This window comes from Typopeltis vanoorti, chromosome 25 (assembly GCF_054136105.1).
Source record: "Typopeltis vanoorti isolate ZY-2024b chromosome 25, IOZ_Tvanoo_1.0, whole genome shotgun sequence".
Taxonomy (NCBI): domain Eukaryota; kingdom Metazoa; phylum Arthropoda; class Arachnida; order Uropygi; family Thelyphonidae; genus Typopeltis; species Typopeltis vanoorti.
Window position 1 is genome coordinate 35,656,358 of NC_143573.1, and position 121,896 is coordinate 35,778,253.

Here is a 121,896-nt window from a genome sequence, read left to right on the forward strand (position 1 = left end):
CTACCAAATGGCTGATTCCAAGGCTAGAAAACATTTTTCAAAATTCTCCATGAAGCGATCAGCCAATCGAGTAGATAAGGGATTACTCATTGTTAATTCAAACTGTTGTTTATATATCTGTAAACATTATTCCAGTGAAAGTAACTGGATCGAGGGCAGTGCTCAAACAGTTTGGTGACGTCCGATGGAAGGAGATCTCTTATAAGGTCTAAAATGTAAAACCTCAACTTTAACCTCTCATTAGTAAAGTTAGATACTATATCAAGACAGCGAGGATGTCAGATGAAATATTTACATTAGACAATTTCTAAATGAAATCAGCTTTATTGTTTGATGAATCACCTTATCCTAAAACACTGGCAAGATGTTTATATAAAGCATAAGTCAGAGAGCTGATGCCATCAACGATCGGTCTTAAAGGACGCCAGCTTTGTGTATCTTTAGAAAGATTCAGTCATGGAGAAATAGGATATCATGATTTCAGTGTTCGTCGTAAGTCTGGTGGCCAGTTGACATATTTTTAAGTAAATCGTTTGTTTTTTCATGAGTGGGCCAAGCAGGATTATGATCTAGGATTGAGTAGGTGGAGAAGTCAGAGAGAGTAAACGTGATATTTGTTCACTATAATCATGAGTTATTATAATGATAGTGGTGTTTCCCTTGCTTGCTTTTAAAATGATGATAATTCTATTCTTCCTAAGATAGACACAGTAGCATAGCTAGAACTTTTGTCGCCCGGTGCGGTCTCTGAGTTTGCTGCCCCTCTCAATACACACCAAAAATACTACAAAAAGTCAAAATGACGTATAGGAAAATAAATTAAAATGCTATATTTATTTTGCCATACAAATCAAAAGCACATAGAATTTAATTTGCTACTGGCAAACCTAATGTAACCAATACATGCTAAAGAAGCTTTGCGATGATCGTTTTGTCATGTTTGAAAACACATTCTTGGATGCCTAAACACTTGGATAATTGAGTTATTCGTGCATATTTTTTGTACTTTAGTTTCTCAAAACAATGCACCCATCTTTTTATGTCTCTTTGTTAAACATCCTGTTCAACAAAGATCCTGTTTGATAGATTCTGACATGTCAGGTGACATCATAAACTGCCCTTCCGATTACAACACCGAATTTATGTCCTTGACAATCATCTTCAAAAGAATCATCACTATTGTGCGCAGACTCGTCTAACATTTCTGCTTCAACTTTGCCCTATTGCTAAAGTTAAGATTTATAATCTCGGAATTACTCTCAAACACATAAAATAAAAACATCAGTTTAAACTGCAATAATATATTGCAGTTTAAACGTCCACATTCCTGAAATAAATTTTAAACAGTACTGTTAACTTTCATGTAGTACTATACGGTTTTAGATACACTAAAAACACGCAGGCTTTAGTCGTCATTGATAGCTGAAGATAACTGCTGCTGCCACCTCGTGTTCCTTAACCCTAGGTAGTATAATTCACTGAAATAGTGTGGGTTCTAGAGTCAACTTTTTTTTTTTTTTCAGTTTCGGGTTTAAAAGCTTGAACTTCTTGAAAGAGAGAGAGGGGGGGCGGGGGAAAACCTTTCTTGTCTGAGCCAATAATCAACTAACTCGGGATCTACCTGAACGAAAGCAAACAAACAACAAAAAAAAGCCCTTCAAATCAGCAACTGGAATTGAACCTCTAGCGATCTTTCTTCTGCCTCACGAGTGCCCTGTCAGTGTAACCTCTTACTTTGCACGAACAAACGTTTACAGTGATTGCAAATAATCCCTTCCAAAATGATCTCTCCAACTTATAACGGCTTCGGTAGTACTTTCATTACTCTATAGCTTAGTCGGTATGTATAATGCCTTTTGGTAGGAGAAACTTGAGTTCAAATCCTCTCTAGGATGTGAAGAGTCTTTTTTTAATTTTATATTGACAAAAAGTGAATTAGCTGGTTTCATATGAAAGCAACTGAGTTTTTTCTTCCGGAAACAAAATAAGCAAACCGGCCATAGATCATACGCAATGAACAGATACAGTATAATACACTGGCATCATAGCTTTAGTGTCAGACTACCACCCTGATTATTGGAAGCCAGAAGTAATAAAATAAAAAAATAAAAAAAATAAAAAATCAAACAAACAAAAACTTCCATGTTTGGTCTCTAGAGCACAGTTTTCGGATTGTCTTACCATATGATAATATGATGAAATCATATTATCATATGGTAAGACACAAATTTGAACCCTGGTGAATGAAAAAAATGTTCCTCCCCCCTTCCTCCAGAAAGAGCGGACCGGCTAATGATGATACCAGAAAAGGAACATAGTCGTTCTACGGGATCCCTTCCGGAATGCTGAATCTCGGTGATTTTTACCTGCTCTCTCTCTCTCCGGACAAGATCTTTTGGATCAATATACTAATGAATATCCGCTACGCATGATCAATATACCGGTCAACACCCACAGCACGTTTCCTTGATCTGGCTATCGTCCTTTGAGACTTTCACTGAACACCACACTTACATCGAGCAAAGAAGGGGACCAGCATAGATGTTGTTAATGCTGATGCACCTTCGTTGCTAAAGAAGAGAAACCAGTATGGAAAACAGATCGAAATTACTCGATGTTTGAAACAATAATTTCATTTTAACTTTTAAACTATTTCGTCCATAATGATTTCGTATTTTTTATATACTTAATGACGTATTTAACACACTTTGTAATACAGTAATAGATTATACTAACAAAAAGCCAAGCAATTTTGTTTCATAGGAACCAAATTACTAATGAAATAATGATAATAAAACGATCAATCTTATCTACATGGTTTGCTATGGAGTCATCTGCATGTGTTCTCAGTCAGTTAGCCTGTTTTCAGGAAGGAAAAAATCCAAAATTTCCTATAGAAAACCATTAACATCCCTCCTCTTTGTATTCCCTCATACGAGACAGCTAACTCACCATAAGCTATGCTCAGACTTTCTTTAAGTATCACTTTACAGAGCAAAGTAGCAGCTAGATTATTCGTTATCGTCCAGAGGCTTCCTAATCTGTCACATCAGGGTCATTCCTGTGTCTGTCTAGTGCGGAACTGCTGTGCCTTCGAAATGGGGTTCATTAAAGGTTCTTCCATTTTTACAATGCGCTTGGCTTGCCTCTGAAGAGATAAAAAACTGGAAATCTTGTTCTGGAGATTAAATATGATAACAATCGCCTCCGATCTCCAATAAATAAGGCGGCGTTTCATCGGGTAGTAAAAGTTATTACCACCTAATGGTTCAGTTAGAACCTCCGTAGTTCATTTCTGTGGACTAGTCGTTTGATTGGAAAGACTGGGTTCGAATCCCCATTTTGATCTAAGGAACCTTTATCAGAGCTTTTCAATCAAATGATGAGTTAGCGCTTTTCATACGGAGCTGGAGGGTTTCTTGTACTTAAAACGGGCAAACCGATCCCGTGAACACACGGATCTATAGTCATAAATAAGTGATGTAGCAGCAGAGTGGCGGCTCGTGGCTTGAAGTTGTGGGGGTGCTGCAACTTTCGAAATATACATACACACTGAAAGTAGAGTGTATACGTGTTTGGATAAAATATCAAAATTATGGTAAAAATTAAAAAAGAAACAATATTGTTTATTATCGATAAAATTATACAGTTTGGTATAATTAAAATTACTTAAAAATAAAACTATTATCATAACCCCAATAATGTTCTAAAATAAAAACTATAACAAATGTTGTCTTTAATTGTAATGTCCAAATATTTAAAGAGACGGAGTAAACACGATAAGTACTACGAACACCCTACTACTGGCGCAAACTGCAGATAAACAACAGTGGAACTGTGCAACGGACAGTGCCGCATTACGCTAATAGCTCGCATCTCATTATGACGTGTTTATGCTTGCGCGCGTAGCAATATGGCACTGTGGTAAACACAGTGCTGCTAACGTCCTTCGCCCTCCTAAGTGCTACAAGATGGATTTTTATTATTTTTTATACAAAATAAGAGAATTGTAGATGATTGTTGATGAAACAATTACATATTACAAGCAAATATAAATAAATTAATAAATATATTTATATATCGAGAAAAATTGGGGGTGCTGCAGTTCCGCAGTGCGTATGCACGAGTCGCCCTTGGTGGCGTGCCAACTCTATTAAGGTTTAGTTGGTCGATGACATGATATGATGAAGGAACTTAAATAGCCACATTTCTTATTGATAACCGTTTTTAAGTTTATCGCTATTCATAGAGGCTTTGAAAGACCTTCAGTCCCGCGAATTTAACTGAACATATTCAATCTGATTTAAATGAAATATTGTACCATAATTCAGGCAAAGGGAAAAGAAGTGAGTGTATCTGAGACCATGAGCTTAGCGGGAGAAGGGGAAACTTTCGAGTGGTTTCCTAATAGCTAGTTTTACTTTCTATAAGCAGAGCAGTTCTATATTTTTTTTCCTAAAATGATAAGCTCGATTATTTTCGTATTTTAATTGCATATTAACGAAAAAAAAAATAATAATTTGTCTGGAGTCGGAGTTACTCCTCTCACAGTCACTAATAATATGCATGATGTACCTTTGTCACCGGAGTTACTTGATATCCTGTTGCATTACTCGAAAGACATTTAATATAATACAACGGATACAAAGTACAAATAGCTTATTTTTTTTTACAAATAATTACAAATAGCTTAGATATAACAGAATAATGAGTAAAATTAAACTTTATTCGTTAAAATTGAATACAATGCCCATCAACAAAACACGCACACAGGGTGACCACTCAGCAAAAATATTTAGTACCAACTTATGCAGGAAAAAGGTACTAGATCTGGAAAAAAAAAAGTACTAAATTTTTATTTGCTTTCGTTTCATTCACTCTATTTAGGGCATTTTACGTAGTAGTATCTTATTATTATAGATGAACGCAATGTAAAACCGCTAAATTAACACATGTACGACAGATATGAAAAACAAGTCAAACTCACCTCACTGTAGTCATCTGTGAATCCAAGAACTGCGGTTGTCAATCATCATAACAGAAATCTCAATTGTAACTCTCCCTCTTAACATGTGTATTAATTTTTCATATAATTTTTGTTTCATTTTAGTGTTTAAAATAATGTAACATTAAATTTTCAGTTATTTAATTTGCTATTTACATATATAAGGATTTCCATTCACAAGAGAAACGGTGGAAGTATTTATTCATTATTTTTAACAGATTTTGCTAAATTAATTAACTCTTCAGAAATAGTAAAGTCTGTAGCTGATGAATGTTTCAATTTTTCTTTTGTCAAAAGGAGTTCATTCATCAAGGAAGTTTGTAGTTGATTTCTTATTTTATTCTTATTTATTTTCCCTGTTGAAAATATTCTTTCAGTTGCAGCTGATGAATGAAGGAGGCACAGTATAGCTTTAACTAATGTTGTTAAATTAGGAAACATTTGTTCTCCTACACCATTTTTCATTTCAAAAACTTTATTCCAAAACACCATGAATACTTGAACTTTATTTAATGTTTTACAGTCTTCAAAGTTGCCATTCTTTATATACATTTACTATGTCTAAAAACTGACCATTGTCGGCTGGATTTCTCTTTTCAATGGGGTCCAAATTACGCTGTGCATCAATAAAAAGTGGTTATTCATATTAAAATATTTAATTTTTCCACTTGTTTTCACTGTTGTAATGATCTTATTAACGCCGAGAATTATTTGAATAGCGAAGAATATATTTTCATTGGCTAATACCAGTCGGATTGCGTGAGTATGGAATCAGGGAGGAAGAGAAAGTTAGCGAACAGTAAGAAGGGGATAAAAAAAAAAAAAAAGAGAAATCATGCTTGTGTCACTGAATGTGACATCTCTCTCATATTATTAGAGAAATGTCAGATATTTCATATTATAAAATAACTCTCATATTGTTATTTTAATTATTATTATTATTATTCGGAAGGTAGAAAGTATTAGATCTGTTGGTGAACGTACTAGAACACTAAAAATTTATAAAAAGCACTAGATTTACTACGAAAGTACTAGATATAGTCACCCTGCGACGCACACCAAAAGATAACTTGTTGGTTACAACTAACATACCATCAATGTCTTAGCAACTTTGAACCCTATCGGAGAAATGTGAAACTAAGTCTGTTCGTCCTATACGCTTGCTTCATACTTGTTGGCGGGAACCAGAGAAACGCGCCCAGAAAATAACGCCACTTTTATCAACCAATGAGCAAAGAGATTATAATCACCGCCTACTTCAAGTCTAATGCCTACCTTTATTCCACAAAATGCGGTAAATACAACCAGACTTTTGAGTCAGGTGGAGGTAGAGAATTTTTTTGGAACTTGCGATCATATTAAAAGAAGAGAAAAGTAATTGCGAGTGTTACTTTTTTTTTTTTTTTTATGGAAACATATTTTTAGCTTAGTAGTCTTAATATAGTGAACCGGGAATAAACTACGCAATATATATCTCGTGTTCAAGGTCTTTTAAAACCGATCATAAGGTTGGTAATGCTGCTTTGTTGTGGAAGTTTGTGTTAGTGTTGAGTGCTTCTGGCTACGATAGTTGACATCTGAAGTAAAATGACTGCGAATGAATTTGTTTTATAGATACAAAAAAGCCAGTAACCGAAACCTTTTGATAGCTGCGCTTTATATCGAGAAGTGCAATCCTTTGTAGCAATATAAACTCCGGTTTGGCCAGCACTATAAAGTATATAAATAGAAATGATCTCATCTTATTAAAATTAAAATTTCTTCACTTTCGTACATAGCGTATATTTCGCTTATGTGTTCGTTTGTGGTGCATAATAGCTTAAAACACTCGCACGTGTTGCGTAAATCTAATATTGAGCCGAGATAGCAATTTTCTATAGTTATATGGTGAGTGTAATGGTCATATATTTAATAATTCTGTGTATTTAAAAGTAAATACGAAGCAAATAGTTTGGATATGGCTCCATTATTAGAACCTCATCCTGCTAAAGTGAACTTGTCATTTGCTGGTTGTGGATTTTTGGGAATTTATCATGTCGGAGTTGCCAGCTGTATCAAAGAATATGCACCTCACGTCCTAGTGAACAAGATTGCCGGTGCTTCTGCTGGTTCACTGGCAGCGTGCGCCTTAATAACTGGCGTACCACTAGGTAAGTTGCAGTTTTAGTTCAGTTATTCACTCACTTTTCTGAGAGAGAGATGCGATTAAAGTATTAATGAAATAAAAGCAATGTTTTTCCCTTATTATTTTTTTTTTATCCTTTTCCGTTTTCTACAGTGTGTTTTGTTTTATTCAAGGAGTGGGGAAAAACACTTTCTTTGTAATCCATGGTAGCAGACTGAAAAAAGAAGTTTTTTAAACTTAGTGTAAGTGGAGCAGTTGTATGCATTGCCTTGTCTAGCATTAGCGGGATTCTGTCACAATTAAAGTTCAATTTAATTGTGACAGACCGATTACAAAGTGAATTTGTAATCGGTCCCTTATAAGACATTTCCATGGAGACGGAGGACTCTGTAATACATGTCTCCACATTTTATCAGCTGCTGTGCGCTACATGACACTACATGATCCGTCGTCGGCAGCGACTGTCATCTCTGCCGGAAAAAAAATCATTCCAAATTGAACTTGGAATGATTTTTTTTTATTTATTTTTTTAGAGGCTTATCGTTCCAGTTGTGTTATTATCTATTTTTATTTCACTTTCTTTACCGTTTTTTTTTAAAAATATTTATTTATTTTCATTTTAATGTGAACATTTCATGCATCACCTGAGATAAGGTCTAATTTCATAACTAAGAGAATTTATATGTATATTTTTAAATTTACTTTTATCAACCAGTGTTATATTTGGACTTGTCTTCGTAAATACAGAATACCATGCTTTCCTAATTCATTTCTTTATAGTGTAGTTTAAGTTCGATTTTCGTCATGACGATAGGACCCCCCTCCCCCCAAGTTTAAGGTGAGTTAGCTGATCTCCTATAGAAATAGCAGGGTTTTTCACCCTGCATACAGACAAATCGACCATGAGAACACACACACAATTTACAGGCAAAAAATACTAGTGGCAGTGGTGGGAAGCAGATGGCATTTTGTGTCAAGCATGCCAGACGGAGAGCTGTAGATTAGTGCCCTCCCTCGATGAGTCCTTGGAGGTGTCACTTGATGAGTTATTAATCTGAATCTATTGTTATTTGTTTAATGATGAGATGTTAATGACATACCAGATAAATGACAACTTCATTGTACATTGTTGGCCGAGTGGATAGCGTGTCTGCTCTCCAGTTAAAAGGGTTCGGGTTCGAATCCTGCTGTTGGCATGAATGTTTGTGATTGTCTGTGGAAATACCCGGTAGAAGGCGTTGGTGTAGTTGCGGTCAGTTGGTGATTGAATGGTGGAGATGGAGTTTTAGAGCAGGTGCCGTCACTTGATGAGGCCTTTGACTCCCTGGAGGTGTCAAATAATAATAAATACTAGGCTATTTTGAGATACCGAATGGAGTCATGCAAAAGCTGGTCATCCTCAGCAGAGGATGCATTTGCATTTAATCAAACTTTATTATTTACATTTAGGCAGGGGCAGTAACAGAAAAATGTGCATGTTAATTGTGCTAATAAAAAATGTGCATGTTTTGAGTGGTGCATTAGAAGAACAAAGAGTAAAAGATTTTTGCTTTCATTGTTTCACAGTTCATTTAACTGCATGTGCAACTTTCCTGTTTATAGGTTTCTGTTATTAATGCTGCTCTCTGTGCTGGATTACTTTTGATGCCCAGTATTGAGACCTCTACCCTGTTTAAAGGCCTGAGGCAGTTATGTCTTTATCTTTAGGGCAGGAGAACCAGATTATCTAACCCTTAGCCCACAGTCAGTGGGTGAATTTGAATAAAAATATATAATAATAATAAACTGATGACTAGATTTTTACAAATACACCCTGAAACCAGAACATGTTGATATACTGTCTCTGTGCACGTCATATTTTCTGGTAGTAAATATATAATTCCACTCATCCACCATTCTGTTAAAACTGAAGCTATTAAATATGTGCATAGTAATCCCAATATTGCCTGAACAAAATGTCTACGAGCAGGATTTAAATCCTATCTAGGATGCATGGGGGATTTTTATAGGCTTTTTAACAGATCAATTCAGATGAATAAGAGGGTACATGTTGTAGTGGTTGTAGTATTTCATTTTGTAGAAAACTATTTCATAATAATAATAATAGCACTTGAGGTGAATGAGTTCATATCTGCAGTTAAAGTTGAATCACAGTTTAAGAATTCTGATAGATTCTGGTGATAGGTTTTTCTTTTGGAAATTCAGTTTTTTTTTTTTTTATTCTTGAAATATAAATAAACATGCAGTTAATGCAGCATACTTGTTTTGTGGTCTTAGTTGCCTTGGTCCTCAATTTAGATTATCTGCTTTCAGCAAAACTTATCCTGTAGAACAATCACTCACTTGTTAGCAGTGTCCTAACTGCTGCTGTGTGTTTCTCTGTGCAATTTTCAGCATTTTTGTAGTGTTACCAAAAAATGTAAAGATTACCATTTCTGATCTCCATCCCTTGCAAAAGTCTGCTTCCCTAAAATCAGCCTTCTGCAAGGGAGATTTGATCCTTCATAGGACTAGTCCCAGGACCTACAGGGAATATTATTATTATTATTATTATTATTTTGACACCTCCAGGGAGTCCAAAGACTCATCGAGGGAGAGTGTGCTGACAGCATCGAACGATTGGCCCCCTTCCAACTACTAACCGCGCTCAAACTTACTTAACTGAGCCATTAGTAGCAGAGGCTCTACCAATCGACCAACCTTTGCCGGCAAATATAAGTGCATAAGGTGTTAAGGAGCCGCAGTGTTAATAAAGCTAAGGTATATGAGATATATCACTACTTATTTTTAAGGATGTGCTAAAAATCTAGTGTTGTCCTGGTTGTTTAATGAGGCTTTTGCAATAGGGAAGGGATCCAGTTGAGTGGAAAGATAAGAAATTAGTGATACTACACAAAAGTGGTACTGCGACAGATATTTTCATTTATAAATCAGTTTGTATATTTTGCAGTTGTAAAGTACTGGAGAGATTGGTGAGGGATAGAATACAGCAGTGTTGTCAGGACCTGACAAGGTCCTGATCACTTGTTTGCTGACAATGCAAATCACAAGAGAGATATTATTATTATTATTATCACCCCAAGACCTCATGGAGTCAAACAACTCATCTGGGAGGTCCTTTTATCACACACAGCTCATCATACCATGTTTTAAACACATTCAAACTCTTTGCAGACACCACATTCTCAGGCAAGGCATTCCAATCATTCACAACTCTGCACGAAAAAACCTGCCTCTCACTCCCCTACTCACACCCTCTTTATACAGTTTCCAGGGATGACCTCTGGTTCTCCCCTGATTTCCCACTATTCTATGTAAAACTTCTCCAACATTGATCCTATAACAACCCCCTTACCAACTTGTAGCTCTCTATCATATCTCCCCTCTTCCTCCTGTTCACCAGACTCTGCATTTTACATCTTCTCAATCTTTCCTCATACTCGACATTCCAGAGGTCAGAAACTACCTTAGTCAGTCGCCTTTGGACCCTTTCCAACATCTCTTCATCCTTCTGAAAACCCAGTGACCAAATCTAGGCACAATAGTCCATATGTGGCCTAATGAAAGCCTTAAACAGATAAGAATCTCCTTACTTCTACAGTGTCCTCTGCATCATTCCCAGAAGTCTTTGTGTTGTCTTCACAATTTTGGCGATGTGTCCCCTAAATTTTAGATCCTTATCCACTATCACCCCCAGATCTCTTATTTCCTCTACTTCCAACAATACATTCTCACCAAGCATAAATTCTGTATCCCATCTTTATTTCCAAATTTTAAAACCTTACATTTTGCAACATTGAACTCACATCCCCATTTGCTTGCCCAATCACTCAATTTATTCAAGTCTTCTTGCAAGGCCACAACATCTTCACTACCCTTTATGGTTCGTCTCAACTTTGCATCATCTGCAAACAACTGAATATCTCCATCCAAATCTTCGTCAATATCATTAATATACAAGTTAATGACCCCAAAACAGACCCCTGAGGCACTCCACTAGTGACTTTCCTTTTCCTGGATATTGCACCCCCATACACAACTTATTGATACCTATCAGATAGCTAGTCTCCAATCCAATGCACTAATCTAATATCCAACCCCATCTGCTCTAGTTTGACTGTCAAATTATCTTGAGGTACTCTATCAAAAGCCTTTGCGAAATCCAAGTATATTACTGTGTATCCTTTTCCTCTGTCCAAGGAAGCAATCATTTTATTGTAATAAGTAAGTAGATTACTAAAACATGACCTCCCTTTAGCAAATCCATGCTGTCCATCAAAGATAATTACTATTATTATTACTATTATTATGGGCAACTCCAGGGAGTCATTAGACTCATCGAGGGAGGCCCCAAATCATATTCATCACAACTATTCGACATTCATACAGTATCTATCATACCTCGCCTTAAACTCATTCACTGTCACAGCATCCACCACAGACTCAGGGAGCGCATTCCACTCATTCACTACTCTAAAAGTAAAGAACCCAGCTCTAACACCTTTACTAACCACACTTTTGCCCAGTTTCCATGGATGTCCCCTAGTCCTCCCACAACCAGTCCTGTTTTCAAAAATATCTTCTGAATTAATTTTATAGAAACCCTTCAGTAATTTGAATGTCTCAATCATATCTCCCCTCCTCTGCCTATCAACCAATTTTTGCAACCCACAAATCCTCAACCTGTTCTCATACGGTTCATTCCACAGACCTGCTATCATCTTGGTCACTCGCCTCTGGATCCTCTCCACCTCCTCCCCATCAAGAAGAAACCTAGTTGACCAAATCTGAGCACAGTAGTCGAGATGGGGTCTTATCAAGGCTCGATACAGAGGAACAATAACCTGCTTGTCTCTGCTTGTCAACGTATTCTTCAGCAACCAAGTGATTTGATGAGCTGATTTGGCCACTTTTGCGATGTGTCCCCTAAATTTCAATTCCATATCCACCAACACTCCTAAATCTCGTGCCTCATCAATTTCCTGGAGCACGGTTCCACCAATGCAGTAAACTGCCTCCAATCTTTTCACCCCAAAATGCATAACCTTACATTTTGCCACATTAAATTGACATCCATTCTCTCTAGCCCAGACCTCCAATCTATCCAAATCATCCTGCAAAATTTTGACGTCATCTGCATTCACTATTGCCCTACCCAACTTCGCATCATCCGCAAACAAATGAACTGTTCCTCTCAGATCCTTTCCTATATCATTTATGAACAAATTAAACAGCAGTGGTCAAAGAACAGATCCTTGTGGCACACCACTAGTCACAGGCCGTCTTGTGGACTCTACTCCTGAGTAAACCACTCTCTGATATCTCTCCGTCAACCACCCTCCTATCCATCTCACCAACCCTATGTCCATTCCCATATGCTGCAATTTACTGATTAGAATTCCATGTGGTATCCTGTCAAAGGCCTTAGCAAGGTCCAGTAGAATCACTGTAAACCCATTACCCTTATCCAGTTCAGCCGTCACTGTGTTATAATACGTGAGCAAGTTACTGAGGCATGACCTACCCTTCACAAAACCATGCTGTCCCCCATACAGTATCCCATTTTCTTCTATCCAATCTTGTATTTTCCTCTTGACTATTTTCTCTAAGACCTTGATAATGATTCCTGTTATGCTGATTGACCGGTAATTTTCAACAGCAGCCTTGGAATCATCTTTGTGCAGTGGAACTATTTTCCCCTCTTTCCACCCCCTTGGGACTGACCCAGTCCTGAGGCTCAAATTAAACAAAATGGTCAAGGGCACTGACAATTCTTTGGCCGCTTCACGTACGACATGAGCTGGTATACCATCCAATCCCACAGATGTATTGACATTGAGGTTCTGTAATAGACTAGTTACCTCTACTTCATTCATCACAATTCCAGTATAAGCTGTTGGTTCTTCCATTTCTGCAAAGTCACCACCTGGATGATATACTCTTGCAAAGTGCTCGCTCAGTAATTCCACAACATCGACTGATTCGGTTACCTCCCTACCCTCAGCATTTTTTAAGATCATTCTACCATGAGCATTTTTCCTTTTACTTGCAACATATTGAAAAAACTGTTTGGGATTCTCTTTAGCCTGCATGGCCAATTTCCTTTCTTAATCTGCTTTTGCTTTTCTTACCATCCTTGTTACCATCCTGGCCTGAGCTTTATACTGTTCCTGCACCTGATGGTCACCCTTCTCCTTAAATTCCCTCCACAATTGTTTCTTTTTTTGCAGCTCAAGCTTAATAGTGTTATTCATCCATTTAACGCCTACTTGATTTATTATTCGGACTCTTGGTATACAGTCAACCATTGCCTCCTGCAAACAGTTCTTAACCACCTCCCATGCACTATCAACATCCAGCCCTTGCAGTTTTACATGCCATGGCATTGAGCCAAGCACACACCTAAGCTTGTCATACTTACCAGCCCGGTAATTCCACATGTACCCTGTCTTAATTGTAAATTCGACTCCTTTAGCCACCTCCCAAGTCATGACCTTATGGTCACTCTCACCAATTGGTGGCAACATGGTCATGTTCGTTACAGCTACATTCTCAGTTGCAATTACTAGGTCCAGCACTCTCTTCCACTGGTATTTTCCAATACATGTTGCCGTAGATAGTTGTCCCTTAATAACTGCATAAAATCCAATTCCTTCCTCCCATGTGTACTCTCCTCTTTCCAGTCAATGTTACCATAATTGAAATCACCCATAATAATTACCCTCCTTCCACTCATTTCTTCTATTTGCTTATGCATACTATCCCCACCATCCACTCCATCACCCGGTCTATAGCAGCACCCAATTGTATATTTTGCTCTGCTAGATTCTATCTCACACCAAACAGCCTCAAATGTGCTTTTTTCCCCATCCTGCAGTTCAACTGCTATACTCCTTGGCTGAAGCTCATCAGCTATCATCAATAACACTCCTCCCCCCTTTTTATTCACCCTGTACTCCTGAACACGCTATACCCATCGCATTCAATCCCACTAGCTTTATCATCTTCTGTCAGCCATGTTTCACTAATACCGACAACCTGTGGCCTGGAAGTGCCAACCATGGCCAAAAACTCTTCCTTCTTGTTCCTAATACTCCTGGCATTTGTGTGCATGAATCGCAGAAGCCCATTTGTCCCATCCCTACTTTGATGCCTTATACTAACTATCCCATTCTGATTTGTTGTCCGTCGTACTCGCCCGGGCATAATATACTCATTCATACACTTAACTGCCCCCCCTAAAGTCTGCATATCTACTCCCCCCTCTTAATAAATCTAGTTTCCCTGAGTCTGTACATCCACTTCCACATCATTCATCAACACTCTTTCAAGTCTCCGTACACCAACTCCATTCAAATGTAACCCATCCATCTTATATAAGTCCTTTCGCCCATCGAACTCATTCCACACATCCACAAATTCCACACCACTCTCCATGCATAACCCACATATAAAGTCATTGGCAATTATGGCCCTCCTTCTGAACACTTCGCTGTCATACCGCAGTAAGATACTCACCATCCCAACTCTCTCACTCTTCTCTTTTGCTGCCTCAAACAACTCCCTCACACCCTCTATCATTTCCATTTTGTCCTCTTTCAAATCATTCGTTCCTGCCACGATTATCATCACTTTCACCCTCTGTTTTTGCAGTCGAATAGATTCGCTGACGTCCTTTATGTTCGCACCCGGCTGGTACAACTTCGTTAAACTCTCAATTATTACACCTCTTAATAGCAAATCCCCATACAGCACTCGCTCCTTTATTTTATTGACGTTTACGAACATTCTATTATTTGCCGTCACAGACTTCCGGCGGTTATTTGTCGGTACGTTCAACACAAATTTTTCCATACGCTCCAGTTGTCTTTTGGCTCTGTGTATCGCGCCATTCAAACGGGCAATTTCGCTACTCGCATTTATCTCACTATTTTCATTATCGATCAAATTATCCATTCTTTCGGTGTTTCTACCTTCATTTACACTTTCAGCGACGCTCTCACACCTATCTGGCACTACCACACAATTCTCTAGCACACCGCCATTTTCTACATTCTGACTATCGTTAACGATATCAGTCTCGACACACGAAATACGCTTGAAGTCCTCATTCTCTTTACACTTTCTACACATATTAACTCCACTATCACTTTCTAACCAGACTCCCACCGCTCTTCGCAAGGCATACATCTCACAGACAGCACATTGCATAAATTCGTTTACATCAAAACTCTTAAACAAACATGGCGACCTGGCCGCCATTTTTTTCTTTATCGGTGCCATGTGTACACTATCTTTTCTTAAAAATAATAATTAAAATAACAGAAAACATGCAAAAATTGCACAGACACACCAAGAAACAAAAAGCAAACAATACTACTTAAAATTCTAGTAAAATATCTAATGTTAACACAAAATAATACTAATCTTTTCAGGAGCTCTCGACAAGCCGACGATCTAATCAGTGCGACACCAGCGAACCCCGGTTGATAACAATGGCAATAATACCATTGTTATCAACCCAACTCTAGATCCTAGTTCTCACAAGCTTCTCCAACAACTTAACCACAACACCTGACACACAGATAGGCCTATAGTTTGATGCTTGAGTTTGATCACCTCCTTTATGAAGGGGCACAATCTTGCCCTCCTTTTACTCCTTAGGAACTTGACCGAGTGCAAGACTCATATTAAAAAAATATGTCAAGCAGGCAACTCCCTGGCACATTCTTTCAGAATACATGGTGATATATTATCAAGTCCCACAGCCTTATTAACATCTAGTTTACTCAACTCCCAATACACCTCTTGCTCACCTCCAGTCAGTCTCTCCTCCCCATCATCAATTGCTCTCAATACCTCCATGAAGTCACTTTCACAAGATTGAAAGATCTTTATGAACTGTTCATTAAGTATCTCCACCACACATTCTGCATCTGCTGTCTTTATACCATTTTCTCCAATCATTGTCATCCTTCCATAATTATTCTTTCTTTTGCTGGCTACATATCGAAAGAATTCCTTAGGATTCTTTTTGGCTTCATTAGCCAACTGCTGTTCATACCTCAATTTAGCTACCCTCACTAACCAAGTCACTTGCTTGGGCTTTGTAGACCTCATGGAATTGGTTATTTCCACTTCTCTTATGCTGCCTCCACAATGTCCTTTTTCTCTGTATCGCATGCTTAATCTCTTTATTCATCCATCTCACACCCACCTTATTTAACCTTCTCACCCTTGGAATACATTTAGACATTGCATCTACTAAACAGTTTTTGAAAATCCCCCAAGCTGCATTGATCTCTTTTCCAGCTAACTCCTCATTCCACGCTACACTGCAAGCTGTCTCCTGAGCTCTTCATAATCATCCCCCTTGTAGTTCCACATATACCCTTTTCTCACATAGGTCCTCACACTGCTGGCAACCACCCAGGTAATCACCTCATGGTCACTCTCACCAATTGGTGGATGATTTGACACCTCATTTATAATTACATCCTCTGATGAGATGACCAAATCCAAGACCCTCAATCCTCATGTGCCCTCTGTTACATTCTGTCTGAGGTGGTTATCCCTGAAAAACTCAAGAAACTCATTTTCTTTACTTCCAGTTGCTATCTCATCATTCCAGTCTATATTGCCATAATTAAAATCACCCATGATGATCACCCTTTTCTTATTTACTTGGCTAATTTGATTGTACATTTCATTATCACCACCATTCACATTGCCTGGTCTATAACAACATCCCACCAAGTATTTGATTCCATTCACCTCTATCTCACACCATACTGCCTCTAAACCACTGGCACTATTTCCCTCTTGCATCTCTACTTTATATGGACATAACTCTTTCTCTATCATCAATAGCACTCTCCCTCCCTTTTTACCCCTTCTGTCCTCATGAAACACATCATACCCTTCCATCTCTATTCCTGTCAGGATGTCATCCTCTTCCAACCATGTCTCGCTTATTCCGACAATTTTTGGCTGAACAGATGCAATTAGTGCAACCATTTCATCTGCCTTGTTTTTTTTATACTTCTAGCATTTGTATACATACACAACAGCTCATTTCTGGATCTACAGCTAGTTCCACTGATACCACTCACTCGATGTGATCTCTCCATGCTCAACTGGGGCCATTTCCCTTTCTGCTTCTTCATTTTAAAACCCTTTTCAATTCCAACTGTTTTCCTCTTGATCCCTGGTCATCCCATTCCTTTCCTGCCTACACATGCTCACCTCCTCTTGTAGCATCTACCTTTCTCATATGATTGGAAGGTGTATACAATACATGACCACACACACACACACACACACACATGCTTTAGTGTGTAGTCTTGTATTGTATTGTATCTGTGGAACTGTGCTCTTGGTGGATAACCTTTGAGATTGAGAGGAGGAGGGAAATAATGATCAGAAGAGACCATGTTCAGATGACATGAGTGTTGTGAAGGGTATACAGTGCTTTGATGCCATCATAAGAACACTGATAAGTGGAGATAAAGAGATGGTTTTACCACTGTCCAAAATCTTATCAGATCACACATGGACTGTGGTGCTCATGTGGTTGCCTGGTTTCCAGATAAGAAAGTTCTGAAAAGGATCAAAAGATTAGTGACTAACACAGGATCAGGCAAAGTTGAGATAATATAATATGCATATAATTTATACATTTTATGTGTTTCTATTTAATTTATTAAAGTAAGTGGGATTGTAACTTTCCTCCTCATTCAACAGTTATTATTTTTTACATTTAAAATGCTTTAAAACAGTCTGTGTTCTACGTGCGAATGGAGCATGTTTTTTAGCCGACCTGGTTGGCTTAGTAGATAGCATATCCGCTCTGCAGCCAAAACACTGCGGGATCGAATCCTGTTGTGGGCATGGATGTTTGTGATTGTCTGTGGAAATGGCAGTGGTGGTCGGCGGTAGATGATGTTGGTGATTGAATGGTGGAGACAGAGTTGTAGATCCCTCCCTTGATGAGTCCTTTGACTCCCTGGAGGTGTCAAATAATAATAATAAATTGCAGAATTTTAGTATACAAAAAATTTAGACATTTAAAATTGATGTAGGGATTTTACAGGATTGAGAGTCGCCAGAGAATGTGGCAGGGAATTTGAGCTGTCCTAAAAAAAGTGCTTTTTTGATCAGCGAATAGTCTGTTTTTCTATGTTTTTGTAGTGCTATGTGTTTTTCTGAATATGAGTGTCCGTGAGTGGTTGTTTTAGAAGTTAGTTGTCGGCTCTATATCATGTATTTTGGTTACTGAGAAGACGAGGTCAGAATCGGAAGCATAACATGGAAGACAAAACGAAGAAACATTAGTTTTCATTATGAGTTTTATTTTATTTATCTTTAGTACACTTAAATGTTTTGTTTGCAATCATTTGTACTTTTACTTATCTAGTTATAATCCTTTATACATATTTAGTTGCAACGCTATTTTGAATAATGGCAGCAGTGGCAGTTACAATAGCAAATGGCGTATCAAAAATAATGAGAGTAGGGAGTATGAAAAGGTTGAATGATAGTGAAGTATTTGGAGATGGTCCGCACGGTTAGCCTATGCGCTTCGCAACCATGTGTCTGGGGAAGGAGTGTCCTAGGTTCGATTTCCATCGACAATGCGAGGAGCTTTAAGATCTTCCTCAGTCATAGCCAAGTTAGCCGGTCTTGGGCGTGGACAGCAGGGTTTTTTCCACCAGTTTATCTGGAGTTTTTCATCCTGCAAGCAGGCAAACCGGTCCAGTGAACACACATGAATTACAGTCAGGAATACTAACCAAGCCATAGGTCTGATTCGTCAGCTATGCTGGTTCCAGAGCCCAGATAAAATTTTTTTTTTGGCGGGGGAACTGAGATGGTGCCATACCTCCCCGTAAAGGGGACTTACGGACATGTATCATCATACGATTATTATTATTTGGAGATGGTCTGAGTTGGGAGGATGAATGGCAAACGAGAGTGGCTGACTTGCAGAGAAAGAGAGCTAGATGAGCTGAAAGAGCAGGTGGAATGTTTAGGGAATGAGATGAGAAGGGTGAAAGAAGAGATTAGGCAAATCAGAGTAGAGTGAGAGAGAGTTATGGGAATGAATAGGAACAGTAGAAGAGAGGGAATGAGAGAATAGGAACAGTAGAAGAGAGGGAATGAGAGAAGAGGAGAGAATGGAAACAGTAGGAGAGAGGAATGCAAGAGAGTACTGGAACCAAAGATAGTGTTGTCAGGAAGGCAGGTAAATAGGGGAACACAGAGAGAAAGTGTTAGAGGAGAGAGAGACTGATTGATGCATGTGAGCAATCGAGGAATAGGGTGGTGAGAGGTGTAATGTATGGGACTCAATGATCTGTGGTGTTCAAGATAGGATGCATTGGCAGTGTTTGCTTGGAGTAATGATAGAAAGTGTGGCTATGGCAATTAAGAGGGGTGGATGAGATGATTGTGATGGTAGGAACAAATGACTTTACACGTAATGTAAATTGAGTAGCGAGAGATATGAGATTCTTGCTTGAGGTTGTGTGAAAGAAGACACCAGTGGCAGCCGGTGAAAATTTTAAGTGGGGGTGTTGCATATACAAAAAAAAAACAACAACCTTATTTGTCACTAATCAGTAACGAATTTATTAATAAATAAATTTACATATTAAAAATATTTCATCCTCACCACAAACACCAATAATAAAAGTTTCTTATCAATAGCAATGACAAGCCCAAATGAATATCGGCATTAGATCGCAGTGCATTTGTTTCGTGTAACAATAATTGAAAAAAAAAAAATTATTTTCATATTTTCAACAGTGACACTCGTCATAATTCAGCCTTGAATGTATAATAAATAAATAAATAATTATATGTTATTTTAACAAAATAAAATAAGATTTACAAAAAATAGTTCACCACGAACACGCATCAATAATAAACATTTCATATCTTACAGAAATAATGCATAGAAGCATATGATACATTGCCTGTTGGGCAGTGTATCGTATGACGTAACGTGCAAGCGCAAACGAATATCGGCGTTAGATTGCAATTAGCGTTATATGAAACAAATGAAAAATATAATTCTTTTCATATGTTCAACAGTGGCACATGTCTTAATTCAGCCTTGTATCTATAATAAATAAATAATTATATTTTTTTTAACAAAATAAAATAAGATTTACAAAAAATAGTTCACCACGCACACGCACCAATAATGAACATTTCATATCTCACAGAAATAAGGCACATAAGCATACTAAAGATACACTGCCGTTTGAACAGTGTGGGAATGACATAACGTGCAATGACAAGCGCAAACGAATATCGCCGTTAGGTCGCAGTGCATTTGTTTTGTAATCTAAAGCGTTAATAGAACAATTTCAATTATTAACTATTAAATCAATGTCGAAATATAAGCTGTAACCTTTAACATGTTGTATTACATTTATATAATGTTGTAAGCATTGTTATTATTTATAAACACAAACAAAATTTCATTTTTTCCTTGGGGGTTCTGCAGTGTCACAGTGCTTAGCACCGGAAGACACAGAGAGGAAAGATAGTGTGTGTGTTGCCTAGGTATGATAGTGAAGAGCTGAGCAGAAAAGCAGTAATATTGAATAACATAATAACTAGAATGTGTCAGAAGAGAGGATTGGAATATGTGGATGCTTGGAGGGTGTTTGAGGACAGAGAAGAATTGTATGCGAGAGACCGTTTGCATTTGAATGAGGATGGACATAGGCATCTGGAGAGATTGCTATTCTGAACGAGTCGGTGTGTCCCAAGGTGGATGGTAACAGGGGTGGCCTCTTGTGGGAATGGGTACTTGCGAAAAGGGGGACGACATCAGGTAAAGCTGAGCCCAGTAGAGTCTAGAGGAGATAATGCTGGGTATAGAAACAATGGCATTTTTATGCTTTAACCAATGCCACGAGTATCCAGAATAAAGGAGAGGAATTGATGGCACTGAAAGCATCACTGAGACGTGGTTGACAGAAGAGGATTTAATAACAGGAATAGAAGTAGCAGAGTACAGCATTTTTTGGCAGAATAGAAAGGGAAAGCATGGTGATGGAGTACTGCTTACGATAAGTGATGACTTATATCCTCTAAGAGTGGAGGCTTTGGAAGGCAGTGACACTAATGATTTTGAAAGCATATGGTGTGAGGTAGAGGTGGGCAGAGTAGGATATTTAGTGGGGTGTTGCTACAGACCAAGGAGCACAGAGGGTGGGGACCAGGAGATGTTTAGACAGTTGAGCTTGGAAAGTGCCAGAAGAATGATTGTTATGGGTGATTTTAACTACAGCAGTATAAATTGGGGAGAGGAAGATGCATGCAGCAATAAGGGAATGGAATTTCTAGAATTCATGAGGGACAAATGTCTTAGGCAACATGTAATAGAGGGAACAATAGTTTTGGATTTCGTCATAGCATCAGAAGAGTTGATAATAACTGAAATGACATCTCTCCCACCATTTGGAGAGATGTCATCAATTACACTGGGGAGTTCTTTCACTTGGTTGAACAGCATGAAGGAGTGATGACAAGAGGCCATCCCTGGAAGTTACAAAAGGAAACTGTGAGCAAGAGGGTGAGGAGTAGTTTCTTTGCATGGAGGGTGGTTGAGCCATGGGATGCATTGCCTGATAGAGTGGTGAGAGCGAGAACAGCTGTGTTTAAAGAGTGGTATGATAGACTTTGTGTTTCCGAGGAGGGATCTCCCATGATGAGTCTTGATGGACTTTGTGTTTCCTAAGAAGGACCTCCCGCTGAGGTCCTTCCTAAGAAGGACCTCAGGTCCCCATGGAGTCTTTTGACTCCATGGAGACCATAATAATAATAATGCATTCCACTAACTTGCCACTCTTTGTGGCAAGTGAGTAAAAATGCATTGTGGGAGTGTGAATGAGTTTAAGATATAGCATGATAAATATGCTGCTAATGAAGTAAGTTATTCTGCAGTGAAATTTATTCTCTATAGGGGTTATATATTATATAATAATAATATAATATAAATATAATAATATAATATTATATATATATATAGTAGTATCCATATTCTGTTTTTAATCAGTTTCTCAATATCTTTGCCACAAATGTATTATCATGCTTTTTTATAATTAGAAACAACATTTTAGCCTTACTTATGTGTATTGCCATTATTTTTTCTTCATTGTATTCCTTTGGAACCATTAGTAAACTCACTAAACCAGGTGAAGGACACAAATGATACTTTAGCAAGTTAAGGAATTTTTTTTTTTTTTCACAGACTGTTCAAAACAAATGTCTAGCATCCACAAGGTCAGAATGATCTACGAGATGTAGCTCTTAAATAACTAATAAATAAATAATTAAATAATGAGACTGGTTGCAAAAATGTGGTTTATTATTACAATTGTACAACTTAATTGTTATCCCCTTCAACATACTCCCTTCCTCTATCTATACACCATTGCATACGAATTTTCTATTGTTGGAAGCAGTGCTACAAGTCAGGTGTTATCTGAATTCAGTAGTGCTGCTGGTTTCTCCTTTATCTCATCCACTCACTGACAATGGGTGCTCTTCAATGCGAATTTCAACTTTGGAAAAAAGGTAAAAGTCGCATGGAACTAAGTCCGGCGAGTAAGTTGGATGGTCCAACATTGGGATCTTCTTATCAGCCAGATACTGCTTTACAGTGCACTGTGGGCTGGAGCATTGTCGTGATAGAGAATCCAAGCATTGTTCTTCCAGAGATTGGGGTCTCTTTTTCCTCACTCGTTCTTTCAGCTTGGCCAGAACCTCAAGGTAATAATGTTGATTAACTGTCTGACCCTCTGGTACCCATTCAACCATTACCACGTCATTGATATTTAAAAAAATTGATCAGAATTGCTTTCAGTTTTGACTAGCTCATTCTTGCTTTTCTTGTTCTCAGTGATGTGGGAGTTTTCCTGTGCATCGCCAAAAAAATAATAAAGTCTTCTGTCAAATACTAAATTTAAATGTTTAGTTTAAGCAATAAATTTCATAATCATCCATCAATTACTATGAAGACTGTAAAGTAAGCAGACAGCTACTGTTGCAGATATCGCCTCAAAACAATATATTGTACACCCACACTTCGTAGAGCCGACCTTGGCATTATGCCAAGAATAGCAATTCATGCTGAAGGGGAGAAAAAAATAAAGGATGTACGAATTGGTCACTAACATTCAAAATCACATGCTTTATACGTAAATTTTCCAACTGTTGTACACGCAAAATAGTTACCACTTTAAAAACTAGAATTTTCATAAAAGAAAAGCAAATTTTCCGATGTATAATAATAAACAATCATCCCACGAAACGCATTGATTACCCTAATATCAGAATGGATTCTCCTTCTTTTGACATGCACAGAAGTGTCGACAGGTCTCGCATCACTGGGCATACAGTAATTATATTTACAAGAAATCTATTTTATAGAAAATGTCAGACATGCAGCTTTTTCAAGAAAATTTTGAGGAGTAAATAGACAAATGCTGTCAAAACTGAAGGACTTAATTGTGGATTAAAGATTAATTTTGGGTGAAATTCCTTGAAGAAGCTGTGTGCTTTGATCAACAAATTGTTCTGATTATATTGATCCTCTGTTGATCCCATCCGCACCCAGAAAAAAAAAATTAAGGAAGGGGTGCTGATGATTTATTATTACTTCCTGAAACTTACAATGTTCAGAATACCTCAGAACGTTTCAAAAATCCAAGTATAGAACTGTATATGCATTTCTCTTCAGCAAATTTGTCATGCTTCAGCAATCTAATTATGTGTTACTACAAAGTGACAAATTCACTGGATAATTTAAATGCATATAAAGTTCTATACTTTGATAAAATGCCATATGACAAGCTGGTGGTTGAACTGAAACAGATTAGGATTGGATAATAGACTAGTGATTTGGATAGCTGATTAACTTTAATATAGATATCAGTAGGTTATATATGGAGAAGTGGCATTTCAAAAATGGAAGGTCACTAGTGGAGTGCCACAGTGATCTATTTTGGGAACTTTATTAACTTGTACATTAATAACATTGTGACTGACTTAACTGGAAATATGCAGCTGTTTGCCAATGATGCAAAGTTGGGAAGAGTTATGAGAGGTACAGCAAACGTTGTGGCCTTTCAGGAGGATTACAATAGATTATGGGAGTGGAGCTGCTTAATGTTGCAAAGTCTTGAAATATGATACACAAGGTTAAGATGTAGAGTATACAATTAATGGGGGAATTTTGAAGGAGGTGGAATAGATGAGAGATTTGAAAGTGACAGTGAACAGAGTTGAAGTTTAGGGGTCACATTACTAAAATTGTAAGAACATCAATGATTATGGCAACAATGAGGGGGACTGTGCTAACTTAAACTGACATTGCCATGTAGAAGCAAAGGTTATGGGTCCCTTGTACAAGGCTTTGTTCAGGCTGTATATGGACTGCTGGGTGCAGATTTGGTCACATGGTTTTCAAGGGGGATAAAGATGTATTGGAGAGGGTCCAGAGAAGGTTCACTAAGTGTCAGGTCTGTGGAATGTTAGATACAAAGAGAGATTTAGGGAATGCAGCTACAGAGTAATTGCAGAGTGAATACAAGAAGAGGGGATATGATTAAGATGTAAAAGTTTGTGAGGGATTATTACCAGATTAATCTGGAGGAAATTTTTCATAGAATAGCATGAGACAAGGGTGGAACAAGAGGCCATCCCCAGAAGCTGTTTAAAGAGGGTGTGAGCAGATGAGTGAAAAGAAGATTCTCAACATGAGAGAATGACTGGTAAGTGGAATGCAGAAACTGTGAATGGGCTTAAGTCACAGTTTGATTTTTTTGCACAAGTGAGAGTCCTTTGACTCTGTGGAGTCATAGAATCAATGTTGGTCATCTGAATGTTAATAATACTAATAATAATGAATCATTCCACTTGGGAACGACAAGGAAGATGATTGAGGCACTTGTTATGGAAGATCTTCAATATTTGAACATTACACGATTTGTAGGCATAGGTTTCTGTAGTTTAGTAGTTCAAAAGAGAGATTCCGGTATTGTGACCACATGTTTATTAAGATAAATAAAAATAAACAAACCCTAGGAAAGGTAATTTATGTATAATAGGAAGTAACATGGTGAAACTGAGAACCTAGAATATTCAAACACTGATGGAAATCCTGAAGAGATAATGTTCTTTCATTACACATAGCAAACAGTAGAGAGAAACTGGCAATTCAACTGCTAAGGCAGGAAGATCATAAAATGGTGGTGCAGTATGTAGGTCTTTCTCTCTATGCCCGACCTGATCAAATGTCAAGAGCAACCACACAAGTTTCTCCATGGCGTGTTCCCAAAAGTAAGTAATGCTAACTAGGAAATCTGTGATTTGAGTGATGAAACTCATACTGGTAGTCACTGATTAATTGACAGACTTTCAGTTTGCAAAGAAGCTGTTATTGACCACCATTATTTTCAAGAAAACAGGTGACAGCAATTGTTTGATGGTTGACATATCTGTTTTTGGGAATTAGTTGAATATATGCTTTCTTCCATCAGATAGATATTAAATAAATGATAGTTTAGTTTATAAAGGTGATATAGGGCAAGTGTTAATTTTGTAGCATAACATTTTGGCATATTGGGATTCTTCTGGTGTAAGCCATTTGGGATTCTTCTGTTGTTTTAGTTCTAGTAAATGACTGAAAGGAAAATGCAATGGTCTGGTCTTTGATTTCTGCAAGAGTTGTAAAAGAATGATACCAGGAGCTTAATCTTTTGGCAAAGTGTGAAGAGTTTTTTTGAGCCACTTGTTTAATTTTTTTTTCTTGGACTCTGGTAGTGGTTGGGAATTTTAAGTCAAATGGGAGATGGCATTCATTGCAGCATAAATTATTTTTCTTCAGTGAGAGCAGAAGCTATAATCAAAGGAGAGAAGACTGGGAGTGTCTTGGAGAAGGACATTTTAAAAAAATGAGAGAGAGAGAAAATTGAGGAATTTATGATCTAGAACAGGAGTGGGGAACCCCTCACCTGTGGGCAGAATTTCGCCTGCAAGTCTATTTCAATTCTCCCCTTTGCTGATGTACTCGTATGTACATCAGCACACTACATACACTATATATAAGAGTTAAAAATTTCCAGTCGCCCGTGGAGGTTTTTAAATTAGCAATTTTTGCCCTTGATACTAAAAAGGTTCCCTACCCCTGATCTAGAAGATAAAAAGTCAATGGTGCTGGGAAGGTGATTACCTGATATTCTTGTAGTTAGGCAGATAGTCTATTTAGGTTATTGATAACAGCAATCATCTTGGTGTTTGTTCTAGCTTCATCAGTAAATTGAAGAAAGGAAGTGTTTCAGTTGTAAACATTGAATCCTTCAGCTTATAGCATGTTGGCATCACCCTTCTAAGAATTCATAAGAGTGTATGAATTAAAGAACATTTATATACCTGAATTTGTCATTTTTATAACACACAGCTGCAACTTTTCATTAACTTTCAGATAATTTTTAAACTTCTCAGTTTAAAATGTATGTGGAGAGAGTTTTCCTTGTTATGTAATGAAAAGATTACCCCATTACCTTACATTAGTGTTATGACTTGAAATTTCATTTATAAATATATAGAGATAGCTCTTCATTAACCCTGGAGAACTTTGAAATTCTGTAGTTTAAAAAAAAGTGCGGGAGAGTTCATTGTTATTATATAATGAAGTGATAACCTCAAGTTTTGCCATGCTTTGCAATAGGATATAGTGAGTAACTCCTCTAGAGAATTGCAAAACTGGTTAAAAAGTTTATATATTAGGATCCAGAAACAATGTACAGTCAGATTTCTTTTTATGCAGTTCCACAGAAAATCGCATATAAAAAATCGCACAAAAAGACCTAACTTAACTTTGAAAAATTAGGGATGCGTTCCATACTTTTCTAAAATTGCATAAAACCGAAGTAATGAATTAAAATAAACCTAAAATCGCATAAAAAGTTTATAAAAATTCAGGAAAATAAGAATGCCTAAGTTTGTTTTAAAGCTTTATTCATTTGATTTTATTGAAAAGTAATTTTTTTTTTTACATCTTGTCATCAGAATTATTGTCGCTATTAGACCATATTTGGCAACGTTTGCGAAATCACTTTCATCACCAAAAGAGATAGTCAGCGCATCAGATCTGTATGGTAAAGGCAATGGTTCTTTACCAAAAGAATTAGCTTCACCCTCGTTCTGTGCTGATTTTTTTCTTCTGAGAATGTAATCAGTGATTAAACTTTGTGATGATGATTTTACTAATTTTTTATACCGCTCGCGATGTCCAGACATACAGTTCTTCAGCTCACATTGGAATTTAAAGGCTCATTCAGAATTTGTGTCATTAACAAGAAAATGATTTTTCCAATTTATTGCACAGTTCAAGACCTTCTCGAATTATTATTATTATTATTATTCAGGCCTCCATGGAGTCAAAAGATTTATTGTGGGAGGTCCTTCTTAAGAAACAGTCTATCAAGGGGAGGTCCCCCCCCTAAGAAACACAAAGTCTATCATACCACTCCTTGAACTCATTGACCGTTCTCGCTCTCACCATTCCATCAGGCAATGCATTCCATGGTTCAACCACCCTCCATGCAAAGAAACCACTCCTCACCCTCTTGCTCACAGTTTCCTTTCGTAACTTCCAGGGATGGCCTCTCATCATCACTCCTTCCCGCTGTTCAACCAAGCGAAAGAACTCCCAAGTGTCAACCCTGTAATCACCTCTCAAAGGTTTAAAAGTCTCAATCATATCACCGCTCCTTCTTCTATCCACCACTCTGCAGTCCACATTCCCTCACCAATCCTCATAACTATCATTGTACAGTCCTGAAACCATCTTTGTTATCCGCCTTTGTACCCTTTCCACAGTTAATTTCTCACCTTCAAATCCTGGGGACCAAATCTGAGAATAGTAGTCCAAGTGTAGTCTGATCAGGGTCTTATACAATGGAATAATAACTGTTTTATCTCTGCAGATCAGTGTCCTTCTCATTACTGCAGCAATCCTCTGTGTTACCTTCACCACCTTTGCAATATGTCCCCTGAATTTCAGGTTTCTATCAATCATCAACCCCAGATCTCTTGTCTCCCCTACTTCCTCCAGTATAACTCCTCCCATATAGTATGCAGTGTCCCATCGATGTTTCCCAAAACTCAGGACCTTACATTCTGCTGCATTAAACTGACATCTCCATTCATTTGCCCATCTATCTAGCTTATTCAAATCCTCTTGCAGGGCTGCCGCACCTGCACTATTACTAATAATCCTTCCCAGCTTCGCATCATCTGCAAACAACTGAATATCCCCTTGCAATCCACTGACAATGTCATTGATATAAAGGTTAAACAATATAGGTCCCAGTACTGGTCCCTATGGGACCCCACTTGTAACCCTCTGCTTCCTTGACACTGTCCCACCATACACAACTCTCTGATACCTATGGGACAGCCAATCCTGAATCCAGTTGGCCAATCTGACATCCAGACCCATGTGCTGCAACTTAAATATCAGCTTATCATGTGGCACCCTGTCAAATGCCTTCGCTAAGTCTAAGAAAATGGTAATATATGCCTTTCCCTCATCTAATGCTCTTGTAACTTTATCATAAAAGGCTAGCATATTGCTAAAACAAGAGCGCCACTTCACAAATCCATGTTGACTCTCACAGATAACATTACCCTCATCTGCCCAATGCTGTATACGATCCTTCACTACTTTCTCCAAGATCTTAACAACTACTGATGACACACAGACTGGTCTATAAATAGACACTTCCAGTCTGCTACTGCCCTTATGCAATGGCACTATCTTACCTTCCTTCCATTCCATGGGCACCATTCCTGCAGCCAGACTTTCATTGAAAATCCAGGTCAAAGGCACTGTCAGTTCCCTAGCACATTCTCTCAAAACTCGTGGTGAAATACCATCCAGTCCCACAGCTTTACTGACATCCAGAGTACTCAGTATTTGAAACACACTCTCCTCCTGTACCTCGAAACCTTGAACCTGCCCTATCCCTCTAGCATTAAAACTGACTCCTCCAGGATGAAATACTCCAATAAAGTGTTCATTGAATAGTTCTACTATGTCCTCTGCATCAGTCACTCTGTTTCCATTTTTATCCCACAATATCATTCTTCCACAGTCATTTCTCCTCCTACTGGCCACATATCTAAAAATTTCCTTAGGGTTTTCTTTGAATGTTAGGGCTAATCTCCTCTCATATTCCAGTTTCGTCTTTCTTACCATACTGGTCACTCTTCATGCATCTTCTCTTCTCCTGTCTCCTTATATCTCTTCCACAGCCTCTTTTTCGCATGCACTTCCTGTTTAATATTGTCATCCACTTTACTCCAAGCTTTATATTTTCATTGAGGGGAACAGATTTTTCTTCCGCTTCAACATCGTTTTCTGGATCTTCGACGATATCTAAAGTTAATTGATATCCAATGATATCATCATCACTTAAGGCATTATTCACAAGTAATTAGTCTACATCATTCTGGTTAAATGTATCAAAGCCTTCTCCACCAATTTCCTGTGCCAGAGTAATGATTTCAGTTGATAATGTTGATGTTTGCATGGTTGCACTGTTTTCAACACATCCAGGTCAAGCTGCTTTCCAACAGGCATTTCTTATTTCAGTGATAGCAGATGTAACATGATTTACGCAGTGCAAAATAGAAAATTATTTCCAAACGTCTGTTAGGAAATAAAAAAATGTTAATGATTCATTTTCTAGTTTATCCAATATAAATCGAAAAGTGTGCTTAATGTAATATTTTTTAAAAGTAGCAATTATGCCTTCATATAATGGCTGAATAATGCTTGTTGTCTTGGGTGAAAAAAAAACACTACCTGCACATTTGGATGTTCTAACTGCGGTTGACTTGGTGCATTGTCAACAATTAATAAAACTTTAAAATCGAGAGCTTTTTGCTTCATATATGTTTCCACTTCTGGCATTATCCACAAGTAATTTGCCTACATCATTCTGGCTAAATGTATCAAAGCCTTCTCCACCATTATCAGCTGAAATTGTAATGATTTCAGCTGATAATGTAGATGTTTGTGGTTGCACTGTTTGCAACGCATCCAGGTCAAGCTGCTGGTACAAAGCAATTATTGAACCATTCAGTAAATACAGCAGTTATTACCCAGGCCTTTGTATTAGCCATCCAATGCCGGTAGCTGTTTTAGATCTTTGCCTTTAAGAGCACATGGTCTTAGAGATCGATTTACTAGGAGGGATTTCAACATTCGATCCCTTGATACATTGCTACAAAGTAACAACATTATTCAATCTTTGCTTGGTTTAAACCCACTTGCTTTTTTCTCAGACTTTGCGATGTGAGTTCGACTAGGCATTTTCCTCCAAAACAATCCTGTTTCGTCAGTGTTAAACACTTGATCAGGACAATATCCACCATCTTCAATAATTTTGGCTAACTTCTCTTGAAAATTTTTGGCTGCTTCTTCATCTGCTGCTGCAACCTTGCCTGTAATCTTCACGTTATGAAGTGCATTCCTTTTTTAAAAACACAGTTAACTATCCTTTGCTAACTTCAAATTCTTTATCAGCCTGGGAAGCAGAAATAGATGGCTCCAATTGCTTCTTCTCTTCATAAAACCGAAGAGCTTTTTGTTTAATTAAATAACGACTTATAGGAATTCTTCTTTGAGTTAATTCTTCGATCCAAATTTCGAGTGCTCGTTCCGTTTTTTCCAATAAAGCATCTCTTGAGTACGGTGGTAATTTGGCACTTAGTTTTGTGCCAGAAATGAGATTTTCTTATTGTGACTTCATTCTTTTTGATTGCTCTTATAATAGATTCACCTAAATTAAAATGTTTACCACAATCGCCGTAGATCTCTCTCTCTCTCCTTTTGCAAAGCGATCTAAAATTGCAATTTTCATTTCCAAAGAAATTGCTTTTCTTTGGTGCTTTTTTCCTCCATTGGGCCAAATTAAATCTTTAAGATAAAAATTAGTTCAAAATTTAGGCTTTCGATAATGAAAAGACAAACACTTACTCACATGCAAAATTAAACTTCACGGACACTCACTGCTTACACTTTACTCACCTTATACCAGAATGTGCTGCAACACTCTGTTCATTGTGTACAACAGTACATAAGTTTTGAAGTTATGCACCTGATAACTTCAAATCCACATAAAAAGAGACCTGAGTGTATTTATGTTTGAAAGTACTTCTTAGATAGTGCTTTGCTATTAAAAGTAACATTATATGTTAATAACCTTATATATTTTTAATTGTATTTGGAATTTTTCTGGTGTAAATTGTTGACCAGTTTTCATTGTGAACAGGAGAAGTTACAAGTGATATTTTGAGAGTGGCCGTGAAAGCTCGAGCACGTGCACTCGGTCCGTTTCACCCAAGTTTTGACCTAGTTCATATCGTTGAGTCTGGTCTTCGTCGTATGCTTCCTGAAGATGCCCATTTACGTTGCAATGGAAGACTTCATATCTCTGTTACTAGAGTGTCAGATGGCCAAAATGTTCTCTTGTCTAGATTTGATACTAGGGAAGACCTTATTCAGGTAAATTGCTTTAAAAATGCAAAACAATTTTAAATATAATTTGAATATCCTTATTAATCCTTGATAATCATAAAATATTGTTCTCACTATTGAGTTCAAGGAGTATGTATCAGTAAGAGTTAGTACTGCTCATTACACTAAAATGGATTAGCCCAAATTACCTAATGTCTGTATCTGACTACAAACAACCAAACTATAACAAAAAAGGTTTTGCTATTTTTAAATTTTAGTTCTAGTTTTGATTGTCAAAATGAAGTATAAGATCTGAAGATATGAAGTCTGAGATCACTATGGAAAAATTTTGCTGTTTAGATTACCAGTAGAAGAGAAATTTTCATTTGTAACTGGATTACCCACTGTTGCTTATCCAACTGGAACCTTGACTAAATTCAAATTTTTTTTATTTTAAATTTTAAGTTTATTTTAAAAGAATTTTGAGGGAAAAACATTTATGTTCAGAATCTTCAAATAAATGCTTACATGATGTTTGTTTTAAATTTATAAGATGAATCAGGTGGTTTAGCGCTTATCATTTATGAGTTATTGAACAAAATTAATCTAAGCTAGTATGGACATTTAAACAGAATGGGGAAAGCCCAGATTATCCAAATAGGCATTTGATGGCAGGAAAATATGACCCAGAGAAAGACCAAACTGTAGGTGGATTGAAGTAGTCAGAAGTGCCCTTGAAGATGAAATATAAGATATTACAACATAATAAATTTAGTTTAATCCTTTATCCAAGCATGAGCAAACAAAGTTTGCACCTGAAAGTATCTTTAGGACTGGGGTAAGGTGGTACAACACCAGGGCAAGTCCTTGCAAAGGTGGAGCAAGCTAACATCACTCCTATCTCAGTATCTCCCATAATGCAGAACACATCTCCTTGCGGATATGTCTAATGTTATGCGTTAAGGGAAGGGCCACTACCCAGACTAGTTTCGACCTTTATTGAGGTCTCTTCAGTGGGAGCCAGGCCCAAGTGGAGATACCAGCCAGAAGCATTAGCAAGGTCATCTCTACCTACAGGAGTTGCCAAATGGTGTGCCACCTTTTTAATAAATTACTCTGGATTTAGAGAAAGATGTTGAAAGTTTATTTTTCACTTGGTTAGAATATAATAAATTTAGTTTAATCCTTTATCCAAGTGTGAGCAAACAAAGTTTGTGCCTGAAAGTATCTTCAGGACTGGGGTAAGGTAGTACAACACCTTAGCAACTCCTATAAGTAGAGATGACCTTGCTAATGCTTCTGGCTTTTATCTCCACTTGGGCCTGGCTCCCACTGAAGAGACCTCAATAAAGGTCAAAACTAGTCAGGGTAGTGGCCCTTCCCTTAATGCATAACATTAGACATATCCACAAGGAGATGTGTTCTGCATTATGGGAGATACTGAGATAGGAGTGATGTTATCTTGCTCCACCTTTGCAAGGAGTTGCCCTGGTGTTGTACCACCTTACCCCAGTCCTGAAGATACTTTCAGGTGCAAACTTTGTTTGCTCACACTTGGATAAAGGATTAAACTAAATTTATTATATTCTAACCAAGTGAAAAATAAACTTTCAAGATATTACAACATTGGAATGCTGACAAGTGATAAACTAATTTGGAGGAAAATTGTTAAGAAGTTTGCAATAATGCAACCTTAATCATGTAGTACTGTCTTAGTATCCTGTGTCCATGCGGTTAGCCTAGTAGCTATGCCCTTTTCAACCATATGCCTGGGGAAGGAGTGTCCAAGGAGGTTCAATTCCTGTTGATGACGTGAGGAGTTTAAGGATCTTTTTCAGACATAGCCAAGTTAGCCAGTCTTGGGCATGGAAAAGCAGCCCCCCCCCCCGAGTTTATCTGGGGATTTTCATCCTACAAGCAGACAAACCAGTTCCATGAACACACAGGGTACAGTCATAGGATATAGTACTTAATTCCTCATTAGGAGGGCTCAACCAGTCTTAAGGGGCAGTCGAGGAATGTGGGGAATCCTACACGAATAAAATAAAAATAGTATCCTGCACACCTCTTGAGGATTTCAATCAGGAAATTGATAATGATCAAACAGTAGTAAAGCCAATGGGTATTGTTGAAAAAATGTTGAGTATGTTTTGAAATTTAGGTTATGTGATACTTGAAAATTGCATACACCCTATCTTCCATATTTTGATCTTGCTATCCACAAATTTTCTTTGGGTGGATTATTATTAATCCATCTAAAGAAAAGTGGTGGTGGTAGTGGGAGGGAGGTATTAATCTTTACAAGCAAAATTGTCTGCTCATCACAGCGAACAATTTTGCTTGCAAGTATTAATATCTTCATCACCACTTATTTTTGAGAATAGGCTCTGGCTCTTTGCTGAAATTTGTCTTCTATACAAGTCAAACTTCATTTCACATGCATCACTTTGCATGTAATGTGACTTATTCAAATAGCAACATCTCTCGAAGTATAGTACAATGTAAATTTTATTTCTGAATACTTCATACATATTCTTGATTCCTAAAGGATTATCCAACAAAAGCCATATAAAAAGCTGTTAAGAGTAAAGGTCATGACTTGTTCAGAAAGTAGAAATGCTGGATAAACTCACAAATCATAGAATATTTTAGGTTTATAGATTTTTTTTTTTTTAAAGGCAATGAATACAATAAGTGTTACATCATAAACATGAGAAACAAAATACTGTATTGGCAAGCAAAGAGTTCTTTTTAAATTGCATTCCCATAGTCATGGACTTCACAGAACTCTAGTGTTAATAATTTTAGTTTGAAACATATCATTAAAGGTTTGCCTTCACTGTATAGTTAGTCCTTGACTTACAGGACTTGCTTAGATGGAGTTCCATTCTGACAATCCCATTGTAAGTCAAAAAGGTCATTAGTTAGGAATCAGTATCAGAACATAAGAATATGTTAACAATTAACACAAACTTAATATAGTTATAATTAACATGCCTAAATATTGAAATCTGTAAGTCTGTTTTTGGCATATTTTTAACTCATTTATTCTTTGTATTGTTGCAATTTATTTACTGTATACAGTATTGAAATAATAAAATATGAGTGTACAATGTGTCTGTACAATTACTGGTAAAATAATCAGCTAGAGACACATGGAGTAATTCTTCAAAATTGCTACTTTATTAATTAGACAATTCATTTGAGGAGATTAGTCATCAACAAGGCATTCTGATGATTGTTTGTCATATGCATAACTGCAGAAGGTTTAAACTCATCTTCAGGGAATGAGGTGATAGCAGGAGTGAATCCCTTTAAAAATATATGTTGCATCTATCACAGTCTGCACAGTTTGCCTTTCCTTTTGACTCTTTACTTATGTGCTGGTTTGAACTCAAGATTTAATGGAATAAATACAGCATATATAAATAAACACGTTTTAATCAATTTTGTCTATCACTGAAACATTCAGGGAAACAATATGAAAATTGCACAAAACAATAAGTTGAAAAGATTATACTATAAGCCTAAAGTATCACGAAGGGCACCCTCTGAGTGTTGTTAGGTGGGAGATAGTTTCCCATATCATAGGAAGTTTACAACCATATATTAATATTAAAATCTGCTGCTGATTCTAAAAAAAAAGTCTTTCAAATTTGTATTTCTTGTGGTGAAGCATAGTAGTTTTCTTCCATTTGATTCTGTGCAAGATATCCAAGGCATGGTCAGCTAGACCTGACTAACCATACTTATTGGCAGCAGATGTATTTCTTATGTTCTTTTAGGCAGATGTTTGCATATCTTTCAGTTTGACCTTAGTAAGTTGTGAGAACAAGAAACTTTGTAAACACCCGAAACAGAGAAGGAAGAGGATCATTAGGAGAGCGGATGATGGTAGCCAGCTTCAAATGAGGTTTGAACACAGTGCAGAGATTGTACTTTTTTAGAGCCTGGCTATTTTTCCAAGGTACCCTGAATATAAGGAAGAGTGATAGTCAGCCTTTTCTTTTCTGCATAAATTTCTCTATGGCAAGCATTTGCTGCTTGCATCATTCTGACTACTTTGCTAAATCCATGTTGGATCCATTTCCTCAAATAAACCAGATTGCCTTATTAACAGAGATTCATCTGCCAATGTTTTTCATTGTAATCTTTTTTTTTTTGAGGCTTGACTTCTGCTTTTTCTTTCTCCTGCAACTTTGTTTTCTAGCTCTTTAAGGTCTCTTCCTTACAGTTTTCTGTAACTGCTCTGTTTCTTTGTCACCAACATCACTCTTTAGCTAGCAGCACTATCTCATAATTTTACATTATTTTATTGGTTGCTATCATTCTTCCACTTTTCTCTAAGTTGTAAATCTCTCTCTGTGTGTGTATGCACATTCTAAGCTTATCCTGTCAGGCTGTCTATTTTGAATCCTGATAGCCTGAGCAAAAGTGCTTAAATGCCTCGAAGGCAGCAATAATACCCTGGTTCACAGGTTGCAAGAGTGAAATGGTATTTGATGAATATGTTAATAAGATGGCCATCATAAGTACGAGTGATTGTTAGTTGCACACAGTCATAAGGTGAGGACTAACTATGTAATGTGTATGTGATTCCTTAAAAGATTACAATTCAGTTGAAGAGCTGAAGAGTAGATTTCAGTTTCATCTCAGTTTTTTTTTTTTTTTTCATGAAAAGAGAAGTGTACTGGACTAAGATAAAAGGAACTCATAACTATAGAATCACACATGTACCACGTTAAAATTTATTATGCAGATATTTCATCTTATGTATCGTAAGACATCATCAGTGCAAACAACAATAAGGAATTTGAATAAAATACCACTGTAGTCTTAGATGGCAAATCATGTGATTAAAAAATGAAATTACTTCGTGATCGCAATACATACTCCCAGCTTAATACTGATCCTACTAAAAAGCCAACTCAAAAAAAGTTATGGGCTAACACAACATCCATAGATCAAGAAACCATCAAAAGACTCTAAAACATACTGGAAAATATATGGCTCTCTAAACTTACATAAAAGCAACTGTTCATTTGGCCCTATTGTGGATTCTATAGGCTGTCCGATGCATAAAATCAAGATTTCTGTCTAACCTTCTCCACTCCCTCATTGGCCACTCAGCTTCTTCGATTAAAAAAAAAAAAAAATTCCACAGAATTTCTTGCAACAGATACAAACATGTTGGTAAGTCTTGACATTGTCTGTCTCTTTCTCTTCACAAATATCCCTCATGAAAAGGGACATTAGAATTTCTAGCCCAAAAATTTCCATCAGACATGGACTTATTCAAATTTACAATTACATGTGGTTACTTCATCTGCAAAGATAAAATATATAAACAAGAGGAAGGAACTGCAATGGGCTCATCCCTCCTACCATCTAACCTAGCCAACTTTTACCTCGAACACCTAGAAGAAAGAATTTTCTCTCTTGACCCCAAACCAACAATTTGGCTGTGGTACATTAATGATGTCTTTGAAGTTTGGAGTCGCACAGAACCAAACTCCACTCATTTCTACAAAAAATCAACATCCTTCATCTTCGTATTAAGTTCACACTAGAAAAAGAATTATCAAAGGTATTTCCTTTCTAGATGTACAAATCCAGCATAATCAAGATGGATCCATTTCCACGTCTGTCCCCTGATAACCAACTTTTACAGGTTCTTATATCCATAACACATCGGCCCACCATCCATCTCAAAAATATGGCATCATAAAATCCTTAGTATCAGGAGCACACAAGATTTGTTCTTCTGAATAATCTCGAAAGTAGGAACTAGAACTGTAAACTATCAGAGAAATAGCCTTATTAAATGGCTATAATCCAAGAATAACTAAAAAATAATAACAATTAACCACTCTTATAGTAGTCCACAGGACTCCTATACCATATGAGTGCTATTGATGATAGAGAAAGAGTTATGTCCATACAAGGTAGAGATGCAAGAGGGAAATGGGGCCAGTGGTTTTGAGGCAGTATGGTGTGAGATAGAGGTGAATAGAATCAAGTACTTGGTGGGATGTTGTTATAGACCTGGTAATGTGGATGGTGGTGATAGTGAAATGTATAGTCAAATAAGCCAAGCAAATAAGAAAAGGGTGATCATTATGGGCGATTTTAATTATGGCAATATAGACTGGAATGAAGAGATAGCAACTGGAATTAAAGAAAATGAGTTTCTTGAGTTTTTGAGGGATAACTTCCTCAGACAGTATGTAACAGAGGGCACAAGAGGATTAAGGGTCTTGGATTTGGTCATCTCATCGGAGGATGTAATGATCAATGAGGTATCAAATCATCCACGAATTGGTGAAAGTGACCATGAGGTGATTACTTGGGTGGTTGCCAGCAGTGCAAGGACCCCTGTGAAAAAAGGGTATATGTGGAACTACAAGGGGGGGTGATTATGAAGAGCTCAGGAGACAGCTTGCAGGTGTAGCATGGAATGAGGAATTAGCTGGAAAAGAGATCAATGCAGCTTGGGGGATTTTCAAAAAATATTTAGTGGATGCAATGTCTAAATGTATACCACGGGTGAGAAGGTTAAATAAGGTAGGTATGAGATGGATGAATAAAGAGATTAAGCATGCAATACAGAGAAAAGGGGCATTGTGGAGGCAGCATAAGAGAAGTGGAAGTAACCAATTTCATGAGGTCTACAAAGACCAGGCAAGGAGGGTGACTTGGTTGGTGAGAGTAGCTAAAGAGAGGTATGAACAGCAGTTAGCTAATGAAGCTAAAAAGAATCCTAGGGAGTTCTTTCGATATGTAGCCAGCAAAAGAAAGAATGATTATGGAAGGATGACATTGATTGGAGGAAATGGTATAAAGACAGCTGTTGCAGAATGTGTGGTGGAGATACTTAATGAGCAGTTCATAAAGATCTTTCAATCTTGTGAATGTGACTTCATGGAGAGATTAAGAGCAGTTGATGATGGGGAGGAGAGACTGACTGTAAGTGAGCAAGAGGTGTTTGGGGAGTTGAGTAAACTAGATGTAAATAAGGCTGTGGGACTTGATAATATATCACCGCGTATTCTGAAGGAATGTGCCAGAGAGTTGACACCTACCTTGACATATTTTTTTAATACGAGTCTTGCACTTGGTCAAGTCCCTAAAGAGTGGAAGGAGGGCAAGATTGTGCCACTTCATAAAGGAGGTGATCGAACTCAAGCATCAAACTATAGGCCTATCTGTGTGTCAGGTGTTGTGGTTAAGTTGTTGGAGAAGCTTGTGAGAACTAGGATCCAGAGTTGGGTTGACAACAATGGTATAATCTTTGATGGACAGCATGGATTTGCTAAAGGGAGGTCGTGTTTTAGTAATCTACTTACTTATTACAATAAAGTGACTGCTTCCTTGGACAGAGGAGAAGGATACACAGTAATATACTTGGATTTCGCAAAAGCTTTTGATAGAGTACCTCATGATAAGTTGACAGTCAAACTAGAGCAGATGGGGTTGGATATTAGATTAGTGCATTGGATTGGAGACTGGCTATCTGATAGGTATCAACAAGTTGTGTATGGGGGTGCAATATCCAGGAAAAGGAAAGTCACTAGTGGAGTGCCTCAGGGATCTGTTTTAGGGCCATTACTATTTAACTTGTATATTAATGATATTGGCGAAGATTTGGATGGAGATATTCAGTTGTTTGCAGATGATGCAAAGTTGGGACGAACCATAAAGAGTAGTGAAGATGTTGTGGCCTTGCAAGAAGACTTGAATAAATTGAGTGATTGGGCAAGCAAATGGGGATGTGAGTTCAATGTTGCAAAATGTAAGGTTTTAAAATTTGGAAAACAAAGATGGGATGCAGAATTTATGCTTGGTGAGAATATATTGTTGGAAGTAGAGGAAATAAGAGATCTGGGAGTGATAGTGGATAAGGATCTAAAATTTAGGGGACACATCGCCAAAATTGTGAAGACAACACAAAGACTTCTGGGAATGATGAGGAGGACCCTGACGTGTAGAAGTAGGGAGATTCTTGTTCCATTGTATAAGGCTTTGATTAGGCCACACATGGACTATTGTGCCCAGATTTGGTCACCTGGTTTTCAGAAGGATGAAGAGATGTTGGAAAGGGTCCAAAGGCGACTGACTAAGGTAGTTTCTGACCTCTGGAATGTCGAGTATGAGGAAAGATTGAAAAGATGTAATTTGCAGAGTCTAGTGGAGAGAAGGAAGAGGGGAGATATGATAGAGACCTACAAGTTGGTAAGGGGTTGTTATAGGATCAATGGTGGAGAAGTTCTACAGAGAATAGTGGGAGATCAGGGGAGAACCAGAGGTCATCCCTGGAAACTGTATAAAGAGGGTGTGAGTAGGGGAGTGAGAGGCAGGTTTTTTTCGTGCAGAGTTGTGAATGATTGGAATGCCTTGCCTGAGAGTGTGGTGTCTGCAGGGAGTTTGAATGTGTTTAAGACCCGGTATGATGAGATGTGTGTGAGATAAAAGGACCTCCTAGATGAGTCTTTGACTCCATGAGGTCTTGTTTAATAATAATAATAATAATATATTAAAGGCATCTCTAAATGTGTGGCAAAAATTATGAAAAGTTATAAACTTATCACTACCTATAAACTGATCAACTAAATTCATAATCTACTACCTTCTCTAAAAGGTCATCTCTCACCACTGATGATACTTGTTATGTACCATGTTCATGCAACTATTGTTACTATAGAACAGGGATGGGCAAACTGCGGCTCCCGAGACAATATTGGTTTTCATTGCCATTTTTTTTGAACTTTTTATATTAATAATCTTTAGTAGTATAGTATGTACCATTATTAGAATATTTTATTTCATAAATGCTTTAAAGATAAGTAAAAAACATATATTTTGAAACTTTACATTTTTAGCTTTTAAATGGTACTAGTAGTATTTTATTATCGTATTTGGTTGGTAAAAAGTGTTTTGACTAATTTTGGCGCTCCTGTCAAAATTAGTTCCAAAAGTGACTACTATGATTGCTGCATTACCCACCGCCTCTGTTGCCTAGACTCTGCATCATTACTCTTCATGCAGTGCACACAAGTTACGCACTTGTGGTGGTAGCAGAACATAACTAGTGAATTTTAGCGTAGATATGTACTTTTCTGATTAATAAATAATTAAGATTGATTTTAGTGAAAGTTATAAAACCCTTGTTTAAAATGACTGAGCAACAGAAGAGTATAAAATGGAAATATGAACAAGAGATGAGAGTGTTTAACCCACAATGGGAGGATGAGTTTAACTGAAACAATACGAAGGAAACTTAGAAACACTTTATGATTTTGAGAATAGGTTTGAGAAACTAAAAAAGTTAAAGCAATGTTTTGAATCCTTTTGTGATTGATGTCATCAACGATGGATGTTCTGTTGTTGCACCTACTGCTTCAATAGAGACAGAGCTTATTCAGCTGCAGGAAGATGTGGGTTTGAAGCTAGTACATAAAATTTCATCAATAATTGACTTTTGGAAGCAAAGTATCCCAATCTTCAGAAAACTGGCTTCCAACTAATCTGTGTTTTTGGGACAACTTACTGCTGTGAATCTCTCTTCTCTGTAATGAAATTTGTCAAGTCAAAAATTGTGCTATCCTCACTGACAGCCACCTCACCGAGCTTCTTAGAACGGCTTTGACTTCCTACCAGCCAGAATTTAAACTATTAACTGCACAAATGAAGAATCAATCGAAGCCTTTAACGAGTAGAGATTAAAAATATTCTTCTTTGGTGAGTAGGACTACTATATAGTTGTATTTTTTATTATTTATAAATACAATTTTAAATTAATATTTTCTGTGGCTCTTGAAACTTCAAAAATGTATTATTATTATTATTATTATTACGGGCAGCTCCAAGGAGTCCTTAGACTCATCGAGGGAGGCCCAACATCATGTCAAGAACAACTATTCAACATTCACACAGTATCTATCATACTTCACCTTGAACTCATTTACATTCATGGCACCCACAACAGACTCTGGCAGCTTATTCCACTCATTTACCACTCTCCAAGTAAAAAACCTAGCTCTAACACCCTTGCTAACCACACTCTTACCAAGCTTCCATTGATGGCCCCTAGTCCTCCCACTACCAGTCCTATTCTCAAAAATATCTTCTGAATTAATCTTATAGAAACCCTTCAGTAATTTGAATGTCTCAATCATATCACCCCTTTTTCACCTATCAACCAATTTCTGCAGCCCACAAATCTTCAACCTGTTCTCATAAGGTTCATTCCATAGACCTGCTATCATCTTGGTCACTCGTCTCTGGATCCTCTCCACCTCCCCATCAAGAAGAAACCCTGGCACCAATATCTGGGCACAGTAGTCTAGATGGGATCTTATCAAGGCTCGATATAATGGAATAATAACTTGTTTGTCTCTGCTTGTTAAAGTATTTTTCAGCAACCAAGTGATTTGATGAGCTGATTTAGCCACTTTTGCAATGTGCCCCCTAAACTTCAACTCCCTATCCACCAACACTCCCAAATACCTAGCCTCATCAATCTCCTGAGTACAGTTCCACCAATGTGATATACTGCTGCTAATCTTTTCACCCCAAAATGCATAACCTTACACTTTGCCACATTAAATTGACATCCATTTTCCTTAGCCCAGTCCTCCAAACTATCCAAATCATCTTGCAAACTTTTGACATCCTGTGCACTCACTATTGCTCTACCCAACTTTGCATCATCAGCAAACAAGTGAACACTTCCTCTCAGATCCTTTCCTATATCAGCCATCTTTCTTATATGCGGCTCTTATTACCGAAAAACTTGCCCACCCTTGCTATAGACAAACAGGAAGATCTGTTAATAAATGTATCTCTGAACATCAAGACCACATCTGGCTTATCAATCACAAATCTGGCCTGGTGCAACATGGAAATGAAAACACTAGCCACATAATTCAATGGGAAAACACCATGCTGCTGCCTAGATCCATATATACATGTTTATACAAAGAAAGTGAAGCCCTACTTCATCGATCTAACTTCAATCTTAATCTAATCTCAATACCTCCCTATTACAGAAGTGTGGAAATTGTCATCCTCAACTGTATTAAATAAATTTGTAATCGCTTATATTTAATTTTAAGTAATCAATTTTAATTTATTTTCAGTCCAATAGTTTTAACCCCCAAGAGCCTGTGTAGCTCAGTGGATGTGGCGTTTGCACACCACCGCGCTAGGCCGCACGAAGGAAGTCTTGGTTTCGAGTCTAGTCGGCGACTAGAGGAAATTTTTCTAAGCCTTTTTTCGACCGGTTCCCGAGTTAGTCGATCTCTGGCACGGGCAAGCAGGTTTTTCCTCCCGGAAACTCGGGTTTTTCGTCCTGTAAACTCAAGAAAATCGACCGTAGAACCCACATTATTTCAGACATTAAATATATTGTGTTAGGGTTAGAGACCACGAGATGGCGGCACATTTTGAGCCGTCTCTCTTCACTGCGTACCGCTTAATTAGTGATAGCCTTGGGCCATCTGTCTCTGATTGGGTACCAGTGGAGATTGAACTGCCCACTCAGTCTCCAAAAGTTAGATAGGGCTAAATGGCCTCGCCTACTCCAGTATATACGGGAATAAAAAAAAAAAAAAAAAAGGCATTAGCTGATTTTTTTTTTTTTTTTTTTTTTTTTAGTTTTAACCCATGAACATGTGACTGTATATGTAGAGGGATTCCAATTTAACGCATGTGCTCTCCTGTTGCTTTATTCAAATTCCTCCTTGTTGTTTGCACTGATATTTTGCTATATGTAAGAAAAACAAAATATCTGCACAATAAATTTAATTTTTACTGTGGTACATGTGTGATTCTATAGCAATGGATACTTCACAAGTCTCATTATACAAGAGAAAAAAAAGGGATTCGATATGTGGGAGGGGGAGATATGTCTGCCTATTTTGAACTGGGGAGGAGAGGGAGTGAGGATTTACAAATTAGTACCTAGATACCAGGGACGAATATTCTAGGTGTGCAGTGCTCATCAACCAAATAGCAATATCACAGATATTATATTTTTTCATTAATTCCCATTAAAGACTCCCCTAATTGCTCCAGACTTCACGTGATTCCTAAAAGTAAATACAATAGACTAATGCTTCACAAAGAGGAGACTTTTTGATGCATAAACATTGCATCACAATCATGTTAATAGTCCTGGTGTAGGTTCAAAATACATACACCTTTGAAAAGATGCACAGATGGTGCAGCGGATAAAATTCTTAGCATCCTAGTAGTTTTAAACTGCTCAGAAGGTGAGGCAGGGTGAGCTCTGAGACAATAGCACCTAGAGGCTGTGATTGGTTATTATGTCAACCAATCCAATTGAGCATTGTCACGAGTTGCTGTTTTTGTTTTCTGAGTTTCATCTGTTTTGCATGCATGAAGTGCATGAACTGACGTGGTAGGCAAGTTTTTATATATAATTTAGACAAGCTTTTAATATGATTTTTGATCAATTTATAACTTTCTTGTCCATATTTACATTGAGAAACAGCATTGTAGGCAAAGGAGATAAGCCTCTTCCTCCTCTTCTAAATTTTACACCTTTTGAGTAATTCAAATATACCAACCAAATATAGCATTCTCCTTCATTATTGTTTTCTAATATACAGTACCTTAAAACAAACATTGTCCCCCATGCTGCGCAGATTTGGTTACAAGTAATTGATAAATTGACAAGAATTATCAAGTAATTGATAATTAATTGCATTAGACCAATTAAAATGTGCAATACTCTCTTAAAACTTTAATACATTGATAAAAATGCAATCATATGATCAAACTGATGTGAATTTTGTAGCACAGGTTGCATAAGCCACAACAGCACACACAACCAAAATGGGTATATGACACCACTGCTAGAGATACATTACTGGATACTTATTGAAATCATATGAGCATTTTTATAGATGCTGCTGAAGCATTGTACATGACTTTGAGATATATTAAAAGCTAAATTTATGAATGACAGCAAAATAGTTGTAATTTAGCATTTTTCATGAAGACAGTAAATTTATTTATTTATCGTATGGCTTATACACATGGTTAAAAGACAATAAGATATAATACACACGAGTATAGATAACATACACATGATTTAAAAAAAGATAAAAAGTCTACATTCAGGCAAATACAAATATGAAATTTATGACAAGCATCAGACAGAAGATTAGTAAATGGTTTGGTATCTTACCCCCACTTTGAAAGTAAGTCTCCACATACACCATGGCCTGTACGAATCCTGTTAGCAATCATCCATATATTCCTGGACAGGTCAAATCCAGATAGTTTTTGGAAGATGTTTATGTGATTGTGAACTTCAGGTGATACTGCTTGGGACCATACTACATCCCACTTACTCTCACCATACTGTCATTCTGGCTAAGAAGATTTTGGGTGGTTTTTATGGCAGGTCTTCTGGATTTTAGTCTATTGGATAAAGCATCTGGAATAAATTCATGTATGGGGAGATTTTGGTTATTTAAAATTATTTTATATTCACGAAGCAATGCTTCCTGTCGTCGCAGTTCTGGAGTAGCAATATGGCTCAAAGTGGGGAGCCCATTGTAAGGGTGTACTCCTAATGCAACCTGTTATTAATCGCAGTGTTGAGTTAAGTTGAGTATCTAGTTTATTGACATAGTAACTATTGAGCCAGACAGGAGCACCATACTCTGCTGCACTGTAAACTAGACCCATTGCAGCAGAGTATGGTGCTCCTGTCTAGCTCAATAGTTACCATGTCAATAATCCCGCAGAGTTGTGGACTTGAGCCCCATATAGTACCACAAAGCTTCTGAACTATGTTATTTCTGGTTCGAACTTTAGCAGCGATATTAATCATATGCTGTTTATATGTCAGAGTTATTCCCAGATATTTAGGTGTCGGATTAAACAAAATTAATGTTCCATCAGCATATATCTCTGGTTTTTGATTTACAAGACTATTGTTCAGGTGAAAGCAAGAACATTCGGTTTTACCAGAATTTGGTGTGTTAATCTCCATTTTTTTATAGAACTGCCATAAAGCCGACAGATCATTTGTCAGTATTTCTTCAGTTCTTTTGATAGACTTGTCACTGATCGCCAAAACTAGATCATCTGCATAAGCAAACTTCCTGCTGGTTGTTTCAGGAATATCTAGGATGTAAAGGCTAAAAAGCAGTGGTGTGAGCACTGAGCCCTGAGGTAATCCATTCTTAAGCACTCTCTGTTTACTGATGCTTCCTCCGGTGACTACCCTGAAATATTGATCACACAGTAAGTTGTTTAGGAGATGACCCAATATTTTACATGGGATGACCTTAAGAAATTTATATATGAGTCCCTCCCTCCAAATAGTATCGTAAGCCGCTGTTAAGTCAATAAAGACTGCAGTAGTCTTCAGACATCTTTGAAATCCTGCTTCAATGTAGGTTGTTAAGCTGAGAACTTGATCTGTGCAGCTGCGATCTCTTCTGAACCCTGCTTGTTCTATTGGAACACGTTCCAAAATTTTATCACTGATCCTGTTCAATATTAGTGTCTCCAACAATTTGTAGGTTGCACTTAAAAGGACTATGGGGGCGATAGCTTTCATTTCTGTATGCTGCCTTACCTGGTTTTAACACAGCAATGATTTTTGTCCTTTTAAATTCTTTAGGAACGCAGCCACTTTCAAGTATATCGTTAAAGAACTTAGCCAGCCACGATCTTGCATAAGGTCCACAGTGCGTCAGGAATTCATTATGAACATTGTCAAATCCAGGAGTCTTCCCCATTTTGATATTTTGAAGTGCTGAGGATATTTCCTCATGGGAAAAAGGCAAAGAGAATTGTTGATTCTTTTGAGTTACTGACTTCATAGCCTTTAGTTTGTGTTTTACCTCTTTAGTATGTTCTTTATCTATCGGAGCTCTAGAAAGTGAAACAATATGAGCAGCCATCTGATTCGGATCGACAAGAGGAGATTTCTTTGGTACAGAGGGGCTTGAACCAGGCTTTTCTACTACAGTGTTTGAAATCTGTGTTTTTAGTTATTTGAATCCACTTTTCCCTACGAGCAGCGTTGAGACTATGGAGCAGTTCTTCTCAGGTTCCTTACTTTCAAGGAATTCCTGATACAGGGATTCGCTTTCATTGGTCCATCCAGGCACGTATTCTTTTCGGTAGCCTCGAGGAATGTTTATTTTTGTCACTGCTATAACTGCTACTCCAGGTGAACCGTGTATAGTTTTTGTAAGTTGGGGGAATTCTTCTAAGGCGTGCGTCTCGATCCACAGTGAAGTTTTCCCAGTCGGCTTTTTGGAAATTCCATCTTTCGTCTAGGAAATGATGTTATCACTGGAATTTGGGCTCCTAATTCCATCTTTATGGAATTAGGAGCCCAAAAAGATGGGACGGTGCTGGCTATTTGGAAAAACCTCAAGAATATGTCTGAAAGTCTGTAGAAGCTGATTTTCACTATCAGTGGAGACGAATGTCAAATCTGGGTTATATTCCTTTTCCAGGCTCTTGATTTAAAGGTGCTTTTTTCCTTGGCATCAAAAACCAAGTGAAGACGTATTGATTTGCCCATTCAGCTAATATTTCCCCGTTTTGATCATTCCGATCGTATTTCCAAGAAGTATGATGACTGTTGAAGTCCCCAGAGTACACCGTTGGGTGGGAGTATGTCTGTAGAACATCATTTGGCCAAACAGTTGCAGGTGGTTTATATACATTCACAATCGTAATGTCTGCTATTTTAACAGTGATCTTATGGATTTCATCATCAGTCGAAGAAGATATCAGCACAGCATTCTCAATACCATTGCGGAATATGTTATGTTGCCGAAGCTACGACTATAAGTAATTCCGATAATGTCGTAGCCAGGGATTATTGCTCTAGATTTAACTTGATCTTCAATTTCGATATGTGATTCGTGAATGAGAAGTAGATCGACGTTTTTTTCTCGTAGAAGTTTAGAAAGACATTGACATTTTAATGCACTAATACCCTCAACATTTAACTGGAAGATACGAATATTATGTCCAATATTCCTTATCAGCTGGTTCGAAGAAGAACCGTTGTGAAAGTTTTGAGTTTCCATGTGTAAGTATGGTCAGGAGATTGCACAATGGTCTGGCCGCCAGTCGCTCTAGCTCTTTAGCATGACCCAGGGTGCACCACGAGGAGGCAAGCTAGAATTGCACCCCAAGACAGTAAATAATTATGGTTCATAGAAAGAGTAATAATTAAAATTGGTAAGCATTCTAAAATTTTGAATTTTCTGGTTTTTATTATTTTCATGAGAAATAATATTATGTTATGTTTGACCAGATGTTTAGCATGAAAATTTACTTATGCTATGAATTTTTTCTTTTCAGGCTTTAATATGTAGCTGCTTTATCCCCATTTATTCAGGTTTAATGCCACCTAAATACCATGGTGTAGTAAGTGTGAGGCTTTTTTTTTAACTTTATTGTTGTGTGTGTGTATATATATATATACTGTACTGCATATATCTTTGTATCAGTGAGTCTTAACATAAGATAAAAAAAAAATTTCTGATTAGTCTTATGAAACTGCAGAAAAAAAAAATTCAATAACTGACATGTTATCTGGCCACTTGAGCTCTTTTCAACGTGCCTTGTACTACACCGTTCATGCATATGGCTGGTCAGTTAACAAGAGACTACCAGCTGCTAAGTCATAAAGTGATCACTTATAATGATGACCAGCTTGTATTATAAGCCAGGTGCTGAGTATAAATTAAAGATATCAAGGAATTATATACTTGGTTTAATCCTTTATCCAAGTACACACGAATCCTTTATCCAAGTGTAAGCAAAGAAAGTTTGCACCTGAAATATTTTCGGGACTGGGACTATATGGGGGTTGCACTGCAAATAACTGCTGTGTATAACTAAGATGAAAAGCCAAACGGCTATTTTTTTCTGGCGAGGTTGATATAAGTTAAGGGGATAAAAATCCCTTATTGTTTTTCAGCCAGTAAGCGAAACTAAGATCGAAAACTACGATCTGTAACGTTTCATGCCGACGAACTGTCAGCATATCCAAGCGTAAGTGACCACACCACGGCAACTCGTTGCAAAGGTGGAGCAAGATCCCTCACTGTTCTTGATATTTTCTCATAATGTAAAACACACAGCTCTTAAGAGATGTAGTACTGTTTTACATTATGAGGAGAGGTCACTACCCAGACCGGTTTCAACCTTTTTTGAGGTCCCATCAGTGAGTAGCTAGACCTAGAATATCAGAGTTTAAGTGAATTATACTATGTTATAATATAATATAATATAGTGACACACCTTTCGGCAATCGTATAGCAAAAGTGTGTAAGTTTTCTTCACTTAAACTCTGATATTCTAGGTCTAGCTACTCACTGATGAGACCTCAAAAAAGGTTGAAACCGGTCTGGGTAGTGACCTCTCCTCATAATGTAAAACAGTACTACATCTCTTAAGAGCTGTGTGTTTTACATTATGAGAAAATATCAAGAACAGTGAGGGATCTTGCTCCACCTTTGCAACGAGTTGCCGTGGTTTGGCACTACCAAGTGGTCACTTACGCTTGGATACGCTGACAGTTCGTCGGCATGAAACGTTACAGATCGTAGTTTTCGATCTTAGTTTCGCTTACTGGCTGAAAAACAATAAGGGATTTTTATTCCCTTCACTTATAACTGCTGTGTAGTTATTTGCAATTCAATCCCAAATTCACAGATCTAATTCCAATTTCCCTTCATTCACCCATTTGCTATTATTTTTTGGAAGAACAAATTCCCTTCATATGCATTTCTTATAAATTGCATGCATTCAGGTTAATTTTTTTTCTTTCTTCCTCAGCTTCTGACCATTCAAGGCAGCAGTTGATAGATCAGTACACATTTCAGATTCAAGATAACCTCACAAAATTTTAAATTTAAAGAAATAGTCTATCATATTGCTATGCATGCTTTACACAAGTGGATAGGTATGTGCATCATATCTCATTGTTTCGTGCATTTGAACCATTTTAATTGGTTTCTGTTGATTAAGTTCTAAATCCAAATTGGCTAATTACCATTCTCCAGTTGTTATCCAAGTTGACACAGATTCTGTTAAGGCTGATTGATTCTTTAGGTCCTTTACTACATCAGAAATGCATCATTTCAGTTTTCTCTTTAAAGATGGTACAGGTCTCAGTTTATTCAGTTTACTTGCATATTCAGCTAAATCTCAACTTGCTAATAGGAATCAAGATATGTGATTGATTTACTTGATATCTGTTGTGGATTTGTTTGACAACAATTTGTTTGCCTAAGTTCGATTCTCGTCACGACGGGAGGAATCTTTATGTGGACTTTTTCAATCTAAGATGAGTTAGCCGATCTCATACGGAGGTAGCAGGGTTTTTCTCCCTGAAACTCTGGTTTTTCATCCCGCATACAGACAAATCGACCCTTCAGAACACACGCAATTTACAGACAAAAAAATACTAGTTGTGGTGGTGGAGATGGGCAGTTGATGGAGATGATTGGAAGTAGAGGTTCGGTGTCGTACTAGGTTGAGACAGTTGTATAATAGTAGGTGTCCTCCTGTGATGAGTCTTCGGACTCCTTGGAGGTGTCATGAATAATAATAAGATATATTGCAACTACATTCTCTAATTCATGGTTTCTTTTATTATCACAGGGAGTAGATTGACTGTTCTTCATAACTGTCTTATTGCATTGAACTGTCCTTCTCAGAACATAAATTCTGAACATGGTTGTGATATGTGTTTTGAAAATGGTGCTGCTGAATGGCACACTTACAGTAACTTTTCTGTTAAGCAGTGCCATTTTGAAAAAACTCATTTAAAGAGAATTACTCTTGTTTGTATATGCTTTTTATACTAAAAAAGAGTAATTCTCTTTAAATGAGTTTTTTCAAGATCAGTTTAACATTGAGCCCAGGGCAAATAAGTTAAATATTGCATAGGTAACATATTGTATATAGAACCTTCATAGCTCATTTCGTATAGATGAAGCCCTTTGTTTGGAAAGACCTGTTTTCAAATCTTGCCTAGAACGTGAAGAACCTTTATCAGGGCTTTTCGCCTGAGACAGTTAGTTGGTCTTATATTGAGGTGGCAGGGTTTCTTCCTCCCAGAAACTTAAGTTTTTTTTAATAGAAAGGTTGATGGTAAATCTCTTTATGTTTTTATAGAATATGAAACTCGGATCGAAATCCATAGAGTTTCATGCTGAAAAAACTATCGGCAGGCCCAAGTGTAAATGATCACTTGGGTAGTACAACACCAGGGCAACTCCATGCAAAGGTGGAGCAAGCTCCATCAACATAAAAACATAAAGGGATTTACCATCCCCCTTTCTATTAACATGTTTGCCGGTAAAATGGCCTTTCAGCTTATTAAATATAGGAGTACACCACTTCGGCAATTCGATAGTAGAGGTATGTAAGTTCATGTTCACTTAAAACCTTGATATTCCAGGTCTACCTATTCACTGATGAGACCTCAAAAAAGGTTGAAACCGGTCTGGGTGGGACCTCTTCTCATAATGTAAAACAATATATATACATCTCTTGGGAGCTGGGTTTTACATTATGAGAGAATATTAAAGTTAGTGATGGATCTTGCTCCACCTTTGCATGGAGTTGCCCTGGTGTTGTACTACCCAAGTGATCATTTACACTTGGGCCTGCCGATAGTTTTTTCGGCATGAAACTCTATGGATTTCGATCCGAGTTTTGTACCCGGCTATAAAAACATAAAGGGATTTACCATCCCCCTTTCTATTAACATGTTCGCCAGTAAAATGGCCTTTCGGCTTATTAAATTAAGTTTTTTTTGTTTTGCCTCCAAACAAACCAGACAGTAAAATACACACAATTTATAGGCATAGGGTTGATCACCTTATCCTTGAATTATGGTTATAAAATCCAAGGATATTTGGAAAGTCATGGGTACTTAAGTGCCTGTTAGAAACACTGATGATAATGAATACGTTATATATACTGAATGAGCTTGGTCTTGGAGCTTCAAATAAAAATCCAAACTTTATATGGATATCTTGAAATATCTGAAGATGTTTGCTTGGTTGTAACAGTGGGTTGTATTAAAGTGGTGAATTAGAGATGTAATATAACAAATGACATTCTAAACAACATCACTGAGTTTGCTCATTCCCATTGAACATCTCGACCTCTAATTCTTACTTGGGGATTGTTTTGGACCTGTGTGATGACAATGTGGCTTGATGGATCTAGACTCTTCCAACGTGATATGATGGATCTAGACTCTTCCAACGTGATAATGCCATAAGTCCCAAGGTTCATGCTGTGCAAAGCATGGTTCAATTAGCATATCCACACATTCTGCACAGATGTGTTTATTGGATAAGCTAGTTTACCTCATGACAATAGGATGTCAGGTAAGTATATCCACACATCTTCTAGCTGATGCCCATGCCTTGCTCGGTGGCTGATGTTATTCTGTCTGGAATACTTCGATTTTCTCGTTATCAGATAGTACTACATGAAAAAGTTGCACCGTTACTAACTTCCAATCAACAACTTTCCTCCAGAAACTCAAATACACAAACAGTTTTTGAAGAAAAACTGAAAGAGTTTGAAAACAAGAACAAAATCTTGGAGATACAGTGACAAACCCTAAGAAAACTTTGATTGATTCACCCAGAGAGGCATGTGGCAAGGATAGAAAAATTAGACCTCCTTGGTGGACTCAGGAAGTTAAAGGCAGTCAAAGGCCTGAAAAGTAAGTTAGCTTGTGCTCTTAGAGAATACAGAAAAAAATGTAAGAAAGCAAAGCACTGTGTAAAATTAGCTAAAAAGAAAGTCATGGGAAGACTTTATTAAGAATATAGAAAATAAATATCAGGATGTTGGCAAAATATTCTGAAGGCTATTGAAAAAGCTCAGAAATGGAGGAAAGAGTGCTGTGAAAGAAATTAGAGATGATAAAGGGGATATAAAAACTGAAGATAAAGATATTCTTGATGTGTGGAGTAATTACTGCGAAAGATTGCTAAATGAAACAAGCAGTGATGGCATGGAGGTAGAAAAAACACTCAACAGAAATGCAATCTGGAATATATATATATATATATATATATATCTGTACTAAAGTAGGCAAAGCTATTACAAACCTAAAATGTGGAAAGTCAGCTGGAATAGATGATGTCCAACCAGAAATGCTAAAATATGCAGGCCTAAAAGTCTTACAGTGGCTGCACTGCATAATTCAGAAGGCTTGGTCAGGGTTGAATTCCAGATGATTGGAGTAGCATAAAGCTGAATGTGAGAATTACAGAGAAATTTCTCTTCTGAATGTTCCTGGTAAAATTTATGCAAACATTCTTGCAAAATTACTAAGAAAAATTGTGGACGAGGAGCTTGGAGAAAAATCTGGGTTCAGGCCAAACAGAGGTTGTCATGATTAGATTTTCAATTTAAGACAAGCGGTTGAGAAATCATGGGAATATAACAAGGATCCATATTTAAGTTTTGTAGAAACGGAAAAGATGCAAAGAGGAAAGCTGTTCAAAACACTCCAGTTATATGGTGTAGATGGGACATTATATCAAGCAATACACAGCCTCTATTTGAGTTGTAACTCAGCCGTTAGAATTGAAGGAAGTACAAGAAGATGGTTCGATGTTAAGTCAAGTGTACATTATCTCCACTGTTATTCATCATCTGTATGGATCACATTATGAAGGAAAGTGGTATTAAACCTGATCAAATTGTAGATGTTAATCTCAGCTTTTTACTTTATGCAGATGGTGATATTCTTCTAAATAAATCCAGGACAAGTCGGCAGGATTCCTTGAACTGCTGTAATAAATTTGGCATGAAAATCATCAATAGAAAGACAATGAAAATAGGCAGAAACATTGAAAACCTCAACTGTATCCTGAATGATATAGAACAAATGAAACATTTCAGCTATTTAGGCACACTTTTTTGTAGGGAAGATGGCAAATTAAATTTGGAAATAGCCAACAGAATTACAAAGCTGGTATGGTAGGAAGTCATCTGGATAAATGTATATGGAAGCTAATTTAGTGAAAACACTAAATTAGCTGTATAAAGACCGTGTTTAAACCAATTTTAACTTATGGATCTGAGAGTTGGAATAGAAATAAAACTCTTGATCAAAGACTGGAGACCACAGATATGAGAGTCCTGAGAAAGATTAGAGGACTGATCAGATGGCATCAATGGCAGTATCATATTAAAAAAAAAAGGATATTTGGAAAGAACTTGACATTGTTAGCAGAGCTAATCTTAGGTGGTATGGCCACTTAAACAGAATGGGAGAGGAAAGTTTAGCCGAACAAGTGTTTTTTTTGCCAGGATAACAAGAAAAAGACCCAGAAGAAGGTGGATTAATACAGTAAATAGTGCCTTAGAAGACAGAAATATAAGATCTCATAATATTGGAATGTTGACAGATAATAGGCTAATCTGGAGGAAAAGTTTTGATAGGAAATTAGTAATGGTGTAACTTTTCATGTAGTACTGTCATAAGATCGTGTACACTCCTCTGAGGATATATGTCAGGAATTTGATGATGGTAATCTGTCAAGACTGTAACGTTATCAGATTTTATATTTCTGTCTTTTAAGGCACTTTTTACTGAATCAATTAACCTACATCTTGGTCTTCCTCTGGGTCTTTTTCTTGCTAACCTGGCAAAGAATACTTGTTTAGCTTATCTTTCTTCTGTTTGTCCCCCCCCCCCCCCCTCTCTCTCTCTTTTCCCTACCTCTCCTACCATAAGTTTATTCAAATTTGCTTATATATAATATTTATAATTATCAGTGAAATGAATCACATAATTTTTAGTTTCATTTATTAAATATTTTCAATTATGTATTGTAGGTATTTTCGCTATCATAATTTCCCACTTTATGCTGGATATGTACTATAGTATAGCATTTATGTTTGGCATCAACAGTGGTGTCATACATGCATTTATTTAAGTAGGTGCTTGATGGTGAAAAGAAAAGCAGTACAGTGTGCTTACAAGTAAGGTTGTTGAGCTAATTTACATGGGACAAATTCTCATTTAATGATAGTGATCTTCGGTCCTCATTAATTTTCTTGAACACATCTTGTTATTGATTTATGGGATTGACTACCCAAGATGATCTTGCTTTGGAACATATCAAACATTTACGTTTGGTATATGTTCCCTATGGATATGTTTTGTTGTACTATTTTTTTTTGTTTGTTTGTTTTTAATCTACTAGCTCTGTTTGCATTATAGTACATTTCATGAGCATAGTGAGTTAAGCAAGAAGCAAGTTAATACAGAATATTTGTAATACACTTTCAAATATTTTGTTATTGTGTATTATTAATTTGCTTCTTGCTTAGCTAAATCAGTGAATTTTAGTTTAGTTTAGTTTTTAATTTACTCTCCTAAAGAGGTGTACTATAATGTGCATACAAAACTAGTAGAGATGAACAATTGTTTAACTTTTTAAACATTTTCTATATGGAATATATACCAGACATGTTCAGCATACCAAGCAATGTCTGAGTTTAGCTGGATTAGATATGATAAAAATTCTGCATTAAAGTGTTCTTATGAGTAATGTTAAAAAGATCCAAGTGAAAAAATTATCAGCCACAATGGGATAATTGCAATATTTCCAGAATACAAGAACTGTAAGCCGTGTTCAGTTTCTGTTACTAGAATAAAGCAAAATAGTAACTATATGAGGTACTTAATCATGATAGCTAAATAGTTTCTTCATTAATAAGGAACAAGAACTATACTTGTCCCTACCCTTCATGGTTCCATGTTTGCTGTTTTGAAGCAGAACTGAACTGTTTCAATGTTGATCAAAGTTCAGCCTTTTTTTTTTTTTTTTTTTTTTTTTTTTTTATAATGGTGGGAATTTGTCTTTATTTCAGAATTAAAATATGACAATAGTTTTCATAATCACATAATAGTATAATTGGAAATTGATACCATTGAAAGAAATAGCATGTTAACTTTTCCTTGTTAGCAAATTTGTGAGAAATATTTCATGGTGTCTGTCCTTTGACCACAAGTATAACTGTATGATGACATTTGAAAAATAATTGATTCTATATTTGATTTATTTCATAAACTTTATAATGTATATATAATTTTTGTTTGTTTTGTTTATAGGGTTATATTGATGGTGGATTTAGCAATAATCTCCCAATCTTAGATGAAAACACTGTAACTGTGTCTCCATTTGCTGGTGAAAGTGATATATGTCCACAAGATAATAGTTTTAACATAGTTCAGATTGATTTAGCTAATACCAGCATTGCAGTAAGTGTGAAAACATATAAAAAACATATATGCATTTTCAGTTTTATTAATATACTTGTTCAGTTTTATATGTACTGAAATACTGTGTAAAACAGTCCATTGATCACAGTGGTGTCACTGCTTCATGTTGTGTTCAATGTTTGTGGCTGATTTAAAAGTTTAATATTTCTTTTGTGATTTCTTTTCAATTTTTGTTCTTTTGTTCAAAATTAAAAAAAAAAAAATGCCAGTCATACATTATATTTAAAAAAAAAAATAGTACAATAAAAACATTTCTGTAAAATCTTTTTGATAACACAGTCAGTGTATTTTTGTAATTTCAATATTATAATATAAATATACTATTATTTACTTATTTATATTATAATATAAATAAGTATGCAATTTGGGACTTAGTCGATAAAACACAAATTAAGCTTAAAAAAACAAAAATAAGCTTAAAACACAAATACATATTATTATTATTATTATTATTAAACAAGACCTCATGGAGTCAAAGACTCATCTAGGAGATACTTTTATCTCACACACATCTCATCATACCGCATCTTAAACACATTCAAACTCCTTTCAGACACCACACTCTCAGGCAAGGCATTCCAATCATTCACAACTCTGCACGAAAAAAACCTGCCTCTCACTCCCCTACTCACACCCTCTTTATACAGTTTCCAGGGATGACCTTTGGTTCTCCCCTGATCTCCCACTATTCTCTGTAGAACTTCTCCACCATTGATCCTATAACAACCCCTTACCAACTTGTAGGTCTCTATCATATCTCCCCTCTTCCTTCTCTCCACTAGACTCTGCAAATTACATCTTTTCAATCTTTCCTCATACTCGATATTCCAGAGGTCAGAAACTACCTTAGTCAGTCGCCTTTGGACCCTTTCCAACATCTCTTCATCCTTCTGAAAACCCAGTGACCAAATCTAGGCACAATAGTCCATATGTGGCCTAATGAAAGCCTTAAACAGATAAGAATCTCCTTACTTCTACAGTGTCCTCTGCATCATTCCCAGAAGTCTTTGTGTTGTCTTCACAATTTTGGCGATGTGTCCCCTAAATTTTAGATCCTTATCCACTATCACCCACAGATCTCTTATTTCCTCTACTTCCAACAATATATTCTCACCAAGCATAAATTCTGCATCCCATCTTTGTTTTCCAAATTTTAAAACCTTACATTTTGCAACATTGAACTCACATCCCCATTTGCTTGCCCAATCACTCAATTTATTCAAGTCTTCTTGCAAGGCCACAACATCTTCACTACTCTTTATGGTTTGTCCCAACTTTGCATCATCTGCAAACAACTGAATATCTCCATCCAAATCTTCACCAATATCATTAATATACAAGTTAAATAGTAATGGCCCTAAAACAGATCCCTGAGGCACTCCACTAGTGACTTTCCTTTTCCTGGATATTGCACCCCCATACACAACTTGTTGATACCTTTCAGATAGCCAGTCTCCAATCCAATGCACTAATCTAATATCCAACCATATCTGCTCTAGTTTGACTATCAACTTATCATGAGGTACTCTATCAAAAGCTTTTGCGAAATCCAAGTATATTACTGTGTATCCTTCTGTCCAAGGAAGCAGTCACTTATTGTAATAAGTAAGTAGATTACTAAAACACGACCTCCCTTTAGCAAATCCATGCTGTCCATCAAAGATTATACCATTGTTGTCAACCCAACTCTGGATCCTAGTTCTCACAAGCTTCTCCAACAACTTAACCACAACACCTGACACACAGATAGGCCTATAGTTTGATGCTTGAGTTCGATCACCTCCTTTATGAAGTGGCACAATCTTGCCCTCCTTCCACTCTTTAGGGACTTGACCAAGTGCGAGACTCGTATTAAAAAAATATGTCAAGGCAGGTGTCAACTCTCTGGCACATTCCTTCAGAATACGCGGTGATATATTATCAAGTCCCACAGCCTTATTTACATCTAGTTTACTCAACTCCCCAAACACCTCTTGCTCACTTACAGTCAGTCTCTCCTCCCCATCATCAACTGCTCTTAATCTCTCCATGAAGTCACATTCACAAGATTGAAAGATCTTTATGAACTGTTCATTAAGTATCTCCACCACACATTCTGCATCTGCTGTCTTTATACCATTTCCTCCAATCAATGTCATCCTTCCATAATCATTCTTTCTTTTGCTGGCTACATATCGAAAGAACTCCCTAGGATTCTTTTTAGCTTCATTAGCTAACTGCTGTTCATACCTCTCTTTAGCTACTCTCACCAACCAAGTCACCCTCCTTGCCTGGTCTTTGTAGACCTCATGAAATTGGTTACTTCCACTTCTCTTATGCTGCCTCCACAATGCCCTTTTTCTGTGTATTGCATGCTTAATCTCTTTATTCATCCATCTCACACTTACCTTATTTAACCTTCTCATTCGTGGTATACATTTAGATATTGCATCCACTAAATATTTTTTGAAAATCTCCCAAGCTGCATTGATATCTTTTCCAGCTAACTCCTCATTCCATGCTACACCTGCAAGCTATCTCCTGAGCTCTTCATAATCACCCCCCCCCCCTTGTAGTTTCACATATACCCTTTTTTCACAGGGGTCCTTGCACTGCTGGCAACCACCCAAGTAATCACCTCATGGTCACTTTCACCAATTGGTGGATGATTTGATACCTCATTGATAATTACATCCTCTGATGAGATGACCAAATCCAAGACCCTTAATCCTCTTGTGCCCTCTGTTACATACTGTCTGAGGTAGTTATCCCTCAAAAACTCAAGAAACTCATTTTCTTTACTTCCAGTTGCTATCTCTTCATTCCAGTCTATATTGCCATAATTAAAATCACCCATAATGATCACTCCTTTCTTATTTGCTTGGCTTATTTGACTATACATTTCACTATCACCACCATCCACATTACCAGGTCTATAACAACATCCCACCAAGTATTTGATTCTATTCACCTCTATCTCACACCATACTGCCTCAAAACCATCATCATCATCATCAAATTCCTGCCATGTACCCTCAAGGGGTGTACAGGATATCATAGTACTACATGAAAAAAATTACATCATTATTAATTTCCTATCTACAATTTTCCTCCAAATCAGTCTGTCACTTGTCAACACTCCAATATTATCAGATCTTATATTTCTATCGTCTAAAGCACTTTGTACCGTATCAATCCACCTATATCTTGGTCTTCCTCTCGGACGTTTTCCTGCCAACCTGGCAGAGAACACTTGTTTTGCTAATCTTTCCTCGCCCATTCTGTTTAAGTGACCATACCACCTGAGATTAGCTCTGCTAACGCATTCCTGGATGCTGACAATGTCAAGTTCTTTCCTAATATCCTCGTTTTTAATATGATACTGCCATTGATGCCATCTGTTCATGCCTATAATCTTTCTCAGGACTCTCATATCTGCAGTCTCTAGTCTTTGGTCAAGTGTTTTACTTCTGACCCAGCTCTCAGATCCATAAGTTAAAACTGGTTTGAACACTGTCTTGTATACAGCTAATTTAGTGTTCCGACTAATTTCTCTCTTATTCCATATGAATTTATTCAATTGACTTCCCACCATACCAGCTTTGCTGATTCTGTTGTCTATTTCTATACTGAATTTACCATCTTCACTAAAAATCGTGCCTAAATAGCTGAAATGTTTTACTTGTTCCACAGGTTCTCCATTCACAACACAGTTGACATTTTCAATGATTCTGCCTATTTTCATTGTCTTTGTCTTTTTATTGCTGACCTTCATACCATATCTATTACAAGAGCTATTCAATTTAGTCAGAGAATCTTGCAGACTTGTAGCGGATTTATTTAGAAGTATAACATCATCCGCATAAAGCAAAGAGCTGACATTAACATCTCCAATTTTGATATCATGTTTAATACCACTTTCCTTCATAATGTGATCCATATAGATAATGAATAACAGAGGGGATAATGTACATCCTTGTCTCACACCAGATTTAACATTAAACCATCTTCCTGTACTTCCTTCAATTCGAACTGCTGACTTACAACTCAAATAAAGACTAAGTATTGCTTGATATAATGCCCCATTGACACCATATAACTGCAGCGTATTGAATAGCTTCTCTCTTGGCACCTTGTCATATGCCTTTTCCAGATCGACAAAACTTAAATACAGATCTTTGTTATATTCCCATGCTTTCTCGACTATTTGTCGTAAAGTGAAGATCTGATCCTGACAGCCTCTATTTGGCCTGAATCCAGCTTGTTCTTCACCAAGCTTTTCTTCCACAATTCTTCTCAACCGTTTCTCAAGTATACTTGCATAGATCTTGCCAGGAACACTCAGTAGGGAAATACCTCTGTAATTCTCACATGCAGTTTTATTTCCCTTTTTATATATGGGTACTATGAGAGCTCTACTCCAATCATCGGGAATTCGTTCCTCTGTCCAGGCTTTCTGAACTATGCAGTGCAGCCACTGTAAGACTCTTATACCACCATACTTCAGCATTTCTGGTCGAATATCATCTACTCCTGCTGCCTTTCCACATTTCAAGCCTTTGATGGCTTTTTCTACTTCAAGTATGGATATGTATTCCTGACTGCATGCCTGGTCAGTGTTTTTTACCACTGTGCTGTTATCACTGCTTGTTTCATTTAGCAGTTTTTCAAAGTAATTACTCCTACTTCAAGGATATCTTTTTCTCCCGTTTTCATGTCACCTTTATCATCTCTAATTCCTTTTATAGCACTCTTTCCTCCATCCTTAAGCTTCTTCAACAACCTCCAGAATATTTTGCCACCTTCTTGATATTTATTTTCTATATTCTTGCCAAAGTCCTCCCATGACTTTTGTTTAGCTAGTTTTACAGAGTGTTTAGCATTCTTGCATTTGTCTCTATATTCTCTAAGAGCACAAGCTGACTTATTTGACAGGAACTTTTGGTATGCTTTCTTCTTTTCCTTCACTGCCTCTTTAACCTCCTGTGTCCACCAAGGAGTTCTGATTTTTTTATCCTTACAAACAACCTCACCACATGCCTCTCTGGCAGAATCAATCAATGTTTTCTTCAGAGTTTGCCACTGAATCTCCAAGGTTTGATTCCTGTTCTCAAACTCTTTCATTTTTCCTTCAATAATCTTTGTGTATTTTAGTCTACAGCTCACATCTGAGAGCAGCTCAACTTTTATTCGCTTTAAAACTTTCTTACATGTTATTCTTTTCAATATGAAATTCAATTTTATCCTGCTCAAGACTAAATAGTGATCACTTCCAATTTCAAATCCTCTGTACACTCTGGTGTCCTGCACCAGAGAGAAAACATCACTATCAACAATAACATAGTCAATGAGACTTTTCTTATTCCTTGCCTCTTCTTTCCATGTGAATTTGTGCACATTTTTATGTTGGAACATGGTGTTAGTAATAACCAGTCCATGTCCTGAGCAGAAATCCAACAGATATTTGCCATTATTATTAGCTTTGCTCTTTTCTCCAAATTTTCCCAAAATATTTTTGTATGTCTCACAATCATTTCCTACTCTGCTATTTAGATCCCCAACAAGGACCAACTTTTCATTTTTCATTGTGTCAGTTGCTTTTTCTAAAGCCTCAAAAAATTCCTCCACTTCTACCTTAGTAGAACCTTCTGTGGGACCATAGGCACAAATAAGTCTCATTGTCCAGTTCCCCATTCTCATATTTGCCCACATTACTCTACTTGAGACTGACTGCCATTCAAGAAGATTAGCCTCGTATTTTGTGTTGAATACTATGGCTACTCCTTCTTTTCCTTGATTGTCATTGCCTGAATATAACATTTTGTATTTATTGCTCAGAAAGATCTCACCAGTTTTGGTCTTTTTTGTTTCAGTCACCCCTATTATATCGATCTGGTACTTATCTAATTCCTCAGCTAGCTCCATTTCTTTGCCATTCAGGCTTCTTACTTTGATTGTACCGATCTTTAACTCTGGTGATGTTGAGTTGGGGTTTATTTTCAGATTTGTTCCAGTAGCTGACTTTTCGCTGTTCGCCCTGGTTCCCTGGCGAAAACAACGGGGGGCCTTGTTTAACCGGGCAACGCCCCAGCCGGCATGAAATTTTGTCATGTTGTACCATCATTCTATATTTTGGTTTAACCAATAAGAATACAATTTGGTCGGCTAAATCCCAAATTGCCAGCCCATCCTCGTCCGTTCAGTATCCAAGTAGATACCCAACAGGGTGCACCACGAGAAGGTGAGGATTGGACATTAGGTCAGAAGCCCTGGTCGGTTCTCCGCATTCCTTTAAAGGCTATGTGGAGGTCTCCTCTCAGTTATACAGCTTTGACCCTTAAGCACCCCTGCCTCAAAACCACTGGCCCTATTTCCCTCTTGCATCTCTACCTTGTATGGACATAACTCTTTCTCTATCATCAATAGCACTCCCCCTCCCTTTTTACCCCTTCTATCCTCACGAAACACATCATACCTTACCATCTCTATTCCTGTCACAATGTCATCCTCATCTAACCATGCCTCACTTATTCCGACAATCTCTGGGTGCACAGACGCAATTAGTGCAACCATTTCATCCGCCTTGTTTCTTATACTTCTAGCATTGGTATACAAACACAACTCATTTCTGGATCTACAGCTAGTTCCACTGATACCACTTACTCAATGTGATCTCTCCATGCTGGACTGGGGCCATTTCCCTTTCTGCTTCTTCATTTTAGAACCCTTTGCAATTCCATCTGTTTCCTTTTGATCCCTGATCATCCCATTACTTTCCTGCCTACACATGCTCTCATCTCCTCTTGGAGCATCCACCTTTCTCACGCTGTGTATCCCTGTCCACCCTGAGCCTCCCCGTTTCCCTGCTCCTCTTGCACACCCATTCTCTCATTTTCTATACTCATAACACGCACTTCCCCATTCATTTCCACTCGTTCAATCTCTCCTGTCTTACTCTCCTGCTCTTCCACATCACTCCCCTCTCGATCTGATTCATTCTCTCTATTCACTTCTCCACTTTCCAGCAGCAGTCTCTCCAAGCGACTCACACCATAACCACTCAAATGCAGTCCATCGCTCCCATTCAGCTCACTTCGTACTTAAACTCATTCCACACATTAACAGACTGTACTCCCATCTCCTCACACATTTCAGCCAGAATATCATTCATAATCCTTTCTCTCCGCCTCATTTCACCACAATCATACCTAGGCAACACACTGACCACCCTTCCTGTCACACTATTCTCCTTTATCTTTCCAAGCAGTCTCCTGACATTCATTTTGACATGCTCTTTGTTCTCTCTCAAATCATTTGTACTAATTAATACAGTTAACTCTTTTGCTCGTTCCTGCCTCATATTCAATGCCTCAATCACTCTACTCATTTTACCGCCTGGCAAACATACCTTGTGCATTTTATCCTCTAGCACACCTTTAATAATGGAGTCGCCATACAATGCCACTCGCTCATCTTTTGTTAACTCTTTCATGCCATCATGATTTATTTTAATAGTTTTGACCTGAATTCTCTTAATTTCATTTCTTGCTTCATCCAATCCAATTCACCTTCCGAACCTCGTGACACATTCTCTCTATCATTAAATCTTTCTAACTCTCGACCCCCTCTTCTCCCTTTCCCTCTCATTCATCCTTCTTTGTTTCCATACTTTCGATCCAACAAACGTCCAACTTTCACTATCATTCTTCTCACTTTCACTCTCACATATCTTTCTTTGTTTCCGTACTTTCAGACTAACATGCGTCCAACTTTCGCTATCATTCTTCTCACTTTTACTGTCATTCATCTTTCTTTGGTTCTGTACTTTCGTTCCAACATGCGTCCAACTTTCGCCATCAGTCATTCTTTTTTCGCTATCATTCATTCTTTCGATTTTTTTTACTTGCGATTTCTATTTTCATTCGTTCTCTCAATTTTGTTTCTTTCCGCCTCACTTTCGTCCCTTTTAACATCTCCGTTACGGTTGTCAAATCACTCTTTTTATTTTTTCCTGATTTTTTAACATTTTTTTGCCTGTCTTTCTCACCATCCTTCTCTTTCAAACGTGCACTCGCGACACAATCGGTACTAGCACTTTCTGTCATCAACTTCATATTCGCATTCACCAATTCCTCGTTCAGGTCACATTTCGCACACACCCTTCTTCCATCTACACTAAACATCCACAAATCATTTATGTAATCAAAGGAATACATATAACAGACCTCACACTTAACGAACCGACTGAAATCCAAATTAAAATCATGGAATTACAATGCCGCCGCCATTTTTTTTTTTTCTCTGTAGGTTACTAGGTCTAATATTAACGTTTTCGTATTTAGTTTAAGCAAGGAAAAAAAACCCACACTAATAATATCGGTAGCGTACAACGTTTACAGCCGCTCTTACTTAAACAATTATGCATATATACTTAATTATTCCTAGTAAAACTTATCTGAATCAGGAGCTCTTCAAAACACGTCCGTAGCGCTTGACCTACTAGTGCCCTCCTTTTCATTGATCCAGGGACTGGGCTCAAGGCTTAGTATGGTATCTTCAGTAATCCTGGCGTTATACTTCTGATTGCAGTCGTTGCTTGCTGGAGAGTCCTTGTGTGGTTCCATGATGGGTGGGAAGCTCTGGCACTGAACCAAAAACCACTTGAGCATGAATCCTTCATCCTCAATTGTTTCAGAGGATCTAACAAAGCCCCACCTAAGTAACGTCTTTCAACAACAGAAGCAAGAAACAAAAGCTGTGATACCAGTATAAATGCACTCGTTTTTCTAATCATCCATGGTACAATTGAAAACCCAATGGGGAAAATGTTGCCCTTTTTCATTCAAAAGGGTATATAAGGGCTAATGTTCCCAAAACAGTAAAGGAACTACGTTCTGGCAATGTCCTGATAGAAATATCATGTCAACAACGTTCTAAACTGCTGAGAGCATCATCACTAGGTGGAATACCAAGCGCTGATCAATGTTCCTTACACTACATTTATTCGTGCAATTGTGTGTTCGAAACTTGATTATGGGTCCCAGGGTTACATTTCTGCAAGGGAGATCACGCTCCAGGAGTTGGACTTGGTCCCTCATCAAGATATCAGATTAGCTACCAGTGCTTTTCACACATTACCATTCAAAGCCTTTATGTTGAATCAAATGAACCCCCTCTATCTCTTAGATGAAAATATATGTCTCTTAATTATGTCCTGAAAAATAAAGTCCCTTTCAGATCACCCTACATAGACTAATTTCTTTGCTCTACATTGGGAGGTCCTGTGTTACACATGCCAGACTGCCATTTATCCTTTTGGTATGCACATTAAAGAGGCTATTGGCATGAGTCAGGGGCGTGCCAGTAGTGTACAGCGCCTGTGTGCAATATTTTAGTTGGCGCCCCTATACCCCTCCCCCCAATAAAAAAAACACTTTATAAAAACGTTATTTTTAATATTTGATGCCAATAAAGTGAGTATTTCATTTTGAATTTTATCTCCTAAACAGGAGGGCATATTTTTAAAGTTAGGATCATTAGCTACACGTTGCATGTGTTCCGATATAAAAGGATCAAACTTTTCTAACATCTGAATGCATTTTAAAAAATTGCCATTGTTGCGATCGTAAAGTTTATTACTTTTACCATGAAGAGTGTACTACAAAAATTATTCTTTTCATAACTTCATGCCAATGTTTCCTTTCATTATGTAAAACTGTTTGTTGCAAATGATCAATACAAGTTTTATTTTTTAAGGATGTAATTAATTCTGTCCATTTTTTGTAATTGTTCAAATGTACATTTTTCTCGTGACGATTCAAGTACATTGCAAGATGTTGCCTACATTCTGCTGATAACAGCAGAATATAGAATAAAGTTAAAAACTGCAGTAGATTTTCTTATATATGCTTAGAGCGAATGCGAGTGTGAACAAGATTAAACAAATTCAAACATGCGTCATCCTGTAAACAGTAAAATCATGCAAGTTCAAGTTTTTACTTGTTTATGCTAAACCACTTGTTAGAACTAGGATCAGAATAAAATAAGATCTTAAGGAATAATAACAAATAAGTGATTATAAATAATTTGGTTAAGACAAATCTATAAAATATAATTAAAATTTAAACAAAAATGTAATTTATTTTGATATAATTAATTAATAATATATTTTTTAAGTATTTCCTCCTTGCCTGAAATCTTTGGTGCCTTTACTATCCTGGCACCTGTGTGCATCGCACATATTACCAGCGTGCCCCTGGCATGAGTGCTGCAAACATTACCCACACCAAACAAAACAGTATTTCTCCATGCAGTGGCACACCCAGAGGTGGGGGAGCAAGGGATCCTTGCACTCCCCAAAGAAAAAGAAAAAAAAGATACTAGAAAATTTTGCAAAAATCTTTTCCTAATTAAAATTAATTTTTTTATTTATGTTGTGTCGTGTCTTCTATTTCTATACTACTTATGAATTAGCAGTCACATAAGGTGGGAATACCTATTGCTCTTAGGAATCACAGCTGCTGTGAACACAAGGCGAACAAAGTAGCGCTCGGTCTTCCTGAGACCGAGTTGTGGTATAAACAATTTGAAAAACTGTTTGCAATATCTCTATGCAAAGATACCGTTGATCCAGTTTTGAAATGTGACAAAATGATATATCCTAACATCTATAACTTATTAAAAATATTTGCAATGCTTCCAGTAACAGCATGCATCAGTGAAAGGTCATTGTACCTTACATCTTTTAAAAACCTATTTAAAATCTACCATGACATAATCACGATTGAATGGATTGGCTTTGCTATACATATACAGAGAGATTAATGTAACCATGACTGAAGTAATTCAAGAGCTTTGTGAAAAGACAACTGGATTTTATTCTTTAAATAAATTTTTATAATCACCTAATGAATTTTATTGAATTTGCATTAAAATATTTTTATCCGTTCAACTCGGCTTCCCCCAAGATTAAATCCTGAGTGCCCCACTGCCTTCATGGCAAGATTGTACCACATCCTGCAGCTTCTCACTTTGTCAATTACAGAAGATTTCATCTACCTTCAATTGTTCATTGCACACAAAGTAGCCCACTCTGATTTCTTCCCAATCTATACTGATGGTTCAAGATCAGAGCTGTGCTACTGTGTACCCTAACATTACAATCTCTAATCATATACCACCCGATTGCACTAACTATACAGCAGAATTTCATGCCATTCAGCTTGTACTAGTACATATCAAAGAAAACTCCTACTAGAAGTGTATAATTTATGTAGACCCTAAAGTTCTTTACAGGCTGTCTCCTCTCTGGTGTATAATCCACATCCAGTGCTTGGTGAAGTGCTTCAACTCTTACACAAAATAAAGACCCTTAATTTTGATGTTCGGTTGTGTTGGATTCCCAGCCACATTGGAATTAAGGGAAATGACGTTGCAGCTGCTAGATCAGCTCATACTCTTTCTCTCTCTTGATCTAATGTTTGACAGTCCCTTATACTGAGTACACACACACACACACACACACACAAGTTTTAAAATCAAAGTTAATTGCACAATGGCAGTACTCATGGCTGGAAGCACTGACAAACAAATTACATGAGATTAAGCACTGGCAGTCTAGTCAGCATAGGAACAGAAGAGAGGAAGTTGTTCTTGCTAGGCTCAGCATAGGTCACAGTCATCTCGCACATTCTTACTTACTGAGGGCTAATAGCCCACCTATGTGTGGGAAATAAAAACCCATCTTACCATTAGTCATATTATGGTGGAGTGAGAGCACTTCACAGAAGAGTGAAATTACATTTTTACTTATTTGGTTGAGCCCTATACACTCAGCCAGATGTTATCATACTGAGATTGCACAATACTTTTAGATTTTTAAAAAATATTAATTTATTCAAAGACATTTTGATGGATTTGTATATGCAGAAATACAGCATTGTAAATACTAAAATTTGTACATACATATATACTATTTGCTATTTTATCTTCTTGTAACTATTTATATATTTACCTACCAACACCTTGTGTACTGCTGTAACCTGTATCCTGGTGCAGTATGACTTTTGCTGTCTTTGTGCCATAAAACCCTAAACCAATCAATCAATGCTGGTTCAGGATACAAGAGTGTACAGAGGATTTAAAAGTGGAAGTGATCATCATTTAGTTCTAAGTAGGTTAAAATAAATATCACATTGAAAAGAATTGTGTATATAAGAAAGTTTTTAAAAATAATTAAAGTTGAGTGGCTTTTACAGGTAAACTGAACTATACAAAAATTACTGAAGAAAAAAAATGAAATGGCTTGAAAACAAAGGATTAAAAAACAAGAACCCTATGGTGAACAAAACATATTAAAGAAGCAGTACTTGACAAAAAGAATACAGAGAAAATGTAATTGCTGAGCTACGTTTTGAAAGTAGCTAAACAAAAGTCATGGGAAGACTTTGGTAAGACTATAGAAAGTAAATATTAGGAAGGTGGGAAAAGGTTCTGGAGGATATTGAAAAACCTCCGAAGATAAGGATATCTTAGATGTCTGTAGGGCCATAATTCAGAGGGCCTGGTCAGAAGGTCAAATTCTAGATGATTGTAGTAGAGCTCTCATAGTTCCCATCTATAAAAAATGGAATAAAGCTGAATGTGAGAATTACAGAGGAATTTCTCTACTGACTGTTCCAGGTAGGAATTATGCAAGCATGCTTGAAAAAGAGCTGAGAAACTTGATGAACAAACTGGTTGCGACTAAATAGAGGGTTAAATCAGATATTTACTTTATGACAAATTGTTGAGAAATCATCGGAATATGATAAGGATCTGTACTTAAGCTTTGTAGATCTGAAAAAAGCATATGATTAAGTGCTCAGAGAAAAGCTTTTGCAAATATTACCATTACATGTGGTAAATGGAACATTATATGGAGCAATACATAGTCTATATTTAAGTTGTCAATCAACAGTTAGAGTTGAAAAAATTGCAGATGTTTGATGTAAAATCAGGGGTAAGACAAGGATGCACAGTATCTCCACTCTTATTCATCATCTATATGGATCACCTAGTAACTTTGCTTTGTGTAGATCATGTTGTACTTCTAAATATATACAGTGCAAGTTTCCAGTGTTTTCTAGCTAAATTGCATAACAGCTGTAACAAATTTGGCATGAAAATCAGCAACAGAAAGAACAAAACTATGAAAATAGGCAGGGAAATAGGAAACTTCAGCTGCATTCTCAATGGAAAGCCCATAGAACAAGTAAAATATTTCAGCTATTTAGGCACAATTTTTAGTGAAGATGTCAAATTAAATTTGGAAATAGACAACAGAATTAGCAAAGCTGGTATGTTAGGAAGCCAGTTGAATAAATCTATATAGAATAAGAGAGAAATTAGCCAAAACACCAAACTAGCAGTAGACAAGACAGTGTTCAAACCAGTTTTAAGTTATGGATCTGAGAGTTGATTTAGGAATAAAGCACTTGATCAAAGACTAACGTCCATGGATATGAGAGGTCTGAGAAAAATTATTGGAGTGAACAGATGATATCAATGGCATAATTACATTTAACATGAAGATGTTAAGAAGAAACTGGATATTGTTGGCATTTAAGAATGTTCAAGCACATCTGATCTAAATGGTATGACCACATAAACAGAATGGTGAGGAAAGTTTAGCAAAACAGGTGTTTAATAGCAGGAAAGGAAACCCAGAGGAAGAGCATGGTCTAGCTGGATCAATTCATTTAGAAGTGCCTAAGAAGCATGAAATGTTAAATACAACAGTATTGGAGTTCTGACAAGTAATAGACTAATTTGGAGGAAAGTTGTTGAGTTAGGAGATTAATAATAATGCTAACACCTAATCATATTGTGCTGTCATAGAAGCCTTGAGCATCCATTGCATAAATATCAGCAAATTGATGACAATGTTTTCAGTTAAGTAACATTTCTGTATGTTAAAAATATTTAAAAGATGGAGAAAAATGTAACTACACTACATTCTTTGAAGATAAATGAGATAATGTATTTATATCTGCCACATAAACTTTATGAAGGCTGAATTTATGTCACGTACTAACAATACAAAGTCCGCGCGGTTAGCCTAGTGGCTTTGCGCTTCACAACCATATGCCTGGGGAAGGAGTGTCGTAGGTTCGATTCCCGTCGGAGACGTGAGGAGCTGAAGGATATTCCTCAGCCATAGCCAAGTTAGCTGGTCTTGGGCGCGGGCAGTAGGGTTTTTTCCGCCAGTTTATCTGGTGTTTTTCATCCCGCAAGCAGGCAAACCGGCCGCGTGAACACACAGGGATACAGCCAAGAATACCTTGAGGCATAGGAGTGACCATTCTATCCTCGTATTTCGGTTACGAAATCCAAGCATGCTTGGAAGGTTGTGGGCCTTAAAGGCCTGTTAAAGCCATTGGGATAGATAGACTAAGAATACAAAATAAGACATTTATGCAAAGATTTTTTTAAATTTAAATCTTACAGGACAGTATTATCTTTTTCTTCTAATTTTTAGATATGTTTTGCAATGTGTCTATACTCAAAACTACTCTGCTTTGATTGGATGGATTTTAATGCATTGTAATATTTAAAATTTATACCAACTGTTTGTCATCTCAATATATGGACCTCTTTTTGCCCTGATAACATCACATGTTTCTTGGCATACCAGTTTTTGATAATACAAATAAATTATTTTGGTCTATTCTGTCTTTTGCATGATCCACCATTCCATTTACTATTGTTGAATGCACTGGTTCTGTTACTCACCTGATGTTATAGTTCATTCCAAGGGTGTTTTGTTGGGTTAAGGTCAGGATTCTGTGCTGGCCAAGAAAGTTTTCCACATTTTCCTGAAACCATTTCACTGTCTTTCTCCATGTGTCTTGTGTTGAAGAGTCATGGGACTATTCAGTAAAATTGCCACAGTGTAGAAAGCATTGCATTATCCAGATTTGTTAGCATTCATCCTTCTAGATACTACATCCAAAGGTCTGAGTTTATACCTCAAGGAACATCTCCAGACCATTCTGGTTGGCTGATTTTTTAGCATATCTGCTCCCTAACCAACAGGCTGCAAGTTCGAATCCTGGCAAAGGCATGACTATTTGTGATTGTCTGTCTTTAGGTGGGATATTAATTTCATCACCTTCTGTGAGACTACTATCTTGCTTATTTGAGGCCTGAAGTGGTTTGAAAAAGTTGTTTCACATTTGATCTCTGAATCAGGGGGGTTTCTGTTTAAAAAAAAAAAAAAAAAAAAAAATCAGGGAATATGTAAAAAATAAATAAAATTTAATAATAATAGCAAAGAGAAAAAAAATCCTTAACCCTCCCACAGTACTGATCTTATATACTATAGGTTTACAACCTTTTATGGGTGGGAGTTGCATCAAAAAAAAAAACTATAGATCATGCAGCATGTTCTTTTGTAAGTATAATGTATTCTGACATTGATTTTTGTTTATACCTCAATATCAGCTGCACCTCTGTAGAAACTAGCTGTGCAGCCATTTTACATAATATCCAACCATTAATACATGATCATTTCCACATTTTGTTTCTGAACACCCTTTAGTTCCTTCATTAACTTCTTGTGCATTTCTTTGCTGAGGTGCTGCCCTCTCACATTTTCATCAAATGTTGATTTTGGGTATTAAATGGATATGGCATCCTATAATATTACTACTTTCAGCAAAGTCCTTCACAGTCCATTGATAGTACATAGAGATGTGCACCTGCCTGTATTGATATCTGTTTGACTTATCACTATTTTTATTATAAATGTTATCCATTGAAAGATTTTACACTTATAGAAAGTTTTTTGCAGCATATAAAGTTTATTATAGATAAGAAATTATATTCTTGTTTTAATCCTTTACCCAAGCATATTCAAACCAGAGTTTGCATGAAGTATCTTCACAACTATTTTACTGAAGCACTCGATGTGAAATCAGTAGCCTCTATATGCAAATATAGTTGTGAAGATACTTCATGCATAAACTTTTATTTGCATACACTCGGGTTAAAAAAAAAAAACAAAACAAGAATATAACTACTTGCATTTTTATAATATACAGGTTGTATACCTGTATATTATAAAAATTCATTAGTGAGAATAGTAGCCAAATGATCAAATAGTATACCTACTCTCATACTTGTTTTTTCTTATACGTACATACATACCTATATAAAGTTTAACTTATAAATTAGGCATAGTAAGAGATTAACAACAATAACTAATAATAAAATAATAATAACTAATAATATTATAATAATTATAATTAGAACAGTTATAATAATATACTGTAATAAAAGTTATGTGAATGGAATCTTGACAACCGCAGGATGCTTTTTTTTTTTTTTTTTCTCCTTATGAAGTCAAGAACTTTCACCTTTTCTCTTAAAGGAAGCACTTTACAGCTTCTCTTTGGTATATCCCAATTGCCAGCATCGCTACTCTTGTGCTTTGGACCATTATTAAGTAAAATAAGAGTTACTTGAACACATGCACTGCAGTATCGTGACAGTTGATCTAATATACAAGACATTACTAAATGACTAACATGCAGGTAGTGTATACAGTACAGAGTGGATATGCTGGACAAACAGGCGATTCACATCCCGGGTGGGATGATGCAAGATTTCATCACACTACTCAAAACAGCATCCCATTTAAAACTTATGAATTGTTTATTTCTGGAATTTTCCAGATAAGGGAGAAGGACTACTATAACTACAATTTTAATCTAATTTAGCTCTTAGTTTTGGGAAAAGAAACCTAGATTTGAATCTGTAATGAACCAGTCTTATGATCTTATCTACTCATAGAAGAGTACTTCTGAGTACACTCTGTGAGTGAGTCAGTGAAAGAGAATATAAATATACTAATATAAAAATTACCTATTATTGTTAAAAAAAGTTCACATTTTGGTAAATAACATCTACCATTATTCTGTTATTTTCCATTGATGTAAATTTGCTGTTATAAATACATTCTTCATTGGAGAGCACATATTTAAATATTTAAAAGATCTTAATTTTTCTGGTTAGTATTTGAAACTTTTCCTAAAAAAAAAAGTTAGATCCGAAAGATAAAAAATTTGGGTTAGAAGTCAGTTATCACAATACTGTTGACATTCACTCTAGAAAACTTGTAGGGACCACACACCATTCATTATAGCAGATGGTTTTCTATATTGAATTTAATTTGTATAGTATTGTATACCAAGGGGCATTAATTGGGATTTCTCAATTAATTGAGAAATTTTTTTCTCAATTGTTGAGTGAATTTTTTATTGCTAGTGAGAGTATACAGACTTTATACACTGTAAAACTGTATACAGATTTTTAATATTGATTCCATGCATGAGAGGTCATTCCATGCACATCAGTGCCATTTCTGGGGGTATGGATGAGGACTCAAAGTTTATCGACAAAGATAGCATTTATACTGTCTTTGTTGATAGTATAAATGCTATCTTTGTTGATAAAGATCGCTAGCATTTATACTCAGAAATGCTGAGTATAATATAAGTTTATATTGAAAAATATTAATGCAGCATGCTCAACATTAATCAAATAGTATAATAAACAAAAATTACAAAACTTTTGTTTGAATAATTGTTTTTGTTTCAGATAACTCCTGCAAATATCTATCGTTTTGCCCGTATTTTATTTCCTCCTCATCCTGAAATTTTGAGTAAAATATGCCAGCAAGGATTTGATGATACATTAAAATTTCTTCAAAGGAATGGTAAGTTCTTTTTTTCTATGCATGATATTTTTATTTAAGCTTCGATTATACTTTTATTAATCAGTTAGAAAATATTCAGAAACTGTTATTTTACGATGTCTAAATATTCGTAATATGTAGTAAAGTAGGAAAGTACTTCATCCTATTTTCTCTCAAACAAAGGTAGAGAAAAGTTTCATACCAGTTTTAAAAAAAAGAAGAAAATCTCTCATAATTGATAAGGACTACTATAAACATCTGAAAATTAGTTTACAGTAACTCTGTACTCCCTGTATGTATGTGTGTGGGGGGGTAATTAACATATTGGGCTGATTTCTCTTTTCCATATGAGTGTATTCATCTGGCTTCTCATCATACCACCCGTATTTCTGGTTTTTCTCATCTTTACTCATATTGATGTTTAGTAGAATAAAACAGAATACTGAAGCTAATAATTAACTAATTAGAAAAAAACTGAGTTTTATTTGGATGTGGATAATTACAATGATAATGAAACCTACTAATTTTGTCATGATAACTTGTGACTTCTGGGTAAAAATACATAAAAATAAACACAAACATAAACTGTTACAATATAAACTGATCGAAACCGTGCAGCAGATAACACGAGTTTAGCTGTTCAGCATTCTGTATAGGTAGTTGGCTGAAAAGTTGAAGTCTGATATATCAAAAGATCTGATGAGTCATTTCCAAATATCACACAGGATTAATCCTTGATTCCTGTTATGTGTGTCTTATGAAAACAATGACTGTAGTAGATTGTCATTTTTTCACAAACATCCTGATGTTTATAATATTCCGTGCTCTTGTGGTCCTTCTTACGTGGGTCAGACATTGAGGAGTTTTGAAATAAGACAGAACACATTGGAGATGTCAGAGAAGACAGCTCAGGACTGGCTTTTCATTTTTCCCACATGCACCATAACATTGAGTGAGATATTCCATGCCTTACATTGAAGACAACTTTACTACTCACAATATAAAAGAATCTACTATGATTGTCTTTTTACAAGACACATTTAATAGGAATCAAGCATTAATCCTTTTGTGATATTTGGAAATCACATAACACCTGATTTTCAGCCAACTATCTCCATACTTAACAATAACTAATTTGTGTCATGTTGCATGTGAACCAACTGTTTCATTTGGTTTATGTTGTTATGGTTCCTACATAGTTTATTTTAGTAATGTTTTAGTTTGTTTGCATTTATTTTGATGTATTTTTTGCTCAGAAGTCGCAAGTTGTAGTGGCAAAACTAGTAGGTTTTGTTATATTTATAATTATCTGAAACCTAATAAAACCCAGTTTATTATTTTAATTATACTTATTTATGAAAAGCCTCCATATCCCAAAATTTAAATCTAATTAACTAAATAAATTTATATAAAGTATTTAAGCTTGCAGGAGTAAGGAATACTGTAGACCCCAGGGTGGTATAATTGGTTGTGGTGAGGATCTTTAGGTAAGCGAATAAAGGGAGCTAATTTTTGGTAAGACCTGTAAGAGTGTTATACTTTTTAAGAATACAGTCATTTTTTCTTGAGGTGCCCTGGATGTTAGGAATGGCAATGGATTTTTTCTTGTGAATTTTGGAGAAGAGTATTGAGTTTGGCATAAAACTCTGTTGATTTTGTTAAGGAGGAAGCCATTGACATAAAAATATGTCACAAATATGATTGATTTCAGTGGAGAGGATAATGTGGTATAAGCAAATGGTTCTAGCTCTGTTAAGGTTTTGATAACACCATATTGCTGGGAAGAGTGGTGGTATCAAAACCTTAACAAAGTAAGAACCATTTGCTTGGACCAAATTATCTTCTTCACTGAAATCAGTCATATTTGTGGTATATTTTTGATGGTAGCTGTATATTTTTTGATTGTACAGCCACCATCCAAAATATACCTCATATTTGTGCTATGTTTTGGATGGTGGCTGTACCTACCAGTGGGGTAGGTTTTATGTTGACTGAAAATGATAAGGATCCATTTCGTATTAGACATGTAACTAATGTCAAGGAACAGCAGACAGTTATTGATTTTTAATTTTGCAGTGAAATGGATCTTTGGATGTTGGCTGTTGAAGTATGTTAAAATGTTTCTAATATATCTAGGGCAGAGTTTAGGCCTCTAAACTCTGCTCTTCTTAACCCCCCCCCACAATATGGCTATGCTACATTGATGACTTGTTCTTCATTCGGCCACATGGCACTAATACATTTAGAAACATTTTTAACACACCTCAACAGCTAATGCCCAAAGATTCATTTCACTATTGAAAAGGAAAAAAATAACTGTCTACTTTCACTTGGAACTTTAGTCACATGGCTACCAAATGGATCCTTATCCTCTTCAGTCTACAAAAAAATCTATCCATACTATTAGGAAAAACGATTGATGGTGAATGTACCTACCAGTTGAGTAGGTTTTGTTTAGTAGTTAGTAAAGTTACAAAACCTTATCAAATAGAGCTAGAGCATGGACCACATTAGCCTGTTGACTGAAATCAATCGCATTCAGGACACATTTTCAGTCAATGGCTTCCTCCTTAACAAAATGAACAGAGCTCTCTGCCTATTCCAGTCCTCTTTTCCCAAAATCCAGAACACAAAAAATCCATTGCCATTCCCTAAATCTGGGACACCTCAGAAAAAATTGCACACTTTCTTTTAAAATAGAGACATCCTTCAGGCCTTACCAAAAATTAGCTGCTATCCTTATCTGTTTACCTAAAGATCTTTGCCATCTTGACCATTCTGGTGGTCTACAGTATCTCTTGCAAGCTGAAATATTTCAGGCAAACAGGAAGAATTGTCTGGAGGATCACAGAAAACATATCCTTCTTCTACACTAGTCATTCTAGGGCAGCACACCATGCCATGAATATGGATCAGATCCAGTTGAAAAAATCCACTCTCCTCTACAGAAATAGACTTAAATTAGAGACTATTTTTGTATCTACCACAGCACTACAATATTAGCTAAACTTAAATTTGGCTGCATCACATTGCTAAAAATTTGGGAGACCATTTTGAGATTAGCAAGTGTAAGAACCTGCCTTTTATAATCAGTCTTTTTATGTTTTACCTTGCAGAATAATGTATTTTTTTTAATGCTCCTTCTTGTATATATAAACTTTTCCTCAATGGTTTCCTTGCATTTTAATTATATTTTCACATAATTTCGCTTTCTTACATTGTCTCTGTTTCCCTGAAGCCCATGCCGAGTTAGTTATTAGGATATCTTTTCATACAATATCTTCTCCTGGAAAGATATTGATCTAATGGTCAAACTCAGTGGTGGTGAACCTTTTTATGTCCACGTGCCAAAAGTTTGCAAATCGAGTTGCTGACGTGCCAGTGCATGCCAAAATTTTACACAATACAACACTAATTAATTAATTAACATTAATTAATACAAAATTAATTGCAGAATTTTATTGAGACAAGTTTAAAAATTAACATAGAATTTCATAAAAATGAACTTATAATTTGACATACACATTGTTGTATACAAATCAATATCAACCTTTTATTAATTTATCAATATCAATATATCAATTTATTAATAAGATTTTTGCTGTTGTACATTAGATGCCAAATGCTTTATATCAGGTTCATATTTTTCATTTCTTTTATTAGAAATGAAATAAATTCTAGTTCATTCTAGTTCATTCTAATGAACTAGAATCTAGTTCATTCTAGTTCATTAGACTGAATGAACTAGATTCATCAGTCATTCTATTTCTTAAACTGTCTTTTATAAAATTCATTTCAGAAAATAATGACTCACAGGCATATGTAGAGGAGAAAATTGATAATATAGCCATTGCTAGTTTTTTTTAAACAACAAAAGGTTTCAGGAATGGCATTCCAAGTTCTCAATATTTCCTCTTCTGCATTCTTTTTAATTGTACCCAATAATTGATCATTTTCCATTATTTCCAAGTCACTTCTGAAATCGACAAACTTTTGTTTCCATATAGAACTAGATTGAAAATCGATTAGTTGCATTTCTATCTTCCAAATTCAGCCACTCGAAAATCTCCAAATTGAGTTTATCTGTTGATGTTGTGTCCGGATGCAAAATAAATTTTGATGTCTCTGCAAATTGCCTGAACTGCATAAATCTTGAAGAAAATTTGTTGATTATTGACTGAATAACTGTAGAAAACTCTTTTGTCAATTTAACTTGATCTGTTTTTTCATGGGATTCTAGATCTGCAAAGAATTTTTTTGTATTTGGAAAATATCGGAAGGTATTGGAAATAACATCACGATTAAAAATTGGTAATTTAGCTTTGAATGCTTTGATTAAATCAAACATGACAATAATTGTCTTGTTAACACCTTGCAGTTTAACATTTAATTCATTTAAATGTAAACACAAATCAGTAAAAAACATTAATTTCGAAAGCTATTCAACGTTCATTAATTAATTGTATTTTTCAATGATTTTCTCATTATGTAAAAAAAAGTCTGACTTCATCTAAACACTCAACAAATCTTTGAAGAACTTTCCCACAACTTAACCATCGGACGTTGTTGTACATAAGTAAACCATTGTACACTGAGTTTACCTCACTTGATAATTCTATAAATTTTCGTTTATTTAAATCGCATGCCGACATAAAATTGACTTGCAGTGAAGTACTGGAGATGCAACAAGCTGACACAAAGAAGAAGAAATACTTTTCCCACATAACTTTAGATCAACTGTTGTAGTTTTTGAAGTGTGTTTTTTGTGAATGATATTAGAATTGATCTTGTCCTTATGTTGCTTTCTCTTCATCAAATACAATGTTACACAACCAGTATAGTTCATCTGCCATCATCTCATCACCGTATTTCAGTGATGAGATGATGGCATCTTTCCAGCGATCTCATTCCTGAGTCTTTTATGTTTCTTCAAATGCTTCACTGCCTTTACAACCTTGTACTGCAGTATATGTCTCTTCCTCTGTGCTTGGTAGTGATATTTCCTTCAGTTCATCAGTTGATCTCCTCTGGACACCAGCATTCTCCTGTATCTTTTATAACTCTGCAGCATATTGTCCACCTCTCTCTTTCTCTATTTCTTCTGTGTTCATCAAGATTTCACTATTTTCATCTTTTATGGCTCCATTTCTTGTTGATGCTTGTGATCATGTATATTTCTCTTTTGTATTTGCCATAATGCTTATTGATATCTTCACCCTGTTTCTCAAACCACTTTAATTTTTCTCTTCTAACTGCTTCTTCATTTCATTGCATTCACTCTATCCTATTCCATTTCTACAGAAATCTCTCCTAATCTTTAATGTTCTTTTTCTTGAATTGTTTTAAAGTTTCTTATGAGATCCACTTTTGGTTTCACCATCTCTGCAACTGTTTCTTCCACTGTTCACTTTGTTGTTGACGGTGATTAACTTTAATTTTTTTAAAAGAGTTCTCATTATTTTTGAGCAGTATTTTACAAAATCATCTAACTGCTTTTTTAGATGCAGAAGAGGTTTTCTAGTCTTTTGAGAAGTTTAAATAACCAATACATGTTCGCTATTTTTTTATTATTATTTACTCTTTTTACTAATTTTACTTTTGAACTATTATGTAAAAATCTTTTTTTTTTTTTCAGATTTGATATCATGTACAAGATGTTTGGCTGTCCAGTCTAGCATATTTGTTTCTGATACAGAACCTGTTGTGGAAAATGAACCTGAATCTCTCATCAGTGATTTAGATAGTGATCACAGTTATGATGACTGCCTTGATTGTCGCTATCGCCGTCAAACAGCACTTTTAGATAGTCTTCCAGAATCTGTAGTCAATGGTTAGCACTTCCTAGAGCAGAATCCTTATAAATTTCTTTAATATTTTTTAAGTTTTACTTTAATATTTAATAACTTGCTTATAAATTTCATAACTTTTTTAGAAAAATTAATTTGGTATTTTTATCTTCATATTTCTTCACATACATTATGTTGATAAAAATACAGTAGAATAAGCACTTATTGGGATTGCGATAATATTATCAATTGGCTATTGTTATCAAAATCAGTCTGTCCTAAAACACACCATCTAAAATGAATTAAAAATAATCTATCTATTATAATCAAAGTTCTGGTTATTGTTATCAAAATCCACAAATGTTTAGCCTTTTGCATCTCAGAATTAAGAACTTTAAGGGTTAATCAGGAGAAAATTTGACAAAAAACATTTGTCGAAATTTGACTTTTGTATTAATCTTCTTTTAATCTTATTCTTCCATAAATCTTATCTTCCAGGCTAATGCAAATGGATATAAATACAGTTGAATTGCGATTTTTTTGAGTTTATTTCATGCTCTCTTCAGTAAGTGAATTTGCCTTTAAGTGCTCATTAAAACAGCCCTTAGCAAATGCTAAGGGCTGTTTTAATGAGCACTTAAAGAAAAGATTTTTTTCAAGAAAAGCAAAGAATTTTGGAGTGCTATGATAAGTTGCCCAAAATGCTAGTCATGTTCTCATTAGTAAGATCTTAAAAAAACAGATCAAACATTGAAACTTCAACTCTTACTAATGAGAACATGGTTCGGAAGAGAGTCTGATCTGGTAACGATACTCAATCTGAATCAGCATTAAATTGGTTTAGCAATGTTTGTGAAAAGAATGCTTCGATTAATGGGCCTTTGATGTGTCAAAAGGCATAAGAACTTGCAAAAACAATGGACAAAGAAAATTTTACTGCAACTGATATATGGTTTAACAGGTGGAAAAAGTGAAAGAATATTGTGTACAAGCATATTCATGGTGAAGAAAAAAGTGCTGCTTTTTTATCAGCTGATGTATGGATTAAGACTGAGTGATCAAAAATTATTGCTGAATATTATCCCAAGGAGATTTACAATACAGACAAAACAGAACTCTATTTTTGTGTAATGCCTGAGTATGCTCAGGCATTTCATTTGTTTAAAAATAAAAGTACAAGGATTTAGTACTTTTATTTTCAAAAGAGCAAGTGACAGTTCTTTGTTGTGCTAATATGAAAGGGGAAACAAGAGCCCCTAGTGATTGGAAAAAGTAAAAATCCTTGGTGTTTTAAAGGTGTCAAAAGTTTGCCTGTTGACTACTGTTTTAGTGCAAATGCTAAGATGACTAATGCCATTTTCAACAATTGGTTAGTTCAGTGGGATCCTACAGCGAAAAATTATCTTGTTAGTAGACAACTGCACTGCACACACACACAAACAATTTATTATCAAAGAATATCTAAGTAATCTTCTTGCCTTTGAACAACATTAATTCAACCATGTGAGCATGGCATCACAGACACTTTTTAAGCTTATTATTGCAGGGAAATTCAAGCGAGAATCATAGCTGAACTTTATATAAAAGACCAATCTGATGCAAGTGCAATTGCAAAAAAGATTTGCCTTCTTGATGCATTGCATTTGGTAGAAATATCATGAAAGCAAGTCTCAGAGAAGACTAATTGAAAACTGCTTCCAAAATGGCAGATTTTTTAAAACAAACTCTGTAACTTCTTCTTCTGAAGAATTTTAATATCTTAGAAATGAAATTTTTGATAAAACCCCAGGCAGTATGTCAAAAGAATTTGAAAATTGGTTGGATATTGATAACAACATTGAAGTGGTGGCTACAATGACAGTGTTGAAAATATGTCAAGCTGCTTTCGATAAGAACTTTAAACTAGTAGAAGAAAGTGAATCTAATGCAAGTATAGAAGAACAAAGTTTAGAAGCTCCTCCAACCAATGCCCAGATGCAAGAAGCTCTACGAATACTTCGTCAAGGTGTGCAACATAGAGCAACAAACTTCGAAAGGCATTGAGTATGAGCAATTTATTTATGAACTACTATATTCAAACACAGGACAGACAACACTAGATTTTTTATTAAATAAATTTTATGTTATTGCTTATTAAAAAGTTTATAACAATAAATTAAATATTGTTCATAATAATAAATTGAAATAAATGATGCAATGCATTTTTTTATATCCTTTGCTTAATGTTATCACCTAGTTATTGTTATCGAAAAGCAACTGTCCCAAAGTGAATCACAATAAGTGGCATCTACTGTATTTGTACACCTAGTTGTGATTAAAAAAAAAAAAAAAAGTGTTTTTAATTATATTTTGAGTACCGAGTGGGACTGCCTTTGGCCTCAATAATGACAGCAACTACTCTGAAGCATGCTTTTAACCAATTTCTGATAAGTCTCAACAGGAATATTCTTCCTTCCATTCTTTGTGCAAAGCTACCCCCCATTTCAGATGCTGATAACAGTGGCTGTCTGGAGTGAATTCAGCATTCTGATTCGTCCCAAAGATGTTCATTGGGCTTGAGGTTTGGACTTTGAGCCAGCCAGTTCAACACTTCAATGTTGTTTTGTGGAAACCAATCTTGAACATACAGTGCAGTATGCTAAAGGCATTGTCATGCTGAAATGCGCAAGGGTCATGCTTCCATAGCATCGGAAGTATGAAGATGTCCAGGTATCCATCAGATCATGGTTTGGGCACATCCGCCAATGGACTAAGCCCCATCCAACTGAAGCATGCCTACACCATTACCAAGCCTCCACCAAACTTGATAGTTGGTGCAGTCCTGCAAGAATCGTTCCCCAGGTAATCTACAGATCATAATGACCATAAGAGTGAAACATTTGGAAGTATGATTCACTGCTTCACAAAACCCCCTTTTCTAATCATCTATGGTTCAGGAATGGTGTGAAAGCCACCAGTCCAAATGTCATTTGGTGTTGAGGGGATGATGTCTGCATGTTCTCAGCAGTTCTGCAGTTGTAATGCAAAGCATGCAACTTCCTGTAGACAGCTAGTGCCAACAGATGTCCCTACAGCATTTTTCAGGTTGACTAAAAGGTCTGCTGCTGATTACTTGCGGGATGCTTGAACATTCTGAGACAGCTTGTCGATCTCAGTCAGTGAGTGTCAGCGGCTTCCCAAGGGCATTTTTCCTACTGCAGCATCACCATCAACTTTCCATCTGTGAATGACATAAGCAATGGTGGATTTCAGTATACTGAGATGGGTAGCAATGTCACAGATAGAAAGACCACTAATGTAACACCTAACTACTACTATCCCACATTGGAACAGTTCAGCCGAACGTGGCATCTGTACATATAGTACAGTGCAAAACATGCAGCACATCCCACCTTTTATTACTAGACTGCAGGCACTCCCTGAATATTTGCATGTGGTAGGTTCTGAAATTTGCATGGCATATAAGGTGTCCTAATACTTGTGGTAACATAGTGTATATGCTTATATTTTCAGCTCTGTATATAAAATAATAATATTTCTCTTCAGCTATTCAAGAAGCCTGTGATCAAGTGAATAAGGGTGTTATAAACTGGTTGTTTAGACATCGGCCAATGAAGTTGCTCTCAATAATGTCTATTCCATATGTGTTGCCTGTGGATATAGCTATTGTTATTTTTTGCAAGTAAGTTACAGTTAATAAATATTTGCTGTAATTGTGTCTTTGGTTAATAAAAATAGCAACATATGTAAGGAGTAAGTTTTAAGAAATACAGTTAATAAACATTTAAAATTGCCTGCCAAATCTTGGAGTAGAGCAAATGTAACTTCAGTAGTAACTTCCAGAATTTTTCAAAATCAAATCTATTAGATTTTTGTATATATAATCAAGGATAATAAAATCAGATTTATATTGATAATTTTTACATATTAATATGAAATTTCTAAGGAAAATTAAGAGTATGAATTGCTAGGACATGGTAGAACCATATTAAAGTGAAAGTATTAAATGAATTTGAGACTGCTAATTTTCAAGAAATATATAAGTAGCTATAAGTAATATGGTCATTTAAACATGGAGCAAAGATTGATAATGAAGAGTTTTTAAAGCAGAAATGACAAAAGATTATGATATCAAGATATAGATGGATTTGATGGACCTTAGGCAAGTAAGAGCACTAACAAATATTACAGATTTAAAACAAAACTGTTAATAGAAAACTAATAACAAAATCTTGCTTTCAATATAATCAGTCTTCTATAAACCTTCTAGCATACGGTGATGATTGTAATGAGAAATGCAGTACACTCTCAACATAACAAACACTGCTCTAGTCAACTTGCCCACTATATAACAGACCACAGGCATACCCGTCATATGACATGTTAGGTTCCAAACCGCTGTTGTAGTGAAGCACTGCTTTTTTCATGCATGTTTTGGTTTAAAAACATCGGTATATAAAGCATGTCAATAAAGCATTTATTTACTTCATAATGCCTTATGAAGATCTCAAAAGAAAAATTTAGAATAACTTTCATGAACAAAAGTTATTCAGAATAGCTTGGCTTGAAGAAACTCGCCAACAGTTTTGTTATCAGCCTGCAGCATTAAATTTTTTCATCTATGTTACCAGCAGAGTTATGATCTATTAAAGTATGCCTTTGATGTAGTTTCACTGCTTACAAATAGTAAGCAGTGAAACAACTTCAAGAAACTCTACAGCTTTTACAAGTAGATTATTCAAGTCTACTATCAATGATGGTTATTTTACTTGGTGTAATTATTCAGCAGATTGAGAGTACTGTGATGGTTAGTCCTATATCATCCACTTTGGTTGATTATTTTATGGAGTATTTAAAGAATTGGATTTCTAACATCATTTCTCTTCAACTTCTCATTTGGCTACATTTCGTGGATGACATCTTTGAAATCTAGCCTCACTCGGAAACAGAGCTATTTCAATTTCTAGATAAAATTAACTAATTTATATACTCGCATCAAGTTCACTATTGAACATGAATCAAACATCAAGCACATCTCCTTGTGGACATGTAATGCTATGCATTAAGGGAAGGGTCACTACCCAGACTGGTTTCGTCCTTTATTGAGGTCTCATCAGTCGGAGCCAGAGGTGGTGATACCATAGCATTACCATGTCCACAAGGAGATGTGGTTTGCATTATGGGATACTAAGGCAAGTGATGTGAAGTCATACCACCTTTGCCACGAGTTGCCCCAGTCCTGAAATTACTTCAGGCACAAACTTTGTTTGCTTACACTTGGATATAAGATTAAACCAAATATATATTTTATAGCATAACCAAGTGGAAAACAACTTGCATGAACTATCTCTAATCCAGAGAATTTTAATAATAAGGTGTGACACCTTTTGGCAACTGGAATATGGAAATGTGACTTCTGCATTACTTCCACCTTGGTATCACCACCTCTGGGTCTGGCTCCCACTGATGAGACCTCAATCAAGGTCTAAACTGGTCTGGGTAGTGACCCTTCCCATAATGCATAGCATTAGACATGTCTGCAAGGAGATGTGCTTTGCATTATGGGATACTAAGGCAAGTGATGTGAAGTCATACTACCTTTGCCACGAGTTCCCCACTCCTGAAATTACTTCAGGTGCAAACTTTGTTTGCTTCCACTTGGATAAAGGATTAAACCAAATATATAATTCGTAGCATAACCAAGTGGGAAAACAACTTCCATAATACTGAATTTTCTGTTTACAGGAAGCCATCCTTTACAGGCAGATATATCCATGCATCTTCGCATTATCATCCTTCACAAAAAATAGGCATTATCAAAAGCCTTTTGCATCAAGTAAGCACAATTTGTTCTTTTGAGTCTTTTCTATTAGAATTAAATAAAATAAAACTTACTGTATCACTCAATGGATAGAGCAAAACCTTGACCCAGAAAATATTTGACAATTATCATCCTTCTTCCAGATTGCAATCTGATGTTAAAAGGATTAGCATATCCCACTTTAAAGGAACATCTGAACAAATAGCAAGGACTCTTACAGAAAATATTTGCATACCACCTTCGTACCAGCCCAAAAGTTGTCATCTTTCTTACTACCCCTCAAAAATACATTATCACCTCTATCCTTGTCTGTTGTTTATCAAAAACCTTGTTCTTGTTATCTTTGCTACTTTGGAACAGACTGGCATTCTTCTACTATCAGAATCCAAGAACATAGAGTTTATATAAGTTTTTGGAATCTAAAAGTTCACGCCTTTCTGCCCATGCTATGGACACTAGACATGGTTCACTAGAACCATACTGAGAAACTATACCATAGTAGGTTCAATTTGACTCTATTTTTTGAATTGTGTAAAACCCTATGTCACCATCATAATCTTAATTGGACATACTATATGCCTATCTCTAAGTTTTGGGAAGTGATTGCTATTAATTATATATAATTTTTTAAAATTAATTATGTATCTATATTCGTGTCTCTAAAATCTAATAATGTTTCCTCATATTGTACAGCTGTGATTGAGACAGTTGATATTATATGCATGCTGTATGACTCGTTCTTGTATTCAGAAATTAAATGTTGTTACCAGTTAAATGTTCTTCTGCCTTCTCGCCCTGAATTGAAGCTCATGACATTGATGAACAAAATATATAGGAGTAATAAATTTTAATTAGTTTTCTCTTACATTGGTGACGTTATTATTTAAAAGGAAGGACAAGGGATTAAAGTATTAACACAACTATGAATAGGATTTGTGATCACTGACAGAAAGTCATTGATATATATATATATATATAACAAAAAATGGATTTGTGAATAGTAGAGCCCTTGAGGCATTCCTGCATTGCAATGGAAATCTAATGTGAGATCCTTTGATTGTAACTGAACATCCACCTACCAGTTGTGGAAGATAGAATTCAGATAACAAGATATAATTTATTCTAAATAATTTTATTTATTTTATAATTAGAATTAACACTGCCAAAATAGAGATATGAAATTTAGTAGTAGTTATCATTATATTTATAAATGCTACATTCTAGATGTTGTTTTTGTACATTTGATCACTCTTATAGTTGAATAAGATAGGGATTGAGTGATTGAATTATGAGGAAAAGTTATGAAGGTCAAATATTTGAATTGTAAGAGAAAACTAATTAGAATTTATTACTCCTATGTATTTTGCTCAACAATGTCATGAGCTTCAATTCAGAGAGAAGGCAGAAGAACTGGTAACAACATTTAATTTCTGAATACAAGAACGAGTCATACAGCATTCATATAATATTAAAAAAAAAAATCAGTTTCTAATGTTTCTAAAACAGAATAAACAAATTTTAGTGAAATGATGATTTAAATGTTTAGGTAAAGTAAACAAACAAAAAATTATATTCAAATTATATTCTAACTAAATATATTCAAAAGTAAGGGAATACTTAAAATATATGTGTGCAATTTTCAGATTATGGGAAATGCTTCCTACTGTCCAGAAAGAGGTGCAGCAGTCTTTGAAGTCATTAGCAACTGTACTTAAGACTTTTATAAAGAGAGTTACAAAACAAAAACCTCAGTATAGTGCAAAGTGAGTATTGTGTGGAAGGGTAAGATGTTTTTTGGGATGGATACTTAATTTTGTGTATACTCACAATCTCAAGTATTCTTTTCTCATGTTTGTTAGTTTTTTCTATAGTCTCACTAAAAATATATAAAGAGCCATTTTTTAAACCTGAGATTAGTGAAAATCTTCTCAATTCAGTCCTGTCATACTGAGACAGCAGCTCACAATTGTGACTTTGTCACTTTTCTTTTTCACTTTTATCAGCAACTCTTTCATATCTTCTTTGATTGCATAATTCTCAACTTCCAAATCATTTGTGCCAGCCAAAACAATTCTTGCACTGCTCCCCTCTGCAAACTAACAGTTTCACTAACATGCTTGCTCTTTGCATCTGAGAAACATCCTTTTGTCACTTTCTCATTAAGAACACATCTTATCGTCAAATCTCCATAGAATATCTTCTCCTTGCTCCACGTTCTTACACTTTCATACTTTTCCCTTTCACTTTTTTTCTTTCTTTCTTTCTTTCTCCTTCCTGATGTAGCACATGAGTCTTTTCTCTTGCTCTTGGGCACGTTTTTTTCCTGTGAAGGACGCTGCAAATTGCACTATTTCGCTCCTTACTGTCATCTCATTATCTATATTATATTTAGCCACTTCTTTCATGCTTTAATTTATATTTCCTGCACTGTCATTCACTCCTTCCACATTCTCTACAGCACTTTCACTATCTTGCCTTACATCTTTAATACTAGTTGCTTCATTCTCCCACTTTCCACACAACTCCCACGCAAAATGGTGTGATGTAAAATCAGGTGTAAGACAAGGGTACACACTTTCTCCACTCTTATTCATCATCTATATCGATCGCATCATGTGATCGATATAGATGATGAATAAGATGTTCACTTGCAATCAGAGATATCTAAGCTTTATCCAGATGATGTTGTTCTCCTCAATAAATCCAGTGGAAGGCTCCAGGATTCTTTAACTTAATTGAATAACAGCTGTGAAAAATATGGCATGAAACTGGACCATAAAAAGACCAAGCTATAAAAATAGACTGAAATATGAAAATTTTCAGCAGCTTCTAAATGGAGAACTGATAGAACAGGTAAAATATATCGTCTACTGAGGCACAATTTTATGGCAATGATGGCAATTTAAATATGGAAATAGACAATAGAATTAACAAAGCCAATACGGTGGGAATCATTAAACAAAACTAGCAGCTTGTAAGACATTGTTCAATCCAATTTTAACTTTTGGCTCTGAGAGTTGGGTTAGAAATAAAACAGCTATCAAAAAGACCAGATTCTAAGAAAAATCAACAGTTAACAGATGGCATTATTATCAGAATCATATTAAAAATGAAGATATTAGGAAGGAACTTGACATTGTTTCCATTCAAGAGTGTGAGCAGAGCTAATCTAAGGTGTGGTACTTTAAATGGGAAAGAGTTACTTAAACGGAATGGAATATGTAAGGTTAGCAAAACATGTCTGATATCAAGATGGTAGTAAAAAGGGCAGAAGACCAAGATCTTGGTGCATTGATGCAGTCAGAAGTGCCCTGGAAGACAGATATATAAGATCTGATGGGAGTGCTGAGTAGTGATTAATGAGACGGATTTGTGATCATAATTGTGTAGCACTGTAATAGCATCCTGTACACCCCTTGCTGGTACATATTAGGAAATTGATAATGATGAGATTTGCAACAAGTATAATTATTTAATTTCTTAGCATCTATTGTTGTGCTTTGTTAATTCAAAAGCAGATATTTTCTAAGTGAGAACTCCTACTTTTCCCTTTCTGTGTGTCGAATGTTGAGTTAGGACAGAAATTCTCCAATAATAAAGTACATAGTTGAATATTTTCAAACCTTTTGGCCTTAAACTAAGAAATTGTCAGTTTCAGATTTATCTTGGTGGCTGCATGTTCAGAATTACTTATTTTAGTTCACTTGCATCATATTTTAGTAAACTGTTTTTGCTTGAATCGTTAAAAATTAATTAAATGATTTTAATAGTTAGTTAAAAATGCACACAAAAAGTGTAATGTTACTTGAAAGAAATTGATTAAAAAAATACAAGGAAAAGTATTAAATTGACAAAATATGTTGGGAGTGAACTTTGACAAGCATCAGAATTTTTAATACAGGGAATATCTGTACTATGCAGATATAGTATTGGCAGATTAGTTTTTACCATTATCATGCCCAACATGAAGAAATACCTACAGACACTGAACACAAAAAGAACAGTGATGTATAAATTGCTGAAGTGTGAGCAGTGATTTGATTTCACTGCTCACACTTCACATGTAATTTCACTAAAAATTTAAGCATGTTATGAATTTCAGTGTGTTAAGGCTTAGTGCTAGTTAAAACTAATATTAGAATGGTAATGGAGTGAAATAGCTGAGAAAGTATTAAAAATATTTAATTCTTCCAATATTTCATCTCAATCACAGAGATATCTTCAGGGAGTATAAGTAACACATGCAGGCAACACAAAACTAAGTTAAACATGTGGACAAAATACTAGTCTTAACTAGGTGGGACACCTGTTGGTGGCCTAGGATGTAAACTGGGTTCTTAAAGTATTAGCATTTTCTCATATTTTGAAAAGGTTCATGCAACCATATTTATTCAGATTAGGCTGATTGTTTTTAGAATCTGCAGCTGCTCTCAAAAGTGTCTCTTCTAAATTTGCTGCAATGGAGCAGAGTGGTCTTTTTCCAGTTCATTCTACTGAATAACAGAAATCATCCTTCTGTTATTCAGTTACTGCTATTCCTCCTTCCCATGGTCCAACTACAGTTCTTCTGATTCAAACATCTACTCAGACTGAATAACAGAAATCATTCCTTATTCCACTCCAAGTGGAATAAGGATGACTTTCGTTACTGCTATTCCTCCTTCCCATGGCCCAACTACCTTATTCCACTTGGAGTGGAATAAGGGATGATTTCTGTTATTCAGTCTGAACAGATGTTTGAATCAGAAGAACTGTAGTTGGGCCATGGGAAGGAGGAATAGCAGTAACGAAAATCATCCCTTATTCCACTCCAAGTGGAATAAGGGATGAAAATGTGCTGATGCAGTTAAAAGAAAAAAACCTCTGCTCACCACAAATGGCTTAAGACCAAAACTTCAGCTGCTTACTCTGCCTGTGCTTGCAGAGATATTTTACAGCTTGTAAAAGTTGTAAAAGAATCATCACCAAATCAGACTTTGAAAGGGCCAAATGCTGTAAACTCGGCTCCTGTCCAAATGGCAGTCCATCCTTCTGATCCCTTGCCAAGGCCATTGGGTACAACTTTTTCCCACCCAGGTTTCCATTACTCTTACATTTGGATGGTACTGTAGTTATCTTACCTTCAATACAAGGCTGACTTACTGGCATCACTCTTATCTTCCAATTCCTCCATTGATGACCTGGGCAAAAGTTCCATCCACTCCCAAGAACTGCTCTTTCTATAGTCTTCTGTCAGAAAAAAAAATCCTTAATAATGTTAGCATAAACAAGGCATCTGGTCCTGACAGTATTCCACCTATTATGTTAAAAAATTGTGCCCCAGAATGAACACCTATCCTGTAATGCCTTTTCAATCTGTTGTATAAAACTGGCATCTACAACATAGAAACAAGCCTACATCCAGCTCATCCCAAAGAAAGGTGATAAGTTAATTAACGAACTACTGTTCAATGCTCTTGTTTCTGTTCTCTCTCTAAAATTATGGAGATCATCAACAGCTGACTCTTGAACCACCTAGAGACCTACCAACTAATCAGTGACCAGCAATATGGATTCTGTCACTTGCAATCTACAGCTGATCTTACTTTCACCACCCACCTGTGGACTCAAGCCATGGAAAAATTTGGAGAAACCCATGTGGTTCTCATGAACATTCAAAGGCCTTTGATCAGGTTTGGTACTGACCTACTTAGCAAACTACCTTCCTATGGTCTGCTTTTCACACTCTGCAACTGGATTGCCAACTTTCTCACTGATCACTTGCTACATGTCATGGTGGACACTCTTCATTCCTCATATTTCCCCAAAATCTAGGAGTATTCCAGGGTTCTGTTCTTTCATCCATGCTCTTCCCCTTGTATATAAAGGACCTACTATTACAGACTTCCTATCCATAGCTTTACTGATGACAGTACACTCCATTCTTCCTTGTCAGGATAGGTGTTTGTTCTGGGGCACAATAGGTGGGATACTGTAAGGACCAGATGCCTTGTTTGTGCTCACATTATTAAGGATTCTTTGGATTCTTTTCTGATAAACTTTGTAGTGCTCAGGTATTAGAATCCTCAAGATTCTCCATGACCAGTGGCCTGAACCCCAGTCTCCTAGCTAAACCCCCAATGGGACAAGAACAACCTTGTAGAATTCAATGCTGCCAAAACTCATCTTGTCTGATCTCTCAAGAAAGAGCTTGTATCCTCCTCCTCCTTACTTTCACTTGCAATCTACAAAGAGCTTGTATCCTTCCTCCTTACTTTCAGTAATACTGAGATCCAAACCCAATCAGATTTCTCTTCTTGGACTGATCTTTCCTCACACAAACACACATTTCAACTAAACTTCTGCAGCCACCGAAAAACTTGGTGTACTTTTTTGCACCAGACACTACTTCACACCTTCACGACTGCTAACTCTGTACAAATCCCAACCATCCAACTATGGAATATTGCTCCCATATTTGGGGTGGTACACCAAAATCTTCTAAGATGCAACCTGGCTAATTAATGATCTCTCCTGCTCACATATCCACTTCAATCCCTCTCAGAAAGAGAGAGGATTGAAGTGGAAATTTCTCAGAGCAGAAAGTGAACATCTCTCATAGATGTTCACTTTCTTCTCTGTGCCTCTTCTACAGATACTTTCATGTACAGTACTCTGCTGAATTGGCCTCTATTATTCCTCCACTTTCCTCCAAAATCATTAGAACAAGAGGCACTGCTAACTAACACCTTTTTACAGTCCATCTTGAAACTCACTTGAAACCCAACTTTGCTGCCTCCTTTTTCATTCCATCTACTTCAGTTCTTTGGAACAGTCTCCCCCACTTTGCTTCCCCAAAGAAGCAAACTTCAACTGTTCAAACGTTTTGTTTGAACAGCTGAAACGTCTTTTCTTCTTGCCCATACATGTCACTAATGTGCTATAGGTCTTGTTGCCTTTCATGTGTGGATCAGGTAAGTGTGTGTGTGTATGAAAAGATTTTTTTTTTTATTGATGTCGGGTGGAAAAGAAACTTCATTGTACTGCAAATAAAGGTATCCAGTCTGCCATTACCAAAACAACTTCTCTTCACTGTTTGTAATACCTGGCTGTGATGACATAATTTCACACAGTTGCAGTTGAGAGAATACAGCTTATGCTTGACCTGTGATATGAAAACAAACAGCTGAGGAACCCAAGAGGGAAGATATATTTTTATATAGAGAGATACATGTAAAAATTGAAATGGAGAGAAGAATACGAGGGAGAATCGGAAATAATTCCCTTTAAGAAATAAGGAAAAATAGAAGGAATGTGAATGGCTTTAGTTTGTGGATTTTTTATGTTCAAGTTCCTGTTGAGAAGTTTACATATCTTCACTGTTGTAACTTTTGATTTTTTTAAGTGAATATTAGATGAAAAGCTATTCTTTGTTTGTAGAACTAACAGTTGTCAGGTAAAAAATGCTGGAATGTTCCATATACATTGTTTTCTGCTTTAGTACTGGATAGCTGAAGTTTATGAAGTAAAGTATTCTTGATACTTGTTTTAAGTTGTAACTTGAAGTAAGGCATATGTTTAAGATACAGGTATGAGTTGTCATTTTCTTGTGTGATTGTATGCAACAAAATTTGTTGCTGCTGTTTCCTTAATAAAGTTAAGGATTGATGAGGAACTTGTCTTGAGTTCCCAGAGCAAGATTGCAAAGTTTTCTATCTGTTCTGCATTTTGTATTTAATGCAGAACATTAAATTAACTTCTGTTCCTGCATTTTGTATTTAATGCCAAAGACCCAATACTTTAAGGTTATGAATGTGTATGTAAGTGAGTAAAAGGGTCACTACTGTTTTAATACCAATTTATTTTTGCACGCGCGTGCGCACGCACACACACACACACACACAAAATAGTTTTCATGTATATGGCATAGCAAAACACCAAATTCATAGTCCTAAATAAGCTGGTAACATAGGCAAAAGGAAAGGGATGTCAGTTCAATGTGGAAAAGTATAAAGTTATGCATTTTGGAATTAAAAGATTACCAGCTGTGTACTACATTGATGGAACGGTACTCCAAGAGATTGATGAGGCTAGGGAGATGAAGTTCAGGGGACACATTGCTAAGGTGTCCAAGATTGCACATAAGATTACTTGGTTATTAAGGAACACACTAACATCCAGAGATAAAGAGGTTATTATTTTCCCCTTTATAAAGCGTTGAATACTTCCATATTTGGATTACTGTGCTCAGGTCTGGTCACCTGGATTCCTTGGAGATGAGGAGGTTGTGGAAAGGGTTCAGAGGAGAGTGACTAAGTTGGTGAGTGATGTAAAAAATGCTCCCTACATTGATAGATTGAGAGCTTGTGGATTGCAGAGGTTGGTTGATAGGTGGAGAAGAGGGGATATGATAGAAACATTTAAATTACTAAAAGGTTTTTATAAGATTGATGCAGGAGAATTGTTTCAGCTGTGTGATAGTGATGGAAGAACAAAAGGTCATCCCTGGAAATTAAGGAAAAGTGTGGTTAACAAGGGTGTGAGAACGAGGTTTTTTGCCTGGAGGATGGTGAATGAGTGGAATGCAATGCTTGACTCGGCTGTGAGTTCTTCGTCTTTAAATGAATTCAAGAACAGATATGATAGATATTGTTTTGATAGTTTGGGTCTCCCGCGATGAGTCTACTGACTCAATGGAACTATCCGTAATAATAATAATATATTGGAGTTCAGTTCTGAGAAAAATTGGGGAACTGAACAAATGGACTCAATAATATAATCATTAAAAATTAAAATATTAGGAATGACCTTCATACTATCTATTAGCATTAGAATGTGTGAGCAGAGCTAATCCGAGGTAGTATTGGTCATTTAAACAGAATGGGAGAAGTAAAGCTATCAAAACAGGTATTTGATACAGAGAATGAGATTTATGTACACTGACATAGTAGTGCATTAGAAGACCAAAGTAATAGATGTGACAATATTAGAGATCAGACAAACAACAGAATAGGAAGCTAGTAATAATGCAAATTTAATCATTTAGTATCATAGTATCCTGTACGCCTTACACCATCATGAAGGGTATCTTTTGGAAGTTTGATAATCTCTATATTTCTTATAAAACTTTTTATCCTAATATTTTTAATCCATCCACATATTTATCTAAGTTTGCATTACAGATATAATGTTCTACAGCTTTTTGATATAACTGCTCTGTGAGCTTGACAGACTTTTCAAATGTGTCAAACTAACGTATAGACTAGAATTTGCACTCAATTTTAAATAAAACGATACATTATCTAATATTCATAATAATCACACACACTAAGGCAATACAAAACTAAGTGAAACAAGTGGATGAAAGACTAGCTCTACTGAGTAGGGCACCCTCTGTAGGTGCCTGCTTAGGATGTAAACTGGGATTTCAAAGTATTAGTGATACCTATATTTTGGAAAGTTTTATACAACATATTTATTTATATTAGGCTCATATTGATTCTATAAGCCATATCCAAAGCATGGTCTCATTATTTTTTTTAGAGGTTTTACATACAGTATATATTTAGCCAGCCTGGTTGGCTGAGTGGTTAGCGTATCTGCTCTCCAGCAGGTTTGAAGCCCGCTGTGGGCATGAATGTTTGTGATTGTCTATGGAAATTCTAGTGGTGGTGGTAGTGGTCGGTGGTAGATGGTGGTGGTGTAGTTGGTGGATTTGAGTGGTCGAGACAGAGAGATGTAGAGTAGGTGTTCTCTCTTGATGAGTCTTTGGACTCCCTGGAGGTTTCACATAATAATAATAATATTTACCCCAATCCCCTAACTTTTACAGGTTTTTTCCCAGGTGGATCATATCCGATCCACCCATTCTTGAATTTTGTCTTTAACCAACTTTTCCAATACTTTTACCACCACTCCCGAGATGATGATTGGTCTGTAATTAACTACCGCAGTTTTAGAGCCACCTTTATGCAAAGGAACTAATTTGCCTTCCTACCACTCTCTAGGGACCATACCAGAGTTCAAACTTAAGTTAAATAACCAAGTAAGAGGTGTTGGCAATTCCTTTGCACATTCATGCAACACCTGAGGTGATATTCCATCTAAACCTGCAGCAGTGTTCACATTTAAATTTTGCAATATACTAAGTACCTCTGATTTCTTAACTTCAATTCTCACATTAGTTATTGCTACAGGTACAGAGATATTCTCACTTGGGTGATAGACTTTTGAAAAGTGATCACTCAGTAACTCTACTATTACATCTGAATTGGTCACCTCGATACCATCAGCACCCACTAAGGTTATCCTTCTAAAGATTCTTCCTTTTACTTGCCACATAGCGGAAGAACTCTTTGGGATTACCCTTGATCTCCTTGGCTAAGGTCTTCTCATAATCTGATTTAGCTTTTCTTACTATGCTGGTAACCTTCCTAGCTTGAGCCCTGTACTGCTCATGGGTGTACTGATTGTCTTTCTCCTTGCAAATTCTCCATAACATCTTTTTTTGCAGATCAAGCTTGATATTACTACTCATCCATCTAACGCCTACCTTGTTTGTCTTCCTGATCATGCAGACACAATCTGATATTGCCTTCCTCAGATACCCGCTGATTTTATCCCATGCACTGCTAACATCTTTCCCCTGCAATATATTCTGCCATGGGACTGCTGCAAGCTCACTCTGAAGCATGTTATAATTGCCTAACCTGTAGTGCCGTATATATATATATATATATATATATACGGCACTTCTTAAGAGAGAAATCCACAAATTTTGCAACCTCCCAAGTCAATACCACATGATCGCTCTCACCAATTGGAGGTAATGAGGACACCTTACTTATGCATATATCCTCTGAACCAATGACCAAGTCCAACACTTTCACACCACGTGTCCCTTCAGATATTATCAAGTAATTATCTCTTAGAAGATGTATGAATTCCATTTCCTTTTTGCCACGTGATATTTCCTCCTTCCAATTAATATCACCATAATTAAAATCCCTCATAATAATCACTAACCCTGCACTTATTGCACTAATTTGCTGATGCATGAATTCAATATCATCCCCTGGCCTATAGCAGTAACCAACTATATATTTGGTTGCGTTGGTCACTATTTCACACCAGACTGCCTCAAATGTACTATCATTCACATGTCTATCATCTTGATATACTACTTTCTTTGGCTGCAACTCATCAACTATCATCAACAGTACTCCTCCCCTATTCTATCTTCTCTATCCTCCCTGAAAATACTATACCCATTACATTCAATTCCAGTGACCACATCTGCTGCCAGCCAAGTTTCACTAATGCCTACAACTTTTGGTGAGATTGCACTGACTAATGCCAAAAATTCTTCCCTCTTATTTCAAATGCTTCTTGCATTTGTACACAAAAATTGCAGCTTCCCTTTAGTTCTTGTACCAGCTTTAGAACTGATATACATGTATCTAATTTCAGTAGTCCCATGCCGATTTTTATCCCCTCTATCCTGCAATTCATTCTGCGAATAAGGATCAACAATTATACAATCACGGCTTTCTCCCTCTTACACTCAACCTTTTCAATTTTAGTTTCTCTGCCCAATTACTTCAATTTGTTCAGAAAACAGTAACTTCTTCAATCGCTTATGACCTTCCATGTTCTGATGCAACCCATCTCTTGCATACAACTGTCTTTTGCCTTCAAACACACTCCAGACCTATTTTTTTGCACATTCTTGCAATCATATCATTCATTATCATCGCTCGTTTATTTAACTCATAATTGTCAAAATGAGGTAGCATGCACACTATCCTCCCATTGACACTTTTCTTCTTCACAATATCTAACAGTTCTTAAATCTTTTGCTACCAGATTTATACTACCACCATAACTATCATCTTTTCTGCATCATGCCCTTTCTTTATTGCTAAAGCCACTCTCTCTCTATTGTTCCACCAGCCAAGCACTCCTCAGGCATACCACTCTCCATACCCTTAATCATAGAATCACCATATATTTTACCACTCATAAACAAGAGTCACTTACGGCCTCATTTTCTACACTATTCAGCATGACTCTCCCAGTTTCATTACTCAACGCTCTTTTACTTACTTCCTCACTCTCACGACATCTCGTTTCCTCTTGTGCTTTCATTCTGTTGACTCCCAATCACGCCCATACTATTATTTCTTCATCAATCACCAAAGACTCTCCCATACTTAATCCTGTTCTAGTTACTTCTGCTAGAGTAATCTCCATAGTCCTAATTTCTCTATTTAACTCGGTTTTAATTTCCAGAATCCCCTTACTGAGCACTTCCAATTCCTCTTGCCAAAGATGAAGGGCACTTTTCATTTTCCCAAACTCCTGCTGAAGTTCATCCGCTACGGTCCTGACGTCTGCTTCCATGCCTAATCGCTCCAGCCTGTCCCGACACTTCTAACATACGTCGACGTTTTCTTCTTCTCATTTAGCCAAACAGTCCATTCCTTGGCACATACATATAACAGTTTTCCAATGCATCCACTGCCAAAAATCCAACGCAGAGCCAGACTTTCGTAGAGAAGTTCTGTGAGCCGCTGATGTATCTTTCTTGTTGGACGCCATCTTTAGTCGCTGAAGTAGTGAAACAAACAGCAGCGAAAACACAATATATACAACAGAATTTCAAATAATAACATCACTGAAGGACACTTGTATCCAACCGAAGCACAACTGCAGTACAATTTGAGACAAAAAAGGCACTCTATACTTGAATTTAAAAACACCTTTTCCAGCACAACTCAACACGACCGCCACATTCACTAGCGCCACACCAATATTTGTGGTGTCTAGTTCTTGATCAACTGTTTAATTTCTAACCTTACTCAGATCCATAAGATAAAATTTGTTTGAACACCATCTTGTATACTGCTAGTTTAGCCGTTTGCTAATTTCTCTTATTACATATAGATTTATTCAACTGCTCTCTATGATACTAGCATTGTTTATTCTATTATCTATGTTCAAATTTAATTATATCTTCATTAAAAATCCTAACTAAATGTAAATAGCTGAAATATTTTTTTATTGTAATATAGATTCTCAATTGAGAATGGAGTTAATTTTTCTGTCTATTTTCATGATTTTATCTTTCTGTTGTTGATTTTCATGCCAAAATAAAACTTGTAATAGCATTAGTCAATTTAGTTTGTCCTGAAGGCTTGTACTGGATTTATTTAGTATTATATCATGATCTGCATAACATAAAGAGCTGAGTTGAATATTTCAGATTTTGATATTAGGTTCATATTCTTACCTGGAATGTATGTGTCATACTACCAGATGTGTTTAGATTTGGTTTTTGTTTTGGGGGCTTAATTTTTTTTAATTGAATCTGAGATTAATTTATATATATATATACTTCACTGTAATAATAGTAAAATTATTTTTTATTTTTTGTAGATTCTCCTGCCAGCTTGCTGTAACAGAGTTTAACTACAATGAGGATGTTTCAGTATCTTTTATTCCAATTGCTGAGGATACCCCTTCACTCACCAATGCCAAGAATGTCCAGGAGGACGTTTTGGGTGGAGTGAAGCATGCTAGCGTCAGAAAACAAACTATACCTCAAAGACTTAAGAGGATGTCATATGCTGGTTGCTCCCAGCAACCATACAGACTTCCTCAACGTCGTAGATCTTTGGTTGATACCAGGGATCCAGAACATGTCATCAAAAACTTAAGGTTTGGTTTTACTGTAGATTTGTCATCTAATATTATTGCTCCAGAAAATGAAAAACAGACAGTTCATGAGGCACTAAAATCATTGCAAGAAGAAAAAGAAGTAGACAGTCAGCTTAAAAATGTGCTGAACATTACCAATAGGGCTCTTAACTGGGAACGAGAGTGCATTGGACAATATCAAAGCAATACCGAGACCCAAAAAACAGGTGCATTTGAGAAGATGCTTGAGGTCACGGCATCTAATGAAGCTTTAATGGCTTTTTATTATACTGATGAGAATAATAGGGTAAAAGTTACAGAAATATTTAACATTAGTGATGCTGACTCAAATGGAATGATTCCTCCAGAAGAAAATGTGCCAAATTCCGATTTGGATTGTGACACAGTGTGTGAAACACACCTTTCTGAATTGTATCCTAAATGTCATTCTCCTGTTGTGCTGAAAGACAGTTCTTTGGAAAATCCTGAAGATAGGAAGTACCTTTCATTGGATATGAGTGCACTGAACTATGGTGATACCACTGCAAGTGAAATTGAATTTTCAGATAAGGTACATGAATTATCAAATTCATATTTAGAGAGACCACATAGAGTACCAAGGAGAAAGACTTCTTATGTTTTTATAGATTCTTCTCAAAATATATAATGGCATAATAACTATATTTAGTAGTAAATATATGTCCTGAGACTTTGTTTTTAACTTTTTAAAATCCTGTACAAATGATTCCCCAAAACCTGATCACAAATCTTAGGATGTTTTCCGGAATTTCTTATATATATATATATATATACAGGGTGTTCGGGATAAATTTGACATATTTATAATTAATTATATTTTTCCGTAAGTTACATGTATTAACACACACTTCTCTTCATTTAAAAGTTTGGACCCTTCTTCATTCATATACAAGATGTCAGAAAGGATGGATAGCTGGAACCCACCTGAATCATGGAAGAGAATAACTTGTATCATGATGATTCGTGCTCGCCATCAAAATAAGGATATTACGACTGCTGCCCAATGCTCCCTGAATACAGTAAAAACAATCAGGCATGAACTAGAGACTTGCAATGGTGACTACGAGGATGTAGCAAGAAGAAAGATCCCTAGCAGACGATCTGATTGCGTTCGTACAGCAGAATTCCTCGCAAATCTGCAGGAACAGGTGTTGAAGAACCCTGGCATTGGAATTCGGGCTTTGTTCGTGGAGTTGCTAACTGTAGTCAAGCCCTGGATAACAAGGGTAGCCAATGGTAGGCCGTATGTATGGCAGCAGGATTCGGCCCCTTGCCACACCTCTGGGAAAAGTCAAAAATGGTTGTCTGAAAATTTCTACGACTTCACCAGTCCAAATGTTTGGCCTCCAAACTCCCCAGACCTTAACCCCATGGATTATTTTGTATGGGGCGCAGTTGAAAAAGACACCAATCGCACTTCCAGTAATACAAAAGCCCAGTTAATGGATAAAATTAAAACAGTTTTTGCGGCCCTTCCCAGGGAGACTGTAGCATCAGCTTGTTCGAGGTTCCGAAGCAGAATTGAAGCTGTGATCGATGCTAATGGTGGTTATTTTGAGTAAATCTTGTTGATAGTATTGTAATTAACTCTGCCTGTAATGTTTTTTTGTCAATTCATTAAATTTAATAGATACAAAGAAGATTTTCTTTTTCCTTACGAAACTGTCAAATTTATCCCGAACACCCTGTATATATATATATTAATTTAAAATACTTCATTATTGTTATTTTTTTAAAACCAAAGATATTTATATTCTATTCAGCTTAATAACCTGTATCGATAATTTTTCTCAGTGTGACATGATATTTAAAATTCACAGATTATTTTCTAAGAAAGGTAGTAGTAGTAATAAGTTACAAATACTACCTTTCTTGGAAAAGAATTTGCAAATTTTAAATATCATGTCATATTGAGAAAAAAATTTCGATGTTATTCAAAACTTAATCATTGACACACTAAGAAGGAAAGATATATTATTATGATTGCCAGAGGGATAAAATTACCACTTGATCATATGTAATATTTATACGGAGGTTGATCAAAAATTTCGTACCCTGATAGCTGTTTAGGAATAATTTTTAGTACTTGTGACAAACTTAAATACAAAAGGGATATGATGTTACTTGAATATTGAGTAATTCAAAACACCTGATTTGAAAAATGCAGTTGTCAAATTGTCTTTTTCTCTCTCTCTCTCTCTCTCACTCTCTCTCAAGTGCATTTTGCAGAATGCTTAGGAATTGTTTAGGAGTATAAGAGTTGTTTGTTCATCTGTTATTCTGGGACTGGTGGCCACTTGATTTTATTCAAATTTAGAATCAATACAAAAATTTGTCTAGCTATTCCACTTTTTGTTTCAGTTGCAGTTCCACAAAGGGAAATGTCAGTTATATGTTAAAATAACACCACCAGTGGGGTTGGGTATACTGTCGTATGGTTTATGCAACTCATGCTACAAAATTCACGTCAATTTGTCTGTGTGATTGCATTTTTATCGATGTATGAAAGTTTTAAGAGTGCATAGCATAGCACGTCGGTGCTCATCTTAATAGGTCCAATGCAATTAATTGTAGGATAACTTTGAATACTTGAATTTATCAATTAATTGTAACCAAATCTGTGTAGAGTGGGGGAACAACGTGTTTGGTTTAAGATATATTAGAAAACAATAATGAAGGAGAATGCTATATTTGGTTTGTATATTTGAATTACTCAAAGGTATGTGAACCATCATTAAGTCATGTGAGAATGGGAAATGTAAAGGAAAGAATAAGTGTGAGTAGAAATACCTTCATTAATAGCAAACAAATTATTAATAATTAGCATTTGTGATATGTGTGCCCTATAAATTGCTGGGTAAAGTGAATAGCATGTGATCCTATAAAGTCTAGACATGAATAAGTGAATTTATGATGGCATAATTAAAAAAAAAAAAATTTACGAGGAGAGGGAAAGATTTGTTTACAAAGTATAAATAAGTAACCAATAATAAACAGTCCCTATATGTATTCAGTAGTTCAGACATGGCAGGAAAACATGTGGTTTGATGGAGCAGCAAATCATCTTGTAAAATTTGTTGTGCATGTTATGTGTATTTCTCTGGTTTATGTATATTTCACTTCATTTACTAAGACTTTTCTTTTGTTTATTGAGACTCAGTATACATTTTATGCAATAATAAGATACATAACACTCAATCATTATCGGAATTAAATTACTCACACTTTTGGGAATCCTACATTCATTAGTTGTTTTTTTTAGTGTCAGTGGCTCTTGTCTTATCATTAATAGACATCTCATATGATAGTATATGATAACACATATGATAATATTTCATTGCAGATCCACAATTTCTTATAAATATGCATTAATTTTTATTCAGGGATAGATAAATTTTTACTATGTCTATTTCTGAAAACTAGAATAAAAATGTACCTGTACTGTGAAAAAAACTTTTCAACCTCAACAGATGCTATATTGCTCAACCAAGAAAAACAAATAGCTTTGTTTATCACTAAATATAGTAAACAGACATTTAACATCTGTGTACTATATTTAGGAACAATTAGTGTAATTAGAGGGAACACACTAATGGAAAAACACTCTGCTCCCACAGACGACTATGCTGCATAGTCCGTGGGAGCAGAGTGTTTTTCCTGATGCAAAGAGAACAGATTTATTGTAGCAGTAAACACAGCAGCTAACTAAACACATTTGTCCTAACGTCCTCTTTCAAATATTCAGTTCCAGAAAATATGTGTAACTGAATTACCATATCACAATAACTGTTTATAATATAGTCACTGGATATAGAAAGCACTCAATTTATGAAAAGCTAAATATATATATAAAAAACTTGAAATCAGGAATTGCATTTCAGATATTCGATATCATCCAGACACTTAACAAATGCTAATTTTAGAAATAAAGTTCTAAAATTCCGGGAATAAAGAAATGTCAGACACCCAAGTGCAAATGTGACAACGCATTAATATAATTTTAAATATGGAAAGCATAAAGATCAAACGAACAATAGCTATGCTTCATGCACGCCCTTTATGTGAGAAGCACAAAGGGTTTATGCTTCACAGTGAGATTAGATTATCATTGGCAAAGAATGGAGTGAGACACGGATAATTTGAATTTTGATATGATTTTTAAATACAACAGTATAATACACACACAGAAATCAGGAAAAAGTAATCACTTGGGAAATTATTTTTCTGGATTGAATCAAAGAAAGGCTGAAATAACTCGTTTTATTATTTATGCGCAAGTTCCAACTTCCTGTTTTTCCTTGGGAATTACAAAATGTGTTAGCATATTTTCATAAAATGAAGGTTTTTCTTTCAGTTCCAACATCAATGTCTTTTCAATAGCGATTAAGCTTAGGCCACACAGCCTTTCCTGTGTTTGCGTTCTTCTATAACACAGCTATTCTCTTCATAGCTGAAAAAAATGCTCAACTGTAGCAGTAGAGCTTGGAATCAACATGACAGGTTCTGCTAACTTCTAAATTTCCTTGAATGCAACTTGAAGTTGATTTTCTTGCATGAATTTTAATAAGTGATCTGGTTTCCTGACAAATTCATCAGAAGAAAAGATTATTTTCAGTCATTTTTCAATCGAATATAGACAAAAACTGTGCAATAGAAATCCTTTAAGTTTTCTAAAATATCATCAGGAAATGTCTTTGCATACTGACCATATCCTTCACTACAAAGAAGTTGAAAAAAAAAAATTCAAGTTTTGAAAGTGAAGAGAATCTTTCTTCCATCTCCAGGCACCTGCAGTCTACTATTCCCTGGTATAATTGAAGGCATATGCTCTTCTCCGTCTCTTCAGTCCCATTTCATCTCTTAGGTCTCTACTCATCAACTGTATGCTTCTCCTTTGATGCTGAAACCCAAATATAATCAGATCCATGTTCCCTGTCATTCTTAAGCTGCTTCATAGTGTCATGCACTTTATTTATGACAGTACAATATATCTAAGTATAAATAGAACAGAAAAAATTTCTAGTAACAAAATTGTTTGAAAATCTTGCAAGAAATGCAAGATTTCTGATGCAAGAGCTCTGATTACAGCATCCACATCTCATTCCCCAGAATTCTCCACTATGTGTTCAAAAAATTCATTGAGTTGACTTCTGTGATGTTTTACTGTGCTTGTTAAACAGGAAGTAAAGTTCCATCTGGTTGGTGTGACGGAAGGTAATTTTAGCAACAAAATCTTGCAAAGCATTTATTCTTTTCAATGATTTAGAAAAATGCCACTAATGCACTGATAGTTTGGAAAAACAATCTATATTCCTTGATATTCAAGAGGCTTTGCTTCAGAACTAAATTCAAAATGCAGGCATAGCAATGCATAATTATTGCTAAAGGATAAGTCGGCCAAACAATCATATGTTTGGCCGACTAACTGTTCCTTAATATTAAATTCCTCAACTCTGTGTACAACATGTTTAAAAAACTCCACTAGATGTTCTATCGTCACTTATGTCTGTAAATCTGATGAACCTTTCATGTATTTGCCTGTCATGGACAAAACAGGAAAATGGTTGCTAGCTGCGATTTTGACATCACACTAGAAGTTTCATCCAGAATAATAGCCACAAATGTAGTGGCAGCAATTTCTTTCTTTCTTTCTTTTTTTTTTATAGCATCTTTAACTAGATGTACCACTCACTACCCAGTAGCCCTTTGTGAATAACAACAGTTAGAGATATCATGCTTGTCTTATACAGAAGTGGCAGGTTTTTCATCAATCAAAACATGCATACTAGTCATAAGAATACATGCTATAAGCAGTCTCCTAGCCTTAGTTGCTTTGATCATAATTCCAAGCAGTAGCAGTGATCATGATGGTTCTAAAAATAATGGCATTATCAATTTTTCAAAATTCTGTGAATCAAGCGAGTGAATATTGTATGTAAGCATTACTAAGTACTAGTCCTAGCACTCATTTTTCTCAGTGTTGGACAATAATTTTCATTCTTAAACTGCATCAGGATTGCTTGATAATGTAAAGGGGGGGGGGATTCTCCTCTTGTTATAATTCCATTTTTGTTGGGAAAAGACTTTGAAATGATCATAATTTTTTTTATTTTATTTGTTCTAAAATAATTTGAAAAAAATTATGGGTATATTTTCTTTTGCTATAGTTGAATTTGTTTTTTGGCAGAATGATTTTAAATAAGTTTTCCTTCTGACATAACAAGAAAAATCAAAATTCTATATAGTACTTAATGCCAAAAATGATTCTAGATCCAGTTGTGATAATAATAAATGATGTTGCTATACAAGAATGTATTTGCTTACAAAATGCACTTTTTTATGATCATTTCATTACTTTGTGCAGTATGGGCAGGGGAAAGGTTACATGCACCCACAAGTTTCCCTGTGGGTGTATGTAACTTCCTATAATGCTTTTGCATTAAGAGATACTGAGGCAATTGATGAGAACTCGACAGTTCCTATATTCAAGTAGACTAGGCATGAAGATTAATTTCAAGCAAACTTTTGCTTGCTGATGCTTAAACAAAAGGATTAAAACAAGAATATAGTTTCTTGTCAAGTATAATATACTTTTTTGATGAAGCCTAGTTTTATGTGAAGTCGTATTTGAATATTTTTGGAATTTGACATCAGCCTGAATCTCTGTAGACATTGCAATAGCAATGTCTATCCATTGTTGACTACATGCTCTGCTGTCTCATTTACTTTAAAAAACACTGTATAACCAGATAATTGACTTAGAAAACAAAAATTTAGTCTTCAGAAAGCAGCCAAAAATCTTTTGACCATCTTAAGCAAAAAAAAAAAAAAGGAAGGGGGGGAGGAATGTTTGTGTTTCATTCCAAATGAAACGTATTGAATGTCAGGAAAGAATGTATATAAATTTCCATTATGAAAGATAACTCCTTTTAGCCTTCTCACTAAATATTTCCTATTAATCCTACGGAGGTCGTGGCTGATCTGATAGATACAATCAAATTGTTTTAATATAAATATTCTTATACATATCCAATTATAGCTTGGAAGTCATGACTAGCTGTGCATACATATATTACAAGTGATATTCCGCACTGTTTATGCCGTCAGTTTAGTTTAACATGTGTTATGTAAAGGTTTGTGATATTTGATAGTAAATTGTATCTAAGAGATACCGTGAACTCCAATGTCAGTATAGTATTGGTTTAGTTGTTTTTTTTTAATTTATCATTGAAAATGGCTGGAAAAATATATCGATTGGATAATCCATCAGATGTTGAAGAGATTCAGCGAACGTTACTCGAGTCTGATGATGATAATGATAGAGTGGAATGCGAAAGTGAAAGTGATATTTGATAGTAAATTGTATCTGAGAGATACTGCGAACTCTGATGTCAGTATAGTATTGGTTTAGTTTTTTTTTCTTCTTTGTTTCTTTGTTCAATAATTTCTAGATTGTAACTGAAAATAAATAAACCATCATGTATTATATTTGCAGTGTTTGTTTTAAACGTTTTATTGCATTTCAGCACATACTAGTAATGAATGTATCTCTCAGATACACGCAACCTAAGCTGCAATTTTTTCGAACGCAACCTCCACAGAGTTAAAAAGACAAAAATGATTTTGAAAAAAAAACTGTGATAGCAAAAATTAAAAGTAATGATAGCAAAAAAATTTGTTTCGGAATCAGCATGCAAAATTTATTAGAGTAATTAAGATCATATTTAAGACATAGTCATTAATATTTAAGAAAATAAAACAATGACAAGAGCACTTTATTAAAAATTCATTTTGGATTTATATATCTCTCTCTCTTTTAGTATGGAAGTCACTTTCACTTATAGCAGACACAAACACTGTTGAATTTACTCAGCATAGTAAACTACCATGAAGTTCCAACTAAAGCCCCATGACATCAGATATTGATTCAAAAATATAGAAAATAGAAGTAAAATTATGAAAAAATGTCTCAGAAATGAAGAAATCAAAAGTTTATTTCCTCCATAACCTTGGCAGTATTGGAACAGATGTGTACATAAAGTGTCATAAATGTTTTGTGTTTTAAGTCCATCTTCAGTAAATGCATTTTTTGTTTTTGTTGTATATTTAAAATAATTTAAGTTTTTATTAGTATTGTCTTATGTGATTGTAAATTTAACACTGAATTGTAAGAAAAATTGCAAAGTATTTTGTTCTTAATAAAAAAAAAAGAAGTCAAGATGTTCACATCATAATATTTCTATTTTTAATTTGGAATATTCCTTTTATAACATTTTCAGTCAGGTTATTTGAAATATGCTGCATTAAATTTTATACATATATTTTAGAGTGAATATTTTCAAATTTTAATCCTAAATGATGTGAAATTATGTTATCAAGTATTTTGTGTGGGCTTGAAGATAGTAGGAAAATCATGTATTTTGAAACCAGATACGATCAAATAAGGCATCAGTTCCCAACCGGTGATACACGTACCCCTGGGGATACGTGCTGGGGCACACAAAAAATAATCAGTAATGGCAGAAAAACAAGTAAAGTAAACCATGGTTAATTAAAAACGTTAGTTATGGAACAATAAATGTCAGTATTTAAAAACAGCTATTTTGAAAACAAAGGGTACAATTTATAGAAATGGGTTTAAAAGGGATACACAAGTGGAAAAATTTGGGAACCACTGAAATAAGGCAAAGCAACATATGTGTTTGTATATAAATAAACATGAAACATATTGGTAAGGACTGCGGTAAGCAGTGCAGTTAATTAACCATACTAACTTGGGAACATAGTGGTTAACAGATGTGAGCATAGCTTTGCCATCATTGTATATCTAGTAGCATGCAATGAGATAGACAATGAATTCCCTTGTAGCTCCAAATTAATTTACCAGTACTTAATTTCAACATTCTTGAATACAGTGGTTTCATTATAGTTTAATGGATTTCTTGGAATAGTATGAACTCTTTTCACTTTCACTAGAAAAGAAAGAAATGCTTCTTGATCTTACTGATGATTTCTGTTGTAAACCACAAGAAAATAGTTTTTCAAATTGCAGTTTCTGTGATCAAGTTGTATTGTTTTCTAAGTATCAGTGTATGTTAGTCCATTTACTCATAATGTCTCACAATCATTTCCTACTCTGCTATTTAGATCCCCAACAAGGACCAACTTTTCCTTTTTCATTGTGTCAGTTGCTTTTTCTAAAGCCTCAAAAAATTCCTCCACTTCTACCTTAGTAGAACCTTCTGTGGGACCATAGGCACAAATAAGTCTCATTGTCCAGTTCCCCATTCTCATATTTGCCCACGTTACTCTACTTGAGACTGACTGCCATTCAAGAAGATTAGCCTCGTATTTTGTGTTGAATACTATGGCTACTCCTTCTTTTCCTTGATTGTCATTTCCTGAATATAACATTTTGTATTTATTGCTCAGAAATAAATACAAAATGTTATATTTTAATATAACAATTTTTAAGTACACCAATTAACTTACTTTAGAGAAGAAAAGACAAAATTTATAAACACCATAAAAATGTAAAAGTAAAAATTCATGCATAAGTTTCTGTGGTTAAGATGTTCAATAGAAATATTCCGGTTTTGTGACCACATGCTTATTAGAGAACTGTTTTTAAAATACTAAACAAGTACTAAAAATAATCCGACAAGTTTCGTTAGTCGTAAGACTAGCATCTTCAGGGGTGAAGAGAACTAACAGTTTAAAGCACAAACTATAAGAAATTACGAAAAACAAGTTCATTTGTTGGTATTATGAACATCAAAAAAAAAATTAAAAACCTAATCAACTTCACTTTTTTTTTTTTTTTTGTATTTCCGATCTTTTTGCAATCCACTTTACATCTTTTCATAGCTTGTAAGTTACAAAACAATGCACTAAAAGATAAAAAGTTACATATGCTTGAATAATGAATTTCATCTTTCATTGCATCTTCATATGTAATCATCAAATAAGGAAAGCTCGCTCTTTTCTATTTCTGAATTGCTGGTCTTCACAATCTCTGAGATATTTTGAGATGTCATACTGTTCTTCATAATCTCAGGAACTTTGACTCTTCTCCTTCGTGAGGGATCTTTCAAAAAGATTTCATATAACTTCTCTGTGCCATTCTGTATGCATCCTACCCTAGAGGTTTCCAAATATTTTAACCAGTGTGCACTTGAATGCATTATCTTAAATTTTCTGATCCTCTTTTTTTAATAATTATAAAGTCGAATGTCCTTTTTTGTGTGTTAAGCTCAATGACCTCTTGCAGCCAAGCAACTTGGCTTCTCTGAAACCTGATTACTGCTTATGAATAAAAAAAAAAATGTGCTAATATGTTTTATTCCCTATAGGGAGTCAAGACCATTTTAGTACCATCTAGCTTCTTGGAGACTGAAGGGACAGTTCACTTTCCACTGGCAGGCAGGTGTGTTAGAGACCACCATCTTGTGGTCTCTAACCTAAGCTAAGACTATATTAATGTCTGAAATAGTGTAGGTTCTACAGAGGTTTTTTAGTTTCTGGGAGAAAAAACCTGCTTGCCTGTGCCAGAGATTGGGCATTTAATCCTGTTTGCATGGTCTGCTAATCTGTAAACTGCATGTGTACTCTTGGCCAGTTTGCCTGTTTCACTCGATGAAAAACTCTGACTCTGGTTTTCAGAATGAAAAAACCTGTTAACCTTCATATGAGATTGGCTAACTCACCATATGAAAAGCCTTGATAAACGTTAATGTTCTAGACATAATTCAAACCCAGGTCTTTACAGCCAAAGGGTATATTTGATACTGATTGAGCTAAGGAGACTCTCAAAACAATTGTTTTTAATAATGAAATTTTATAATAAAATGTTTATACTCCAAAATATTCTTAATCTGAAATTTAATTTTAATTAAAAATGCATATAAGAGGTTATACTATACATTGCTAAAACGATTTTTGATTAAAATTGTGATAGGTTTGAAGAGAAGGGGAGGAGGGAAAAAGTTTTTTTTTTTTTGTAAGTGATAAGGTGTCATTCAGGTAAAGAGAAGTTTCAATGCTGATCATATCACACTCAGTCTAAACTTCAATGGGTAAAATTTTAATATTAGAAAAGATATATTCAGGGATGGAGAGAATTTTGCTAATTGTTTGGGAGATACTTGTGCATGTTGCTATTTATTTAAGGCCCTATATTTCAGGTTGAAATATATAGTCTTAAATAAATATTATTACTTATCCCTTATATGTGTCTCTCCCATGTTAATTAAAGAAATTGTTTGGATAATCAGTAGCATCCACTGTAGATTAGGAAGGATTATTAGGTATCTCAATATTAACAAACTTTATTTTCCTAATGGTACACAACCTTCCTTTTATGGTGCGTGCGCGCACACACACACAGAGAGAGAGAGAGAGCCTATAAGCATATACTTTTGCAACCCCATCTCTGTCAATAATATGGTATTATAATAAACTGTAAGCCCAATTTTTTTTCCCAACAAGGCATCCCTCAGCTGAATTTAGATAGGTGCCACACCTTACTAATGGCTACAACTCCAACATAATTAACATATATAATCATCCCCCTCTAATCCAATCCTCTACACACAGATTATGGTAGTACTGTTATTACCTACATCTGGGGGGGGGGTAAGTGAGAATCTTAAGAAAATAGTCTATGTACTGCTTTCAAATTCCACTTGAAACTGGCTATTCTTATCCTCTATCCTGAAGACCCTCCCTCTCAGAGTTCCTGGCAACTGGAGAATTAGCTGACATCCATTTGGAAGAACATATGAATTGCATCTGTCATCACTACTGCAGACAATTAGGTTTAACAGGCTGTGCATTGGACACTACTTTCAAAATTAAAAGGAAGAAAACTATTTTGCTTTCTGCATCAAGTTTAAATCTGAGACTTTTTAGCTACTCTTAAAAGCCAACCTAACAAATAATTACGCAGATTTCCAAGATGAAAAGCCAAATGGTTATTTTTTTCTGGCGAAGTTAATTTATTAAGGGATTTTTATCCCCTTAATTTACGCAGATTTCCATTGAAAACGTTGGATGAATTGGCTGTCTGTTTTTGATCTAGCTTCAAACTTCATTATTATTGTATGGGTATTTCCATGGAGTCAGATCATCATGGGATGAGTCATTGGACTCTTGAACTTGCTGAACAAAATTTTCATGCTCATCTTTCATTGTATCTGTGTTCTTTGGAACAACTTCATTGTTTTTCTAAGATCACTGTTCAAGAAACAGTCAACAGATTCTTACTCTCTCATCTATTCACTGCATTGCTGTGCTAGAGATTGCAAGATTTTCTGTGTGGGTCACTTACCATCGATATGATTGTAAGAATCTACAAGATACGAGGAAATTAAATCAGAGGTATTCATTTTAGCAAGCAAGGTTTCTTAGTGTCCATAGTGTAAAGGCACTTAGTTAAGACTACACTTTTAGTTCCATTTTATTTTGTGTTGCTTGTATGTATCATTTCAATTTATATTGTACAGATGAAGATGTCTGTGACAAAATATTACCAGCATTAAACTGTTCAATTGTTTTTGTTGTTTTCGTTCCATTAAATCAGCAATTTTCACTTTGTGGGGGCACTAAGCAATGGTCAGTGTTGTTTGTTTTCAAACACATCTCCCATGTACTTGCTGTTCTATCCACTTTATTTTAATATGGCAATATTTTTAATGTACCACTTATTTAACTGTAGCATTAAAAATAGTTTGAGAGAAAAAAAATTCATTTAAAAAAACGGTTCTTAGGAAGCAGCATTTAGACATTAGCCCTACGATGAGAATGATTACTCGGTGAGAAGTAAACGGATAAGTAGCATCATTAAGCAATGAAATTAGCCCAATACAATGAACAAAATTCCAAAGACTTCCAAGGAAAGAAAGATTCTTCTTTCCCTGTTACAAGTAAAAGGGAAAGAAGAAGAATGATGGTTGAATAACTTTAATGACTAATGATAGTGGGATGGTAACAGGAGTTGAAGCAATATTTGAATGACAGTGATTACTTGACACGAGAGTGTATCCTCCAGGTGGAGATATTATAGTGAAAGAGTTAGAATATTTTAGTCACATTGTGAATGCTGCATGGGATTGGATATTGGTCTTTGTATTAGGAAAAGGTCCCAGTCATGGTTGTAGCATCCCAAGGGGAAAGAGTAAAAATAGTTCTGTTACGTAAGGTTCAAGATGCAGGTAGCAAATTATAGACGAACAGAATTTCAGGCACAGTTAAGGTACTAAAAAATAGGTTGAGGACAGAGTTCAAGAATGTGTGTAAAGAATATGATGTCTTATGGTAATCACTCAGCTTTTGTGGGGGGGGATCTAACTTTAGAAATTTACTCACTTTCTACATAATGAAGTGGTAGCTGAATTGGATGAAACTGCTATACTGTGATATTGCTGGACTTTATGATGGGATGTAACAATATACCAAATGAACATTATGTAAACTGGGGAAAATGGAAATGGTATGAATTAAATGACATGAGTAAGAGGAGGGTGGTTGAAGGAGAGATGTCAAAGAGAAATATATGACACAACAGGACTCTGTACTTGGGCCATCCAGAGATAGCTAGCCCAAGGCTGTCACTAATCACATATAGCATCGAGTAAAGAGAGGCAGGTGATAAATGTCGCCATCTCGTGGTCTCTAATCCTAACATTATGTTTACTATCTGAAAATAGTTTGGGTTCTACTCAATTTCTTGAGTTTATGGGACAAAAAACCAGAGTTTCAGGGAAATAAAAACCCTCTTTAAATAAAACCAACTAACTCGGGAACTGGTCGGAAAAAAAAGCTTAGTGAAATCTCCTCTTGTCGGTGACTTCAATTGAACTACCACACTCTTTCTTTGGGTGATCTAGCGCCATGGATGCCACTTTCACTGATCTATATAAGGATAAATTATCAAAAAAAAAAAAAAGATCACTCCTGACCCATTACATAAATTCCGGTTACTTCCTTTTTAAAAATACTATTTACTAACAGAATTTCGGCCTGGCCATGGGCAATCCATTGTGTCCTATATATATATATATATATATATATATATATATATATATTTATTTATTTATTATTATTATTATTGACACCTCCAAGGAGTCCGAAGCTCATAGCGGAAGGACACCTACAACTGTCTCAACCACTACGCTGAACCTCCACTACGAATCATCTCCATCTACCACCCACCACCACTACCACAACTAGTATTTTTTTGTCTGTAAATTGCATGTGTTCCAAAGGGCCGATTTGTCTGTATGCAGGATGAAAAACCCGAGTTTCCGGGAGAAAAAACCCTGCTACCTCCGTATGAGATTGGCTAACTCACCAATTGAAATCGTCCTACTAGGGGGGGGCTCTTCCCACTGACGCCTATGGCGTCCAACCCCCCCCCCCCCGCCAGAGTTCTGGACTGGTAGGCAGGTTCTCGAATTTTGAAGACTCGAAAGGGGGTGCCGCCCTCCCCCCTACGGCACCCAACTCTCCCGAGTTCCAGACTGGTAGACCGGTTCTACTTGAATTCTGATGGCTCGAATTTTGAAGACTCGACACTCAGGGTAGCCCCTGAGTTTCAAAACGTTTCAAATAACTTGACAAAAAATGTGACACAAAAACGTTACAAAAAAGCTTATCATTTTATAGAGTATGTATATATATTAGCAAGTTTATACTTAGTAACTTTTGAGGAAAAAAGCAATCAATTCATCCTTTTAAAGCCAAGAGTATGGAAACGTTATATTGATGATTTCTTAATTTGGAGCTATTAACCAAATTCCTTAAAGAAGTTCCTTAACAATCTCTACAATCAACATTCAAAAATACAATTTACTGCGGAATTGGAAGTTAACGGTTCTCTCTCTCCTGCTCTTGGATGTAAAACTCACTCATGTGTCAGAAAAACCCACAAATACCAATAGATACATTTATGAGCAATCTTATCTTTATCGTCCCCAGAAAGTTGGTTCCTATATCAGGTAAATGGGGTTCGTTCTCTTCTTAAAGAAGAACTAGTTTCTTCTTACAACCGTTCAGAAGAATGGTTATTGTAAACAGACTATTAATAAGCTACTATTTAATCCAGCTACTCGCCGTATAAGATAATGATGTAAAGGGCTTTATATGTTTACCTAATATCAGCTCCGTTTCACATAAAGGTAGCTAAAATTCTGAAGAAATTTAAAACGCGCACTTGTTTTACTTCTCTAATCAAACTCCTTTCGTTATTCGATGCACCTAAATTGAAACATGACAACTAAGGTATTCAGGAGTTTGTCATGTTTGGTGTAACTGGAATGTGCCCTATTTTGGTCAGACAGAGAAATCTATTGAGTTGCATATGGAAGAGGATATAAGAGACAACATGCGGCACATCTAGAGTCAGTGCTCTATCTAATCGCCCACACAGTGATACAGAAAAAATAAAACATTTTTAGATGCTATGATGAGCTTGTGAGAAGAATTATTGAATCAACAGAAATTGTTATCAATCTGGTCTACCTTAATTCCAACCTCGTCTATAACCTCTGTCATTCTTCAGCTATCAAATGCTTTCAAATATCAGCAAACCATTTGCTGCTTAATTTATAACTGTCATTCTCTTGTAATGTATATCTTTTGTGTTTCATATTTTCCTTTATGCACCAGGCGAAATTTTTTAAGAAGATGCAGCTAGTTGTGGGTTCAAATAATGGATAGTTTTTTTTTTATTTTGTTATCCCTTGGCTTTTACTCCCTAAATTTCTTCTTATCTTATATATATATGTATATATTGAAAAACACTGCTCTACTAATGAATAGAATCAGATCTATGTTTTTCTATTGGATCAGTTTTACTAAAGTTAGCACAAGGCTATGCATGCACCAACAATACATTCATAAACATTTATGCGATCTGAAATAATGTGGGTTCTATGGTCGATTTTCTTGAGTTTATGAAGAAAAACCCAAGAATTCCGCAGAAAAAATTTATTTCAGAGAGTAACATATCCTGTTAGGATTAGGTACCGAGAGACGGCAGCACTTATCTGTCGTTCTCTTCATCGGTGGCTGCCTATAATTAGTGATAGACATGGGCCAGCTATCTCTTATTGGCTACTGGTGGAGATTGAACTGCCCATTCGGTCTCCAAAAACTAGATAGGGTTTAAAGGCCTTGCTTTCTCCCTATAACAGAATAAAAAGGTGCTAGCTTATTATTATTACATTTACGCATAAAACAATATTTTTGTTTCTTTTTATTGTAATTTTGTATAATATATAATCTCATTCTAAATTTTCCGTGCTTAAGGAGAATCCTGTCTTAATAACAGCCCTGCCAGTTAGTACTGTGGAATCTAGATGTCTGAGTTAATAGATGGGCAGTAGATAGCGATGCGAGTTGATAATAATAGTAGTGTCGTCGTGTAGATGGAGGATTTGGTAGAAGAAAGAGTGAATTGTGCAGTATAGTGGTGTGCCCTCCTATGATGAGTTCTTGGATTCCTTGTATGCTATGCAATAATAATTATGATAAGGAAGAATATTTAAAACCATGCTGACTATACAAAATTAAATAAATTGCACGATTATACAAAGAATCTAATAAACCTATACATCTGTGGAATATCGACATCCACACCAAAGGTCCTGGCGGCTCAGCTGTAGGGGAAAAAGAAATGCATCGCCAATTTAGCCTTATGGTTACCAAGTGAATGATCACTATGGGTGACTTAAATTTTCCAAACATTGATTGGGTAGAAGGGAGAGCTCAGGATAAGAAAGAACAGGAATTTACTGAATTCTTGCGAGACAACTTTCTCAAGCAGCATGTGAAAGAAGGAACTCACGGTCAGTGTTGGATTTGCCCATAGCGTCAAAAGGGATCTCTGCCAAAAATATGGCTATTTTGCCACCAATTGGTGACACTGATCATGCTGTTCTTTCTTGGGAAGTATCTACTTGTATTGAAACTCCGATAAAAACAGGCTACATGCTGAACTACGAAGCTGGAAATTATGATCAACTTAGGAGAATACCAGCTTTGGTCCCATGGTATCAGTTAATGAATGGAACAAATGTCAACAATCATGGGATTCTTTGAAAAAGTGCTTGAATGAGGCGGTATCTCAATGTATCCCTAGTGTTCGAAGAATAAATAGGTTGGGAGTGAAATGGATGTGCAGCCTTATTGCTTAATACGGCTGCACATCCATTTCACTCCCAAGAGATCTTGTAGATTTCTTGCTTGAGATCCACACGAAGAAGATGATGTGGAAAGAATAGCGTGAGAATAAGAGACAGAGGAGTTATAAAATATATAAAGCTTAGACCAGAAATGTAACGAGTATTGTGAGAAAAGCTAAAACTGAATATAAAAATAATTGGCCATGCGAGCTAAAGGCAACCCACAAGAAGTTATGCCACAAGGAAAAGAAAGAATGAATGTAGAATAACTTTATTGAATGCAGATGGCAAACGCATGTCAGAAGCTAAGGAGATTGATCATCTAATGAGTACTCACTTTGCTAAGATATATCAACCGGGTGTATGTAGCATGGTGCACATTGCTACTGCTACGTTAAATGAAGAGTTAGAGATTCATGAAATGAGGTTGACGAGTTCTTGCATAACCTGGATAAGAATTTATCAATAGGGACAGATGGAATATCAGCTGGTTTGCTAAAGAAATATTCAGTCGAATTGGTTATGTCTTTCACATGTTTGTATAACTTGAGTCTCAGCTCAGGATTGATACCACAGGAATGTATAGATAGTTCCATTGTACAAGGGTGGTACAAAAGCTGATGTGTCTAACTATTGAGCTATCAATATTTCTGATGTGGTTGTGAAGATTTTAGAGAAGGTAAGAACTCATATAGAAATGGGTAGACAAGCATTCTATAGAGCAGGGGTTCTCAAAATTTTTAAATTTTGTACCACATAAATAAGAATCAACAAATATATGTATACCACCATAAAAGCATTTACCGATTAAAAATCAATACATCCCAAATGGAGTGTTTATAATCAAAGAATGAAACATTTTAAATTATATTATTTATTTATATTCGTAAATGAAACTTTTACATTATATAATGAAATATAGTAAATGGTGGGTATGAGCAAATATTAAGGAGAATTATTATTGGTGAGGATTAATGCGACGGATGAGCCTGTTTCACTGTAACCAATTCCGATACGTAGCGCTTTATCTTCATTAATTTCAAACGTAAGTCAGGTTCAAGTTGCAACCGTGTCCTATATTTATTTTTAATTAATAGCATGGCTGAAAACCCAGTTTCGCAAAGATATGATGTGTGGAAAGACATTAAAAATTTTATCGCTTTGTCGGAAATATACTTATATTCATCTCTTCTTTTTAACCAAAAATTGCATAAATTATCTTTTTTCAACTTATTCATGAGATTTCTGTCACATGAAATATCAATGAGTTGATCTCTTTCTTGAATTGAAATATTATCTAGCACAGTATCCGAAAAAGAAAACGGGTCTCTTATCCAACTTTCATTTTCTATATTTTCAGGAAAGTAGGAATGAAAATTATTAACGAGTCCTATGCAGCGTTTTTCTATATCTTCAATTAGTTGTTCATTCAGTGACAGATCATTTTCCTGGAGATACTCTTCTAATGGTGGTAATGTAGCAATTTTCTTCCTTTTCACGTCCTTAATTATGCATTCTGGTATTTTCACAGCTGCATTTATTTTGTCATGTACAGTAAAGACAGTTATATTGGAATCTTGTAAACTAGAATTCAATTCGTTCAGTTTTCCCAAAATATCGAACAAATATGCTAAACGTGATAGCCAGAGTTCGTCAGTAAAACAATGGCGGAGTTCAAATTTGAATTCTGACAGGATTATTTGGACCTCTGAACATAATTCGAAGAGTCGAGTTAAAACTTTTCCTCTTGACAACCACCGCATCAGAGCTTATTGTGGTTATAATACTGCCCATTTCATTGCAAAAAAGTGTAAACAGTCGTGAATTTAGGGCTCGACATTTAATAAAATTCACTACCTTCACAGATTGATCTAAAACATTCTTTAGTTCTGTGGGCTTTTACATTTGGTAGATAGTGCTTCACGATGTATGCTGCAATGTGTAAACTTAGCATCTGGTGCAATTCCTTTAATTTTGGCGAAAACACCACCACGACAACCCGTTATTGAACGTGCACCATCAGCACACACTCCTACACATTTTTTCCAATTTATTTCATGGCCAGTGATAAACTCATTAATTTTCTTAAAAATCTCATCCGCTGTGGTATGATTTGGAAGAAGCAAAATAAGAATTCTTCATCTATGACTTGTTCTCTTTCATATCGAATATAAGCCATCAACGGTGCAAAGTTGTTTACGTCTGTACTTTCATCGAACTGAATTGCAAAATATTTGCTTTGCTTTATATTTTCGATTAGTGTTTGTTTTACTTAAGCTGCCATTTCGTTAATTCGTCGCAAAACAGTGTCATCTGACAAAGAAATAACATTCAACTTGGCTGCTGCTGTAGGGCCAAGAATAGACATCACAATGTCTTTGGCTGCAGGTAATAAAAAGTTTCTCCAATAATATGTGGTTTTGCAGTTTGAGCAATTCTCAAACTAACCAAATATGATGCTTCCTCTGCTCGTTCGTTAATTGTAGTAAAAGAATGAAGTGAACGTTTGTTAGTTTTCATTTCAGTTCGTTTTCTTTTAAAAAAGTCGAGAGGGTTACCTTTTAAACAAGTGTGTTTGTTTTGAAAATGCCGTAGCAGAAGCGATGGTTTCATCGAGTGATTCGAAAATTGTTCGTAACATATAACGCACTAGACCTGGAGTCGTTTTCATCCTCGTTCCAAAAAAAAAATCCATAATCCAAATAATTTTCATTAGACCTTCTTGCAGCAGTAGCATTTCGTTTTCTAAATGCTTCGTGAGATTCAGGATTAAAACTAGAAGTGCTAGCTGTGTTAATGTCGTCTACCAGCCGTTTCCTCTTTGATTTTTCCATTCCTAACCAGTTGTTCATTATAGCAAGGATATTGTCATAATAATGACATTATTATTATTATTATTATTATTATTATTTCGGGCGACTCCAGGAGTCCTTAGCCTCATCGAGGGAGGCCCTAAACATCATGTCCACACAACTATTCGATTGCATTCTCACAGTATCTATCATACCTTGTCTCGAACTCGTTCACCGTCATAGCACCCACAACAGACTCTGGCAGCTTATTCCACTCATTTACTACTCTAAAAGTAAAGAACCCAGCCCTAACACCCTTGCTAACCACACTCTTTCCCAGCTTCCATAGGTGTCCCCTAGTTCTCCCATCACCAGTTCTGATCTCAAAAATATCCTCTGAATTTATCCTATAGAATCCCTTTAGCAATTTGAATGTCTCGATCATATCTCCCCTCCTCCGCCTATCAACTAGTTTCTGCAACCCACAAATCTTCAACCTGTTCTCATATGGTTCATTCCATAGACCTGTTATCATCTTAGTCACTCGCCTCTGGATCCTCTCCACCTCCTCCCCATCAAGAAGGAACCAAGGTGACCAAATCTGGGCACAGTAGTCGAGATGAGGTCTTATCAAGGCTCGGTACAGAGGTACAATAACTTACTTGTCTCTGCTCGTCAAGGTATTTTTCAACAACCAAGTGAGTTGATGAGCTGATTTAGCTACTTTTGCAGTGTGTCCCCTAAACTTCATCTCCCTATTTACCAACACTCCCAAGTCCCTGGCCTCATCAATCTCTTGGAGTACAGTTCCACCAATGTAGTATACTGCTGCTAATCTTTTCACCCCAAAATGCATAACCTTACATTTTGTCACATTAAATTGACATCCATTCTCCTTAGCCCAGAACTCCAATCTATCTAATTCATCCTGCAAGACTTTGACATCTTCTGCATTCACTATTGCCCTACCCAACTTTGCATCATCAGCGAAAAAATGAATTGTTCCACTTAGATCCTTCCCTATATCGTTAATGAAAAGATTAAACAGCAGTGATCCAAGAACAGAACCCTGCGGCACACCACTAGTCACAGGCCGTCTTTTGGACTCTACTCCTGAATAAACTACTTTTTGATATCTCTCCATCAACCAACCAACCACCTATCCATCTCACCAACCCTATATCCATTCCCATATGTTGTAGTTTACGGATTAGTATTCCATGTGGTATCCTGTCAAACGCCTTTGCCAGGTCCAGCAGTTCCCTTATCCAGTTCAGCCGTCACCTTGTTATAAAACTTGAGCATGTTGCTGAAGCATGATCTACCCTTCACAAAGCCATGCTCTCCCCTGTACAGTATCTCGTTTTCATCGATCCATTCCTGTATTTTTCCCTTGACTACTTTCTCTAAGACCTTGACAACGACTCCTGATATGCTGATCGGTCGGTAATTTGCAACCGTAGTCTTGGATCCTCCTTTATGCAGTGAAACTATTTTCCCCTCTTTCCACACCTTCGGGACTAAGCCAGACCTGAGACTCAGATTAAACAACATGGTAAAGGGCACTGATAATTCTTTAGCCGCTTCACGCAAGACCCGTGCCGGTATACCATCCAATCCCACAGATGTGTTCACATTAAGGTTCTGTAATAGACTAGTCACCTCCACTTCATTCATCACTATTCCCGTATAAACTAATGGTTCCTTCTTGCCATCTTGTACATCACGACATGACATTATATTTAATGTGACATTATAATGTCAAATATATTGACGTTACTGTTATTATATTCTGTATACTTCGCTAGTGATCTCATTCATAAACAAAATTCAGCACATTCCCGGGCGTTCGCAAGAACATCACATCTCGGTAGTGTTAGTGTCTTAACAGCGGGGTCAGCATAAATCAAAACCGCCACTCCACATTCATACGAATATAAACATAATATTTATTTTTAATATCATTTATGTTAAATCATATCTTTATGTTAAATAATAACTTTCCTTTATTTTTTAACGGAATATCACATAATTATCTTAATAAAATACATTTTCACGTAAAATAATATATTACTCTTTAACTTGCAACAATCTATTGCTTTTGTTTTTCATTATGTTATATGTATTTTGTTTATTATAATTTTTTACATACAAAGATACTGTTTCAAAATAAATATTAAATATGAAAACCCTTATGACACGCTAATGAGACTTCACATCCGAAAATTCACGTAAAACTGCAATAAAATTTATTTGTTCGTTTTATTCGATTCGCCAAGTTAAATGCTTGGAACAGTCTACTCGTTACAATATTAAAATACATATTTCTGAACATTTATTTAAATACTGTATTTTGTGTAAAAATTGTACCACCAAAAATAACATAATGTACCATTAGTGGTACATGTACCACAGTTTGAGAAACGATGCTCTAGGGGGAACAGCGTGGGTTTACCAAAGGAAGGTCATGTTTTAGCAATTTGCTCATATTTTATAACAATGGTAAGGCCGAGTTGGATAAGGCGAATGGATATACTATGATGATGTTGGATTTTTCTAAGACATTTGATAGGATACCACACGATAGGCTGTTGCGTAAACTGGAGAATATGGCAATCGAATATAATCTATTGACTTAGATCAAGGGCAGGGGTGTAGTCCTAAAAGAAATAGTGCCATGGTTCTACCTTGGAAACAAAATTCCAGAGCACGAAGAAGTGTGGCATTATTATTATTATTATTATTATTATTATTGTAACGGCTATATGGCAGAGAGAGATTGCCTTGTTTTCTGAAACGAAAATGACAAGAGCAGCAAGCTGTATTTTCTGACCGAAAGCTGGAAATGCATTATAA

General features: G+C 36.0%; 2 protein-coding genes across 3 annotated transcripts; one reads left to right on the forward strand and one right to left on the reverse strand.

Annotated features, from left to right (window-relative positions):
* The first annotated feature begins 6,347 nt into the window (after positions 1–6,347).
* LOC150092662 (patatin-like phospholipase domain-containing protein 2) lies at positions 6,348–99,973 on the forward strand. Of its 2 annotated transcripts, none has more exons than XM_090414563.1 (9): positions 6,348–7,155; positions 31,496–31,728; positions 48,049–48,120; positions 55,856–56,005; positions 73,646–73,763; positions 79,378–79,572; positions 83,075–83,210; positions 86,993–87,112; positions 98,766–99,973. In XM_090414563.1, the coding sequence occupies exons 1-9, from the start codon at positions 6,963–6,965 to the stop codon at positions 99,691–99,693; spliced, it is 2,145 nt and encodes a 714-aa protein (XP_090270689.1). In that variant the 5' UTR covers positions 6,348–6,962; the 3' UTR covers positions 99,694–99,973. The 2 variants fall into 2 exon arrangements, with proteins under 2 accessions (XP_090270689.1, XP_090270690.1); XM_090414564.1 differs by having other exon boundaries at positions 48,049–48,114.
* A 17,246-nt stretch (positions 99,974–117,219) lies between these two features.
* On the reverse strand, positions 117,220–118,011 carry LOC150092663 (zinc finger BED domain-containing protein 5-like). The gene has a single exon (XM_090414253.1). The coding sequence runs from the start codon at positions 118,009–118,011 to the stop codon at positions 117,220–117,222; it is 792 nt and encodes a 263-aa protein (XP_090270379.1).
* Between the last annotated feature and the right edge of the window lie 3,885 nt (positions 118,012–121,896).

Bases quoted from the DNA above. Each gene is read 5' to 3' on its own strand.
- LOC150092662 (XM_090414563.1), top strand. From the start codon at position 6,963: ATGGCTCCATTATTAGAACCTCATCCTGCTAAAGTGAACTTGTCATTT. The intron at 7,156-31,495 runs GTAAGTTGCAGT...CATTGTGAACAG, and splicing joins AATAACTGGCGTACCACTAG to GAGAAGTTACAAGTGATATT. The intron at 31,729-48,048 runs GTAAATTGCTTT...TTTTCTTTTCAG, and splicing joins CTAGGGAAGACCTTATTCAG to GCTTTAATATGTAGCTGCTT.
- LOC150092663 (XM_090414253.1), bottom strand. From the start codon at position 118,011: ATGCGGTGGTTGTCAAGAGGAAAAGTTTTAACTCGACTCTTCGAATTA.